Genomic DNA, 132,183 nt, shown 5'->3' on the forward strand with positions numbered 1-132,183 from the left:
TGATGCCAAAAAACCCCGGCTCCTGCATGGCACCCTGATCATGAAGGACAGCGTGAGTGTGCCTGTGCTGGGGGGGGGGCTGAGGGGTGCCCCCACCCCCCCTGACCTGCTCTTGCCCCACAGAACTTCCGGCTCGTGTCCTCAGAGCAGGCCCTCAAGGAGCTGGGCCTGGCTGAGCACCAGCTGCGCTTCACCTGCCGCGTGCACCTGCACGACCCTCGGAAGGAGCAGGAGACAGCCCTGCGGGTCTACAGCCACCTGAAGAGGTGGGCACCCCGTTCCTTCTGGCTCGGGTTGGGAAGAAGTGGGGCACGAGGTGGGTCTCACTGTGCCTCCCGGCAGCGTCCTCAAGGACCACTGCGTGCAGCACCTTCCCGATGGGTCCGTGACTGTGGAGTCCATCCTCATCCAGGCTGCTGCCCACTCAGAGGACCCAGGCACCAAGGTGCTGCTGGTGTCCTGGACCTACCAGGTGAGGGCTGTGCCCCAAGGAGCCCCACTTCCAGCCCCAGGTGTGCTCAGGGAGGACGTGCTGACGGTCTCCTCTTGCATCTGGCTCTAGGATGAAGAGCTGGGCAGTTACCTCACATCGCTGCTCAAGAAGGGCCTCCCCCAGGCCCCCAGCTGAGGTCAGCGGGTCAACAGAGGGACCTAGGCTTTCGTTCTAGGGCTGTGTCTGTGCCTCAGCTCTTCCCTCTTTGTCTCTGGACGTGGAGTCCCCGGCTGCTCACGGCTTCTGTCTGTGAGGACAAAACCACAGTGTCCTGTGCCTGCCCAACTGGCCGCTCTTGGCTGAGGAAAGAGACAGGCCTGGGGACTTGATTTCTATTCTTTATTTCTATTCCCGAGCCCCCAGCGGGTGGAGGGACACTCCTGAGGTGTTCATTTCCAGTAAAAACGGAACCAGCAGCTGTGTGGCTGTGCCCTTCTTGATGCACAAACCTTTTGCCTGCAGTTCACCCGTAGCAGCCCGGGGTGCCCAGGAAGGTGGGGATGCCGGGCAGGGACTGGCCAGGGGAGGCAGGAGGCCCATGTGGCATGCAGAGCTGGGCAGGGGCCGGCAGCAGGGCTGTGTGTCCTGGCCGCCTTGACCTCAGCCACGAAATCTGCAGGTTATCTGTGGCTTCCGTGTGGCAAGCCCTGCAGGGCACAGGAGGTTTTCTGCAGAGGCTGGGTCTGGCCTTAAGTCCATAGCTTCATCTGGGCCGCAGAACTCCTGCCTTTCAGGCCCCTCCCTCCTCCCTGAGGAAACTTGCTTTTCCTCTACTGGAAACTTGGTCCTACGGCCCAGGTCAGGGCTCCAGGGGAAGGAGGCACCTTACTCCAGGCCTCTTGCTTTTGGGCTGCCGGTCTCCAGGTGGGGATTCTTTGGCCAACCTGGGGTTTCCTCACTTTCCCGCTGAACGGAGGCTGGATTCTCACCTGCTAGCAGGACGGAGGAGGGCTGCAGCTGTGCTGTCACCGAGAGCCCCGCCCCCACCAAGCATCCAGCATCAGGAGGGGTTAGTCAGTGGGACGCATGCAGGCCCCTTACCAAGGCTCCCGTACAGCACGGACTTGAGGAATAAGCCATGGGCCGGGGCCACACGTGCCTGGTGCCTGCCCAGGGGGTCCCGGCTTTCCAGGATCACCTTCACCTGAGCAGGCATCAAAGTCCCCAGCCCCACAGCCACCAACACAGCCGTCATTCTCCGCACCTGCAACCCAAAGCCAAGACTGCCACAGGCGCCCGGCCCTCAGGCCGCCCTGCCCCCAGGAGGCCCAGGACAGAGCCCACCTGCTTGTACAGGAAGGACTGGCTCTCAAACTCCAGGTTCCAGAACTGCAACCTAGAAATACAGGCAGCCCGAGTCCACACTGTGGCCCCAGACAAGGAGGTGGCCAGGGGGAGGGATCTGGGGGAGATTGGCTCCCACTCTCTTCCACCCCAGGGGCTTCCACTGACCACCCTATCCTCAAGTGAAGCTGTTGGGAGGGACAGTGTGAGTGGGAGGGGCAGCAGAGCCTTCTGGGGGTCTTGGCAGTGAGGACAGGGCCCTCAGTTGGAGGCGCAGCTGAGGCGGGGGTCCTGGGGTGGGCTGGGGCATCTAAGGGAGGTGAGTGCGGCCCCTCATCTAGCAGAGACCCAAGCCCCGGTCTAGGTGCTCTTCAGCTGACTATACGCAAGTTCCTCCTCTCTTCAGTGTTGGTTCACACTGGGAAGGTTCTGGAAGTCAGTAGCTGACAACTGGCCAGAGCCCCAGGGACAGTGCTGGGGGCAGTGGAAACAGCCCCCTGCCAGGTAGGGCTGGAACCGCTGGCCTGGTGCTGCTGCTTCAGCAAAGCCTTTTCAGTAGTTGCCAAGATCCATCTACTAGACAACGAACGCTGGGCAGGGCAGGGCAGTGAGCCCTTGGACAAAGCATTTTCTGTTCTCTGTCCCCCCGCCCCGGACATGGCAGGAACCCACCCTGGGGGGAGGGCACAGCTGTTTGTTCATGGTTGTTGGGGCCATGCCACTCAGCTGACTCGTATCCCTCCATGAAGACTAGCAGGGGGTCCCCAGCCCCCACTGTGTCCTGCCTCTATACCACCCTTGCCAGGGAAAGTGCTAAACCCAGCTCCCTTAGTCTCTGACCAGTGTGCGGGGTGTTCTTCCTTACCTGTTCTCCTGGGGGAGGATGAAGAGGCTGCCTGGGTCAGGGGCCACGGAGGCTCGGCGCAGTGTGCGCACCGAGCTCGTGGCGGGGCTGCCAGCTGACTGGAAGGCACCGAAGTCGTGCGTCCCCAGGAGGTGCTGGGCAGCCTCCTGCATGGCGACCACATCCAAGCAGCTGCAGGGAGCCAGGGGACTGGTCGGGAGGGAGTAGCCAGCCAGGTGGGTCTGACACCCCCTCCCACCCCCTCCCATCCACACTCACTCTGCCTGCAGTCCCCAGCACCGGTTTCGCTCAAACACTGACAGGTGGTCAGGCCGATGGCAGCCAGTGACCAGACGGTACAGGTAGGTCCTGGATGTGGCTGCATGGCGGGCATGGAAGTCACTGGGTACTCGGAAAGCTTGCAGTACCCTGTGGGAGCAAGATTAGATACACCAGAAGGATCCTGCCACCCACCCAAGTGACCCCTTGGTATCTCTATCACACCCAGAGAGTCCTTCCTGACTTAAGGCTTCCACCCACCGTGGACCAGTCTGGAGACAGCAGATGGGCACTCACCGTATGGCCGGGTGCCTTAGGTGGGCATTGAGAGCCTCTGCCAGGACCTCTGGGGAGAAGGGGGGTTGGCCTGAGCGGCGCTGGACGTCCAGGTGAGCCGCGTTGCACAGGGCGTGGACCCCGGCATCCGTGCGGCTGGAGATCGTGAACTTGACCGGCACCACCGAATTCAGCCGCTTCGCAGCCTCCTGCGGGGACAGAGCAGCCTGGGGCGGGGTGGGCAGCGCGGGGGCTCCCATCTGCCTCTCCCTCAGGTCCCCCTCTTTCCACTCCGGGCGGCCGGCCGGCAGAGCTCACCTCCAGGTAGTTCTGGACCCCGACGGCGCGCTGGGAGCCCCTGACGGCCGCGACCCCGCTGTGGGCGGAGGCGGGCTCGGGTCAGCGGCCGGAGTTCGGGCCGTGCCCCGCCCTCTGCGGCCCTCCAAGTCTGTTCCCTCCCCGGGGCGTCCCACCGGGTGACCGGAGGTGCGGGTCCTAAATTTAGCTCCCCCCAACTGCCACGTCGGGCGCCGGGATACACTTCGGGGCCGCGGGAACGGATGGGAGGTCCGGAAGACGTACTTAAATTCCGTGCCCAAGTACTGGAAGTACACGAGGTAGCGCGCCGTCCCCGAGCCTGCTGCAGGGCCCATGGCGGGAGTCCGCGGAGCGCGGCCAGACTCAACGGGCCCAGGCTCCGCGGGGCCACACGTGCGCCCTGCGCTCGCGCGTGCGCGCGCGGAGGAGCAGTGTGGCCACGCCCCCGGCTGCGCCCGCGCCCGCGCCTGCGCCTTAGCGTTTGTCCGCCTCGGCAGTCCGGCCCTCACCCGCCCTCTGGCCTCTAGGGGTGGGAGCGGGGGCGGGGCCGAACTAAGGGAGTGGGTGCAAAGTTCAGAGTCGCGGAAGAGCCCGTGGGCCGGATTCTGACCGCGGCGCCCAGGAGGAGCTCCCGTGGGCGTGCACTCCTTCGTCCGTCCTCTCGCCTGCTCACCCACGCCCTACTGCCCCGGAGTGGGTCGGTCCCCACGTTCCGCGCGAGCGGTTTTTTGCAAATGCCCCGAGTTGCGCAACGGCCGCACCGCTGGCGCGAGCAGTCCCGCCCTCCTGGCGCCCCGCGGACAGTCCGGCTGTAGCTGGGTCCTACTCCCTTCCCAGCCCGCGGTGGCCTGGGAACTAAAGGGCGGGACGACGGGGCGTCCCGGCCGGAGCCAGGCGTGGCCGAGCCGCAGGGCGAGGCGTTTGGCGACGCTCCCCGGCCGTGACAGCGGGAGGCGCGCGCGGGCGGTGAACATTGGCGACGCTCCCCGGCCGTGACAGCCGGCGGCGCGCGCGGGCGGCGGACTTTGGCGACATTCCCCGGCGGTGACAGGCGGGGCGGGGCGGCGGCGCGGCGGCCTCAACCCGGGGCGGGCGGGCGCCGAGCGCGGCGCGGGCGGGCCGGCTGCGGGACGAGCGGGCCGGCCGGGGATGCTGCTCGGAGCGCCGCGGTCCTCGTGCCAGTGAGCGCCGCGCGCCGCCGCAGCCATGACGGTGGAGTTCGAGGAGTGCATCAAGGACTCGCCGCGCTTCAGGTGCGCCCCCGGAGGCGGCGCGGCCCTTTGTGGTCGGCGGGGGTCGCCACCCCCTCGGGGCGCCCGGGGCCGCCGTGGGTGGGCGCAGAGAGGGGGGTGTCGTTACGGCCTTTGTGGCGGGAGCGGGAGCCGGTGATGGGAGCTGGAGGACCCCGCCTCGGACAAAGCCCGCAGCCCGGGGCCCAAAGGCCTTGAACAAAAGATGCCCCTTGTGCTGGTCACCTCGCGCGGAGGTTGTTCGCGTGGGGGTGGGGTGTCCGCCGGCATAGACTCGTCTCCGTGGGAGCGTCCGCCCCAGCATTGTGTCTGCACCTTCGTGCCGGCTACCTGCACGGGGCTGAGAATCCCCTGGCCCTGCAGTCCGGCTCTGGCTGGGGCTGTCTGGGTGCGTGGATCGCCTGTCCTGGGGAGAAGTGCACGGGGGTCAGGCAAGTGGAGCCACGTTTTCAGCCTGGGGCCAGCTGCTTGGCAGGGGTGACCTAGGGGCCTGGAGGGGTGGGCGTTTGGGGTAGGGGTTCTGCACTGTGCCCAGCACCGGGTTGGTCTCTTTGGTCCTTCCCAGGAGTGCAGGCATGTTCACCCCTGGGCACCTGGAGCCCCTTCTGTGTGGCAGGTGCATGTGTGGGAGCTCCGCTCCTCTGGCCCCCCTGGAGGTGCAGACCCTGGGCGTGAGTGTGGGTGGGCTGCCCCCCAACCCGGGCTGATATGCTTGCTGCATGCACGTGTGCCTGTCCCTCCCTAACGCTCTCGTGGGTACCTACTGGTGCTATGCGTTTATCCTGCACACATGAGCTTTGGCACACAACACACGTTAGTCTGTTCCCGTGTATCCCGGCACTAGGCCTACGTGTGCTTGCACCTGTGTGTGTCTTGCCCGTGGGCACACATGTCTGTGTACCCTGTGTCACTGCGTCCAGGTACGTTTGCTTGCACATGAGCACATGTGTGTTTGCTCATACGTGTGTGTGCCTGCTGAGTCTTGGGTGTGCCGGCAGACCTGCGTGTGCGTGCACTGGTGAGCCTCAGCATTGGTGCCCTTAGCCCTGCGTCCCTTGCCTTGCACAACCATCACACAGAGGAGAAAATGCTTGGGGACGCTAGGGATGAGGGGCCAGAGGTTGGCCCAGGGAGGGGCCCCAGCGCAGAGCGTTTGGGGGTGATTCTCTGCATCGTCCCATCTGCTGTTGCTGACTGATTGGGGGGGTGTGTGAGCAACTCCGGCACCCACAATCCTGGGCTTGCACCACTGCCCACTGTCCTCCAGGACCCAGGCTAGGGGGGGAAGGTGTAGCCAGGGCCTCAGCTGTGGCCTTGGTCCTGACTGACGCACCCTGGTCTCACCTTGACTCGTTGCTCAGATGCCCTGTGCTCCTTCTTCCCGAGTGGTCGGATTGGGGGCATCGGCACCCCACTCACCTCCAGGCCTTCTCTCCTATACTAGCCTGGTCTGTCTGTGGCCCATGGGGGCGCAGTGCCTGCCTGTGTTTTGCCTCGCTCCCTCTGGCGGGAGGGGCTACCCCAGGAAAGTGCCCATCTGGGCCCAGGATGGGGGCTGAGGAGATTCATCTGAATGACTCTTGGGCCACAGAAGCCACACTGTGTGGGTTTCAGGGTTGGGCCGAGATTCAACAGGGGTTTGAGGTTCTCCTGGGGTCCCACTGTCTCCTCACCCTCACCCTGTCACTGCAGGGTAACCTGGGACTTCCTGGGGGCAGGCCTGGAGAGAGCCACAGTGGGGCTGGGGGGCAGGCTGTGCTCAGTGATGTGGGGCCAGGTGGCCCCAGCTCTGGGAAGAGGGACCATGCCCGCATGCCTGTGGCCTGGGGAGAGCCCCACAGCCCTGGGGTGCATGGGGGAGAGTCCAGACCCTTCCAGACAGGCCGGGAGGTGCCCCCTCCCCTGGGTGGGGCTTCAGGCGCTGAGTCATGGCTTTGGTGGGGAAGCCTGCCTCACCCTCCTCCTTGTCATCCAAGCTGCTGAAGAAATCCCAGAGGGAGGGCGGAAGAGGAGGCCTTGGGTCCTTGGAGGCTGGGGCTCCCCTGATGGGGTGCGGGTTCTTGGCTCTCTGCAGAACACCCTCCTTGCCCCCGTGAACACATTCATCAGCATCCGGTGTGGCCCCACCCTCGTCGGGGGGGCCCCCTCCTTGCCGGAGTGCAGCAGCTCTCTGCAGCTGCTGGGTTGCGGGGGCGCTGGGGTTGCCCGGGGTCCAGCAGCGTCTGCTCCCAGGGGGTGGTCTGTCCCTTCTCTGGAGCTCAGAGTTCCCTTAGCCCTGTTGGGAGGAACATGTGTCCTGTCGGGGAGAGTGGTGGGAATGTCCAGTCCCTGGCTGGAGCGCCTGCTTCCCTCCCAACAGCTCCAAATTGTGGGCCCGCGGAACGGTACGCCTCCTGTGAGGGACAGTCCCTGACCAGAACCCTGACCCAGTTCCCAGGCCTGGGAACCCCTGGAACGCAGCGCCCCCCACTGCGGGCCATGGGGGCAGTGAGGGCCCCTATACCTGGATGGCCTTGCCTCTGCCCCGCCCCCACCCGAGACCTGTCCCTGGAGGCCTGCCTCTCACTCCTGGGCCCCCACTGTCACCCCTGGCCCTCGTGCCCTGTTGTCCTTCATCCCCAGGAGGCCAGATGGGCCCAGTTCACCAGCTGATCGGGTTGGGGGGGCGGTGGGGTGGGTGGTGCTGGGATCCTGGCCCTCTTTCCCTATTTCCTGTTCCCAGAACAGGGGAGGGGGTCACGTGCCTGAGCCGTCTGCCTTGCCTTCCGGGGATTCTCGCGACTGTGGCTTCTCTGGTGATGTCATTCGTTAACTCTTCCCTCCCTGCAGCAGCCCCATTGTCAGGCTGCTGTGGTGGGAGGGGGCTCCCCTGAAGCTTGTCCCACCGCTCCCTTTGGGCAAACTGTGCTGTTTGGTGTTCTGAGGTTGGAGGAGCCAGGAGGCACCCGTTCTGCTGCTGCCCGAACTGGCGAGAGCTGCTGGCCACTGCGTATGGGCCCTGAGACTGGTCCGCCCCAGGGTCCGAGGGCCCATGGTGGGGCTGAGGTGCCCTTGGAGAAGGGCAGTGGCCGGGCTAGGAGAGTGGCCAGCCAGTGGCATCCCCTCCCTCTATCCCCGGGGGCGTGTCTGACTTCTCCCTGGGGCCACAGCAGCCAGACCCCAGATGGGGACATTACAGCTGGCCAGGCCCCTTCCTGCCTGGGGTGGTGGTGGGCACTGGGTGGCTTTGGAGTCAGCTGGGCCAGGGTCCAGCCTCACCCTCTTCCCAGGGGCGCGTCTGCCTTTCCCAGCTTCCATTTCCTGCACGTCTGGGGAGCATGGGACAGCGGCCGGCTGACATTAGCAGGTAGCCGGAAGCTAAGCAGTCCCTTCCTACCGCACGCACATTGTCCCAAGGAGGCGAGGGGCACAGGGCACAGAAAGCCCCGCCTGACCTGAGCCTTGGCCCCTGCGTTGGCGGCTGGGCCTGCAGCCACCCTCGTTCCCGTTGCAGGGCTACCATTGACGAGGTGGAGACGGACGTGGTGGAGATGGAGGGCAAACTGGACAAGGTGAAGGTCCCGGGGTGCTTCTCTGCCCCCGCGCCGGGTCCTGACTCGTTCCTGCACAGACACGCGTGTGTGCGAGAGTGTGTGTGTGTGTGTATGTGTGTGCACGGGGCATGCCCCTCTGTGTGCGGTGTACAGGGCCTGGGGCTGTCCCTGTTTCTCCCACTGTGGCCTACCACTGTACCTATCCCAGGACACCCATGCTGCTTGCCTATGTGAGTCTCCCATGAAGTGCGGGTAGGCCTTGGTGTGCCCCTCCCACCATCTGTGGGGCGAGGGGTGCTGAGGATGCTTCCCAGGGACAGGGTTGGGGGAGGAGAAGAGGGAGAAAGGAGGGGCAGCATCCCTGAGCTCCCTCACTGGCTGATCCTGCCAGCCCCCAGCTCCCGCCCTGGGTTCCCCTGCTCTGGCCTTCTGCTCTGGAGCCCCTCACTGTCCTCCCAGCTACAGTGGGTCAAAGAGAGGGCTGACTCCTCAGGCACAGCTGTGTCCCAGGCACTGACGGGCCCTGAGCAGAATTCTGGCCGCCCCTGGGCGGTTCCCACCTCTGTGGCCTGGCTTCTTAGAGGAGGTGAGGGTTGCCCCGGGAGGCAGCGCGAACCTGGCCCCTTCCATCCCCCATAGCTGGTCAAACTGTGCAGTGGCATGATCGAGGCCGGCAAGGCCTACGTCACCACCAACAGGCTCTTCCTGAGTGGCGTTCGAGACCTGTCCCAGCAGTGCCAGGGCGACGCCGTCATCTCGGTGAGGGGGCAGCTGAGCTCTGACCTCTGGATGGGTGGGCACAAGCTGGCAGCTGCTTGACTGGGAGCCCTGGGCATCTGCGCTGGGCCACGGGGGCGCGTAGCTCCGAGGGGGTAGCATAGCTCCCTCTGGGGGCGAGGGTGCCAGCCACCCTTGGGAACACCGCCGTTTCATCTGAGCTGGGGTATCCCCTCCCCCATCACCCCCAGGAATGCCTGCAGAGGTTTGGAGACAGCCTCCAGGAGATGGTCAACTACCACATGGTAAGCCCTGGCCGCAGGGAGGGGGGCCTGCCAAGGGCAGGTCCTTCTGGCTTCCAACGCAGGCAGCCCCCCCACCAGCTCCCCGCAGGCCCCGCCCAGCCTGGAACTGCTCTTGGCTGGCTCACGGGGAGCTGAGCTGGCCACTGCTGGGAAGCCGCGTTCCTGTTCCTCTGGTCTCCGGGGGTGGGGGGGTGTCCCTGAGGGGCTCTGCTGTGTCCCAGGTTAGGGCCAGACAAAGGGGAGGTACTTGGATTCTGGGGGTGGGAGCAGGGAGCGACAGAGCCCGGGTCTGAGGCCAGTGGGGTCTTCGGGTGGGGGATACTCAGAGGCTCATCCAGGACCCCCCAGTTGTTCCAGCCAGGCCGTAGATGTGCCTCCCTGGCTGACCCCAGGGCCCCTAGATGACTGCCAACCTCACTGTGACCCAGGCTGGGGCTGGGTGACCTCGAGCCCCTCAGGGCCCCTAGCAGGGACACACAGAGTAGGGCCCGAGGCCCATGTGGGTGGTCAGACCCTGGCTTGGGAATCAGAGCCCCAGACTAAACAAGGAGCCCCACCCCCGCAGGGGAAGTTTAGAAATAAAGCAGGTCAGGATAGCTCATTCTCCCCAGTCCGTCTGTCTGTCTGTTCGTAGTTAGGGCCCAGCCCTCCTCCCGTGATGGGGGCATCTAATTCTGGGCCAAATCTGCGCTTAGGGATGCCCTTCCAGCTCCTGACAACCACCCTCCCCTGTTCCCTAGGTCAAGTCCCTTGAGAGCTCTGGGCTCTGACCTGATCCTTTCTCCTGTAGGCCTGGCTATGCTTGAGGTGGCCTCTAGGGCCGGGAGGCGGTGGGTGTCACCCAGCGGCCTGTGCGTGCTTGCGTGTCTAAGTCGGCATGAGGTGGTGCCGTAGGAGGGGGACCCGTCTGGGAGAGCTTTGGTCTCTAGCCTGGCTGCTAGCCAGTAGGGGAGATGGGCAGGTGGTCACAGCTGTGGCCTCCGGGCACCAACCCAGGCCTGGGGCCACACCCACTCCCCTGGACCCTGGGAGGCTGGCTCCATGGGGGCAACCAGCTGGGGCCCAGGCAGGGCTGGGCGGGGCTTTCCCTGGTCTTCACTTGGAGGGACAGGGGCTTGGCCCCTGGAGCTGTGGAAGAGTAGACCCTGATACCGCCTCCCTCCCTCCCTCGGCCCCCAGATCCTGTTCGACCAGGCCCAGAGGTCTGTGCGGCAGCAGCTCCACAATTTTGTCAAAGAGTGAGTGGCCCTCAGACCCCCGAGGGAGGCCTGGCTTCTATGGGCCCTGGGAGGGGTTGGTGGTGACGCCTGTGATGGAGTGGCGAGCAGACACAGCTATGCTTGATTTGGGGGGTTCTTGGGGCCTGCCTAGGAGAGGCCTTGGCCCAGGGCCTCAAGACTCTAGGTGGAGGACTTAGCAGGAACAGAGGCTTGGAGGTGGGACCAGGCTGCGGGCAAGGAAACTGCCTGGAGCACACAGGGTAGCCCTGGGGGCCTCGGGCAAAGGGTGAGGGTCAGGGTGGGCTATAGACGGAATTAGGGTGGCGGTGGAAGGGGTGTGGGCTGGGTGGACGTCTGAGCTCGTGTGCAGTTGGGGTGTTTGTGGTACCCTGAATGATGCTGAGTTGAATCTGAGTGTGAGTGTGAGGTCCAGGGTGGGGCAGGGGGTCTCCCTAGACCGGACTGATCCTGGGAGTGAGGTGGTGAAGGGCAGGGGGAAGGGGGACTGGGAGAAGAGGAGGAGGGGGAAGAGGGGGAAAGGAAGGGGGAGAAGCAGGAAATGGAGGAGGAAAAAAAGTAGGGGGGCAGGGAGAAAGAAGAGGGGGAGGAAGAGGAAGGGAAAGAGGTGGAAGAGGGAGGAGGAGGAAGAGGGATAGGGAGGGGGGAATGAGGAAGAAGAGAAGGGGAAGGGAAGAGGGAGGAGGGGGAAGGGAAGAGGGAGGAGGAGGAAGGAGGGGGAGGGGGGGGGGAGGGGGGAGGGGAGGAGGGGGAGGAAAAGAAAGGGGGGGGAGCCGGGGGGGGGGGGCGGGGCTGCTGGGACATAGCCATAGGGAAGGGAGGGCAGCTCATTAAGGTGGAGATACAACACGGCCCCTCCCAAGACCCCGACCTGATACCTGCTGGTCCCCAGGGACGTGCGGAAGTTCAAGGAGACCAAGAAGCAGTTTGACAAAGTTCGAGAGGACATGGAACTGTCCCTTGTGAGGAATGCCCAGGCCCCACGGCACCGTCCCCATGAGGTAGAGGAGGCCACAGGTGCCTTGACCCTCACCCGGAAGTGCTTCCGTCACCTGGCCCTGGATTACGTGCTCCAGGTCAGCCTTTGGCAAGGAGTAGTCAGGCCTGGAGGGGGTGGGAAGCTGCTCCTGTGTTTCTGCAGACAGAGCTGGCGTTCAGAGCGGCCCCTCTGGCTCCAGAAAACCTCGGGTGCCAGCTCTCAGGAAGGAACATGGTCATGAGGGGTGCCCAGGCAGAGGCACAGCAGTGGGGGTGGGTGTAGACCACAGGCGTAGGCGGAGGCCTTGAAGATCTTGCTGACGGGGGCTTGGGCAACCTAGGAACAGGTGTAAGAACTTCTGTCTTCGCTCATGGAAGGAACCGAAGTCCTGACTAGGGGAAGGACGCTATGGCCTTGGGAGGGTGAGGCTGGCCCAAGGGTGGGGAGCTGGAGATGAGCTGCAGGTCTCAGGGGACCACATGCAGCCTGGGAGGACTCTGTGGTAAGGGACAGGTCACGAGCTACCTCAGCTCCAACACCCTTTACCTGTCCACCGTCCCCTTGCAGATCAACGTCCTCCAGGCCAAGAAGAAGTTTGAAATCTTGGATTCTGTAAGTGATTGGTGAGGGGGCAGGGTGGGGGGGCTTGGCCATAAGGACAGGCCTGTGAGGTGTATGGGATGTGAGTACACCAGGCGGGCCCTCTGGTCGTGGCTACTGAGGGCTGCCCCCCCGCCCCGGCCATCCCCCACCCCCAGATGCTGTCCTTCATGCACGCCCAGTACAGCTTCTTCCAGCAAGGCTATAGCCTGCTGCACCAGCTGGACCCCTACATGAAGAAGCTGGCGGCCGAGGTGAGCCTGCAGGCTGGGGTGGGGCCCAAGCCCGGGGTCTTGGAGGCAGAGTGCTCACCCCACTCCCGGGGTCCCCTCCCCCACAGCTAGACCAGCTGGTGATCGACTCAGCCGTGGAAAAGCGGGACATGGAGCGGAAGCACGCTGCCATCCAGCAGCGGGTGAGGCCCTGCAGCCCCTGACCTCCCTGCACAAACGCGGGGTGGGGGGGTGGGCAAGAGACCACTACCCCCTTATTCCCTCTCTAGGCCGCCCATTCTGTGGGGGCTGACACTGCTTCTCTTTGAAATGTGCACCCAGAGGGAGAGGTCTCCATCCTTAGGAGCCTCAACATAGCCTAGCGGGAGGGACAGCCCTGGGACAGTCCCTTAGAGGTCCACCCTGGGGGACAGAGGGAGACTAGGAGGGGCCTGGAGGCCTCAATTGCTGACTCCTACCCAGACAGCCCCAGGGTAGAGGTGGGCTGCAGCTGGGTGTGGCTATTTCCAGATCCCTGGGAGCCTGGCGGCGGGTGGGCGGCGGGCAGTCACTCACGGGCTCTCTCTCCCTCTTCACACCCCCTCCTGCTCCTGGCCCTCTCAGACGCTGCTACAGGTGAGTGGGCTCCTGCCCAGGGTGGGGAGTGAGGGAAGAGGAGGCCCAGGCAGGGCGGGCCTCTGCCCTCCCCCACCCCTGGGAGCTTCAGCACCAAGGACACCTCCCGGCCTCGGTGTCCCCGGCACCTGCGAGCTCTGTGCTGTCCGCGGTGGCTGGCACCAGCAGGACTTGGGCTGAGCTGGACAGCATCCCCCTCGGGGAACGGGAAGGGCAGCAGCTGTCCCTTTCTGCCCCTGTTCAGCCAGGGGAGCAGGTGGCTGAGGCTCCTCTCCTACCGCCGGACACACAGGACAACACTCAGTGTCTCCTCACGCCCTGTGAATGGAGCTCTGTGGGGCTGGCTGGAACAGGCCAGCTGGCAGCATGAATGGGGGACGAAGGGTGGGGGCAGGCAGCTTCCTTCCTGATCCCAGAGCCTGCTGTCCCTACAGGGCTGGGGGTGTGGGTTGGGGGATGGAGCTCTGGGGGCCCCCAGCTGTAATGTGAGGTGTCTGCCCGCCCCCCCGTGGGGTTTCAGGGCAATGGTCTCTGCTGGGTTCAGGAAGAGGCTGTGGAGAGCAGCACCTCACCTCAGCGCTGGCTCAGGGGAGCCTGGCAGGGCGACAGTGTCCTCACAAGCAGGGGTGGATACTCACCGGAGGCTGGGCCCCGACCGCCCCCAGGACTTCTCCTATGATGAACCCAAAGTGGAGTTTGATGTGGATGCGCCCAGTGGTGTGGTGATGGAGGGCTACCTCTTCAAGAGGGCCAGCAATGCCTTCAAGACATGGAACCGGTGAGGGAGGGGCCTTCTCAGGGGGTCTGTGGGGCCGACCCGGGGCTGGCCCTGCCTGACCCACTCCTGGCCCATCCACCCACCCAGGCGCTGGTTCTCCATCCAGAACAGCCAGCTGGTCTACCAGAAGAAGGTCAAGGTGCGCTGCAGGGCTGCTGGGGCTGGGTCAGTGGTGGCTGGCCCCTCCCCGCCGGGACCCCGGGGTGGGCTCAGGACACAGAACCTCAACAGTCAGGACACAGAGACCGCTTGGGTCTCAGCCGGTGTCTGTAGAGCGGAGCGGTAAGTGCGTGGCTGGGGCGGGGCACAAGGGCCATGGTGCGGCTGCCTGCAGGACGCGCTGACCGTGGTGGTGGATGACCTGCGTCTGTGCTCCGTGAAGCCATGTGAGGACATCGAGCGGCGGTTCTGCTTCGAGGTCGTGTCACCCACCAAGTAAGGAGGCGGAGGCACGCCCGGGGCAGGAGGGGAGGGAGCCCGTGCCGCCGGGTCTGACGGTCCCCACCCCCAGGAGCTGTATGCTGCAGGCCGACTCGGAGAAGCTGCGGCAGGCCTGGGTCCAGGCCGTGCAAGCCAGCATTGCGTCCGCCTACCGGGAGAGCCCCGACAGCTGCTACAGTGAGGTGGGGGCCCCTGAGCGCCCTCCCCGTGTATGAGCGCGGCTGCGTGTGGCAGGGAGCCGGCCCCCACATGTGGGATGGGAGTGGGGCTCCGTGTATGGACGGGTGTGTGCGTTGTGTGAGTGTAAGTGTGCACACGCCCACGGCACATAGGCTGAGGCTTCCGCTGTCCTCCCCCGAGCTGGCACCTCTGGCTGGGGATGGGGAGGGAGGCCGGAGCTTCTGAGGGCTGAGCAGCCCCTCACACACCCCCAGAGGCTGGACCGCACGGCGTCTCCCTCCACGAGCAGCATCGACTCCGCTACGGACTCTCGGGAGCGCAGCGTCAAGGGTGAGAGCCTGTTGCAGCGTGTGCAGAACGTCGCTGGCAATGGCCAGTGTGGGGACTGTGGACAGCCTGACCCCCGCTGGGCCAGCATCAACCTGGGTGTGCTGCTCTGCATCGAGTGCTCCGGCATCCACAGGTGGGCCTGCTGGGGGGGTGGGGCATAGGTGCTGGGGTAGAGCCACACCCTGCCTCACCCCTGCCTCCTCCCTGTCCAGGAGCCTGGGTGTCCACTGCTCCAAGGTGCGGTCCCTGACTCTGGACTCGTGGGAGCCGGAGCTGCTGAAGGTGTGTATGAGGCCATCCAGGCTGCCACGCTCCCAGAGCCAGGTCTGCAAGCTGGTGGGGGGTGGGGGCTGGCCTGTGAGCCGGGCTGATGCCTGCACACCGTGTCTCCTGCTAGCTGATGTGTGAGCTTGGAAACAGCACTGTGAACCAGATCTATGAGGCTCAGTGCGAGGGGCCGGGCAGCAGGAAACCCACAGCCAGCAGCTCCAGGTGAGGTGGGGGGCAGTCGAGACAGGGCCAAAGGAGCCCCCCCGCACATGAGTGCGGCCTCATGTGCACCCCTGGTCCAGGCAGGACAAGGAGGCCTGGATCAAGGACAAGTACGTAGAAAAGAAGTTCCTGCGGAAGGTGCCCTCAGCACCAGCCCGGGAGGCCCCTCGGCCCTGGCGGGCGCAGAAGTGCCACCGCCACCACAGCTCACCCCGAGCCCCCGCTGCACGCCGCAAGGTCCGCCTGGAGCCTGTGCTGCCCTCCGTGGCTGCCCTGTCCTCAGGTACCCGCAGGCTGAAGCCTCAGCTCGCACAGCCGTGCAGGGGTGGGAGGCAGGCTCCAGCGGGGCCATGAGCCACCAAACCTCAGGCCCCAGGAGCATCAAGGTGGAGTAGGGCGGGGGGGGGAGGCAGAGGCTCCCAGCAGGACTTGGGCACCCTCCTTTGCCTTGTGCCTCAGTTTACTCATCTCCCTGCCTCAGGTGCTGTGGAGCGCAAGTTTCGGAGGGATTCTCTCTTCTGCCCAGATGAGCTGGACTCCCTCTTCTCCTACTTTGATGCAGGGGCTGCTGCCGCTGGTCCACGTAGTAAGTGCTGTGAGGGCCCTTGTCCCCTGCGGCCCAGTCCCCTTGGCTCTGTTGGGGCAGCAGAGCAGGGACTGGGTGTGGCTCCCCATAAGGTGGGTGAATGTGGACAGCCACAGCCACTCGCTTGGAGACTGGGGGACAGGTGTCCCTTGCGGGAAGGACTGGGTGGGTGCTGGGGAGAACTTGGGGGTCAAGCAGGGCTAAGGCTGAGATAGTATCTGGAGGGTCTGGGGTTACTCAGCCAGAGCTGGAGGCTGAGGCCGTGATCTGCAACAGTGTATATGCGAGTTGCGTGTGTGGTTTGCACACTGGAGTGAGGGCGTGTGTGTGTGCGTGTGGGTGTAAAGGGGGTCTGTGGCTGAATGTGCATATTTGCGGTGGATGTGTCCGTGTGCACTGAGGGCCCCATGTGCGCACGTGTGTGTGTGTGTGTGTGTGTGCGTGTGCACGTGCATGCCGGGAGCCGACAGCTATGGTGGAGACCGAATGTGGGACACAATTGTGCATCTCTCCCAGCTCCTCTTGGAGCTGGGGTCCAAATGCTACAAGCATGGCTCCCGACCGAGGGGTTCCTGCTAATGATTTATGGGTACCCAGTGGTCCAGGGTACCCCTAGAGCCTTTCCGGGCAATGTGGGCAGAAGGCATGGACCCAGGCCAAGAACTGACAGGGCTGGGGGCGGTGACTGGGATGGCCTCCGGCAGCAGAGGGCGATGCCTCACCATTCCTGCTTCTGGGGCCGCCCTGGGGAAACCATCAGAGATTTCACTGGATGTCGTCGGGGAGGGGTGGGCCGGAGGTGTCCCCGGGGCCTCCCGGTGAAGGCCTTGTGGCTGCTCAGTGGGCTGGCCGCATGCACTTGCCACAGACTCAGCGGAAGCCCCCACTGCTCAGGAGTGTTTCACCTCATCAGTCCTGCTGGGGCTGGCCTCCCACAGCGGGGGCTTCCCCTGGGGCTGTGCTCTGGTGTGAGAGCCTCTGGCTCCTTTGAGCTGTTTTCTCCCCCTACCCCCATCCTAGGCAGGGCTCCCCTCTGCTCCTGGGGCCTGATCGTGTCCCTGGGGCCATCCCTGGAGGATGGATGTGAGCTCTAGCCCTCCCACAGGGCTCTGGGTGGAGTCAGGGACTCTAAGGCCCCCCATCTGTCCCTGGACCCTGCAGGTCTGAGCAGCGACAGTGGCCTAGGAGGCAGCTCTGATGGCAGCTCGGACGTGTTGGCCTTCGGCGCGGGCTCCGTGGTGGACAGCGTCACGGAGGAGGGTGGGTGCGCACCTCCCTGCCACCGCTGCTGCCCAGCCCCACCCTCCCACAACCCCGATCCAGGCTCTGTCATGTGGCAGCTCATGACCTAACCCCTCCCCGTAGAGGGTGCAGAGTCCGAGGAGTCCAGCGGTGATGCGGATGGAGAGGCTGAGGCCTGGGGCCTGGCAGACGTGCGTGAGCTGCACCCTGGGCTTCTGGCACACCGTGCCGCGCGCACTGGAGACCTCCCGGCACTGGCCACGGCGCTGGCGCACGGGGCGGAGGTCAACTGGGCCGACGCGGAGGACGAGGGCAAGACGCCATTGGTGCAGGCGGTGTTAGGGGTGAGCGGGCGTGGGGATGGCGGGGGGCTGCATGGGACACAGGTGCATCTTCAGAGCTCTCTTTCGTATGGCGCCAACACGGGGACCCCTGGTACCCTCCTGGAAGCCAGCAAGGGGCCATTTCCCAGGTGAGTCTGAACTGTCCTCGGTCCCCAGGGCTCCTTGATTGTCTGTGAATTCCTTCTGCAAAACGGAGCAGATGTGAACCAAAGAGACAGCCGGGGCCGGGCGCCCCTGCACCACGCTACACTCCTGGGACGCACGGGGTGAGTCTCCGTTGCCCCTCCTGCCCGCGGTGGGGGCCGGGCCAGGGGGTCGCCTTGGCCTGCCCTGGGCCAGCCCCAACTTGTCCCCTCCCGCCTCCAGTCAGGTCTGCCTGTTCTTGAAGCGGGGAGCTGACCAGCATGCCTTGGACCACGAGCAGCAGGACCCGCTGAGCATCGCGATCCAGGAGGCCAACGCTGACATCGTCACGCTGTGAGCGCGGGCGGGGCCTGGGGCGGGGCCGGAGGGGAACCCCGTAGGGGGGGCGGGGGCGCGGCTCATCCTGTGCCTCCCCCAGGCTCCGTCTGGCGCGCATGGCTGAGGAGATGCGAGAGGCCGAGGCGCCCCCGGGCCAGCCCGGCCCCCTGGCGGGGAGCAGCCCCACGGAGCTCCAGTACCGCAGGTGCATCCAGGAGTTCATCAGCCTCCACCTGGAGGAGAGCTAGGGGGGCGGCCGGCTCTGGACCGCCCCGTCCCCGCCCGCTCCGCCTGCGGTGGCCACCGGCTCATTTCCTGAGAGCCCCAGTGCCTGGGCAGCCCTGGAGCCCGGGCTGCCTGCTCTGCCCTCCTCGGAGCTGTCCCGGCCCCTCGGGCTGGGAGAGACTCCCAACACTGAGTCTTAAGAAGCCCACATTTCCCCTTGGGAGGTGCTGTGTCACCTGGTGCCCATCACCACACCTGGGGACCCTGCGTCTTCAGGTGACCCCTTTCTTGGGCACCTGGGTTGCTTATGTCACAAACCACTCTGAAGGCCCGGTGTCACCTTCTGCCCCTCAGACGCCCCTCCCTCCCGGGGGCCTGTGTCAGTTTGTGCCCCTCCATCCATCCTAGGACCTGTGTCACTTCATGTTCCTCTCTGCCTTCAGGGCCTGTGTCACCTCGTGCCCCCACCTTTACTGCCGTAGAACACTGACCTGCTAGTTGGGTCCCTCCTACACCCCCAGAGCCCCTCCGCTAGGCCCTACGGTTGGTGGCTGGCCACCAGCGCCTTGTGAGGGCTGAAGGGGCAGCCCATCCAGGGAATCAACCCGTGTACCTCACTTAGTGACCGGCGTCCAGGCTGGGCTTCTCGGGTGCTGGGGGGAGGGCTGTGGCCTGGGGCCTCAGCCCTGGCTGGACGCAGGCGTCCCAAGGCCATGTGGCTGGCCACGCAGGCCCCAGTGCTGGGTGGCCAGAGACCTGTCCCTTGGCCCCGAGCCGGTGCATAAAGGACTTTGGCACTTTCCACCCCCGCATCCGACATTCTTTATCACAGACTGAGCGGGTTTTCTACAACGACCTCTTTCTTGCTTTTCTTGCGTCTTTTCTCCGTGGACTCTTGAGGATGACTTTGACGCACCTGGCCCTGCCGGCTGCAGGGGGAGGCTCCTGCCGCTCTGCCCCGTCCCTCTCCGGCCTCAGCCCTCTAGCTGGGCCCTGGGGTGGCCCCAGGGGTCCCTCAGCTCACTCCCCAGGGCCCACCAACTTGTTCGCTCTGCAGTCCCCCTTCCCGGAGCCCTGGGGCAGTGGCTGGGGCCTCTCCCCAACTTGCGGCCTTGGTGTGGCCAAGGCCAGCTGTCTGGTCACTATGCAAAAGCTGTCCAGGGAGGCTCCGTGGGCGGCAAGGTGGGTGCTGACCCAGCCCCCCAACTCTCTTGCCTGTCGGCTGTGAGCCCTAAAGAGCAGAATTAGCTCCTTCTTTCTCCCTGCTTGTGCTCTACCCCCACCTTCCCCCAGGACCTGCCTCAGGGCCTCGGGCTGGCAGGACCCGCCCCCGCTCCAGATCACAGTTGATAATAAACTGCTGTCATTGGCTCGCCTGCCTTACTCCGCTCTCTCAGCTGGGGAGGGGTCTCTGGGCCCTTTGCCTCCCCTGAGGGGTGGCCCTGAGTGCCCCAAAAGGATGCGGTAAGCCAGAACCCAGGCCCCGCCTGCTGGGGGCCCTGCGGGCAGCCCTGGGGCTTCTTAGATGGAAACTGACTCCCTACACCCCCAGCCCCATTCCCTGCCTTTCTCTGGCCTGGACTGCGCCCCCTGGAGAGAGCAGCAGCGAGGGACGCTAACCAAGGAGTGTGGTCCGGGGCTGGTCCTCTCTCCCGGCCAAGCCCTGACCCCACAAGCTGGCCACGGGCACCGTGTCCTCCTCTCCCCCAGCCCCCACAGTGTGTCTGTGTCTCCCAGAGGTGGAGCAGCAGCTTGGGGCTTTCAGGTCCCTCAGGAAGGGTCGCCGGGAAGGAGCGCACAAGGCGGCGGCCAGGTGGAATGGCTAATTTACTGCAAAGCAGCCCTTCCCCCACCTGCCCCGAGCTGAGGACGGCTCCTGCCCCATGCCTGTGCACAGCCGCACACAGGCGTAGAAAGATGTGTTGACACACTTAGAAACGCGTATACATTCACATGACAGCAACCACACGCGGCCACACTCCCCTGTGGAGGCCCCTCCCCTGCACGCACACTCCCAGCTGCTCACGGACTAGACATGGGAATCCAGAGAGGTAGGGACCTCCCCTCCCCGCCGCCCTGGGCGTCCCTGAGGCCGCTGCTGGGCAGGTGGCTGGCTGATGAGAGTACCCGGTGGGCTGGGCACCCTCCTGCCCGCCTGCCTGGAGGCCCCAGTGCAGCTTCCCCGGCCCTGGGTTTGGCTCGGCCGGCTGGCAGTGGCTCTGGGGGGCAGGTCTGGTTCCCCACGGGCGGCCTGGAGACCTTGCTGCGGCCACATCCCTCAGGATCAGAATAAGCTCCCGCTGGTTCGGGCGTGGGGCAGGGGGGCTTGTGTGGCCTAAGTCTTCAGCAAAGAGCCCGGCCAGAGCTCCTGGAAGTATTGCGGGGCACGAGGCCAGCAGGGCCCCCCAGAGGGTTGATGTCATTCCTGCGGTCAGTGGGTAACTGGTCAGCTCCTGGGATCGTGGGGGGTGCCCCTGTGGCTGCCCCCAGCTAGGACCCCCGAGCTGTGTGGAGTCAGCGGCAGCCCCGGAGCAGCATGAGAGCCATGGCGTCGAGCAGCAGCTCCGGCAGCTCCAGCAGCTCCAGCAGCTCCAGCAGCTCCAGCACAGAGAGGACCGAGGAGCCGAGCCACAGGCTCCAGAGGCTGCCCACGGCCGACAGCAGCTGGGGCACCTGCGGGCATCAGGGGGCGGTGAGCAGGTGCCCGCGGCTGGGCCCTGGGGGATCTGGCCCACCACCGCTCCAGCCCCTCCAAGGCCGTGGGCCCCTGGCTGGCTCACTGAGTAAGCTGGTGTCTCATCCACCGTACGGTAGTTGAGCTCCTCGTAGAAGATGTTCACCTTGGCCACGCTGCTCCTGCGGCAAGGCAGAGGTGTGAGGGGCTGGGCCCGGGTGCCCGCCTGGCAGGGGTACTGAGGACAAGGTTGGCAGAGGGAGGGGCCGGGACGTGTCCTCTGGAGGGGGAGCGCGCCCACCTGAGGCTAGGGGTCTGGCCCAGGCTCCTGTGGCCTTGCTTGCCCAGCACAGCCGGGATCCAGTCCTGTACCCAGAAGGCTCACTGGGGCCACTGTTCCTCACAGCCCTCAGGGCGCTGTGGGGCAGGTGTTCAGAGCGGGGACCACAGGGGCACCAGCTGGTCTAGGGTGAGCCCTCTGGGACCTGGGAGACCTAGGGTGAGCCCTCTGGGACCTGGGAGACCTAGGGTGAGCCCTCTGGGACCTGGGAGACCCACCTGCTTGTCCGCCCCTTACCCACCCCTTTAGGGCACTCACAGCTGACTTGGAGGAGGGCCACCTGGAGGTCCCGGCAAAGAGCTTGTAGGAAGACTCCCTGGGAGAGACAGACCCCCCCGTTACACTCCTGCTGGGGTGCTGTGGCAGTAGCCCCTGACCCTGAGCCCCCACACCAGCCACCCACCTGCAGGGCCTGGGGCAGCGTGAGCTACAGGGAAGCCGGTGGGTCCCCAGGTCCCTGGAGAGCCGGTAGAAGCAGTGACCTGTGGCGGTGCGGGGGGCGGAGAGTTGAACCCACTAGGATCGACCCCCCGGGGTGGTGGAGAGGTTTGCAGGTGGGCAAGGCCTGACCGCACTCCCCACCAGTGGCCGGGTGGGGGGTTCTCACCCCAGGCCGGTGCCTCGCGGAGCTGCAGTACTGGGCTGGGCCCCGACGGCAGGGGTAGAAGAAGCCGCAGGAGCAGGTCTCCACCCTCAGCTGCTAAAAGCAGGACTCCAGGCAGGCCGGGGGGCAGCAGGGGACGCGAGCTGAAGGTCCTGGGGGTGGTCGTCCCTCCCCCAGGGCCCACAAAGGGCCTGCTTCACCTCCCTCCCTGCACCTGCCCTCCCTGCCCCCTCCTTCACTCCCCGCCCCCTTGGCCACCCCTTCCCCTGGGCGCCTCCCTTGCTGCCCCCCAACTCCCCATCTCTGCCCTCTACCTCCCCTGGGCCTTCCCTTAAGCCTCCCCTGGCCTCCCTCTCCCAGGGCCAACCCAGTCTCCAGGTCTCCGTCCCCTGACCGCCTTCTCTCCCGGCCTCCCTGTCCCTCCTGAGAAGCTCCTGTTCTCCCCCCACCATGGCCCCAGACTCGCCTGCAGGGTGTATGAGGCGTTGTAGAGCAGGGGCACGTCCACACCCTCTGCCCCCTCGCTGCAGTGGCTGTAGGGGTTCCCCAGCCGGCGTACCTCGTCCTAGGGTAGGGGGCACGCTTCAGTGCAGCTGTCCTTGCCCTTGGTCCCCCAGGGTTGGAGAGGGAGGTGGGGAGTGGGAGGGTTGGGGCCCCTCCTCTGTCCCGGCTCCCGTGGGCCCACCCACCTCTCGGATGCCGATGGTGGTTTTGGTCCCTGGCCGGATGCTGAAGCCCTGGTGCTCCAGGAAGGGCATGTGGTCATGCCCATGAATCATAACCCTAGCACCAGCCTCCGTGGACAGCAGAGGGAGGTGGTGCCGCTGCTCAGCCCTGAGGACCAGGCTGATCCCTGGGAGAAGAAGGGAGTGAGGCCAGGCTGGCCTGGATGTCCCCTGCCCCACTCAGCTGTGGGCTGGCACTCACCGTGGGTGACGCCTGGGTGCTGTGCAGCTGAGACGCCATCGAAGGTGTAGCAGCTGCCATACGTGGGGTGGTGGAACCTCCGGAAGTGCCTGGAACCGGGAACCCCACTTATACCAACACACCCTTCGGCTCAGGACCCCATTGCGTGGAGCCCGAGGGACTATGGCCTGTCCTACCTCTGTGGGCAGCTGTTTGCCGCCAGCCGGACCCCAGGGGTGGTACCCATGCCTGCACTCAGCTGCCCCGTCCCCCACTCACCGGGCCTGGCAGTCCTGGCCATCGAATCGGCAGGAGAGGACAAAGTGGCCTCTGTCGCTGCAGTGGCCGTCCTCGTGGGCGGTGGGCATCAGGGCCAAGACATTCACATAATGGAAGCAGTACCACTCATGGGTGGCTGTCACAGCCGACGTGTAGGCACGGTACAAGCAGTCCCCACCTGTGCTGTTGCACTGCGGGCGGTGGGGGGCCGGTCAGCACGGCCCTCTCACCTGCCTACCCCCCACTCAGAGATCTGCAGAGTGACAGTGTGCTGGGACCGTGCAGGGCTAGGGACACTCACCAGTCAGAAACCCACTTTATTCTGGCCACCGGGTTGGCTCAGCCTCTGCAGGCGGACCCCGCGGTCCAGGTAGAAGGCGGGCTGTGGGAACTGGTCAGCTGCAGAGAGGACGTCCCTGTTCTTGCTGAAGTTGAACTTGTAGAGAGACTGGATGTTCTCCTGGGCGAACTCATCGAGTACCTGCAGGTGGTGGCGGGCTGAGCGTGGCCTGGGCAGTGGGGGGAGGGTGCGAGTTGAGTCAGAGCCCCCACATCAATCCCAAGGTATTGCTGGGGAGAGTAGAATAGGGTCTGCCCCCATGGTGCTGATCCCAGAGACCAGCCTGGATACCCTAGAAGCACCCCCACCCGGTGCAGACTCTGCCAGCCCCCTGGCTGGGCCCCAGCTTCTATCTGCTCCTCTACTTCCTCACCTGAAATGTCGCCCTGCTCCCCACCCCCAAGCCCAGCTCCAGGCTGTCCTGCTGGAAGGCTCCCTCCCACCTCCCCTCACCCTTCCCGGACTGCCCAGGCCCTGTGTCTGGGTGGCTCTGATCACTCCAAGGTCCAGCTGGCTCTTCTTTGTCCCTGAACACACCGCCCTCCCCACCCCCACCCCGCTGCTGCTGTCTGGAGCAAGGTCTCAGGGTTCCCGACTGAGCAACTGGGCACAAGGGTGGAGTGAGGTGGGGCCCTCAGTGGCCTGGGCCTGTGACCCGGTTGGCCTTCCGCTGTGACCACAGCCGGGGAGATGCCGCAGGCCGCAGAGGTGGGAGTGGGCCCCCCTCACCTGTGTGGGTTCATGTCGCACAAAGTGACCGCTGGGAAGAGCTTGGGCTCCGAGTGCACCGACACTGTGGCAACCACCGGGTAGCGCCAGTATTCGGCAAAGAGGAGCCCGAACTGCCAGTAGAGCACGCCCAGGGCGCCTGCCACCAGCAGCCCCCACGAGGCCGTCCTGACGCGGCTCTGGCTGGAGCAGACCAGGCGGATGGTGCCATGGATGGTGGCGTTGGTGCAAAAGAAGGTGAGCAGCTCCCGGAAGGAGGTGTGCAGCTCCACCAGCCCCTCCCTCCGCCTGTCCTCCTGCAGGGCTGGCGGCGGCCGCTGGGCCTCGTGGACTGTCGGGGAACCACCGGCGGTGGCTGTGCGGGCCATGGCTCCTCCCTGGGTCCGAGAAGAGGCCTTAGTGTGGCCCCAGTCTGTTGCCCGGTCCAACTCCAACTCGGGCCTCCTCACCTTGGGCTGGTAGGACTTCCATCTTCTGTCCCTTGGTCACCAATGGCACCACCCAGCCCCCTGGTGCTCCGAAGAGGCCCTATCGGGGGGGCCTGGGACTGTCCCTGCAGCCCCCACCCCAACCCCCACCCCGGGGCAGGGCACCGGGCAGCCTCCGCAGACCTGTCTTACTGCAGCCAGAGTGGGGTCTGCTGGTGGGGACAGGGACAGCAGAGGACATGGGTCCAAGCCCTCACTGGTCCTGTTTGCATGCAGTCTTGAGGCTGGGGGGGGTCTACTGTCCACTCACATGCGGCAGGGGCCTCTAGAGAGGGGCAGGCCAGGTGACCTGCTGGGGTGGGGACTGTATTGTGTCCTTGGGCCTTGAGCCAATGTTGAAGGTCTGGGGCCCCTACAAAGACAAGACTCTGTGCCTCAGTGGCCTCTACCCACCCTTAGTGGCCAGCATGGCCATGCTTGATTGGGACTAATGGAACCAAGCTGCTCTGGCCACGTCTGGGCCAAAGGCTGGGCCTGAGGACCGTTCAGTGCTCTGGACCCCAGCAAGGGAGCATCTGCTGAGCTTGTGCCCAAGGAAACCCAATTTGTGGAACGTGGGCTTCAGGAAGAGTGGGCAGGGGCCAGTGGGCTAGCCAGTGGTGGGGACCTGAGGGCCCTGGAGAAGTAGGGCCACAGACCCAGGACCCCCAGACCCCCCCAGACATCCAGCACACAGGGACATGGGACCCTGACGAGGCCAGGCCTACTCTTCCCAAAAACCTGTGGAGTCACCGGGCAGGCCTCTGGGGGACTTCCCACACTTTCCGCCTCTTGGTCTGAATCACTAGGCCTCCCTGCACCCAGGGCAGAGCCTCCTGAGCTCTGGCCCCCACCTGAGTCACCTGGGCAGGGGATTGAGCAGGGAAGCCCCTGCTGCGTCTCGGCCAGCAGGTGCCCCGCCTGCTGGGCCTGAGTGGGCTGCTCCCCCGCGCTCTGGGAAACTGCATGTCGGAGCAGGCCAGCCCGTGGCGTGGGGCCACAGGCACACGGGGAGGGTGGGTGGCCTTCCTTCCCCGCCTCAGGTCTGTGGGCCTCCCCCACGTCCAGCCAGGAGTGGGCGCCAGCATGGGGTCCTCACGCTGGCTCTCACGTTGCACAGAGCTCTGCCCATGTGTGTTTGTCCCCGAGGATCACACTGGGTCTTCAGGGTGGGCCAGGATCCTCAGCTGCGTGTTGTAGGTTAGGCAGAAGGGGCTCCAGAAGGTTCTTTCTGACTCCAGCAGCCATGTTTACCCTCCTCTAGACGTGTAGCCCAAAGCAGCCCCCTCCTGGCTCAGCTGGGGCTGGCAGGGTAGGAAGAGGGGACACCCTGGAGATGGGGACCTCGAGGACCCCTGAGAGCCTCCAGGGCTTCCTGAGACGGGGCAGGGTCCAGACACCTGGGATGGCCCCAGATGCACTGAGGGATCGGAAGTGCCCCAAGTCTGATGTGGCAGCAGCAGGGGTGCACACATACGTGCACACGTGTGTACATAGACACATACACCCGTCACATGTACCAAGCCCTCGGTTGGTGGGGACCGCATGACCCTCTTCTCTTGCCCTCGGTGCCTGCATGTGCTCAGGGTGACATGTGAGACACAGCCCCCTCCACTTCAGGTTCCAGAGACCCCGAGGGATGACCTTCCTTCCTTGCCCCCAACCATGGGAAAGGAAGCCCACGTCAGGCACCCTGCTGGTACCTGGAAGCCGGAGTCTCCTTCTGCAGGTGCCTCCATTCTCCGTGGCGGGTGGCCCCAGTGACGGCAGCTCTAGGAGGTGACAAGACAGAGTGGGATGTGGCCCGACACTGGCCTGGCAGCCTCCTTTTTATAACAGGCTGGCTAGGCGTGGGATGAGGCTGGGAGGGGCCCATCTGCCAGGGCCAGACACACCCACTCTGGACCTGGAAGGGGAAGCCATGAGGGCAGGGATGGGGGTCCTTCCCCCGGTGAGCTTTTCTTGCGCAGAGCCCTGGATGTGAGGCCTGGGGATGAGGGGCTCCTGGTTTCTAGAGGGAGAGGAGAGGTCTGTGTTGGCTGAGACCCACTTGCACGGCTCCCCTGCCTCTCGCGGAGCAGACCCTCCCCTCCCCCAGCTCCCAAAGCTCAGATCTCTCAGGGGTCAGACACCTGCTCTTCTGCTCGCAGCAACCAACCCCTCCCCCTCTGCCGCCCCTCGCTTCTCTGTTTCCTGACAGGCCAGCAAGGGATGCCTGCCCTCCACTGCCTCCCCGGCTCACGTTGCCAGCACCGACCACAGGTGTCTGTGACCGAGGGATGCCAGGCAGGGGCCTGCGCTCCCAGAACCCCCGTGTCTAGGGCCGGTCGCCCAGCCACTGGGGCAGGCTCGAACTGTGGGAACAACCCAGTCCCTGGGTGTGGAGGTGACACCTGGTGCCCTGCAGCATACGGTTCCCCTGCCCAGCAGACGCGAAAGCCGCCACTGACCACACCACACACTAAGACAACATACCACCCACAAAGATGACACACCACACGTTTTGGCTGCAGAGACACTAAGACCGCACACCACACGCTAAGAACGCACAGCACACTCGGGCCAGATCACACTGTCATGGGGGTTGAAGTCCTGGGCCTCAGTGTGACTGGGTAAGGCTGGATGCTGTGCTGAGGGCAGGATGCCCAGTGCCCCCCAGTCCAGGGTGCCCCGCCACCTCTGGCCCCAGTGGGGGGTCCAGCATGTCCCCCAGGATGACCCAGAAACCTCACATCCCAATAACCAGACCCTCAGCCTGGTCCCAGGTTTGAGGGTGTGGCTCAGGCCCTTCTGCCTGCCCCCGCTCCCCCACAGAGGCAAGCTCTAGGTTCTTGACACCCCACTCCAAATCAGTGTGGAGGGCCTGGACTGGGATGAGGGAGGGGGCCTCGCTTCCGACAGGCCCTGCTGGTGAGGCCTTGGCTCTGAGGAGGGGTGAGGCCATCAGCCCTGTGGCTTTGGAAGGAGGTCGATGGCCCCTGCTGACGTCTGGGAGAAGGATGTCATGCCTGCCTGGGGAAGAGCGGGGTGGGGGGGTGAATCACGGCTCTGACACTTACCATGTGAACTTGCCCACATTAATCAACCTCTCGGAGCCCGTATCCTCAAGTGCAACATGGGCCTTAGTTTCCTCTTCCTGCTCAAGGCTCAGGGGTAGGACCAGCCAACACCACTGGTGGGGATACCCCTCCCCAAGCCCCCATCAGGCTCTACAGACTCAGCACAGGCCCGGGGTGTCACAGGCCCTCTTCTACAGAGCAGTTTTCCTTTGTGGACTAGGCGATGTTACTGAGGGGATGGGGGGCACACTGTCCTCGGGGAGGCCTCTAGGCAGAGAGGAGGGTCCGAGGGGCTCTGGGTAATCAGAGCAGGAGTGACCTGTGGCTCAGGAGGCTGAAGAAGGGTGCTTCCAGGAAGGAGGGTCTGGAGACCCCGGTCTTGGGGGGCTCAAGTCTAGCCAGAGTCTCTGCCAGCCAAGGGCATCTTACAGGGAACAGGAGCCCCTACTTTCCTGTGGGAGAGGGAGCCCTGGCCAGGGACAGAGGAAAGCCTGTGATGATGACCTGTACCAGAGGGGTTCAAGGCAGAAGGCACAAACCCTCCTTCCCTTGTCCTGGGGAAACAGCTTGAGAACGGCCCACGCATAAGGTGCCCGGGGCAAGGATCTGTGACCAGTGTGGGAGGAGGAGGTCACCCCAGAGCCCACCTCTGGGAGGGCAGAGATCACTCTGGCTGTCTCACCAGGCCAAGAGACTGTATCCTCCCCTCCTGGTGCTTCCTTCCTCCTGCCTCCCCAGGCCTCCCCGGCCCCAGAAGGAGCAGGAGTGCAGGCTGGGACAGGACTGGGTGACCCCAGCTCCTGCCACAGGGGAGGCCCATGTGGTCACCCTCCAGAACTGTACTGAAGGAATGTGAGGACACCTCAGAGAAGGGACAGGCAGGTGGTCCCAGATCCTTCACCCCTCTCCCCAGAAGGACGGTAGGACGGCTGTCCCCCACATCCTGAGTATCACCCCCTTTGGACTTTGAGGGATAGGCTTCGCTGAGGCTGGGCCTAGGGGTGCCCAGCATCCCCTTCCAGGCCGGGGCTGCCCCAGAGACTGTCGGTGCCTGCTGTCTCCTGAGGCTCCCCAGGCTCAGCTTACTCACCTGCGGGTACCCCCCTCCCTCGGGGGCAGCTTAGAGATGGTCCTGGGGCTTCTGGTGTGACCGAGGTGAAGTCTGAGCCCATGGGTTCTGCATGTGTGGCGGATTCCTGGTGGATGTGGGCTGGTGGGGGTCTGTGGGCTGGCCCACCCGCTTCCGGGAGGGGGAGAGGCCTCTTGGTGCAAATGGGGAACCTCCCCACCCCTTCAAACACTGACCACAGGGTTAAGCAGTGGCTCCAGCGAGCCCAGAGGGGCTCCCTGAGGTGCCTCCAGCCAGGTGGGAGGGGTGGGGCTCAGGGTCTGGCCAGGTGTCTCCTCCTGGAAGGGGCGGGGTGTGTGAACACTTCCTGCCTGGTCACCTCCAGGCTGGCTCTTCGGGACCCCCTCTTGAGCCCTGGCCTGGGGAGGGAGTAGCAGCCCACAGGTAGGGGATGTTTTCTTCACTCTAACCCTCTTGGTTTCCTGGTAGCTCTTCCCACACAGAGCCATGGGCCCCCCCACCCAAGATGCTCAGGAGTGAGCACAGCCATCCTCTTCCTGTAGCGGGGCCATTGGCGCAAGAGGCAGGGGCTGGAAGACTGGCAGAAAGGGCTGCTCCTTGTGCCCCAAAAGGTGACTTCGGAGTTTGAGACGGTCTCAGTTGTCATTTGCTGCCAGCCGAGCTGCCCACGCCCGTCTCAACTGCGGGGGCCATCAGCTCTATGGCCAGAGGGCTGGGCAGCTTGGGCCTTGGGAACCTGGAAGACAGCATATGTGGTTGGAGTGAGGTCTTGGCAGGACCTGCTGGCCACATCTGTCTTCGGGACCTTCTCCCTTAGGTGTGACTCAGGGTGCTTGGTGATCAGGACGGTGGGGGCTGATGCTGAGGGGTTCCGAGCTGAGTTTTCCCAACAAAGTGCTCCCACATAAGTCAGCACCCCCATTTTACACAGACAAACTGAGGCAAGAGAGGGCCTCTACCTGCCTGGGGCCCCAACCGCACTCTCACAGCCTGTGCTCTGCAGGTGTGTGTGGGTGTGTGCCAGACACACCTGTGCTCGAACCCCAGCTGCCCCGGAGAGGCCTCCCTTACATAACTTCCGATGTGCTAAAGACAGCCAGTCCGCCCCTTGTGGGGATGGCGGACCCTGGAGGAGGCAGAGGAGTGAAGTCAGCAAGCTGAGTGTGTCAGCAGGAGGCTGAGCTCTGGAACCTGCCAGCCTCCCCGAAGGCAGGCAGGCCGGGGACGGGCGATACGGTTGGAGGCAGAAGCCGGATTCCCACGGGCTGAGTTGTCTGGCCGCGGACGGATGGAGGGACCAGGAGCACTCCTTCGGGGCTCCACCCAAGGCCTGGGGCCAGATCTGCCACAGCTGCTCAGACCCTGCCTGAGATTTCCTGGGTGGGCCAGACTCGAGGGTCAGCATGGTGCCTGTCCTCCGCCAGTTGCCACAGCTGGACCTGTTGGTGCCCAGTGTCCACTGTCATGGGCATGTGGTCAGTTACCACGTTGACTCGTGGCCCAAGCCATGAGGCAGTCAGGGGCACGGTGCAGGGCTGGAGCCCCAGCTCTGTCCCACAGAGCCATACAGTCCAACACAGCAATGACCTCTCCAGATCTGTCCGGGCTGATGACCACCACCTGCCTCCTAGTTGATATGCAGCATTTCCCCTGACACAACCTATGGGGGGACACCTGAGGCCCCCACTTGGGCCTGTCTTGGGTTTTCTCTCTAGGGAGGGCGGTAAGGCAGCTTACGCCGGCTTGCTCAGCCACCCCGCCCACCCCACATTCAGACCTCCTGTGTGTCATCCTCATGTCCCCCAGAACTTCCCTCATGGCAGACTTGAGGAGGTGGAGAGGCCCAGCTCCAGGCCTCTGCAGTCGGGGTCCTTTCCACTGACACTGGCCCTTGGAACAGCGTCCCCACCTGCCCCTTTCAGGCATACTCCCATGTCGGGGTGGCCAGCTTCTCCCCACCTCCCCCCCGGCCAGGGAGGGGACCGTGGGAGCAGAAGGCAAGCCTCAGTGCAGTGTCCACTGTTGCATAATGACCCTATTCATGGGCTGGGTGGAAAATTCAGTTGGGGAAACAGTGGAAGTATTTTTATGAGGCCGGCTCTCGCCATGGGCAGGGGTTGGACAGGCTTGCCCACGGCAGACCCCACCTGACACAAGTTCTCGCGGGGCTCCCCATCCCCGCGCCCCACTGGTGGCCAGGCAAGGAAGGCCAATCAGGACCTGACCCTCAGGTGCCAGAGCGGGTTCAGTCACTGATGGGGCCGGGGGACCCTAGTGCCTCCGGCGCTCTCCTGTTTACACGACGGCACGAGGACCGCGCCCCCCCCCCCAGGCCGGACTGGCCCCGTCCTTTGGAAGGTAGCCGACGGGAGAGGCGGGGTCCCAGTGAACTCAAAGCGGAGAGCACGCCGGCACCTCGGGGGTCACCCTTTGCCTGGGCTTGTCTGTCTTCCCCAGAACCGCGCACCCCGCTCTGGGGCGGCCCCGTCGGCCGGGCTTCTCGGGGAAGAAGAAACTGTGCAGGGTGAGGGGGTCCAGGATCCCTGCGGCCGCTGACAACCCCTGGGGCCGCCCGCCGGACAGCATTATGGCGGAAGGACGCTTCACACAGCCCCGACCGCCTGACTAGACCACCAAAGAGGCCGCGCGTCCGAGCCCCACCGCGCCCGCCGCGGCACTGCCTGCCCGTGCGCACGCGCCGACCCTCCGCCCTCGGGCTCTGCCCCACGAGGCCGCTCGCCAGTGCGCACGCGCGGACGTTCTCGGCCGCGCGGGGCGGGAGGTGGCAGCGAGACGCAGGCGACGTCCGCCCGGCCGGCTAGAGCGGCCGCCCCAGAGCGCGGCGCACCGGAATCGGAAGCGGGGATGAGCCTCCCCCGCCCCGCGAACGGCCATCTTGCAGGCTGAGGCGGCGGCGGCGCTGCGGCGGTTCGGTGGCTTCCGTCCCGGCGCGGTGAGGCTCTCCGGCGCGGGCCACGCTCTTCCTTCCCTGCTCCGGCCTCGACCACGGCGAGCCTGAGCGCGGCGGCGGCCCACGCGCGGCGACGGGGAGAGGTGAGAGCGCGGCGCGGGCCCGAGCCGGGGCTTCGGCCGCGCGTCCGCCCCGCCGGCGCCGGCCCGCGCGGAGGGCACGGGGCCGTCGCAAGGCTTGTCCCCGCCCGGTCTGCCGCTCGAGGGGCCCCGGCCGGGAGCCTCCGTGCGCGGAACCGGAGGTCGGTTACGGCGGGGCGCCCGGGGCTCCGGGCCGGCTGCTCCTCCGGCCAGCTTGGGGGTGTGGGTGGCCCCGCGGCTGGGCCGCTGCGGAAAGGCCTCCTGTTCGTGGCGCTCGCGGGCACCTCCAGGACTGGCCGGCACGGGTCTTGGTGTGTAAATGTCCCCGGACATCGGAGTTGGGGTGGCTGCCCTCGAGCCCGCCGCCGCTTCCCCTGCACGGCCCCCAGGCGGTTTCGTGAGCCCCGGCAGGAACGAGTGTGCTGGGGTCGTGGCTGTCGGGGCAGTGGCCGAGGAGGGAGCAGGAGGCGCTGAGAGCTGGGCGGCTGCGCCTGGGCCCCGGGCCGGTTCTTCACGTGTGCCCGCCCACTCGGCGCGCCTGCCGGTTACCTGCGGCCGCCCCGGGGTCGGCCGCTTTCAGCCGACAGCACCTGGCCGGCCTGTGTTTGACTCAGACCCGCTGCCCGGCCTCTCTCCGGGCCCAGGCGTGGAGCAGCGAGAGCGTGAGGCCCAGCCTCGTGGGCGTAGCGCTGGCAGGTGCGTAAGAGCCCGGCCCCGCGGCGGGAGGCCGGTGCTCCGTGCGCCCCAGGTGAGGCAGCGTCGGTGGAAAAGGGCGGAATCGGAGAACCGGCTGTGCCCAGCAGGCACGCGCATCTCAGGGCCTAGAACTTGCACTTCGGCCTCTGCCCCGTTCTGAAGGGTGACCTCGGGGGCAGCTCCCCGCCCAGTCAGGCGCAGGAGTGGTAACGGGGCTGCCTCCATCAGCCCCAGGCTTCCCTGCAGCCTGTGGAGCCCACCCGGTGGAGAGAGCAGAAACTTCCGGGAAAGCCCTGGGCTTGGGTGTGTCACGTGCCCAGCGGGTCATGCAGGCCAAGGTCTCTTGCCACGCGGTCACCTGGGTTCGGCTTCCACGGAGCGAAGAGATGAGCGGAGAAAAAAGGCACGGGCGGTGGATGCTGGGCGGGGGCTGCCAGGGCGCGTCCCCCGTGGCACTGGTTCAGGCTGCTGTTTTCCAGCCTCTGGGGGTGAACGTTTTTTATTCACGCCATTTTTTTTAAATGTCTTTCAGCATAATGCACTTTTACGTGCCCCGTCTGTGGGGTTTGCACGAACCTGAGACATGCTTCACGGGGTGTGTCCGTGCCGGAGGCTGCAGGGGCTGTGCGACCGCTGACTGAGGCACAGGAGGGGCCCGTCGGGAGCCCTTCCTTCCCGTGAGCCGAGTAGTTGAGTCGTAAAGGTGAAGACCCGCGCTTGGGAGCAAGAATGAGAGAGACGTTTGTGACTGACCAGGCTGGACCCGTCTGTTTTGCGTGGCTGCCCAGTGGCCTTCACCAAGCATCCGGCCTGGCCACGTGATTAAGTCCAAACAGTGGCGTTTGAGTAACCCAGAGAATTGTTTCACACGTGGCAGAGTGCCGACCTCACGTGCACGCTTGCAGGAGCCCGGACGAGTGCCGAGCGGCGGCTTGGGGCCGTCCGTTAGGAGGTGCTGGTGCCAAGTGAGCCCCCTGGCCTGCGTGGCTGGGCCGGGAGCTGGGGGGCCGTGCTGTGCGGGAAAGCGTCCCTTCCCAGGCTGTTCTGTCGCTCGTCCTGCTGTGGGTTCACCAGCATCTCTGCTGGGGCCTGGCGGGAACCGGTGTGCTGCCGAGCTGGGCTGCGGGAGGCTGGGTGGAGCCGCTTGGGGAGATCGGGGAGGCTTTTGAGGGACTTCGCTTTTGAACTAGGCCAGGGAGGGCCTGAGTGAACTTTGTGCCGGCGGCGAGGGCGAGGAAGGGATTCGGGACCGGGGAGCTAGGAGGGAGAGCTGCGGCTTCTTTGTCGAGGGCTTGGCAAGCAGGGGGGCGTTCAGGTTTACTTGCTTGGCTCTGGGGGAATCTGGAAGTGCTGTGGTCAGAGCTGTGGCTGGAGAAAACGCTGATCTGACTTCAGGATACAGGCCGGCTGAAACGGGTGACACTGGGAGGTGGAGGCCAGTTGGGAGGCTGTTGTGGGGGTTAATGGGAACGGTCATGAGAGCCTACATTAGGGCGGGTGCAGTGGGGACAGGAGGAGGAGGGGAACAGAGATCCTGAGGTTGTGCGGTGGGCAGCGGTGTGTGGAGGATTGCTCCGCCATCCTTGGGGTACAGAGCGAGCGCGCTGAGCCCTGGCTGTCGTGGAGGGGCTGAGTGCTCCGAGGGGAATTCGGCCTGCAAGGGGGCAGGAGTCTGTGGACCTCTGACCTGTCGGAGCTGTCGCTCGGGAAATGAGCACACAGAGACCCTGAGGCGAAGACGAGGAGGGCAGGCGCTGTCGTGGGAGGTGGGGTGGAGTGACTTCAGGCCTGCACAGGCCAGAGGTCAGGGTGACGATCCTAACCACTGATGTCCAGTGCTGTGGCAGGATGGCCCGAGATCGCTGACCGGCCGTGTCAGTGTCACGGGGCGAGCAGGGCAGGTGCGGCTCCGGTTTGCCACCACAGTCGCCTGGAAGCCGGAGCCGCTGCGCCTTTCCATTCCTGCGCGCCCCTGCGTGTCCTCTGTCTCTATCGCGTCTTAGACCAGCGGCCTTCTCGCTTTATTCTTAGCAGCAGAACTTTTTTGCTGTCTTATGGGGAGCTTCAGCGTTCATAGCAGTTCAGGTTGGAGCTGCTCGGATGTCTGTGAGGGTGGGGGGCTCTGTCTTCTCTCGCCGTCCCTCCCTTCTGTCTCTGAGCATAGCTGAAGTGTCCCAGGGCCCCCTAAGCCAGGTCGTGCCTCTTCTCTTGAACGATGGCTGTGACTTCGCTCCTGGTCCTCAGCCGTCAGTGCTGTCCTGCCCCTGCTGTCCCATCTCAGCTGCCCCATTTGACCTTCACTGAACAGTTCAAGTAACTTTTTTTTTTTTTTTTTTTTTTTTTTTAAGATTTTATTTGTTTGAGAAGAGTGCAAGAGCGGTGGCGGGGGCTTGCAGAGAGGGAGAAGCCGACTCCCTGCTGAGCAGGGAGCTTGGTGCAGGACTCCGTCCTAGCACCCTGGGATAGTGTGTGACCTGAGCTGAAGGCAGACGCTTAACCGACTGAGCCACCCAGGCGCCCCATGTCCAAGTGATCACACAGAAAATTTGATCTTCCTTCAGGCTTGGACCTAAAAACTTCGTGATGTGCTGCCCAGCCGCCTGGCCTTGCCTCCCTGCCCAGCCTTGTCAGTCTCATTTACTGCCCCTTGGCTCCTTACAGAGTGGCCCAGGGCTCTTCCCTGGACCCATGAGGCTGCCTGTGTCCCTGTAGCTCCTTCTCTCTGGAGGGCGCTCCTTCTCCCTCTTCCGGGCATGTGTGTCAGACTTTCAAGGGTCCCTATCTCTCTCCCGTCTCAGAGGTGCTTGCTCTGCTCCCCTGTTCCCCCCATGCACTTTTGACCAGTGGTAGATGTGTTGGAAAATGCCTGACAGCAGGCTCTCCGTGGGGGCTGGTTTGGGGTGCATCCTGATTCCCACAGTATAAACGTTGGGTGGCACAGAGTTGGCGAGAACTGCTCAGTCACTCGGGAGCCCTGGCCCAGGTGGCTTCAGCACACTCTACTGAGGACCCTTTAAATCCGATATTTTTCTTCCCATTTTGGTTCTTTGACGACAGGAGTGAGGCTTTGGGTTTCTCTTTTTTCCCCTTAATCTTTGCATCTGATGTTACATAAATGAAGGTTGTGGCAGGGCAGACGGAAAAGGAGACTCTGCCAGTCCTGCAGGCGTCTGAGTGGGTGGGCAAGTCAGGACAGCCCACAGGCCTGGCTTCTGGGCGGCCGGGATTAACGTGGCTTGCTGCTGGGCTGCGGAGACGGAAGCCGAGTGGGGGACTGCTGAGCCGTCTGGGTGAGGAAGGCAGTGGTGTGCCCTTTCCTTTGTGAGCAGAAGTGTTTGTTTTCCACAGATGAGCAGCAACAGCAATAAAAGAGCTCCAACAACAGCGACCCAGCGGCTGAAACAGGACTATCTTCGAATTAAGAAGGACCCGGTGCCTTATATCTGTGCTGAGCCCCTCCCTTCCAATATTCTTGAATGGTAAGGCTCTGGATGGCCACTCACCTCACACTGACTGTCACCTGGGTTCTCTGCTGGCTTGGCTGGGTGGCTTTCGTGCTCCCGTCGTGGCATCAGGAAAGGTGCACCTTTTTTAGATGTGAGTAGACAGAGGCCTGCGGATGTGTCCTGGTTGTCTTCGTAATAGGTGGCAGCTGGGCCCGCGATGGGGTCTTCCTTCACCCCCGCACACTGGGGCTGGAGAGAAAGTTCTGGAGAGCACCGTTTGGCGGGGGGTGGGGGTGGGGGCGGGGGTGCTGGTTTGTGGGATCCACAGCGGAGGCGTTGGAGTGTATCGGTCTCACAGTTGTTGGTGGAGAAGCTGCATTTCTAGACTCTTCTTCTCTGCTCTTTGCTTGTTGGTGATGTGAAGTAGCCTGTCCTGCCTTGGAGAGTTTGTGACAAAGGGTCAGGGGTCCTGATACCTCAGCACCTGGCACTGGCCTGGGAAGCCGTTGGGCTGATGAGACAGGCTCCGTACCTCATGGACACTTGTTTCGTAGTGACTCTTTGGCTGTGTTCAAGTGTGGCCTTGGGAACCTACCTGCTTCTACAGACGAGCTGCCCTTACCAGGTGCGTTGCTGATTTTGTGGGAAGTAAAGTGTAGGGCCCAAGCAGTAAGCATTTTCTGTTTGAAGGGTATTTCTTTTTTAAACTCTTACTTGTTTATTTGAGAGAGAGAGTGCACGCACGTGCCAGTGGGAAGAGAGGGGGAGGGAAGGAGTCCTGAGCAGGCTCCTCATTGAGCCCGGAGCCTGATGGTGGCACTAGGTCCCACAACCCTGAGATCATGACTTGAGCTGAGACCAAGAGTCCGATGGTCAGCTGAGCTGCGAGGCACCCCTGCTTGAAAGGTACTGAAAGTGTTTTGATCTCAGAAAGTGTCTCTGAGGGGCACTTGAATGGCTCAGTTGGTTAAGCCGGCTAGTCTCAGCTCAGGTCTGGATCTCAGGGTTAAAAGTTCGTTGCAGCGTGGAGCCCATTTAAAAAAAAAGAAAAGTATTTTTTAAGTTTCTTGAATCCAGAGGAAACAACTGAACAGAGTTAAAAAGAAATCCTTTTCCGACTGGGCGGGTAGTTTCAGGGTTCTGGATCCTCCTTCCTCAGCTTAGAAGGGCGCTGACAGGTGAGGGGAAGGCTCTCAGGGTGAGGGGGCTCGTGTGGGTGGGGCTTCAGGCTCACAGCAGAGCTCTCCCTGCCCCCAGGCCACAAAAAAAAAGCGGCGTGGCGCCGCTTACGGAGCCGGAGCCGTTGCAGGGAGGTCCTCTTTGTTTGGGGAGCCTCTGCCTGCCTGTGAGTTCAGGTCCCCGGGCTCAGTCACTCACAAGGAGGAGCTGCTGCTAAGGTTTCTTACAGAGAAAAAGTGAGCAAAGTCGGCACACAGACAAGGCACTGGAGGCAGAGTCTGTAGGAGGCCAAGGACAAGCTTGCCGTCCCCGTGGGCTCTCACGGACCTGCAGTGGCAACACATTTGAGGTTCTGTCCACCAGGGAAGCCTGTAGAGATCCAGGGCTTGGGATTTCCAGGGGGAGTAGGTCATGTAGGCACCTCTGCCTGGCACCTCCCAGTGTTCCAGACTCCCAGCCGGAAGGTGGGCTTCCTTTTGGCATGGATCCTATTTTTAGCACAGATAATTTAGTTGGGGTGGTGAGACCTTCTCCTCACTCCAGAATCCAGTTCCCAGAGCTGGCCGAGGATAGCCACGTCAGGCCCACTGGATGGGCTCTTATGCCCAGCCCTGGGCGTCCCCTGCTCTGCTGCTCCGGGTGCTGGTTCCCCACAATTGCTCGTTGCCCCTACCCTGTGTTCTTGAACTGGGCGCCAGGCTTGGGAGCAGTGACAGAGTAAGGCCGTGTTCTTGGGGGGCTCACGTGCTTAGCTGTCAGGGTTGTTCCTGGTCGGCCAACACCGATGACTGTTCCGGGAGTAGAATGTATCAGCGAGCAGATAGCAGGTGTTGTACGGTCCACGACCTTAACGTGGTGTTTGTGGGAAGAGGGGGTCTGTGAAGGGATGGTAATTGACGTGTTAACAGTCGTGTGTGGTCGTGCATTTCTGGTTGGTTCTACTTTCTCCTTTGTGCTTTTCTGTTTTGTTTGAAAACCCTTAAGTCCAAACACCTCTTGACATACAGCTGGAGCTCTGTGTTTGTGTGGGAGAGTGGAGTCTGTGGGTGCCGGTGCTTTTGGTCTGAGGCACGTGGGCCCAGCCTGGGCTTGGGCTCTGTGCGGGGACTTCAGTGACGGTTGTGGGCTGTGCCTGTTCCTCCAGCTACAGGACAGCTGCTCTGAGGTCATGTGTGTTCTCCCAGAGCAGGAACAGCAACACTGGGAGACACGCAGCCAACTCATGTCACCAGCTGTCCCCTGCTTGGCCTACTTCATAATATTTGGGCACACAGGTTTCCCCTGGAAATGTGTTTCCGTGCATTTCCCTGGAAATGCAAGTTTCTAGGTACACCTCAGGAATGAATGTGAAATCCACGTTGGAAACCTTTTCATTTGGCTGTAACTGTTAGAGAGGGTTTCTTTCTTGCATATTGTACACACAAAAATATTTTGTGGAAAACTCACAAGATATGGTTTTCAAGGTTCTGTTACAAAGTGACTAAAGTGTCTACAGTCCAAGTTCATCTGCTGATTGTTTGTGAGTATCAGGTTTCACGGGACCCTACAAAGCCCAGCCTTGGAGTGACTCCAGGTTTGGAGAAGTTGCCATCCCAGAGCCCACTGATTTTCTTCTCTCCCTCAGGCACTATGTGGTCCGAGGCCCAGAGATGACTCCGTATGAAGGTAAGTCTGATCTGATTGAGAGGAACAAGAGGCCGTTTCATCTTTTTTTTTTTTTTTTTTTTTACTTAGGATTTTATTTATTTATTTGACAGAGAGAGACAGTGAGAGAGAGAACACAAGCGGGGGAGTGGGAGAGGGAGAAACAGGCTTCCTGCTGAGCAGAGACCCCAATGTGGGGCTCGATCCCAGGACCCAGGGATCATGACCTGAGCTGAAGGCAGATGCTTAATGACTGAGCCCCCCAGACGCCCCACTGTTTACCATCTGAGTAGACGTCACCTGTCAAACACTTGGTATCTGTGAATCGCGCCCTATTTTGGATGTGCACGAGTGAGATTGGACTTTCTTGGAATCCATCCCAGTGTTTCTCCAGGTCCAAGAAGTGTTTGGTTTTTTGCCGTTGTGTTCAGTCTTCGGAAGCTGTAAGTGTCGGGGCTTACCCAGCCTCTCACATCAGTGGGATCAGAGCTGGAAGGCAGACCTGGTGAGCAGGACAGCATGGCCAGCTTCTCCTGGGGTTTGTTCAGACCAACGTGAATATTGTCCGAGGAGGGAAAGGTGTAATTATGGAGCTCTCACTCTGCTGAGCCCTCTGAGCCAAGTTTTGGGCCCCTTTGTGGATGGGACACTGAGGCTTAGGATCTGCTCTGGGCCAGCTGGGCACCTCTGCTCTCCCACTTGCTGCTGAGGCTGATCCGCTGATGCCACCCAGGGTCGTCTGGTGTCATTTACAAAGTAGACCTGGGATTAGTCAGCACGTCGGGGGCCGCAGGGAGCCTGGCACCAGCCTTGGTTTAGGCCAGGGGAGAGATGGGCCATGGCAGGGCAAGCCCAGGGCAGAGCTGGGTGGGCAGCACCTTCAGCTCTCTAGCCACTGGGTCCTTGCTTCGGGCGACATCTACATCCACAGGGGGCTTTGGCATAAGATTTCAGTAGAAAAGAGTCTGGCCACTGAGGAGAACATTCGGTGCGTGTGTCACCAGCCTTATGTAGACTCTCCTTCGGTGTGGGAGTTCCTGACACGGGCAGGTGTGTCCTGGGGAGGCACGTGCAGAAGCTCTCTGCAGGGGATGTTCATAGTGTCATGTTGGGGCCCAAGTGACCAGCAGTAGCGTGTGGCCTTGGTGTGCTCGCAGGGGGGCTTCTAGAAATGCAGCAAAAGATGGGCTTCAGGCCGTCTGGACAGATCATGTTAGAATGGTTGTTAAACATGTGTTCCTGAAGATTTATTGATTTATTTGACAGATCACAAGCAGGCAGAGAGGCAGGCGGGGGGGGGGGGGGGAAGCAGGCTCCCCGCTGAGCAGAGAGCCCGATGCGGGGCTCGATCCCAGGACCCTGAGATCATGACCTGAGCCGAAGGCAGAGGCTTTAACCCACTGAGCCACCCAGGCGCCCCTAAACGTGTGTTTCTAACACACACTAGGAGTAAATGTGTTTTCTCTCTGCCAAGGGGCATTGTCCCTGATTTTTAAGTTTATTTTTTTGTAGTTTTATTATTTTGCGAATAAATAGTAAGCGTTTATTAATTTTGTGTCCAGGCCTGTTGCTGCTGGAAGTGAGCCTGGATGGGGGTGGAAGCAGCGGGGGGGGAGAGGGCAGGCCCCCCCAAGTGAAGGCATGCACAGCTGGGACTCCAGGAGATTCGCTGATCCCCAGGCCTGGCTAGCATGGGGTCTCCTGTCTCTGTGCAGGAAGAGGCGCCCTCTCTGCAGATCCAGCACTGTCACCCGTGCTTCCTTGTGGCTAGTCCTCCCCTGTGTGTTTACCTGCTGGTTCTGGCCCTCAGGCTGCCAGCAAGATGCCCTTCAGATACAGAGCTTTTCCTGCTGCTTCTCCTCCCCTTTCCTTCTTCCTCCTCCTTCCCCTCCTCTGCCTCCTCTCCCTTCACTGCCCTCCTCAGCGTCTGTCCCCGTCCCTGCCGCCCATCCCCTCAGCTCAGGGCTACACTCTGCAGCCTAAGGCCTTCCTTGTGCTCGCCGCTCTCTTGGTTAATAAGGGACCCCTGTGAACTGCCAGTCCAGGGGACAGATCTCAGGCCTCAGTGCCTGGGGTTCTGTGGACTCCAGTGGTGTTGACTCTGGCTTCCTCCTCACTTGCTTCTCCTCTGACTTCTGGATGTCCTGACCCTTCCTTCCCAGCCTCTCGTGGCTCCTCTCCCTGTCCATGTCTGCTCGGCTCGGCACTGGCTGGCCTCTGGGCTCCGCGACTGTGCTTGCCCTGGCGAACCCCAGGCCCACCGACTCTCGCAGCTCAGAAGCTGCCTCCCGCTAGTGCGGGTGCCGCGGAGGGTTCTCCCTGAAGCCATCTGTAGATCTTACACAATCCCCGTCAGAGTTGTAACGAAAGTGTTTTGTTCGATCTGCGAGTTTTGTTCTAAAATGTATACAGAAGGGCAGAGGGTCGGAGTAGCTAGGGCAGGGGCGAGCAGGAGTCGTCGCTCTGCTTCAGCTTCAGACTCCGCAGCCTCAGTGAGCAGACTGGAGGGAAACGTGGGGGTGCGGGTCCGCGGGACAGAGCAGAGAACCCGGGAACGGGCCGGCATCTTTGTGGCCAGTGAGTTTTTTCTTTTTTTTCCACTTAGTTGCCAAAGCAGTTCGGTGGAGGAAGGGCGGCGGCGTGCTGGGCGCTCTCCCCGGCTGCCTCCCAGGGCCACAGTGCTCTCGGTAGTTTCTGTCCCCAGCGCTCGGCCGAGGCTGTGCTCCTCACGCCGTTCCCTGTGGACACTGGGAGTGAAGGATGTGGGAGCTGCTGGCCTGGCACTGCTTCCCTGCACTTCCTGAGGGCTTGACCTCTGGGCGAGGCTCTGTCCTGCGGGCCCTGCTTTGCCTCTTCCCTCTCACACTGAGCCCTCCGGGCCCCCTCAGCACAGACCCTCCCAGAGTTCATCTCCTTTGCGCGGAGCACACCTGCACGCCTAGATGCGGAGGCCTGAGGGCTCCGGTGGCCCCTCACGCGCCGCCCGCCGTTGTATTGCGACTTGCCGTTTGCTTCTCCAGTTTGCTCCCTGTGTGGTTGCCTCTCTGCCCGGCTCCTGCCCGGAGCTCTCCCCTCGGTGGAAGGTCTTCACCTGGCTTTCCTCCAGTACCCGACGGAGGTACCGGTGCTGGGCTGGCGCAGGAATTGCGAATGCCATTTCCCCAGCAGCCGTGCGCTCGTGCTGTGAGGCAGTGCCTGTCTTCCCAGTGCCTTCCGCTGAGCTGCCCGTGGCCGCTGTTTCCTGGGAGCTGAGCCTCAGACGTGCCCGACTCTTCTGCTTCCTCTTAGGAAAAGCCCCTGTGTGTATCACTTGGCTGTTGTCCAGTTTGGCTTTTCTTAGTAATTTTGAGTGAGTGTGCTCTGAGTGTCTTTATGGTGGTAGGTTCTCAGTGGTGGACTTGTCTGCGTGCTGGATTGGCCTTACAAGGGACACTTGCTGATGCCATCCTTCCACCACTGGCAGAGGCTGGAGCGGAAGACAGCACTCACGCGAGGGGGCCAGGGCCCTGGTGGGGAGGGCCTACCCAAGAGTGGCCTTGGAGCAGAGATGTGTGGCTCTTTAGGACTAGTATGCTCCAGTCCCTGAGGTGGGACCACACCCGGGGTGCTGAGGGCAGTGGGGATCCCAGGTGGAGGTCAGGCAGCTTGTGAAGCCTCAGTGTGCGCACGTCGCCAGGTGTGCTGTCAGCGTGCGTCACTTAGCCTGCTGCGCTGGGCCCAGGGCTCTGCATTTCCGGCAGGCTCCCAGGTGTGGCCCTGAGAGGAGGGTGTGAGGCCTCCAGTAGGCATGGGGCAGTGGGCCTGGGAGCTGAGGGCAGGGTGAAGGCCATGAGGCTAGCAGCCCCCCAGTGTTGGTCTGGATCAGTTTGAAGGTGCGGCCGACAGGATTTGCTGTTGGAGTTGGTGTGGAATGGTGGCTGGGCTGGGGGACGGGGCACGGGTGTGGCTGTGGGTCCTCCCAGAGTTTAATCTGTTGGAAGAGGTTGGAACTGCTCTTTGGGGAAAATAGCCAGAAAATAGCCAGAATTCTCTCTCAGACTCCTCTGAACAGTGTTGCCTGGATGTTCAGGTCATGGGTCCGGAGTGAGGGGAGGAGCCCCAGAGGCCCGTGTGGAGGTGCTGGTGGGAGACTGATGATCGCATCCTCGTGTCACATGAGACTGTGAGGCCCCAGAGGTGTGAGTGGTCAGGGAGGGCACCAAAGGAGCCAGTGGGTAGTGCTTAGGGGGTGGAGTGAGAATGGGGAGCCAGGCCAGGGCGGGACTTGAGGCAGGATCAGGAGTGGTGGTGAGGTGGGAGGGGAGGTCTGGGGTCTCGAGGTTTGGGGGATCATGGTGGGAGCAGGGCCCTCGTCAGGGTGGACTTGGGCGTAGCTGTCTGGGGGTTTTCCAGAAAGGAGAGTGAGCGATTGGCAGGAGTTGGAGGGGGGTGGCGGCCAGAGTTTTGTGTTTTTACGGTGGGAGAAATGATGGCAGTTCTGTTTATTGCTGGGTATAGTTCAGTGGAGAAGGAGAAATGAGTAGTGTAGGAGGGAGGGGATCTGAACAGGGGTGACCTTGGCTGTCATGCTGGGAAGGGCGGCAGGAGGGGGCCAGTGAGGAGCCCAGTACAACTTCTCTTCTGGTGCCCTGCTCTAGGTGAGAGGTGGGCATGGGAAGGTTGAGCAGGGTTTGTGTGGTGGTCGTATGGGGCAAAGCTGCTCCTAAGTTTTGGTCATGAGGCCCCAGTGAGACCTCCAGCAAGACTCCTGTGTTCCAGGGGCGGTCAGCTGGTGGGCACAGAGATGGGGGAGAGCGGGTGGGGTGGGGTGGGAGGCTGAGGGCAGTGATGCCAGCCTGAGGGCTGGAATGGGGCTGGGTGTGAGCAGTTTGTCCCCACAGGAGTTGCACTGTGAACCATGACAGGCTCTTTCTGTTTTGATATAGGTGGCTATTATCATGGAAAACTAGTTTTTCCCAGAGAATTTCCTTTTAAACCTCCTAGTATTTATATGATCACGCCCAATGGAAGATTTAAGTGCAATACGAGGTAAGGCATTTCTGTTTCTCCAGTATCGAGTGAGGTCAGGATTGGGGTGAGCTCTGTTGAGTGGGTCCCTGTTTTGCAGGCTGTGTCTTTCCATCACGGATTTCCACCCAGACACGTGGAACCCGGCCTGGTCCGTCTCCACCATCCTGACGGGGCTCCTTAGCTTCATGGTGGAGAAGGGCCCCACCCTGGGCAGCATAGAGACATCGGACTTCACGGTGAGGGGTGGAGAGCGCGGCCACGTGTTGGGGACTCCCCAGACACTGTGCGGAGACTCCCTGCTCTGGGGCTCCTTGTTCTCCTCAGCAGTGGGAAGAACAGGCCAAGCTTCCTCAGGGGCTTGGGGGCAGGGGGCAGAACGGGCAGCTGTGCAGCCCCGTCCATGGATAGCGAGGTATCTAGTCCTTGTTACCTGGTTTTTATTTTTCCGGTTTTAAAATTTACTTATTTGTTTATTTTTCAAAGATTTTACTTATTTATTGGACAGACACAGATCACAAGTAGGCAGAGAGGCAGGCAGAGAGAGAAAGGAGGAAGCAGGCTCCCCGCTGAGCAGAGAGCCCGATGCGGGGCTCGATCCCAGGACCCGGAGATCATGACCCGAGCCGAAGGCAGAGGCTTCACCCACTGAGCCACCCAGGCGCCCCTGTTTTTCTCTCGTTTAAGTAGGAATTAAAGTTATTAGTTGATGATAATGGAAAGATACATGCGTTTTCATAAGACTGAGTTAGTTTGTTCTGAAGACCGAGTTGATTGGGTGCTTTCAACCACGTGAAGACCGGAGCTTTTGAGGATGACATAGAATTTGAAAAAATGGAAATTAATTTAGAATTTGAAAGAATTGAAATTAGTCTTCGGGCTGATATTTCCGTTCTCTTTCTTCTTAGAAAAGACAACTGGCTGCACAAAGTTTAGCATTTAATTTGAAAGACAAAGTCTTTTGTGAATTATTCCCTGAAGTCGTGGAGGTAAGGGACAGGCCGGCTCCGTTTTGCTCCCCCTTGTCAGGAGCACTTTCATGTCCGAGTCTTCCCCAGAGAAGACTCTGCTGCTCTGGGTCCCTGGGCCGCACATAGACCGTATGGAGAGCACCCATTCCCACGTGCGCCTGTAGGAGCTAATGGGCGGGTACAGCCCTGCCCCTCTCCTCAGGGTGCCCAGGGAGCTAGGGGCTTGGATGTGGTGGGGTTGGAGCTGGGGGGGCCAGGGAGAGGGAAGGACGTCAGGACGTGGAGCTCCTCAGGTGGGCTGCTGAGCCGCAGGGAGGGCCCTTGGCCAGGAGGGGCAGGGTGAGCCACATTAAGGTCGAGGTCCCAGTGATCCTGTGTCGCTTGGACTGACTCAGTCTAGGCCCTGCGAGGTGCAGGCTTGGTGATTTTGACAAGTCCCTGGACCCCTCTTCTGTAAACAGGTTAGCAGCAGCCCTCACCTCCGGGGGTGGGTGTCAGGGTTGAGCACAGGGGGCCGGCGACCGCAGGCCCCACAGGTCTTCCACCCACGGGTGGATCTTAGAATGATCCCTAGTTCTAAAGGAATTTGTTTGTTCAGACCAACCCTTGTTTTTTTCTGTTTTTATCTTAGGAAATTAAACAGAAACAGAAAGCCCAAGATGAACTCAGTAGCCGACCCCAGGCTCTCCCCTTACCAGATGTGGTTCCAGATGGGGAAACACACCATGGTCAGAACGGGCTTCAGCTCCTCAATGGGCACGCGCCAGGGGCTGGGCCACACCTCGCGGGGCTCCAGCAGGCCAACCGGCACCATGGACTCCTGGGCGGTGCCCTGGCGAACTTGTTTGTTATAGTTGGGTTTGCGGCTTTTGCCTACACGGTCAAGTACGTGCTGAGAAGCATAGCGCAGGAGTGAGCCGCGTGCCACGGCTGGCAGAAGTGGTCAAAAACGAGGGACACTGGGCCCGAGCTTGCCACGGGCTGGCTGGACGTGTCGCCGAGCGCAGGGTGGACCTGCCTGACTCCTGGGGTAGCTTTTTAAAAACCTTGAAAAGGAAAACAAAAACCAAAGTGTGTAATTTGGATTTAGAGGAGATGCAAGATTCTCAGCTCCCTGTCCTCACTCTGGGGTCTGTTGGGGACCATGGAGCTTGGGTGCCGAGGAGGAGGGGCCTCACGCTTTGGTTTTATAGCTTATCTCCTGTATCGTCTTTTGGACCTGTTTTAGTAAACCTGTTTTTCATTTTATTAGATTTGGTCACTTAAAAATACAAAACTCGATTATCAAATACTCTGCGTGCATTCTTGGTCCAGTGGAGCCCTGGCTCACCAGGCAGGAGCAGTTCCCACAGCTGCGCCTGGCTGGCAGGGGCAGCGGGCCTGGCCGTGGGGCCCAGGGGCTGGCCAGGGGCAGCCACAGATGGGGGCCAGGAGATGTGGGGCTTTGGGCCTCAGCATTTGAAATGTGTTTGTGTTCATTGGAAAGGAGCAGTCCTTCCTCGCAGAGTGGGTTGTGGAGGTGAAGTTGAAATTCAGCGTCTGTTGCTTTCTGACCACAAGGTGGCACCCCTTCCTTGGAGAGCCACCACGTCCCGCGTGGTCCCTAAGGCGGCCGTCCCTTTACCCTCCTCCCGCCCTCGCCTCCACACCCATGCCAGGCCGGGCCTCCCTCGGCCACCTCCAGGCTCCCAGTGCCCGCAGGACATTTCCTCTGACCCCCAGCAGCCCCCCGGGGTCCATACCTGACAGGCAGGTTCTGTGCACGTCGGGGCTCCCCTCACACTTGGTCCAGATGTGTGCTTTACCCTAAAGGTAGGCTCCCGTGTTCTTCCCGCAGCTGACCCGTGTCCGGTGTGGGCTCTGCCCTGGAAGGCCACACATGGACTGGGCATCCCGGGAAGGACGGGGCCGGCGGGGTGGACACGGCTCCTGGGCTGCTGACCTCTCCGGCAGGCGCCCGTGTGAGGATTCTCACTCCGCGTCCGTTGAGATCGCCGTGTCTGCGGCTCCCGGGCCTCAAGTGTGGCCGTGCACTCGTGCAGCTTCCACATTCTTTGCTTTTTGATCTGTTTATTTAAAATTGCTCTATAGTTTACCACTCGTGTGTATTTAACCCACTCTTGTGAAAAAATCTTTCATTATATCTTGTTCCTAAATGTTGTGCTGTTCGAGTCTCTGTTGGTGGAAACGCAAGCCCATCTCCGCCCAGCGCCGGGCTCACCTGCGGGCAGCCCGCGGCGCGGCCCGTGGGGCTGGAGCTACCGTGTCTGCGGCGCAGCGGCGCCCCGTGAGCAGCCGTGGGGCCCCGCGTGTGTCGGCTGGCGTGCGCTCTGTCCGCGGCCGCATCTGACCCAAGCACTTGGTGTTTCCTGAGGTGTTGAGGCAAGTTCCGCAGCAAATGCTTTACTTAACGTGGGTTATTTCCTTGCCGGGTGTGAAGTGTCAGCTCTTAAAAACCCTTTGTCAGCGGGGCCAACCCATCCGTGCCGAGCCTTCATCCAGTGTCCGCGGCAGCAAGCTTTCTGCAGGGACCCGAGGTGCAAGATGACCTTGGGGTGCCTGGCTGGCCCAGTCAGAAGAGCAGGTGACCCTTGATCTCGTAGTCGTGAGTTTGAGCCCCACATCGGGTGTAGAGATTGGTTAAAATAAATAAATAAACACTTCAACAACAGCAACAAAAAAGACGGACTTGTCCTGTGGGTCCACACATCTGACCCCGTGTCCATGTTGTTCTCCCTCAGAGGCGTCACCGGCCCCTTGCTCTCGTGTGGAGCCCTTGGTGGAGGGCAGTTGGGTGTCCCCAGTGGTTGGCCCATCTGAACCGCTGGGGGCAAGCCGTGTTTGGAGTCTCTTAATCCAGGGACGAAGCCCTGACCAAAGTCAGGCTGCACGGACAGAGGAGAAGGGGTCCTGGGTGGTTTTGCGAAGACCATTCCCAGCATCTCTGCCCCCAAGAAACTTCCCCAGGCCTGAGTTTGAGCCTGGAAGCTTGTGAATGCAGCCGAATGGTCTGGGTCTGAGGCTGGGGTGGCCGTCGGTATGTCGAGGGCATCACGGGGGCAGGCTGCTGTGGGGACGAGGCCCAGCGTCTGGGTTGTGACTTTGTGGGTAGAGAGGTGTGGCTGTGGGCCTGGGCCTCCCCTCCAGGGGCAGTGGGTGTCTGGGGCAGTAGGGTGTGGAGGACTCGAGAGTGGGGTCCCTTTGATGGTTTTCCAGGCAGCTCCCGTGCTGAACTGGGGGAGCTGGGCCCCTGAGAGGACCCATAGGATGCAGGGGAGAGGGAGAGGAAGCACTGGAAAGCAGGGAGCTGCTTCCCTGACACTGGACCTGAGCCCAAGGGGGCCACGTCCCCCTGCAGAGCACAGCCCGGAAGAAGCTTACCAACCAGTGGGCCAGGGAAGTGGTCCTTCCTGTTTATCGTCGAGGTGCCTCGGGATGGGAGCAGAACCTCATGGTTCAGGCACGGTTGGACCTGTTTGAGGCCCATTGCTGTGTGGCTGCCCCGTCCAGCTTCAGAGGCCGTCCGCTGTAGGTCGATCTGCCTGTAGGACTGTGCTGGAGGCTGGCCAGTTGGCAGTGCCCACGGCAGCAGCCAGTCAGGGATGGTCCACTGCCCCCGGCACTCTGCGGACACTTCAGAGCCTCTGAGGATTGGGCTATCAGGATGCAGTTGCTAGAAAAAGAGGTGCCTAGCCTGTCGGGGGCTGTCTAGCAGCTCAGTGGGCGTCTCCTGGGCCACTTTCCTTACCTGGTGTTGGATGCAGGTCACATTGAGGGTCCCAGCCGGGCAGGGCACAAGGGAGTCTTCTGCAGCATGGCCCTCTTCAAGACCCAGGCATTGGGAGCTGAGTCTCTGACAGTGATCCCGCAGTTTTCCATCACTGCCCGCTGTTGTCCCTGAAGCTGACCAGCTCTGCCTGGACCAGGAGGGGGGCGGATGACCCTGGGCAGACACTCCTCACATCTTCCCCACCAGGCTTGGCTCTGGGGATGGCTCTGCCTGTAGCTGCCAACTGTGGACGTGGTCTGGGTCTAGGGTCTGCCTTTGTCATTCCTGGCGGATGTCTGGAAATTGAGGAGTTCCTGGTGGAGGACTCGTGCTGTCCACCAGGACCTTGCTCTCGGCTCGGGGCTAGCCATGGTAGGCTTGGTCCACCAAGGGGCAGCTGTCAGCCCACCTGGCCCCCGTCATGTAGTGATTGACTCTGCAAGGCTTGGGTGGCTTCAGCTGGCCCCGGTCACCCTGTTGCCTGTAGTGTGCTGGTGGTTAAGGAAGGGCACTAACTCTCCCTAGGGACCCACCCACCGGTTTTCAGGTCCCGCTGGGGGAAGTCTTGTTCTCTCTCTCCTCGGACTTCTGTCCCTTTCCCCTGCTGGCTGAAGACCGCAGGAAGCCGAGAGGCCTGGTTGGGTGAGGGCACCCCTTCGGGCAGTAAGGTTTGGCCTTGTGCCCCAAGAAGAGGAGGGGGTGGAAGGACTCGGGGAAAGCCTCAGCCAGGCCGCCCACCATGACTTTCTCTGAGGTCACTCAGTCCCCCCTCTCACTAGACATGCTTACCCCAGTGGAGGGCCAGTGCCCAGGGTCACCAAGCCCGGATGTGGCTGGGAGCCTGGTCGAACAGCTGTCTTTGCCACGTCCTGCCTTTCGCAGGAGCAGGGTCTGAACCAGGCTTCTGGGCATCACCAGGACTCTTGGGTAGGGGGACCTCTGTCAGAGGGCCTGGAGGGGGCCTGGGGTAGGGCTGGAAGGATCCGGAGGGCCTGAATGAAGTGGGTCTTACGCAGGAAGAGCAGATGGGGCTGTCTGTCCTGATGGAGTTTGTCCCTGCCCCTGGGCCTCCTGGATATGAGGTGCTAGGAGCTTTTCTGGGAGCAGGGTGGGGTGAGTTCCTGTCAACAGTTTGCAGGGCCAGTCGGCCCTCCTGGAGAAGGGCGGGGGCTGTTTCCCAGGGCAGGGAGCAGCCCCTTGCCGCAGCCTAACGCCCCCGTCTCCGCCCCCGGGCTGGCAGGGGAGCCCCTGTTGGCTGGCAGAGCCCGCAGAGTGTGAGCCCTCCCCCTTGGAGCTTTGGGGCGGAGGGGAGGGTTTATCTGGCAGCGTGCGCGGGCAGCCAGGGCACTGCATATGAGGGAGGCGGGCGCCGGTCCCAGCCCCGGGGATCGGGAGGGAGTGCGTCCCTGGAGTGGTCTGCCCCAGCTGGGTGCCTGTGTTGCCGTCCTCACCCTGCCTGCACGTGCAGGGAAGTGGCGAGGTGCCCCCGGGGGCTGTGTCTCCGCAGGGGGGGCCCTGAGTGCCGCTGCACCGCTGCCCCCATGAGCACACCTGGGGGTACCCGCTCACCGGGCTGAGCCGCCACTGGGGTCTGGAGCTGCCGGGCGCCATGCACTGGGCTTGGGCGGCCGCTGCTGTGGCCCTCGGGCTGCAGCTCTTGCTCCTGGGGGCCGTTGGGGCGCGGCGGGAGCCCAAGAGGCCTCAGCAGCCCAGCCAGCGCACTGAGCCCCCCACCGCCACCACGTCCCACAGCGAGGGGCTGCTGGGCTCCCCCAAGGTACGCACGGGCTGGTTGCACGTGGGGCGGGTTGTGTATACTTGTAGGCTTAGGGCGGCCGCTGGCTCTTGGCGGGCCACTGGCTCTTGGCGGGCCACCTTCTCTCTGGCTCTGCCCTGCCTGGTGCTCTGGGCCTCCCTGGCCTGTCTGGGTGGAGTGGGGCTTTGGGCAGGACTCGCAGCAGCTGCTCTTGGGGCAGCCACTGGGGCCCTGGGCCCAGGGGAAGGGTGGGGGAGGGGAGGGGCTGTGTTGGACCCTTTGAAGCCCCAGGTCCCACATGCCTCTAGCAGCCTGCTGCGGAGCAGGTTGTGGGGGGAGCCCCCTTGTTGGGAATCCAAGTAACCCACAACTTGGGTGGCTGGAGAGGCGAAGGCTAGCTTGGACCCTGTGCTTCCTGGAGGTCCTTGCCCTGACCCCCCCCACTGTGTGCCCAGCACCCCTGATGGCCTCTGACATAGCCAGTGTTCTGGTCCTTGGAGTCCCTCTGGCCTCAGTCTGCCCCTGGGGTCCCCTCTGAGACCACCCCCCTCAGCCTTGGCCCTCCACCATCTTGGGCCAGGTCTCTCCGGGGGGGGCGGTTGGAGCTGACCCCAGCAGCATGGGTCTGCCCCTGTGGGGGCCGCGGGCCTGAAAAGAGAGAGGCAGTTGCTGGGGCAGGCCTCCCACCGCCCAAGCCCTCATGCCTTTGATCCTGGCCTCCCGCCTCCAAGGGTGTCTCCGTTGCAGCCAGCGCGGCTGCTCTCAGCCCACGCGGCCCGTTGGAGCCTGAGGCCCCATTTTCCAGATGGGCAGGCTGAGGAGTGTGAGTCCTCGGGCCCTGCCAGCCAGAGAAGGGTGGGCTACTGGCAGCTTCTGGGGGTAGGCACGGGTCCGCCTGGGGACAAACAGGCAAATCTCTATTCCAGGAGTGTCTCCATTGTGGGGGGCTGCCATGTGACACATACCCCAGACCGTGGGACCCCTGCTTCTCCTGCTGGGGGTGGACTCACCTTCCACCTGCCCCTGCCTCCTGTAGCCCTTGGCCCGTAGACACCACTGACGGACTTGTCTCGAGGCCCCTGAGTCCCTCAGGTGTGGCTAGGGAGGATGGCAGCCAGGCCACCAGGCAGAGAGCAGATACACCAGGAACCAGGATATTCAAATACTCCTGGCTTCTCCCTCTTCTCTGGGTGGGCCCCAGATCAGGGGTGGGAGGCACCCTCCCTGCCCCTCCTGTCCTGTCTGGTCTCCTGAGAAGCCCTGCCCCTCCTGGGCTGGGAGGCAGCGCCTGGCCTTGGAACCTGGTTCTTGCCATGTCTGGGACCGAGGGCCGCCCGCCGGACTGGACCCCGCAGTCGGGGCCTCTCAGCCTGCGCTGCCGGAAAGAGCCCTCTGAGGGTGGCCAGGGCTCTGCTCTAGCCCTGTGGTGGTGGCGGTCCCCCAGCCAGTCCGGCGTCTGCTGTGTTCCTGCCCGTGGGATGAGCTTCCTGCCCCAGCCTGGCCTGCAGGCTGCCTCAGAGCCGGCCGACTCTCCCCAGCCCACACCCCTCAGTGGGATGTGCTTTTCGACTGGGGCTTCGGGGGCTGCTGCCTCTCGGGCTTGTCCCGGTGCAGAAACTGGGCTGGGGGGAGTGGGTGGAGGGGAGAGGGGGGCATGGTCTCAGGCAGCTCTGCCCCTCCCAGCCCTTGCTTGGTCAGGTGGGCTGGGCCGCTGTGGCCTGGGTCCGAGCCCAAGGAGCCCGGCCAGGGCTGTCCGCTCACCCACCTGACGCCCAGCGCAGAGCGGGGCCTGTGCCTGTGCTTTCCCCAGCTCTGCGGGGCTCTGAAGCTCTTAGGGAGCACCCCCCACCCCCGAGAACTTACTCCTGCTCTTTACTGCCCACCTGCGGGGACGTGTGGGGCAGGCCCGTGTCTACATGGGTGTGCCCGTCGGCTTGGGAACCCGGTGCAGTGGGAGCGGACATGGTCGCTCCAATACGGAACCAGAACCAAGGTGCCTGGACATCAGGTCCTGGCTTCCACAAAGGCCCCAAGCCCTTTCCCTGTGTGTCCTGGTCTGGGTCCCTAGCGGTGGCCTGCAGTGACCCATTACCATGTTTTTCATGTGTGCTGAGTCCTGCCCCAGGTGGCCTGGGCCCCGAGTCTCTCCACTCTCCCCTGGGGACAATAGGGGAGGCCTCGTGGGGGCCCGGTGGCCAGCACAGTAGCTCTGTCCTCTGGCCCTGCAGCCACCTGAGGGCCTGGGGTCTGAGTTCTCAGACGCCCACATGACCTGGCTGAACTTTGTCCGGCGTCCACATGATGGGGCCTCCAAGAAACGGTGCCGGGGCCGGGACAAGAAGTCGGTGAGCTCTGGGGTCTGAACCCAGGGGAGGGGTGGCTGTGGCTCCCACTGGGACCCTAACTTTCTCCTGCCACCCCTCAGCGAGGCCTCTCTGGCCCCCCTGGGCCGCCCGGGCCCCCCGGGCCCCCTGGGCCCCCCGGTGCCACAGTCACCCAGGAAGCCCTGCTGCGAGAGTTTCAGGAGATGCTGAAAGGTGAGACCCCGTCCCAGATCTTTCCGCCTGGGCCCTGGGGGTGACCACACCCTGACCCTAGACGCTGCTCTCACCCTTTCCCCACAGAGGCCACTGAGCGCCGGTTCTTGGGGCTGCTGGGCCCATCGCTGCCTGAGGGGACAGGGCGGCTGGTGGCCGAGGCCTTCCACTGCGCCCTGAAGGGCCCCCTGGTGGTGGACGAGAAGACGCTGGTGGAGCTGCATGGCTTCCAGGCTGTGAGTGCGCGTGGGGGCGGGCCTGGTCCTCTGGGGTATCTGCGAGGTGGGGGGGGGGGGGCTCCTCGTTTCCCAGTAGGGGCAGTGGGGGGGGGGGGGCCAGGTGCTGGGTCGGCTCCCCACTGCTGGGCGAGGCTCATAGCCAACCTAGGACGACAGTCACCCAGCACACACACATGCAGAGGGTGCCTGGGGAGCCAGGCACAGGGGGGTGGGGTGACCTGAGTCAGGATTGGCAGGTCCTGTGTGCCACAACTTTGGGTGGGGTCCAAGGGGGCCAGGAGCCAGGGATGCCTTCCCTGGTGGGGGCTCTTGAGGGTTCTTCCATCTCTTGGGCCCTGGAGCCGCGTGGGCCCAGAAACACGGGTCCCCCGCTGCCGATCCTGCCCACTGGGGCCTGCTTGTGGTGGTGGCTGTCGGTCACAGGCGCCTCCCCCAGGCTGGATGTGCAAGATGAGGGCCCGGGCGCTGCAGCTGGCTGTTCACCTGCTGTCCCTCCAGCCCACGGCCCAGGGCGCCTTCCTGCGGGGGTCTGGCTTGAGCCTGGCCTCAGGCCGGTTCACAGCCCCATTGACCGCCATCTTCCAGTTCTCCGCCAGCCTGCACGTGGGTGAGTGGGGGCCAGCCCCCAGTCCTGGGCCCCCTTGAAGCCATGCCTCCATCCCCACCTCCCGCTGGGGCTCTCGCTGAGGGCCCACTCGGCTCCAGCTTGGCCGCTCCTGGGCCTGCACCTGGCTGTCTAGCCCCTGCCCCTCGCTGCTCTGTGCTCCCCGGGGGGCTGCTGCAGGCGTGCCTGTCTCCACAGACCGCAGGGAGCCGCAGGGCAGGGCGCGGGCTCGTGACACCGTGCGGGTGCTTGTCTGCATCGAGTCCCTGTGTCATCGACACACGTGAGTGGGCCTTCCTTGGGGGCACTGTTGATGCTGCGGGGGCCGCAGGGGTGGTGGCCAGGCCTGGACAGTCCTGCCTGCGGAGGGGGAGGGGCTGCTGCAGGCGCAGAGCTGTCCCGTGTACCCGGGTGGGGTCCTGGCCCCGCAGCTGGCGGCGCCCTCACCCCACGCTGTGGTGCTGCGTCCAGGTCCCTGGAGACCGTCTCGGGCCTGGAGAGCCGCGGCAGAGTCTTCACCGTGCATGTGGAGGGGCTGCTGCAGCTGCAGGTCAGGCGGGAGCCCGGCCGGGTGGGGAGGGGAGGGGACGGGCCCCAGGCCTGGAGCCTTTGCCTGGCCCCGCTCAGCCCTGCGCGCAGATGACGCCGGCCACGTAACCCCCGGGGTGGGTGCTGCCTGGTGGGGCCGCGCTTCATTCCTCTGTGCTGCCATGGCTGGTGACGCCCACTGTGGGGGTCCACAGGCTGGACAGTACGCCTCCGTCTTCGTGGACAACGGCTCTGGGACAACCCTCACCATCCAGAGTGGCTCCAGCTTCTCCGGCCTGCTCCTGGGCACGTGAGGGCCAGACAGGGGGCCCACGGGGCCCACCCACCCCCACTGTCCACTGTTAAACCTGTGGTCCCAGCAATAAAGAGCTCTCAGCCCTCGCTGTCGCGTGGTTACTGTGTCATCATGCGGGGGGGGGGGTGCAGCCCTGGAAGGACATGTGGGCTGGAGTCCAGTCTTGGAAGCAGTAGCCTATGGACATCTGCGGGGCCGCGGGGGCCCAGATCCATTCAGCCTGGGGCACCACAAGTCCCAGAAGCTGGTGAGTCCGATGGCGGCCCGATGCCATTTGCTGTCACTGTCTGGGACGCAGAGGGCAAGGTGGGGAGCCCTTGGGAGGGCCTTGCCCTGCGGGGTCAGGTGTGGGGAGCACACAAGTGGAGGCCCGCGCAGGGCTGCACCGTGAACCTGTGGGGGGGGCGGGCCTGCGCGCCGCGGTGCTAGTGCGCATGCGTCTGCGGGGCGGGGCCAAGGGCACCCTCCACGCCCAGCGGCTGCCCCCGCGGCCGGAAGCAAACCACGGGGCGGGGCGCTAAGGCCCTGCCTGCGGGTCCTGTGGATTTGGGCTCTGTACCCGCACCCTGATTCGGCTCCGGGAAACCCAGACCAAAGAATGTGAATTGGTCTCGGGATGTCCGGGCCTCTGCGGAGCTGCTGAGATACCATCTCTGTCTGGCACTTGGGCCCTCGGCGGCAGCCCCACCTGGAGGGCCGAGGCCAGGCCCCTGGCGTCTCCCCAGATGCCTGGGGGCTGGGGGCAGGGCCTGAAGCCCCCCTTCCAAGGCGGAGCAGGGAAGGGCCTCCCCGGCCCTGTGAGTGGGCGGGGGAGGGGGAGGGCAAGTGCTCCGGGGTCTTCGGCTGGCTCAGGGGGCGGGGATGGGAGGCAGGGCGGGAGGAGATCGGAGCCCGAGGGCCGTTCTCCAGCCCCTCCCCTTGGGGACCCTCCCTGCAGCCGGCTGAGTAATGAGGCAGGAGAGGCTGGTGCCGGGCTGGCGGCAGCCCCTGCAACCACGGGCTTGGCCGATGACCCGTCCTCACCTCTCTCCCTGGTCGCCCCAGGGTGGCGTCAGGGGCCGGGTGGCCGAGCTGGGGGTGTCTGCTTTGTAGTGGCTGCAGGCGCCAGCCCGGTCTGAGTGGGGGTGCTCTGGCAGCTTGCGGGGTGTGGGGGGGACGGGGCCTTCTCCGGGGAGGTTGGGGGAGGAGGGGCACACTGGGGAGACGGAAACTCAGGAGGGGGCACTGTCTCCCACTTCCCATTACTGAGGTCCTGCGCCAGGCTCCGCCATGGGCACTGTCCATGTCTGACCCCCATTTACAGAGGGGAAAGGGGGGCGGGAATGCCGAGAGACAATGGCCAGCACTGGGCCAAACTCTCGGCTGTGCCTGGGGCCTCTCAGCGTCCAGGGGGGCTCCCCACTTCCCTACAGGTCTTTCCATGGCAGCCAGTCCCTTCCATGCCAGGTCCTCCTGGACCTGGTTGGGTCCAGGAGGGGACAGGTCTCATGGTATCCAGACGTGCTTTGGGGACTGTGATGACAGAGATGGAGACCCAGACCCAGAGATGGGGCCCAGGGTCCACAGACAGTGACAGATAGGTGAGGACAGATGAGAGGCGAGGACAAGAAGGATGAACCAGGCCAGCCCCGTGGAGCCTGTGGTGGGCAGGTGGCCAGGGCCCGGGCCCGCCGCTCAACAGCAGCTGCCTCCAGGTCTGTCTGGTCTTCCTCCCTGTTTCTGTTACCCCTAATCAGAGGTCATTAGCCACTTAGCTGTAATTCCCCTGGAATGTGCTGTCCCCGCTTGGGCCTCCATGGCTGAGGGACTGGGAGCAAAGGCATGTGGGCGGGGTTGGGCCATGGTGGTTGCCCTATGGCATCGAGTGTTGTGAGCTGAGGGGGCCCAGGGGTCAGGCCCCCACGGACACAGGGTGGACTCCCAGGGTGAGCAAGGGGCGGGTGCAGAGTGAGGCTCCCAAAGGCTGAGCCCGCCTTCCAGAGCCCAGGTACCCAGCCCGCAGAGAGAAGGGAGGGCGGTCTTCTGTGAAAGGGAGATGAAGATTGTTACGGAGCAGACCCTGGGACGCCCTTCAGTGGAAAGAAGCTTGCTGCCCTGTTGCCCTCAACCCCGACCGTGGTGTTCAAAGAGCTCCCTGGGGTCTGGGCAGCGGTCTGGAGCCCCCTAAGGGGCCCTGGGCCCTCGCAGTGATGCCCAGCCTGAGCAGGGGCTCCAGGGAATGGGAGAGCCTGGGAGATGGGGATCTTTTCCGGGCCTGATCTCTGGCTTTGTAGCTGGGTTTTGGGGTGGCCTGAGCGTCTAGCTGGGGCCAGAGTCAGAGTGGCTGCACAGCTCTGTATGGCTTCGGGTTGACCCTTGACCCTGAGCCCTGCCCCGAAGCAGCAGGAAGTAATGGGCTGACCTTCACTGACCTCCTTTAGGACTCACTTCCCAGAACCTCCATCTGACCGTGGAACTTGCCAGACAGGGCTCGGCGCCCTGCTGTGCTAGGTAGGGTCTCCGGGGAGGGGGCAGCCGTCCTCTGGTATTCCCCAGCCCTGCACAGTCAGAGTCCCGGTCTTCGGGCAATGGCCTGCCACTGACGGGCCCCACGGTAGCCTTGGGACGCCGAGTGGGGGTGTCTCGGTGTTGGGCCGCAGGCTGGCCTTCCAGCACCCTGGGCACGTCCGGTTTGAGAGCAGACAGGAATGTGGGTATCTGGCTTGGGACAGCTGGAAAGTGCTCTTGGGGGCCAGGAGCCCCTGCCAGCTGCACGGCCAGGCCCCGCCCGAGGTCTGTGACAGGGTTGGAGGGGTCCAGGCTGTGAGCAAGAAGGCTGCCGGTTCCCTCTTCCTTCTCTGTGGGGCCCTGAGGAATGGGATGGGGTAGGGGTGAGGCTGGCAGGAGCCCCCCCCCCCCGGAGCCTGGGCCCGGGTCCCTGCAAGAAGTATGGGCGTCAGCATACAGCCCGGCCAGGCCAGCTCTGGGTCTGAGTTCGCCCCTTCAGGTCGGGCCTGCGGCTGGTGAGGGGGCCGTTCCAAGGGCAACTAGCTCTCCCCAGCCGGGTCAACTCCCGGCACACCTGGGAGTTTCTCACTTCCAGACCAGACGTGCTGACTCCTGTGACCTGGGCCAGGAACCGAGATTTGACCTGGGGGTGCGGGGGTCTGGGTGGCAGTTTCTCAACTCATGTCTTTGGGTGTGCCTGTCCCTGGGCTGACCTGGTGGTGGCTGGGATGGGGTCTCTGACTTGGAGGGGTGGGGCTGCAGAGTGCTGCTGAGGGTGTCTGGGAGAGCTATGTGTGGGGTCGGTCTCCGTGTCTCCTCTCTCTCTGCCTGGGACCAGGACAGTCTGTGCTAAGCTGGGGCACGTGGGAGCACACACAGGGCAGGTGTCCAGGACCTCGTGGCTGGAGCCCCGGGCCCACCAGTCGCTGAGCTTGTGAATGGCTGGGCTTGGCGTCCTTGGTGTCAGGGAGGCCAGCTGGCTGGACCGTGCTGGGGGTCACAAAATGGCTGGACCCTGAGGCGGAGAAGTGCTGCTGCGAGTCCTCAAGCTGGGCTCACTGTGGTGGCTGGGGACACTGGGCGATGGTGGCCAGGGACAGGGATTCCTCACGCCCATGGAGGAGCTTGCAGCACACTGTCCTGGGGCAGAGGCTCCCTGGGGGCAGCAGGAAGCCTTATCTCCCCCAAGGTCTCTATCCTGCACACAGGAGGATCTAAGGCCGGGCTGGCCTCCAGAGATGAGCTGGGGAGCAGTGGGGGGTGGGGTGGCCTCCCTGGGGTCTTGCTCACCGGCTGGGCTTGGCCAGTGCGTCCTGTGGGCTCTGAGCGCTCCATGACCTGAGGGTCCTGCCCTAGGGTCAGCCAGCTGCTGAGGCCCTAGCCCCAGGCACTCGAGCTGACCCAAGAGTGGAGGCCTTCAGCCTGCAGCTGGGTCCAGGAGGGCTGGGAAGCACGACCAGGGGTCAAGCACACAGCCCTGAACCACACCTGTGCCTGCGGCTGCCATCAACACATCTGCCTGTGAGTCTGACGGTGTGCACAGGCGGGCCTGGGGGCGGGGGTGGGGGTAGTGCTGGGGCACAAAGGGCCTTTGTTCAGGAGGTTTGGGGTGCAGCCCCGGCTCCGGGGCAGTGACTCATGGGTTCCTCTGGTGTGATAGCGTCAGTTCTGCAACAGCCTGCATGTCCCACACACCCTGGGCAGCCTCGAGGGTAGGAGGGACCCCCACCCGCACCTGCTGCCCCCCAGGCTGCTCTGTTGGAACCTGGCTCTGAGAGGGGGCGGCAGCGAGAGCAGGAGCAAACAGGAAGGGTGTCAGAGGGCCAAGCAAAACTCCACTTCTGAAGTAAAGCCTGTCCAGAAGCAGCCACTCTGCCTCCCGGCCCTGCTGTGGGTGGGAACGCCTCCCAGCCACGGCCCCAGCAGCCAGAGGGCCGGTGGGGGGGGGGTCCCTTGCAGCAGGGTGCTCCAGAGCTAGGCCCCAGGGCATGAGGAGGCTGCCAGATCTCTCCTCCTGTGGCTGGAGGGCCTGACACGGGTGACTAGCTGTCACGGGCTGGAGCCGGCTCTGGCCATCTATCCGTCACTCCCTTTGCAGGATCAAGCGGGCGCCCCCCCCCCCCGTGTCAGGGTGCAGGGGCCCCTTGGGGGCTGGGCCTCCGAGCTCCAAGGATGCCGCTGGAAGGAGGGGGTAGGCCTTGGATTGCCTTCTCCTCTAGTCGCCAGGCGGGGTCAGGCCGTGGGTTGGTGGGAGGCTGGGTCTGGGTGAGGGTCTTTGTGGGGTTCCTGGGCAGTGGCCCTGCCTGTGTTTACTCTGGAGGACGGAGCAGGAGCAGCCTGTGGTCCAGGCTCCCTCCGGTGGACAGAGCAGTACACTGTGCAGGCTGCTCTGTGGCCCCGGCTTCCCCCTGGCCTTGGGCGTCACCCAGCAACGGGAGCGCTGCTTGGCGAACCTGCTGCTCACAGCCGAAGAGGTCTAGGGCTGTGAGCACAGGAAGTGCAGGGACCTGGGGCCAGGGGTACAGGGACACCTGTGCATGGAGGCCACTCTGGGCCCCACCCCCGCGTGGGCGGGGGCCACAGATGTGCGTGGGAGGGCCCCTGTCCTGCTGAGTGGCCACCAAGGGGCTGCCCCTTGCCTCCCCCACCGCTCCCACCTGCTCAGGCCTCCCCAGATTTTAGCTCTGGCTGCCCACTCAGCTGCCAGGGTCCCCTTCCTAGGCTGGGGGGTGGGTGTGTTCTGGGGTGGCTTTCATCTCCAAGCCCAGGTGGAGACTGCTCTGTAGAGACCCTGACCCTCGTCACTTCCTGGGCTCCCCCTATGCCCCACTCCCGAGGTGGCCTGGATGAAGGCTTCAAGTGTGTGTGAAGGGGGACGCAGGAGTTACTCTGTCCCCGTGGTCAGCTTCCGCAGAAGCCAGCCTCCCGAGAGCAGCTTGGCTGATGCCCCGCAAAGCTTGGTACTCTCTCCAGGACCCCACCAGTTGGACAGGGTGGATGGACCCCTGGGCCCCTGTTGGTGCTCAGACTGGGGGCGGGGCACACCTCTGCCCAGTCTTTGGATTTGCGCCCTTGAGGCTGGGATCAGAATGCCATTCCGGATCCCTGGGACCTCCCCGAACAGGTGATCCTGGCCCTCCCCCAGCCCCACAGAGCTGCTAATCTGTCCTGTTCTGGGCCCCTCGGGGTCTAGGGGAGGGTCAGGAGCTGGGAGTGGCTGCCCGCACTGACGGCCATTAGCCTCTGTGATCCCCGGCAACCCCAGGCCTTGGGTGGGGGCGGGGGCTTGAGCTTTCTTGTCACTGCAGCTGGAACAAAGGCCTGAGGTGTCGCCCCCCCTCCCCTCCCCTGCCACCACTCAGGCCGCCCCACCCACTGCACAACCTCCAGTGGGACCCCACAGTAGGGGAGGCTCAGAGTCCTTGGGGAGGAAGGGGTGGCCGCTCCAGAGATACCGCAGAGGACGTTGCCCAGGGCATGTGGCCTCAGGACCCATGGGTGGGAGCTTGCTCTGGGGTCTCTGAAGCCCCCATGGGCAGGCAGGGTCACCTGGCTGCAGTCCGGGAGGGTCGACGCTCCGCTTCCAGCGCGTGAGGGTCTGAAAGGGGGAATGGGCAGGATGGGGAGACAGGGGTCAGGAAGGACTGGGAATGGGGCAGGGTCAGAGGAGAGTTTTGGGGGTGAGTGGGACCAGGTGTGGGGGGCGAGGGGAGGAACTCCGGGTAGCCCAGGCTGGCAGTGAGCCCATCCTGGCCCTGAAGAAGCGGGGGAGCCCCTAGAGGCCAGGTGACAGGGGAAGGGGCTATTTCAGCAACCAAGGCTGTGCGGGAGCTGGGAGGTGACCCAAGAGTGGAGGGCCATAGGGTCCCAGGAATGAAGAGACCCCCAGGGCCTGGACTGCGACCCCTCAAGAGCCTACTGTCCGTTCTGAGGCCAGGTCCTGGTGTTAGGACTAACACAGGCCTTCAGCCGGCTCCCCGGACTCAGGGCAGGAGAGGCAGCAGCCCTACCCTTAGTAGGAGGAAGGACAACCCAAGCCTCTCTCCCGACCAGAGCACAAGCACCCAGGAGCCAACTAGGGTGATTCAGTCTCCACTGGGCTACCTGCTGCCCCGGTGCCCCTGAACGTGGTGGCTCTCCACGCTTCCTCTGGCTGTCCCGGGCAGGGCCTGTCTGTGGCTGGCGGCCATGCGCTCCCTCAGCCCCAGACAATGAAAGGCAGTGGTCTCACAAGGGGAACCAGGTCCCGGGGTCAGGTGGGGGCTGAGGGGCGCACCGGCCATCCCTGTCGGACCCTGCAGATTCTGGCCAGGAGCAGCCAGCCCCTTCCTGCCACTGCAGGACCCTGTCCTCCAGGCCAGGTGCTGGGCAGAGGGAGGCCCGCCCCTGTGAGGCAGGGTCTGTGCTGGGCCCCAGGAGGCCCACCTGGCCAGAGGCGAGGGACCTGTGTGATGTGCACACAGCTGGGAGGGATGAAGGCCGGCGGACACCAGGAGCTGTACTGGTCTAGGGCTCAACCATGAGCCTGTGAGCCCGTTGGCATGTGGTCTCCTCCAGCAGGTGTGTGTCCCGGGGCAGTCACCACACCGCCTCCCCTCCTTGTCAGTTCCTACCATGTCCCTGATCCTTCTCCACTCTTGCCGACTCTGTCCCCCAGGCTTTTAGGGGGTCTGCGGGGGCAGGGAAGGGGGTGGAGGTCTTGGCTCAGATCCAAGGGGGACAGGGCAGATGGTGGGGTAGCGCACCAGCTCCCATTCACCACAGGGCTCATGACTGGCCTCTGGGAGCCATGCTCCTCCCCAGCATGACTGTGTGAGCCCTTCCTGGTGCCCGACCACCCTAGGGCGCCCTGCCTTCTCCGGTCTCTCTCTCAGGTCCCACGTTTCTCTTTTGTATTGGAATTAGTGATGCAATATATATTTTTATATTAAATTTTAAATTTTGAGATGAGTGCAAATTTAATGCAGCTGTGACAGAGGTGCCATGCCCCTCGCCAAGGCTCCCCGGTGGTCGAGTCTTGCAAAACCACCGGATAGTATCACAAGCAGGACAGGGACATCCAAGCCAGAAGCCGGGCAGCTCCACCCGAAGAACCCAGCCCCGGCTCCCTTCCACCTCCCCACCTTGACCCCACCTTGACCGGCAGCACTGATCTGTCCTCCGCATCTAGAACCGCGACCATTCGAGAATGTCATGGAGATGGAGGTACCCAGTATGCAACCTTTAGGGATGGACTTTTCTTGCTTGGCATAATTCTCGGGAGATTCCTCCTGTTACTGGCAGGATTTCTGAAATTTCTCCCATTTTCTAGCCCTGGGACCTTGGCTAAGGAGCTCAGGCTCTATGCCCCCATCTCTTCCTCTTTTCTCAGGAACGTGAAAGGGCTGTTGCCAGGGCTCTCCACACTGGCCTTAGGATAGGCCAGGCAGGACAAGGGCCCCCCAGGAGGAGGGGTGTCCCCTGGAGGTGGTGCTGGATGCCTCATGCCCATCTGGTCCTGATGCGCTGCAAGGGTGGGCTCTGACGGCCGCTTGGACATACCCGTCTGGCTGGGAGACAGGTCAGTGGTCCTGTATCCTAAATTCCCATAAAAACCAGTCCAGTGGTCTGACTCCCCATCTCCCAAGAGCCAGAGAGCCTGAGCTCACCCCCGGTCTATAGAGCACACACGTGCAGATGGTGGGGAGCCCTCAGTGGGTGGGAGGTACAGTGCAGGGAGGGTACCCCAACCTGGAGAACGCCCGCCAGACTGGAGGGGGGCAGGCTCTACCCACATGCCCTGGGGCCACGATAAGGCGATGCCTGAGGGTCCCTCTAGGGAGGGGCTCCTGGCCTTTAGCCCCAGCGTGTGGTCTGAATGCTGACATCACAACCACAGCAACGACGCGCCATCAGCCCAGTATCTGGTTGGTTCTGTCTTGAAATTTAATGATTTAGATCGAACAATATGAAGTTTCCATTTCGGTCCCACCTGGCTGTACACTGGCACTTCCCTGTGACTCACCTGAGTGCTAAGGCTCAGGGACCCCTCCTCCAAAGAGACATGCCTAGATTTGTAGATTTTGTTACTAGGTCTTGGACATCGGTGCCCTGCTCTCCCTTGGGTCCACTCTGGAGAAACCTGGAAGCCACAGCAGGACTGTGGATGCTGGGCGGGGGTGTGGAGGTCCAGCCTCCGGCTCGGAGCCTGGCTCTGCCCTGGCATGTGGCCCCAGCAAGCTGTCTGGGCTGTCCAGCACAGTCTCCTCATTTGAGAAACGGAGACACGCACATGCCGACTCGTCCCACAGCCCCGAGGTCAGACAAGACGTCCAGGTGAAAATGGCCGGCAGGGTCCCGTTCTGCTCACCCCAGGGTCCTCAAACCTGGACCCTCTCATGAATCCTTGTCTTGGAAACCTATTCACAGAGGACAGTCGAGCCTGCTTTGAGGCAGCTAATCAGAAAGCCCACATTCACCTGACAATCACAGGCCCGGGTTCTACTTTCTAAAGACAGGAAAATTGCAACCACAATACCAGCCCTTCTGGCCCGAGATCCAAATTCTGGATATTCTACTTTTAAACAGAAATAACCCAAACCTGCAATGACTGATTGTATCCCCAAAACTGTAAATTAGACTTGAACCCCCCATGTGACAGTATTTGGAGCTGGGGTCAGCTGGGGTCCAGACGGTGGGCCTTCCGGTGGGGTTAGTGTCCCTGTAAAAAGGGACACTGGCGAGCCTGCTCTGGCTCTCTCTTGCCCTGAGGACGCAGCGAGAAGGTGGCCTCCTGTGCCGAAGATAGCAGGTCCTCACCAGCACCGGGCCCCGCGGGCACTCTGAGCTGCCGGCCTCCAGAACCGTGAGGAAGACATGCCCATGCTGCTTAAGCTCGCTTGTCTGCAGGGTTCTCACCGCGGCCCAAGGGCACCAAGGCACCTGCTCCTAAAACCCACGGCCTGAGAACACAAAGGAAAGGCGATGAAAGGGCAAGTCGGAGATTTGCTCCCTGCGTCCTGCATTGTGCCTAAGCAGACTACAGACTCCAGCAGCACCAGCAGGTGACCCAGCGCAGGTGCCGGAGTAGGAACGAGCAGCATCACACACCACTGCGCTGACAGAAGGGCTCACGGCTGTCCTGGAGCCTCTTTGACTTTTGTGATGACCACAGCACTCACTTTTCACATTTAATGGGAAAAAAGAAACCCTGATTTTCTGAAGATGTGTGAGTGGATGTGAGGCCATCAGCCAGGAGGCTGCACGTGCTTTCTGTCTCCAAAAGGACGTGCCGGCCGGCAGAGTCCGTTTTCTTAAGACAGAATGTGGGAAACCTCACGACGCTTCCGAGGCTCGGGCCCAGAGTCTAAAACAACAGATGCCTGTGTGAGAAACGCCTGCCCCTGCATGGCCGCGAGGAAGCCTTTAAAGGAAAGTCTTTTCAGAAGGAAACAACGGGACTGACTTTTTGTGTAAACTGGGAAGAGAAACGGAGAGTTTTAGAATTCTTCCACATTTAAACACACAGGCAGTAGCGAGTCTACAACTCCAGCTGTAAAAACAGATCAATCCACAAAGCCCAAGTTATGATAGAAAAGTCTTCCCTTAAATAACTTAAAAAGTACAAGACCCACACACTCGTACTTAAAATCTACACAAATTTACAGTATTTATACGTCACAGACTAACGCTGAATGACATTTACCGCGAATTTACTCTAAAGCAACGAAGACCAAGATACCATTGAAGCAGAAGAGCCGGACACACGGTTCAGTCAATGCCACGTGACCGAAGACATCAACACGGAACAGAGACGGTAACCTGACCCCACAATCTGCAGCGATTTTGATAAATGCCACTGGGCGCAACACACAGCTCAGCTGGAACATGCAAGGGCTGGAGGGTCAGTTCCCGGCAGCCAAAGCTCTCCGGGCGGGGACTTCCCAGGTGGATGGTCAGCACAGGGTGTGGGACGACACAGGATCCCCACCTCAGAACAAGTCCAGATTCTTTCTTTGGGGCCAGTGTCTGCAAGTGCCTGTGGGCTCCAGCCTCTGGCTGCTCTCCTCGCCCTTGGTAGAGGACAGCCCGGGGGGCTGCGCAAGCCACTCAAAGCCGGCCTTCCTCCCAGTCTAGGCCCATGCGGGCTGAGATCCAGGGACAGGACCTTTCTGCCTGGACCTTATGTGTTGCCCTGGCAAGACCCAGAACAAGAGTGAGGCTCCATGGTGGCCCCTGGGGTGCACAGGCCTGGGTGCCCACCGGAGCTGGGACCTAGAAGCTGTCCACTGCTGCTCGCCAAATACACCTGGCCCCCTAGGGGGCTGGGCTTATTCTGGGTGACTAGCCAGAACCGGTCAGCTGTGCCCATCTAAGGCCAGCGGGAGGGCCCCCAGTGCCTCTCGCTGCAGCGGCCACCTCCTGAGGCGTGTCCCGGCCTCCCTCCAGCGCCGTGTGACGTGTGGTCGGCTGCGGCTCAGGGGATGCCCTCCTTCCTCTGGCAGCACCGCGACGGAGGCGCCGACCAGTCGTAGACGTAGGACAGGCGCAGCTGCACCTCGCGCTTGCACAGGCGGCCCTGCCGCGCCAGCGTCTGCTGCTTCTCCAGCATGTCGTCCAGGCTCTGCTTGTGCGTCACCAGGTACTGGTTGCTGCAGCCGCGGGACTTGTACTCGGTGTCGAAGCGCGGGTCGTGCTCGCGCTGGACGTCCACCGGCGCCAGCCAGGCGCCCAGCGACACGTCCTCGCTGTGCCACGCGCGCAGGTACTCCCGGCTGAGGCGCAGGTAGTGCACCAGGTCGGCCGAGAGCACGTAGCCGCCGCCCAGCGCGTAGGGCAGGTAGTAGTCACACAGCTGCCAGGCGGCCTCGCGCCAGCGGCCCCCCGGCTTGACGCGGCCGCGGCCCGAAAAGAAGCCCCAGTAGAGGCGGCGGCGACGCGCGGGGTCGCGCGCCCGCAGCTCGGCCAGCAGCGCGTCCAGCCGCGCGAACGAGTCGTCGTCCGCCTTGAGCACGAACTCGAAGGCCACGTGCTCGTCCAGCCAGGCCAGCATGGCCAGCACCTTGGCCGTGAGGTTCTCGTACGCGTCGCGCAGCGCGGGCAGCAGCAGCAGGTCGCCGTGCCGCGCCTGCTCGCGCTCCAGGGCGCGCCGCTCCTCGGCGCCCAGGCCGCCCGTGCCCACCGCGAAGCGCGCCCACACGTCGCCCGGGCTGCCGCGCCGCGCCGCCGCCAGCCACGTGCCGCGGACCACGCTGCGCCGCTCGGCCGCCCGCGGCGCGCTGGCCACCAGCACGGCCGAAGGCGGCGGCGCGCGCGGGCTCGGCGGGCGGGGGGCTGCGGCCGGGAGGCGGGCGGGGGCCGTCGGCGGCGCAGCGGGCCAGGTAGAGCAGCCCGGCGCCGCAGAGCGCCAGGCCGCCTAGGCCCAGCGCCGTCCGGTGCCGCCACGCGCGCCGCAGCAGCTTCATGGCGCGCGCGCGCGGGAAGCGCCCCCGAGGCCCCCGAAGCCGGCGCGCAGGCCGCGTCTGACGACGGCGGAGGCGGAGGGCGGTGTGCTGCCCGTCACGGGTCCGCTCGTCACGTGGGCGCGCGTGCTCTTCGTATTGGTTGTCGGGGGGGGGGGGGGTGTCCGTGCGGCTATTTCCGCCCAGAGGAAAGATGGCGGCGCCAGCGTCGTCGCGGGGGCGTCGCGCCCGCCCAGAGCCGTTCCCGGTCCGCCTTTTCCCGGAAGAAAGATGGCCACGGCCTAGGAGCGTCCCGTCGGAGGCGTCACGGGCGCTCGGGCCCCGCTCGGCCGATCCTGGGCGAGCGGAGGGAGGCCGGTGAGTGAGGGCCCCGGGTCGGGGGCGCCGGGAGGCCTGCAGAGGCTCCCTCGGGCCGCTGGACCCTGGGCTCATGTCTTCTCTGCCCTCACCGACGGCTGCCCCCGGGAAACTGAGGCTGAGGGAGGCCGGTCGGCGGGGCAGTCGGGTGGATCCCGGTATTTACCAGCAAGGGGCCCTCGCTCGCCTTGTCCGCAAGAGGTGATCTAATTGGTAGGACTTGGGGAAAATTTGAAACCGTGCGTGGAAAGCCCCTGGCTTTCGGTTCGGCCCGTGGCCGTTACCGACGCTCTCTGCGCGACTCCTAAGAGCGGCGACAGCGCTTTCAGGCGACGCGTTTGCCTTTCGATCGGCCAGGGTTAGGGTCGCCAGCACGGACCCCACCGGGATGGCCGAGGAATGCCGCCTGCACCAAGCCGGGCCCCTGGGTGGAGCTGCTCCCTCCGCTGACGTCGCTTCTGGAGGACGGGGACTCCCCGGCCAGCCAGCCAGGCCCTGGCCTTTGCCATCCCCGTCCGGGGGGCGAGGGGGAAGGGCAGGCCGAGGGTGAGGAGCTGAGCAGCTGAGGCGCTGCGTTTGTTCGCGCTCAGAGTCTCACTTGACGTCCTGGTATCTGCGCGGGTGTTTGGGGGCTACTTTTGTGCAGAACGTCCTGTCCTAGTCCTGAAGATAAGTAAGGACTTGACTTTGTCTTTTCAGGGAGCAAAGTACAGTGTGTTTGGACATGATACGTGTTTTCACGGCCACGACCGGCAAGGGCGGTGTTAGTGTCAGGGGAGGTCATCTTGGTTTGCGCAGCACTTGCCCAGCCAGGAGAGCTGGGGCGCAGGGGCAGAGTTACGCTCCCGCGGGAAAGGAAGCCTTGCCGGTCGCAGGCTTGTACAGGTCTTGGCCTGCGGCAGGCTGCGTATCCTCCTGGGCCCACCTTAGGTGCAGTCCCACCGGCATCTCCTTCGCGCCTGTGCCCAGCATCTCCATCAGTTTAGTGGCTGCGGAGAGCCTGTGTGCTGAGTCTGCGGGACCCTCGCCGGCCACCACTTACTGGTTTCTTCCTGGCCCGTTAGATCGAGTTGTTTGGGTCTTGAGACACATCCCCTGAGTCGTTCCCATGGGTCCTGTGTTTTCGTTGTGCCTTGTTGCGGAGCACCGACGTTTTCAGGAACACACGTGTTGCGGTGTGGCACAAACCCCTGTACAGGTTCACTGGGTTGTGTGTACAGTGTGACAGCTGCTGGGACGGTGGGGTGGGGTAGCGTGTGGCGTTCCAGTACGTGAGATTCAGGGCAGTCCAAGCCCAGAGGACGTCCTGGGGTAGCCAGCAGGCTCCACACAGCTGGAAAGAGGGATGTGCGCTGCCCTCTGAGGATTGCTTTGTCTGAGGAATGAGACAGATGAGTTTGGAGAGCAAAGTCTTGTTGAAAAACCCAGATAGTGGTCAGGTTTGGAGACCAGTGCGTAAAGGTGTCAGCTGGCAGGTGAGTAATGCTGTGCAGGTTCAAGAGGAAGCACCAGATAAGCAGGGGGTGGCGTCCAGCCCGCTGGAGCCCCTGGTCCAGTGCTGTGTGCCCTCAGGCCGGGTGTGGTGGCAGTGCTGCTGCCTAGCACTGCCCTCTGCTCTGCCCGCTGTGTGGCCCTGTGCTTCCTTCCATGCCCCAGCTTGGTAGCAGGCGGCACTCTGGCCTGTGGCGAGTGTGTCCACGGCCACCACCTTTGGACCCTGGGAGCTGGTGGGCTTCCCTTTGCTGCTCCTCTCTGTGAAGACGGCCAGAGGAGGGGAGGGCCTCAGCTGCACCTGAGAGGACCGCCGGTGTTTGCCAGGCAGACAGACTATGAGAGGAACAGGTCATGGAAAGGGCGAGAAGGAGCTAGAGTTCCTTTTGGGAAGTGTGGAGCGTGAAGGTCCATGAGAAGCCAAGCAGGGACCTGGGTGGGCATCTGGGCCCTGTTCTGGCGCCAGCCAGAAGGGAATTCTAGGCCATTCCAGAAGGGAATCTGGAGGAAACTGGAAGGTGTGAGGGAAAACAGGTGGGCCTGTGTGGAAGGAGCCAGATGTGGGGGAAGGCAGGGATGGCCGAGTGCTGGGCACGAGTGCATGTGGCCTTGGGATCCGTACTGTGGTAGAGTGGACAGAAGGGTGGCATGGTTTCCTTGTTGCTGGGCCCAGGCGTACCAAGGATGACAGACTTCCTGGTACTCCTGTGTGAACGTGTGCAAGGGGGTGTGTGTATGTGCATATTTATGGGTATGTGGGTCTACACATGTAGGTGTGTGTGTCTGCGCACGTGTGGATGTGTGCATGTATATCCATGCGCACATGTGCATACGAGTGTGCGTGTGTGTGCTTGCTGAGTGTGTGTGTGTGCACGTGTGCACCTGCAGAGGTCATTGAGAAGGAAAGGTAGGAAAGGGCTGGTGCCCTGCTGGGTGGGTTTGGGCATTTGCTGGCGCCAGGCCCAGTCGTCACAAAGCCTTGGGGTGGGAGAGGCGGCTTCCTGTGTCAGGGTGGAAACAGGCAGGGAGGCCAGGTGACTTAGCCAAGGTCACAGAGCTTATAAATGCTGAGTTGGGTTTGGAGAGTGAGTTACCATGACTCTGGAGCTCGTCCCGATGCCAGGGGGGATGGAGAGAGACTGTTCTGGGAATGCCCACTGTGGGCTTTGGAAGGGGGTAGGGTTAGTGGTGCTGGGCAGCCCCTGAGGTGGGCATCTTTGGAAAAGGAAATGGTGTGTCCACTATGTATCTTGTAAACCAAGAACTTCCATCTCATGTTGTGAAGTAGACGGCTCTCTAGAGAGTACTGGCTGGCACGCCGTCGGACGGTGGCCGTGTCTTCTTCACAGACCTGCGATTGCTTGCTGGAGCCTTCTGCAGTGCCTGGGGTGGTGGGGAGGCTTGTGACCCTAGGCCTCACTTCCTCACCTGCCCCGCCCCTCTCTCCCCAGCATCTGGGCGCACTTGCAGCTCATCCCGCAGCCCGGACCCAGGGCGGCCATGGCGTGTAGGCAGGTCCCCCTCAGCGGCCTGGCTCCTCACTGCCTCTGGCTCTTGGGGGTCATCCTTCTGATGGATGTGTCTGCCCGGCCTGCCAACCACTCATCTGCTCGGGAGAGAGCTGGCAGCAAGGATGAGCGTGAGCTCCTGCCCCCGGACCACCTGAACGGGGTGAAGCTGGAGATGGACGGGCACCTCAACAAGGACTTCCATCAGGAGGTCTTCCTGGGGAAGGACACAGACGGGTTTGAGGAGGACGCGGAGCCGCGGAGGAGCAGGAGAAAGCTGATGGTCCTCTTCTCCAAGTAGGTGCCCAGGCCTGGGGGGCCGCTAGAGTCTAGCTGGCGTGTGCCAGGACCAAAGCTCACGCAGGCCGGGTGCTGGGCCTGGGCAGGGTCCACAGGTCTCAGGGGCCCATGCCTTGGGAGCCTGTCCGCCCAGCACAGGCCTGGTGGGGTCCAGGCTCCCAGGGTACTGGTCGCACGGCAGCCCAGTCATGTGCCGGGACCCAGGATTCATGGTTCTCGGTTCCAGGAAGGAGACTGACAGGAGCTCCTGAGCTCCTGGCGGACGGTGTGTAGAAGCCAGAATTTGGGCACTGGTGTCCCCGCCAGTGGGCCTCCCGGTGGGCGGGGCTGGATGACGGGCGTGCACCTGATGGTGTGTACGTAGGTGTGTTAGGTCAGGCACATACGTGCTAGTCTGCGCGCGTGTGTGTGAGCCACTGCATCCGTGGGCACCGCTAATTCACGTGTGCACACGCTTGCATCTAGATTTGCTTCTCCACCGAGCCGTCTGCGCCCGTGTGCGGAACGTGACTGTGCTCTGGCGTCCCGGCTCTGGTCCCGTTCCAAGTGTCTGGGCGTGCCGGTGTGGGCTGACGGGGCCGCCTGTTGTGAGCAAGGGCGAGGGCCGAGTGTGTCCTCCCCCTCGGCCCCCAGACTGGGGAAGCGGTGCTGGGCTGCCCTGCACAGCAAATGGCCTTCCCAGCCATCCCCGCTGTCTGCTGACAGCTCCGGCGTCACCTTTGGACAGAGTGTGTCCCTGTTCGTGACGGTGGAGCCCCGCTGGCCACCCTTTGGTCCGTCCGTCTGTCTGCCCTGTCCCGGGTTCTAGAGGCCTCGTCTGACATCGCGCCCCTGCCTGCAGGGTGGACGTGAACACGGACCGGAGGATCAGTGCCAAGGAGATGCAGCGCTGGATCATGGAGAAGACGGCGGAGCACTTCCAGGAGGCCGTTGAGGAGAGCAAGGTGCACTTCCACGCTGTGGACCCCGATGGCGACGGTACTGCCCGCCTCACCCTCGCCCGGGGGCGGGAGGCTGCTGCAGGACGGGGCGGTGTGCGCAGAGGGTAGAGGAAGTGAGGTCCTGGGCGGTGGGGCTGGGCAGGGGCCTGGGCTGGGGGCGGTCCTGGGGTCCTGGGTGGGGCCACTCCTGCCTTTGCTGTACTTGCCCATGGGGCTGGTTTATTGGCAGGGTGTGAACACAGTGGCCTCGCTGTTCCTAAAACCATGCGTGGTGGAACAGCCTAGCAGCTCGGCCTTCCCTTCTAGGCCACGTGTCGTGGGACGAGTACAAAGTGAAGTTTCTGGTGAGCAAAGGCCACAGCGAGCAGGAAGTTGCGGAGAAGATGAGGAACGGGGAGGAGCTGAAAGTCGACGAGGAGAGTGAGCGCCGGGCGTGGCGTGCGGCGGGGGGGCTGTGGTCGGCCTCCCCGTGGGCCGGAGCTGCGGGGGAGGCTGGTCTGTGGGCGAGGACAGGGTCCTGGGGAGCTGCATCTGCGCGAGGGGCGTGGAGGTGGGCAGGGCCGGCCAGCAGCCGGGCAGAGCTCTGCCCTCCCCAGGCCTCCCGCAGGGACACCAGGGAAACTCTGGGCACGTGTGCGGGTGCCAGCGCGCTGCGGGGGCGGCTCGCTTCTGGAGTGCGGCCGGATGCCGCCTGGGCCCCTACCCAGGTGGGTGGCAGGTTTGGTGTGCTGCCTGTCGTGTCCTGTCCTTCCTCTGAGTGCTGGGTCACCATCCCCACCTTGTCCCGTCGGGTCTTCTCCGGGAGCTTGTGGGCGCGTGGGAGTTTCTCTGGCATCTTTCCCCCCCCCCGGATGCAGTAGGGAGCAGGTCCCGCGTCAGCGAGGCCAGCGTCCCGGTGCTGGGAGGAGAGGTCCTCCTGTGCTTCAGGTCAGCAGCTGCTGTGGCCCCGGGGCTGCAGGTGTCCCTGCTGCTGGGCCTTCAGGTGGACGGTGGGCACTCCTGTCTGTGTCGGCCTGGTGTTTCATGGCCCGGACCCCTCTGTCCCCCGTAGGTTATAGTCATACTTTCTGTCTGTGGTTTCCTGCTTGTCCTTAATCCTGGTGCCCTGCCTGCCTTTCTGGCACGCAGGGCAGTGACTGGCCGCTCTAACCTTCTGGCCTGCAGTCTTCAGATGACTCCGATTTCCTGCGCAGGCGATTGTGACGTCTGTGGGCATGGACTGTTTCTTCCTTCCCAACTGTCCGCCTCTGATTTCCTTTTCTTATCTTGCGTTGGCTGGGACTCCAGTACGGTGCTGGGAAGCAGTGGGGAGGGGACATCTTTTTCTTGTTCTGATCTTAGAGGAAGAGTGCCCGCTTTCTTACCATTAAGCCGATATGAGCTGTAGGTTTTTGTAGGTGTTCTTTGTCCCACGCAGGACATTCTCCTCTATTCCCGGTTTGCTCAGAGTTTGAATCATGAATGCCTGTCAGGTTTTATGTCACGCTTTTTCTGTGCCTGTTGATGGGATCGTGTGATTTTTCTTCTGCCTGTTGGGATGCTCATGTTAACTGATTTTCAGATGTTGAACCACCTGTGCACCTGGGATGGGTCCCACCTGGTCACGGTCTGGGATTCTTCTTACGTGTTTTTGGGTCTCATTCGGGGATCTTCTGTGGGGCATGTTTGCACGAGACGCCCTGGTCTGTAGGATCCTTTTCTTTTTTTTTTTTTAAAGATTTTATTTATTTATTTGACAGAGAGAGATCAAAAGTAGACAGAGAGGCAGGCAGAGAGAGAGAGGGAAGCAGGCTCCCCGCTGAGCAGAGAGCCCGATACGGGACTCGATCCCAGGACCCCGAGATCATGACCCGAGCCGAAGGCAGCGGCGTAACCCACTGAGCCACCCAGGCACCCTGTAGGATCCTTTTCTTGCAGCGTCTTACAGTGTGTGTGGCGGTAGCCTTCCACCTGTCCCCCTGGGGGCCGCCTGTCACAGGCATCTCGTCCCTGTCTTACACCTTTGTTGCTCGTGCTCAGTCTGTTTGTGGCGCATGTGTGGCCAGCGGCACCAGACCCCTGTCCTGAGCAGCACGGATGCCCTTGGGCGCTGCCTGGCCTTCCCCCGTTCTCCGGGACACCATCCAGGATTTCACTTCTGTCCTTTTGAAAGCCTGTGCCTTGAATGTGAGTATTTTTTTTTCTGAAATGGTTGTTTGCCTTTCTCATATCTTTCTCCGTTTTTCATTTCCGTGGTCTGTCCTGTCGTTCCAGCTGTCCCCTGAAGGTGGTACTTGGAAGCGTCGGGGGTTCTGGGGGGCCTCCGTCCTCCTGTCGGTGCAGGGCATCTGGCGGCAGCCTCTGGGGTGGCTGCTGGGCGTGGGCTGCCGGTGCTCTGTCCCTGGCTGCCCTCGGGAGCTAGTCTGTCTTCGGCACCTTTCCTTCGGGTGTGCCTGGGGTCAGGACCTGTGCCTGGGGTCAGGACCTGTGCCTGGGGTCAGGACCCGCCCTTTGGGGCATGAACTCTCTTACCTCAGCCTGTTGACTTCTTCATGTCACTCATGTTCAAGGCTCCTCCTTCCTTCTTCTCTTTGGATGGGGTGCGCAGGTCTGGGCATCGGAAGTGAAGAGCAGTGTTGAGGTCTGGGGGGGCCCGGGAGCGCAGGCGGGCGCTGAGAGGCTGTGTGCGTCCCTGGGGCTCATGGGGCTGCCACCCCCAGGCACCGCAGATGGGCTCGCAGGGCTTGGTGGCAGCCCCCCTCCAGCTGCTGGAGCTGCCCGCGTCCCTGCCTGTGTGTCCTCCTCTTCATGGACATCCGCTGCTGGTCTCAGCACCCACTTAAGTCCCCAGTGAGCTCAGGTCGAGGTCCTCGAGCCCCTGGAGCCACGTGGACCTTCCTCTGTCAGGCGCCACGGACAGACACAGAGTCCGGGCCTGTCCCCATGCATGGCGGGCAGGAGCGCCGCTCGCTGCCACTGTCCGCTAGGTGGGTTTGCCATTAAAAGTAGGTCACCACGGGATCTCCTGTGCATCAGAAGGCACTGAGACTCGAGGGGGCGGGTACTGTGCGGGAGGCAGCTGTGTCCCTGTTGCGCTGTGCCAAGGCCTGGGCGCCCCTGTTCCTGGAGGCTACGGTGAGGGCGTGGACAGATCTCCGTGCCTCGGCTCTTCCTGCTCGGCGGGCCTCCGCCGCTCCGCCCTGTTGAAGCCCTGGACGGTCACGGAGCCTGTGAAGCTGTGGGGGCAAGCTCTGGGCCCCACTCCCCATGCCAGGTCTTCCCACGGAGGGAGAGTGGGGGCTGCGCCAGAGTCTGTGGGGACGCTTGAGTCATATCTGGAAGCCGGGTTTTCCTCCAGGGCCCTGCCCTCTGTGTGCGGCGCGCGTGCAAGAGGTGGAAAGGAACGGGGTGTGCTTGGTTCCTGTAGGGGCAGGGCGAGTCCACCCACCCGGCGCTTTCCACCCCTCCCGGAGCAAACGGCAGCAGTGAGCCGAGGCTGGGGCTGCACAGGGCCGGGGGCTGGGTGTCTGCGCCTGTGTGTGTCCGGGTGGGGGAGGAGTCCGTGTCTTAGGGGGTCTGGGTTTGTATACGCAGGGGGTCGGCCCCTGTACTTGGGAGGGTCTGGGTCTGGCGGTCTCTGCACTGTCTGCCTCCCTGAGGAGGCCTGAGGGCTGAGCTCTCTGTCGAGCGCCAAGGCCCTTGGCCTCACTCACCAGTGTCCTAAGCCAACCTTCCCAGGCAGCACATCTCAGAACTTCTCAGGTGCTTGCGGTTGTCCTGGGTCCTCATGGGGATGCCTCTCTCAGCACAGGAAGTGCTGGAGAACCTCAAGGACCGCTGGTATCAGGCGGACAGCCCCCCCTCAGACCTGCTTCTGACCGAGGACGAGTTCCTGTCATTCCTGCACCCTGAGCACAGCCGTGGCATGCTCAAGTTCATGGTCAAGGAGATTGTCCGGGACCTGGGTGAGGCCTGGCCTGTGACCCTGCCCCGGGGGGGGGGGGGGGAGTGGGGGGCTCCCTGCTGGTGGCTGGGCTGGAGGGCGGAGCCCACTGTGCCCCTGCAGCAGTGCTCCTGGCAGGGGTCAGCCTGGGGGTCTTGGAGGCTGTGGGGCCACACAGTGGTGGGGGGCAGTCAGGCCTTGTCCTGGGCCATCTGGCCTCGGCCAGGCTCTCGAGCAGGTCAGGTGAGACGCACCTAAAACAGCTTTAGGCTAAAATTTAACACACTGAAAATTTGGCAGGTAACCTCTTTTGGTTGACTTTCTTCTGGGTGGGCCCGGTGGCCCCACATCCAGGTGAAGCCTGAGTGTTCACCCCCTGTGCTGCAGACCAGGACGGCGACAAGCGGCTCTCCCTGCCTGAGTTCATCTCTCTGCCCGTCGGCACAGTGGAGAACCAGCAGGGCCAGGACATCGATGACAGTTGGGTCAGAGACCGAAAAAAAGAGTTTGAGGAACTGATCGACGCCAACCATGATGGGATCGTGACCATGGCTGAGCTGGAGGTGAGTGCAGGTGCCTGGGGAGGCACCGCCCTCCCCCCACCCTGAGTTCGGGGCCCAGATCCCCAGGCTTCCAGGTGTGCCTTAGGCAAGGGGCTGCGGTGGAAAGGACGCCAGTGTTGGCCCGGCTGCTCCTTGTAACACTTTGTGGCACCTGGAGGTGGGCTCCCCACGCGCAGGGGAGGGGGAGTCCCCGGGCAGCGTGGTCACCTGTGGTGCTTGGGCCAGTGAGGTGCTGGCCTGCCCCCAGCCAGGGATGCCTCGGCCTCTTCTGGCTCCAAGCAGCCGCTCCCCAGTGGGCAGCTGGTGAGATGCTGGGGCGCTGGGGGTGCAGGCCGCTCTGGAATCCATCTTCCCCCGAAGTGTTTCTGCCGGTGCCGTGTGGGTGCTGTGTGGGCTTGTTTTCCCCGTTGCTGCATGACTCACTGCCTTTGCGCCAGAATTTTCTGATCCCTTTTGATAGCCGGCGCACACACCTGCTTCGAGCATTGAGCGGCGGCTCGTTGAGTCCGTGTCCATGCCTGTATCTGGGCATCGCGTGACCCACGGGCAGGCTCCCGCAGCCACTCAAGGCTGTTTGCCCTCCGGCCGGTCCCCTCCGGGAAGGAAGCATCAGGAGTGCCCTGCGGAGGACGGGAGGCGGCGAGTCTCAGGCGCCACATAGGCAAAGGCTGTCTGGCCCTGAGCCACTTCCAGCCTGGTGTCTGCCTTCCAGAACATTCCAGAACGTGCCACATTCCCTCCTTGCTGCTTCTGTACTCTTAGCCCATGGGCTGTTTTAAATAAGGCATTGCTTTCTGAGGCTGGTGGCAGGGTCAGAGCCATGCAGATACTTCCCTGAGGCCAGAGGCGCTGACCTCGCTGACAGGGCATCCGTGGGGGGCAGGGGCGTCTGCCTGGCGGTGTGGGGGGTGTCTCACGGCCTCGTCACCAAGTGTGGACTTCCGGCGCCATGGTGGAGCTGAGACTCCAGGTCGATGGCCCTAGTGCTGCTGGGGAGCGGGCGCGCTGGGGAGGGCCGTGATGGCCAGGGGTTCGCGCTGACCCCGTGCCCGGAACCACCACAGGACTACATGGACCCCATGAACGAGTACAACGCCCTTAACGAGGCCAAGCAGATGATCGCCATCGCGGATGAGAACCAGAACCAGCATCTGGAGCCCGAGGAGGTCCTCAAATACAGCGAGTTTTTCACGGGCAGCAAGCTGATGGACTACGCCCGCAACGTGCACGAGGAGTTCTGAGCCCACGCAGCCCCCCGCCACCCCCCGGGCTGGCCGCCGCCGCCGGTCCGGCCCTGCCCCAGGTGCGTTTGAGCGGCCAGCCTGGGCCGGTGCAGCTGTGGGCCGGTGCCCCCCGCGCGGGCGTCTCATTTCCCGGCACTGGGCGCGTCGGGGCCCTGCGGGCTCACCACGCTGCGGGGAGCAGCGCGGCCCCTGCCCCTTCCTTGCTGGCGTTGCGTTGGCCTGTGCTCTGCGGGGGGCCCGAGCCGGCGGCCGGGGGTTCCTGCCACGTCGTTCCGTCTCCGAAAACACAAACACTTGTGACGAGAATCTCACTAATGTACGTTAAGATAGAGTTGCCTTTTCCTCCTAGCTTCATTTCCTTGTTGAAAAAACTCATAAAATGATTTTGGAACGTTTGTGGCCAGGTGGCTTCCACTCAGCGCTTTTGAGGTGGGGGATCTGTGCGAACAGAGGGTTTGGTCAGGCTCCTGCCAGGCCCCTGGGTGGGGCTGCACGGGAGGGACGCGCTTAGCGGCAGGGAGGCCCTCGGGGGCGCGGGAGCCAAGGGTCTGGAGCGTGGCGCTGAGGGGAGACCCCTGGGAGGTGCTGGCTGGAGAGGGAAGATCTGAGGACCAGCCCTTACGGCAGGGGCTGGGGGGAGAGTCCCCTCCGCACTCCAGCCGGGCTGGCTGTGGGGGAACAGAGCAGAGGCGGCCAGGGGACCTGGAGTCTCACCGAGCCTGTGGTCAGGGGCTGGGAGGGCCTGAGAGCCTGGGGACAGGACGGGGCTCTTGGGGGAGGTCCCACCAGACCTGTATTTGTCCCAGGCCCTTTCTGGAGGTCAGCCGTGCCCAGTGCTTGTCCAGCACGTGGGGACAGAGGACACTGAGCTGTGAGGGGTTTAACAGACCGAGGGTCCCTGACCTCACGTGCCTCTGAGCTGCCGCCTCCAGTCCCTGCCTCTGCCCCCTCCGTGCTGGGCATCCCCTCAGGAGCCCTGAGCTGTGGGCTGTGGCGCCTCAGTGGGTCCGCTCAGGCCTTGGAGGGCCCTGCTCAGGTGGGGGCTCCAGCCCGGTGGGCAGAGGAGCCACCCTGAGCTGCCCTCATGACCCGCCCTTGCCACAGGGATCTGCTTCCGAGCAGCGTGGGGTGGGGCCGCTGTAGCGGAAGGAGGGCGCGGCAACACCTGCACCGGGTTCCCCGCAGACGGGAAAGACTTCAGAAGGGCTGGGAGTGTGTGGTGGGAGGGGGTCCCCACCGTGGCCGGGCCGCCGTGGGTGAGTTGGCAGGGGCGTGGGCGACGTGGTTGTCTGTGCTTGGCGGGTCAGCGTGAACAGGGGCCTGGTTCGTGGGCCGGGTGGGCAGGGCCCCGGGCAGCGGGGACCCGTACTGCCAGAGGGCAGGCAGCGCCCACGTGGCCCCCAGAGAAGGAGAGGGGCACACTGGTGGGGGCGCTGCCCACCGGACGCCCAAGTGAGCTCAACCTCAGGAGCTACAGTGCGTCAATTAGAAGAAAAAAAGACTTTGTCCCCATCTATGGAAGACGGGGGTGCGCACACGCACGCACACCAGGCTGCCTGACGCCCCGATCCCCTCCCCTGGTGGCCCCCTGGCTGCTGGCAGAGCCTTCCTCTCCCTCCGCCCCCGCTGTTGTGGGCGGTGGCCTTGTCCGTGGCAGCCTTGCCCTGCTCGGCTGGGGAGGAATTTCCCACAGGTGGGCCGGGGCGCTCAGCTTCCTCACCTGTCGGGGAGTCAGGGAGGGGAATTTCCAACTTCTCCCCTGCTCTCCTCCCCGAGAGGGGCCCTCTGTCCGAAGCTTTGTGAATTAATTGGTGTATGGTTGATTTCATCTCAAGGTTATGGTTTGAAGGGTACAAAAAAACGACCCAGGGTAGCCTCCCCTGCCTCCAGGACACCGAGTGATGTCTGAGCCATGCGCGAGTGTTCTTTCCGCTCTCCACACCACGGCCCTGCACACGGCCCTCCCCACCCGCCCTGGAACCACCTGGGGCTGTGTCCGAGGGTGCCACGTGCTCCGGGGGCTGTCCGGTGGGTCATCCTGGTCTCCACTGTCACATTGGTGCTGTGGGGACACCCTAGGCCCAGCGTGGGTGTGGGATGGGCTGGGTTGGCCTGGCCACCAGGGAGGACACAGAGCCAGACTGGGCAGAGGGCACCCCCCACAGGAGCAGCCGCACACATGCCACACGCACACGTGCGCACAGGTTCACACGTGCTCCTGGCATACTTCGTACCCAGGGTGCAGAGCAGGTGCTGTCCTAACAGAACACTGGGGACGACTGTCTCCCTGTCCTGGGCCGGACTTCTGAGAGCAAGTGTGGGCAGGGCTGCACTCGTCCGTTGTCCTCACGCAGTCTCCTTCTCCCAGAAGGAAGCCAGCCCTTTGGGAGCAGGACTCCCCCGACCCCCGCCACCCTATCTAAACTTGACCAGCAGCGCAGAGGCCCCACCTCCAAACAGCCACACGGGAGGTCAGGGTTTCAGCGCGTGAATCTGGGGACACCTGCTGCGCTCAGACACGCTGAGCGGCACAGCCCTGCCTCGCACTCGTGTGCTTGGCACGCCCGCCTATACCCCTGCCATGCTCCACACACTCGCACGCTCGCCCCTCTGAGCTCTTGACCACTGCCTCCGTCTGAGCTGGTTTTGGACACCTGGACCAGGGACTGTGCTCTGGAGTTCGGGGCTGCTCTCCCCTTGAGCCGGTGCCCTGTGGAGGGTCCAGATGGTGTGAGGCCTGTCTCCTGACACAGGGTGCTGCCTCAGTTTACCCATGTGCTCTGTGCACCCCTTTGCTGAGGGCGTGAGGATTGCCATGAGTGTAGCCTTTTGTCGGGGGGGCGGTGGCGGGAGCAGACACCTGCTCCTGAGGGGTCCAACCTGCCCTCCACAGGGAGAGCGGGCGCCCAGAGGGAGCGAGCTTGTGGAGGGGGCGGCTGGCCAGAGCAGGAGGCTACCCATGTGCCCAGCCGAAGGGGCGCCGTGTCCCTGGTGAGGTGGGGCGAGGGGGCGTCCGGTGTGGACGGTGGATGCGGACTAGATGTGCTGGCCCCGCCGAGGGTCCAGCGGCTGCAGGTCCTCACTGTGGCCCCAGGTCTGTGAGCCGGGTCGGCGCCCCGCTGCCCGCTGGCTGAGGCTGAGGTTGGTGGGCGTGTTTGAGGCGAGGAGGGCCCAGGGCAGGAGAGAAGCCCTCAGCCTGGAGGGTTGCTGCTCAGACTAGCTGCCTTCTTGCCACCAGCCCAGGTCAGGGGTCCCCAGCCCTTCCTGGGCCTCCTTCCTCCAGGTCCCCTCCTCCTCTCTCCCTCCCCACCCCTCCCCCGCAGCCCTTATAGCCACATCCTGCAAGGAAAAACCCCAGACTCCTGCACCGCCGGCGATGAATCCTCATCTCCTCCTCGTGCAGGCTCGGCGGCCTCGCAGGCCCCCCTCAGCCCTCCTGCTCTTCGGGCTTGTGCTGGGAGCTGCCGCCCGGCTCACCTGCGTGGGGGACGCCTACCCCAGAGACGGCAGGTGCTGTCAGGACTGCCCGCCCGGTGAGTGGCCTGGCCACCGAGCTGGGGAGGGGGCCTGTGGGGCCCCGGGACAGGAGGGTGGGGTCCTAGGGATGGGACACACACCGGGATGGGGGCTGGGGAGAGGGGAACAAGCAGATGGGGTCCCGGGACACAGGGGTCACGGGCTAGCGGACTCAGGCTGACAGAGTGGGTGACCAGCAACCAGGCCCCGGGCCATGGGCCTCCGGGACGAGGCTGGGGATGCGGAGCCATGCTGAGTCTGGCCTGCCTCCCGCTGCAGGCTATGGGATGGAGAGGCGCTGCAGCGGAGGCCAGGACACCGAGTGCCACCCTTGTCTGTCCGGCTTCTACAATGAGGCTACGAACTATGAGCCCTGCAAACCCTGTACCCAGTGCAATCAGAGTGAGCGTCACCCTGACCGGATCCCAGACCCCCGAGCGAGTCCCTTGCGTCCCGCCCGGGCGCTCCCAGGAGGTCCCCATAGCCGCAGAGACAAACCCCAAACCACAGTGGGGCCTGCTGTACCACGGGGGGGCCCCTAGGAGCCCCTCCCTCCTCCCGGGGAAGTGGGGGGCTGAGGCCACGAGGAATCAGGCAGGAGCACGTGCCTGCCGGCCGGCCTTTACACCAACGAGTGGGATCCGAGCGCCACCGAGGGTCCTGCTGTGGGCCTGACGGAGGGTGGGAAGGGAGGCCGGAGCCACCCTGGGCGTGCCTCCCAAGGGCCACGTGGCCGGAAGGAATGTGGCATCCAGGGACTGGAGAGAGCCCGGAGCCCCGCGCGGCTGCGAGGGGGCTGCTGGTCCGGGAGCCCTCGGCCTCCGTCCTCCAGCCTGTGCAGCAGCCCGCGGCTCTGCCAACCCTGCCCGCCTCCCCTGCCCCCCGCAGGAAGTGGGAGCGAACCCAAGCAGAGATGCACACCTACGCAGGACACCGTCTGCGGCTGTAAGCCAGGCACCGAGCCCCAGGACGGCTTCAAGCGTGGTGTCGGTGAGCCCGGGGGTGGCGGCGGGCAGCGTGTGCTCGAGAGGGCAGGGTCTGCGCGCCTGCAGGGTCCTTGGGGCTGGCAAGGAAGCGTGTCTGCCACATCACCTGCTGTCATTTCCCACTGTACCCCCCACCCCCACAGGTCAGAATGAGTTCCTTTCCCCCAACAAACAGGCCAGGCCAAGAAAGGCGGGGGGCCCGGGTCAGGGCCAATGGGTGGAATGTGGGCCGGGAGGCGGTTCTGGAGGCTGTGGTGGGGGAGCGGTGAGGAGACCGTCCTGCTGTCTTTGTTGCAGACTGTGCCCCGTGCCCACCGGGACACTTCTCCCCAGGGGACGACCAGGCCTGCAAGCCCTGGACCAAGTGAGTGGCCTGGGAGGCTCCTGGCCCCTGTCCCCTCATGACCCCTGGCCCCACCATGCTGCCCGCTGCCTCAGTCCTGGTCCAGCCTGGCTTCTGGGTTGGGGTGAGGAGTGTATGACTCTGTCCCAGGCCCTGGGAGACCATGAGAGCCCGCCTCATCCACAGCTGGGGCCTCCACGGTAGGGGTGGGAGGAGAGCAGTGTGGGCAGCAGAGCGAGGGGAAGTGGGGAATGAGGGTGTGGGGCAGGGGTCCCTGGGGGTTGTGGGGCTTGGGCAGGGTCCTTGGCCCGTCCCCTGGCTAGGATTGGGACGCTGCCAGACAGGACCTGGGGGGATCTGATGCCCATTGCTCCCCACACGTCCCTGGTCCTGCCTCAGTTCTGGGTCCTTCTGGGAGGAGTTGGCTGGGGGTCGGAGGCTCCGGCCTGAACAGTACCCCCTGCCTTTGTCAGCTGTACCCTGAAAGGAAAGCGTACGGTGCGGCCAGCCAGTCAAAGCTCAGATGCTGTCTGTGAGGACAGGAGCCCCCCCGGCCACGCTGCCATGGGAGACCCAGGGCCCCCCAGCCCGGCCCCCCACCACCCAGCCCACCACAGCCTGGGCCAGGGCCTCCCAGGAGCCCTTCACGCCCCCTACAGAGCCCCCCAGGGGTAAGGGGAGGGCCTGGCCTCCCCCCAGCAGGGCAAGGAGAAGGGGGGTAGGGAGAGAGGGCGGGGGTGGGGGTGCCCTCTGCCCTCCTGGAGGCCCTCTGGGGCTGGACCCCTTGTTCCAGTGGACCCCACCCCAGCAGGCCTTGCCTCCCCACAGGCCCCCAGCTGGCCGCTGTCCTGGGCCTGGGCCTGGGCCTCCTTGCTCCCGTGGCAGCTGCGCTGGCGCTACTTCTGCACCACAGAGCCTGGCGGCTGCCCCCCAGTGAGTACCCCGTGTGACCCCGGCCCCGATGGCCTCCCACGCATGGGGGGGGCATGACCCTCCTCCACCTCCTGCCTCTGCTCCTTCCCCTCCCCAGGTGGAAATAGCTTCCGGACCCCTATCCAGGAGGAGCACTCCGACGCCAACTCCGCCCTGGCCAAGATCTGAGCCAAGACTGGAGCAGCTAGTGCTCCCACCCCCGGCTGGGGCCCCTGAGGGCCTGCTAGACATGGAGGGGCTTTGGGGTGCCCCCACGCGCAGGCCACCGTGTCCCATAATCCCCCCACCCCGCGCCGTTTTAGGTGCTCCTGGCCTGCGCCCAGGGCTCTGCTACGTATGCTGTGCATACTCTCCGCCCAGGGTGGTCCCCCCAATAAATGACATTGGCGAACCTGGGTCTCCGACTGGCTGCCAGCGGGCTGAGTGCCACACAGCCACGGTGGGAGTGCAGGGGCCAGACCCACTCTGGCAGGGGAGGCCTCCCCAGCCTCGGCAGGGGTATGGGACCCCCTCAGAGACCCCGGCACCCCTGTCCTCACCCCTTCTCTGAGCACGTCCCGGCTCCAGAGGGGGGGGGGCGTGCAGGCCACATACATGTCCTGGGGGACCAAATGACCCCGCGGCTTGTCGGCGGCATCCAGGAGCCGCTTCTCCGAGCCCCGCACCTGGGTGAACAGGCCCTAGGCTCCCCCAGTGAGCCCACAGCTCCAGCATTAATGGGAGCAGGTAGGAGACCGGAGGCCCTGGCCCCAAAGGGATTGTTTGAGGACAACCCTTCAGGTCTCTGTGTGTCCTTGCAGAGCAGAGAGCTCAAGAGCCATTCTTTCTCGAGACCTCTCGAATCCCATGCCTGCCAGACCTGCGTGTGTGTCGTGGGTAGCGAGTGGGGAAGCTCTGGGAAAGTGGAGATTTCCAATCAAGCTGAGCCGCAGTTGGCCCTGGGGGTGAATGCTGAAAAACCCCGAAGCCCGTGGACAGTAGAGTCCCACGGACAATGACCTGTCCGTGACCATGGTGCCCCTCCTGCTGGGTTGCCAGGCCGGACGGTGAGCGTCCTTCGCAGCTGCTGGCTGACCTGAAGCCAAAGGCACTGCGGCCAGCGCAAGACTCTGGCCCTGATGTCGGCCGAGCCCTGGCCAACAGCCCTCCTTGTTTCCTGGGCCATCTTTCTCCCCAGGGTCACCCCAGAGGCCCGTCCAATGTGTCTTCAAACCTCTGAGCCCTCTGCCCTGGGGCCTGGACGCTGCCAGGGGAGGACAGGGAGCCGTCCCATGTTCAGCCCCACTGAGTTCCCCGTGTTCTGGGTGGGACTCAGCAGTGGACAAAACAACGTGAGCCGCGCCCTCAACGCAGGCGGCAAACCTGCACCCTTGATCTGGGGACAGTGGTCACCAGGATAGTGTGGAGGCTGCGGAGAAGTGCTAGGGGACCTGGTAGAGGGGGCAGGGTCGGGGCAGGGGAGGGGGCAGATCCTGCACCCGAGGCCGCCTCCCCACACCTCCCAGCTCTTCCCTCAGCCAGGACACCCTCCCCTCACCTGGCCGCTGCACACCTGCCGTGGGCTGAGAGATGGCCAGACTCATCGTCTCTTTGCTTCTACACCAGCCCTAAGCACACTCTCCAGCCCCTCACCCCCTGTCTGCTGAAAACCCTCATACTGTCTCCGCCCCAGGCCCTGTGTGACCCCAGGCCTGGGCCTCGAGCTATGGCCCTGCCCAGTGTCTGCTGTCCCCCTCCACGCCCCCGCCCCGTCCCCACCTGGCCCTGCTGTCGGATCCCCTTCTCCACGTACCACCCGCCTCTGGTTACTGCCTGGCCTCCGTGAGGGGCCGTCTGCTAACAGGAACAGGGTGACTCGTGTGAGCGGGAAGAACTGATAATGCAGAAATGTGGTGAGCGGCCTAGGGCCCTGGAAAACACAGCAGATAAAGATCGCCGCTCCCCTGGCTGCCCAGCTCTAGAGGCTCTCCTCGTCCGCGTAGCCTGTGGCTGGGTTGGGGGGGTGCTTCCGGAGGGGCTGGGACAAGAAAGCAGACGCAGGCACTGACACTGGGCTGACGTCACTCCTGCCTTTCGAGGGCCCTTGCTCAGAAGCCGCTATCTCTGTGGGCATTGAACGTGGGCTGTTTGCTTTCTGTGCAGCTGTGGGCGGCAGCCACGGAGGAATATTCCTCTCCCGCCCGCCCACGGGCCCTTCCCGTGGACTTTTTCTGCACGGAGCTCCTCCCGCCCAGCTCACCTTCACTCCTCCCCACTGTTTCCAGAAGCTTCTAACTCTGTCCCTGCTTCCAGAAGGACCAGCTGACACACAGCACAGCCTGACAAGCATCATTTGTAGGGTATCGATCATGTTTTCCTGGGCCACAGTATATCACGAACTTATCAGAATTGGGGTGACCCTGTACTGCCCCAGACCTGACCCCTCAGGTCTTTGAAGTGAGCAGCGGATGAAGGTCTAGAACTGCGGGTTCTGTGCGTGGATTCCCGCTCTGTCTCCGCGCTCAGACCCATCTCCTGGAGTGGGAGACCTCTGGGTTCCTTGGAGCCTCGGGCAGCTGGAGCTACAGCCCACCGGAGAGCCCCCTCCCTTCCCTGCACCACCAGGTTTGCCTCTCTGCGGAGGGGCCGTGCATCCTGGGACTTGGAGAGCTGAGTCACCCATGGCTAATTCCTGTCAATTCCCTCAGGAAAGGAACAGCTGCCCATCAGGCCAGGTGGCAGCTGTAGGCCTCAAAGACCAGCACCTCCAGCCCAGAGCCGTAAGCATTCTCCCACTCCTGAGACCCAGGCCCCAGGGAGGCGTACCGGAGGCGGCAGGGCCCCAGAAGCCCTTTGTGCTGCACGGGGAAGCTGAGGCTGCGGGAGATGGACAGTCTCACGGTGAGCTGGAGGCACAGAAAATTGGGTCAGGGGCTGGCCCTCCACTGCCCCAGGATGACCAGATTCGTCCAGAGAGGTCTGGGTGGGAACCAGCCCAGCAGTCTGTGCTGGGACCTGAGCAGACCACCTGGAGGTTTAGTCAATGCCTGGACCTCTCCTTACTAGCGACCTATCCCGAGATCCGAGGAGGTCCTTGGGTTGGGAGGTGAGGGGTGGCTCCTGAGAGCTCTAAGCTGGAGTGTGTGTGTGTGTGTGTGTGACCTGGAGCCTGGTCAGACCTTGTTGGCTAAGTGAGGGGGCGTGTCCTGATCCCCAGAAAGTAAGGGGGGCATTGTCCCCATCCCTGGAAAATGGGGGGCCCCTTGGTGGGGGGGTAGGACCATGATGCTCTGGGGTCTATAGGGTTCGCAGAGGACGAGGAGTTAGAGATCTTTAAAGCCCTTGGGGCTCTCCTGAGGAAGTTGGGGCAGGGGTAAGGGACACAGCCAGACACCGAGGGGGCACAGCGAGGGAAGCGTCCCCAGCCAGACTGTCCTCCCGGGGGTCCCTGCACCAGCACACCCGTGGGCACTACCCACCGCAGGGTGCCGTCTGCACTTAGCACGCGCAGTGCCCACCCTTCCTGTAGGCGTCCCTCCCTTCACACCTGATGGGCTGCAAGTTTAGAACAGAAAACATTTCTGACCCGCTCCCTTCCAGTCCAGCCCTATGTCGCGGGGGGGGGGGGGGGGTGGGAGTGAGTGTTCGGTGTCCCCCTCCCCCCCCAAACATTTGGGGGCATATTCAGTTTCCGGGTAGGAATTCCTGGACCAGAGGGCAGGGACACTTAGGAACCCCCAGGTTACCCCCCTGCGCCGGCTGCACTCGAGTCTCCTGGAGGCCCCCCACCCCCTGTGGTTGTGCTCTGCAGCGCGAGGAGCCCAGCCCGGCTCCGCTGACGTAAAAAACTATTTTTCTACTGAGAGCAGCTCTGGGTTCACATCCAAGCCTGAGGGGCAGCCGCCCAGATTTCCCGCGTGCCCCTGCCCCCACCGTCCCCCTCCCCGGGGGCCCTTTGTTCCAGCGGCCGCGCGGCTCCGACGGGCTCCAGGGGCCGGGTCTACACGGCTGTGCCTTCTGCGGTTTGGACAAAGCTCCAGCCACACGTCACCGCTGCGGTCACACGGAGCCGGCGCTGCCGACCCCCGGTGCTCCGCCCGCCCGTTGAATCGGGGGGGGTTGCCGGGGGTCACGGGGGTCGGATGGGAACCTTTTCTCCCCCCTCCCGGCATCTGGGCCTGCGGGGCGGGGTCTGGGCGTGCCCGGATGGGGGCGTGGCGGGACCCATCCCCTAAAGTCTACCCGCACCGTCCCGCCCTGGGTGCCATGGAGGCGAGGGGCGCGCGCGCGGCCCTGTGCGGCGTCACGCTACTCTGCGCCCTGGGCCTGGGCCAGCGCCCCGCCGGGGCTCTGAGATGCGGCCCTGAGCGCCTTCTGCGTGGAACCGGGACGGACGCGCGCTGCTGTCGCCGGTGCGCCCCGGGTAAGGCGCGCGGGGAGCCTGTCTCGGAGCGCAGCAGCGCCGCGCCCTCTCCCTGTGCTCAGACCCGGCCTCCACGGCGTGGCGGGCAGATCTTCTGGGTCCGGAGCCCACGGACCCTGGGCAGTGGGTGAGGGGCGTGTAGCAGAGGGGAGCTCAGCTCGGGCCAGGGGCCATGTGGGGAGTCAGGGGTTAGGGGGTGAGAGCCTTCCCCAAGGAGAGTCTTGGGTCCCAAGGCGGAGGAAAGCTGTCCCAGCTCTCACTGAGCGGCTAGGGAGCCCTTGACCTTCACTCAGGCCAGCACAAGTTCTGCCCCACCCCTGCCTCCGACCTGCCTCTATGGGTGAGGGGCAAGGGGCATGTGCCCGCCTGGGGACAAATACTGCAGGGAAAACAGCCCAGAGTGTCACCCTGCTGGAGCCTGGGGGTTGAGAAGGGGGTCTCTGAGGGTCCCAGTCTCAGTGCGGCAGGCGGGGACAGGCAGGAGGAAAGGGGGAGAGGGAGAAGGTCCCCCAGGCGGCCCCCTTGTCCAGCAGGGACATGTTCTGGTCACATGCCAAGTCACAACCACCCTGGGTGGGAGCAGCTTCAAGGCAGTGGGGGACACAGCCAGGCCACATGGGTGCCTGTGGGGGAGGGAGACAGTGGGACCCCACCGGGGTGTTGGCTCCCAGGCAGGAGCCCTCTGACCTCTGGGGCTGCCTAAGGGTGGAGGTGTGGATGGCCCATTCCCTCTGGGGGGCCCTGGTGGGGTGGTGGGGGAAGTCCTGAGGAGGGAGGGGCTTGGCTTAGCTGTTGAGAGGGCTGGCTTTTCTCTGGCTCAGCAGAGCCCTGCCCTAAGGTGGACTGCACGTGTGTGGAGCCGGGGTTCCACTGCGGGGACCCCCAGTGCACCAGCTGCAAGCATCACACCTGCCCGCCGGGCCAGGAGGCGCGGCCCCATGGTGAGTCCGCGGCAGCTGTGGCCTGAGCGGGTTGGGGGTATGACCAAGGCCCAGCCAGAGCTCAGGGCAGTGGGTGTGTGGCGAGCGCCACGAGGGTGTGGAAGGAAGTGCCTGTGTGTGGCGGGTACGTGTGTGGCCTCTGGGCAGGCAGGCTCCGGCAGCTCCATGGCTAAGCCAGGTGGGTGCGGCCGTTGGCTACCTGTCGCCCGGACCCAGACAGGGGTCCTGGCACCCCCGCGGCTGCGGCGAGTCCTTCCTGCTCTTCGCAGGCTTCCGGTGCAGCTCCAGGGCATTCCTCAGGGCTGGTTGGCGGAGTCCTGGGGGTGTCCAGGGGCTGTCTAGCCCAGGCCTCCCTGTACCCTGTATGTCTGTGTGGGGACATGCCTGCCCCTTCTTGCCCTGTCTGGGGGGCAACCTTTTCCTGGAAGAAGCAGCTCAAATTCTCCTGGGGCCTGTTTACCTGCTGGGAGGGGCATGGTGTAGCCTGAGGACCCTCGTGAGGTCGGGTGGGGCACAAGCCTCACCTTCTCTCTCCAGGACCCTCACTGGTCTCTTGCCCTCCCGGCTACTGGACCAAGTGTAAGGCCTGGCCCGATTCTGGCCTGGTTTCTCCTTCCGTCCCTTCTGGGCTCCCTTACCGTCCAGCCTCCAGTGGACAAGCCCCTGCACTCCCCTCCTCTCCCAGATCCCCCAGGGACCTCCACCAGCTCGGGGTCACAGCCTTGGGGTCCCCCAAATCTGCCTCACCCACAGATGGTTGCCCTGGAATGGGGCACACTTGAGCCCTGATTTTGGCCGGGCCTCAGTCTCGCAGGCCTCAGAGACCTGTTGGACCCAGGCCCCAGAGGGGCCCCAGAGGGACCCTGTCTCACTACCCCAGCAAACCCCAGCTGTCTGTCTGTCTCCAGGGAATTTCGATTTCGGCTTTGAGTGTGTTGACTGCGCCACAGGGACCTTCTCTGGAGGCCAGGAGGGTCGCTGCAGACCCTGGTCAGAGTGAGTGCTAGAGGGACCTTCAGGTGGCTGGCCAGTTCCTGAGGGAGGGGCCTCTCCTGTCCTTCCTGGTGACCCACCTCCCACTCGGAGGACAGCAGCCACGTGGACGTCCCGCTTGGGTGGGTGAGGGCTGACCGAGGGCTCTTCTGTGTGTCCCAGCTGTTCCCAGTTTGGGTACCCCCCCATGTTTCCCGGGAACAAGACACACAACGCCGTATGTAGCCCGGGGCTGCCGCCCGCTGAGACGCATGACGCGCTGACCGTCATCCTCCTCTCCGTGACCGCCTGCGTCCTGGTCCTGAGCGCGGCCCAGCTGGGCCTGCACATCTGGCAGCTGAGACGGCCGCGCGCGTGGCCCCCAGGTCTGCTGTGCCCCTGGGGTGGGAGAGGTGGGTGCCTGGCCTGCCCGCTGACCGCAGCCGCCCCGCAGAGACCCAGCTGCTCCTGGAGGCGCCGCCGCCCGCTGAGGACGCCTGCAGCTGCCAGCTCCCTGAGGAGGAACGGGGAGAGCCGCTGTCCGAGGACAAGGGCCTGAGGCACCTGTGGGTGTGAGGCCTGGCTGCCCTCGGCTCCAGCAGACCCAGAGCCAGACCCTCCCAGGACGCGTCCCAGGGCTGGCCCATGGGAACAGGGCTCTGCACTCCACCGTGGGGCCCCAGCTCTGGGCCCGGCCCTGCTCCCCTCGATGGTGGAAGTGGGTGGGGGATGGTGACAGTGACCAGTCCCCCAGACCGTGCAGAAGAGGCAGCAGCTGTGGCCAGACCCCATGGGGCATACAGCCGCAGCCGTGGCTGCTTCCCTCCCTTGCTGGCCCTGTTGGGGTTGTGGTGTCTGTGGGCCCCTGGCTTCCAGGACAGGAGGCGGGCCCAGTGCAGGACTTGGCTGCAGGCAGTGCTCAATAAACACTGGTCCAGCGACTTGAGTGGCCATGTTCTGGGGTGGGAGCGCAGGGAGGCGAGGCCCCTACCAGTACCCCCGCGCCCACCCACCGCCGGCTCCTTCCAGCCAAGGCGGGGCTGAGGGTTGGGCAGAAGTCAGGGCCGTCCTAGTCCTGGCCCAAGCGCTTAGCAGGGCCCTGGAAGGCTTCCTGGAGGAAGGGCAACATGATGGACACGTGTCCTGTGTGCCTTTTTGCTGCCCTGTCCAAACCCCCTTCCCTGGCAGTCCGCTTGGCGCTCTGGGACAGTTGGATTCTGTAATCTGTGCTGGTCACACAGTCTGCTGGCTCCCGGGAGGTGCCTGTCCTTGTGTCATTCTGGCCCCAAGTCCAGGGCGAGGCTGGTTTCTACAGGCAACTCTTCCTGGTCAGGAGGGCAGCCTCTGAGGTCCCTGCCTTTGGCCCCCACCCTCTAGGCCAGACCTGCTGCTCGCCCCCACACCTCCCAAATCGCTGTCGCTTGGGGCATGGTTCTAGGCTCCCGCCCATCACAGGTGAGCAGTGTCCTTCCAGCCTCTGGGCGGAGCTGGCACCTGCAGTTTGATAAGGGCTTCTTGGCACTGCTGTCCAGGGTGTGGAAGGCCGGTGGAGGCTGGTCTGGACAGCAGGCCTGTCAGGTCCCGGAGCTGCAGCTCCCCCACGCCCCCCTTCCCGCCTGCCTGCCTCCCAGGAGGGCCCCTTGACTCACTGGCCCTCACCCCCACTCAGTCCCGTTGGGCTGCAAGGAGGCAGTGGAGAGAGCTGCGTGTGTCATGCTCAGGGGCGTGACCCCCACCCCCTCCCCACCTCGGCGCAGTGTGGCCTCTCCACCCCTGGAACGAGGGGTGCTGACGGTGCCTTCCTGAATTTACTCACATGGGAAACATCCTCTCCGTGCCTGCTGGATCCCAGGCTCCCGGCACGCCCACAGAGCCCATGTTCCAGGTGAGGGTCCAGGTGAATTAGCTAATAAATGAGAAAAACACAGGTCGACTGGCTGGGTCTCAGGGGACCGTGGGAGACACCATGTTGTGTTCCTGGGGGCCCCCAGCAGACTGCTCTGGGACCTGCTGGTCATGCCCCTGGCCCCTCTTCTGTCTCCAGGCTAGGTCTCCGGCCTGCCAACCCCTTGTCCCCCCTGCTTCAGGGGGCCAGCTCTCCTCTGGGCTTCTCTTGTCACCTGGGTCACTTGACGGTCCCCCCCCCCACGGGTGGGGCACATGGATGCTCAGGGCTTCCTGGACCTTCCACAGGGGCTGCCTCAGGCTGCCCCAGGGCAAAGGGCTCCCCAGCCCTGGCTCGGCGGTCCTGGTGGTGGGGGCTGGGTGGGGGTGGGGGCTGGTTGGGGGAGAGTCGGGTCGTCTGCAGTCATAGATCTTCCTAAGAAAACACTCCGGCCTGCACACACCCAGGTCCTGTGGGACCTCTCTGTCGGCTGACTCAGCGTGGAAACTCCCCATGGGGGGGGGTCCCGTGTGGGGTGACAGCACCCCACCGTCAGCACGGGGGCGGCACCGGGCAGGGTGGGAGATTCCAAGGCCCAGGTGGAGAATGGGGCCGAGGCTGGATTCAGTCAGTGGCAAAAGAGGTGGGGGAGGGAGACCTGGCTGGGCAGGGTGGGCAGGAGGGCTCAGGGGAACCCTTGCAGAGGCTGGATAGGTCCCCTACTCTTTACCCCCCCACTGCCCCTCCCACAGACGCCCCCTCTCCTTCAACCCAGCTCCATCTGCCCACCCTGCTCCTGCCCTCCTTGGAGCCCCCAGAACCCCATGATTTGCAAGCTTGTGTTGGCCCCGAGGGCCCCCCAGCTCCATGGACATGGAACAGGGAGGGAGTGCATGTAGAGACTTGGTCTCTGTGATTTATAGAACAACTGTTGGGTGAAGAGGGTCTGTGCACGGGGTGCCTGGGTGGCTCAGTGGGTTAAAGCCTCTGCCTTCGGCTCAGGTCATGATCCCAGGGTCCTGGGATCGAGCCCCACATTGGGTTCTCTGCTCAGCGGGGAGCCTGCTTCCCCCTCTCTCTCTGTCTGCTTCTCTGCCTACTTGTGATCTCTGTCAAATAAATAAAATCTTAAAAAAAAAAGGAGAGAGTCTGTGCGGGGCCCTGGGGGCTCAGGGGCTGGAGAGTCAGGTGGAGACCCCAGGGCCAGGGCGGGCAGAGCCTGCCACTGAGGGTTTTAGGTAGGTGAGGCCTGAGCAAGTCTATCCAGGCTCTGGGGGATGGAACTGTGGGTGAGCGATGGGGAGGGGCAGTGCCTGGGACAGTGGGGGAAGGGTAGGGGACTAGCGCTGAGGTAAGGGGCTGCTGAAAGGCTCCTGTACCCCTCCTACTCAGCCCAGCTTCCTGGAGTGGGGGCAGGTAGGTGCCCGGGCAGACCACCTGTCCTCCTGGGTCACTGAGCCCCAAGAGGGACCCCACCATAAGACTCTGCCCAGGCCTGCTCCAGGCCCCGCTCTGCTTCTCCTGAAACCCCCCACCGCCCAGGACCCACTCTCCAGCTGTTCCGGAAAACCACAGCTCCTCCCCCGGCGGTAGCAGTCCACAGTGTGTTCAACCTCAGATAAGGGCCTGAAGGCCGCCCTTGGTTCCCAGAAGAGCTTCCGGCCACAGCAGCTCCCACGCAGTCCCCAACCCTCACCTTGGTGGGAAAGGCTCCTGCCTCTCCCTTTACTGAGATCTGGACTCAGGCCATGTGGGACCCCCTCAGCAGGACAGAGGGTGGGGACAATGCGAGTTACAACTGCGACAGTCCTGGGGCAGCGTCCGGGAGCCGTCCAGAGGCGGTTGGTCCCCGGCTAACCACCAGGCGCTGGGATGTGCACCCATTGGTAAAACATGTCAATGATGCCAGGCCTGGGCATGCAAGGGCTCTGACCAGGACGCGGGGCCATCACTCTTAGGCCCCCACCTCGTGGTTTCCAGAACATTCCAGAGTGAGCCACTCTTCCTCCAGTGGGGCTGAGCTCGGAGGTCTGAGAGGGACTGGCTCCTGGAGGCGCTAGGCCTGTGTTCCAGTAGGAGGCTGCACTGGGGCGGGCAGACAGCAGTCACGGCCTCCGCCCCCACCTGGCTCAGGGTTCCAGGAAGCTTTGGGAGCTGAGGTGCTTTCCAGAGATGCGGATTCAGGCCCGGGGTGCTCCAGACCCCTTTCTCAGACACACACTCTCTGCAGGAGACAGGCTTCGGGGGTGGGGGGGGGGGGATGTCCTCAGAGACCTTGGGACTCCGTGGGATCTTTGGCGGAAACAGCCCCACAGCTGCTGGGAGGTGGTCAGCTGACCCCGTGGTGTGTCTGCTAGGGGCTGAAGGAAGCCCCAGTGGGCACCAGGGGTAGGGCCCGCGCTGGGTGGTCCTCTGGGTGGAGGATGCAGGGATGGTGGGGGTCCCTGGGGGGTCCCTGGGTGAGAGCAGAAGGCACTGCTTGAACTCCCCACCCACCAGCAGGGCCCCAGGCACACCCCTGGAAGGGGAGGGAGGGAGAGAGAGGAAGGGGTGGGGGGAGAGAGAGAGACTCAGCTTTCAGGGGCCTGTATTTGCCTTGAAAATCGAACTCCCTGCTGCGGAGGCAGGCTGCTCCGAGTCCCTGCGGGCCCTGACCCGTCTTCTGTGCCTGCTGCCTTTCATCTGATGCTGGGATCTACTGCGCACCTCCAAATGCTCCTCCACAGCACCCCAAACTCCATCTCTGGCCTTCCTTCCCCGGCAGTCCTTCTGGCTTTGGCTGGCGAGGGCCCTTCGGGGCCACGAGCGAGGTGGAGCTGGGAGGTCCAGACAGGGGGCAGGGGTGTGCCCATCCCCTCTGGGGCTTTGGACGAACAGCAGTGATTCTTGGGAAACTTCGTTTATTGACATTTGGGCTCTCAAGGGGGTGCCAGGGACCCCAGAGCAGCAGACAGGCCTTTGGGGGAGCCCTAGGAGGGCAGGGCAGGCCATCCCACCACTGGACACTCCTCCCCACACTGCACCCACCCAGCAGGGAGAGCGAGCCTGTCACTGGGGCCTCAGGCCGCTCTGTGAGCGCCAGCCACGTTGATGATGCTCTGGGGATTGGCACCATTGGGCCACATCAGGAGCCATGACTGTGTGTGGGGCAGTGGCCCATGGGGCTTGCAGGGCTGATGGCATGTCAGGAAGGGGTGAGTGAGGCATGTGAGCTGGGACATGGGGCACAGAGGCCCCAGGGGGTGTGTCAGGAAATGAGGAGTGGCCTGGATGCCAGCAGGGAATGTAGCCTGGACCCCAAAGGTTGCGGTGTGCATTTCACAAGGGCCTGGGTGCCCTTGGCTTGCCCAGGAGGCCCCTGCACCCCCACCCCATGGAGGCTGGTCCTCTTCCCTCCCTGGCTTTCAGAGCACAGAGCCAACAGACCCAGCTGCACAGCGGCCCATGGCTGAACTCAGCCAGTCCCAAGGATTGACCACAAGACATGCTGGGAGGGAGCTTAGGGTTCCTGGACCCCAGGCCCATGGTGATGTGTGCTTCTTGACTTTGGTCTGGGGACCCCATATCCTAGGGTGCAACAAAGTGCATTGGGGTGGCAGGGGTCCGGCGGGTGGTCTGGGAGTGATGGGAGAGGCCAGTCCCTGCTCCAGGACTGCCTTCAGGACTTTCCTCTGCCGGGGCGGGGGAAGGGGGGGGGGGCGGGAGCGGGCTCTGATACATGGTGGTGCACAGTGCCCCCTAGTGGTGCCCCCCCAGCAGTGGCTGAACCGCAGACCCCTGTGGACCCCAGGTCCCACCAGCTCTCCAGTGCAGAACAGAGAGCCGGTTCCAGCAGCCCCTGACCCAGTGGGTCAGGAGGAGGGCATCTGTGACTCGGTGGTAACCATTTGCTGGGGTGAGGGACGGGAGCATAAGAGGGAGCAGAGGAGGAGGTGTACAAGCTGGTGGGGGTATGGGGTGGTGGCTGGGGGTTGGGCTGCCTGGACCCCAGCATCTGGACTGGGAAGGTGTGGGTGGCTGGGGGGACAAGGGAGAGGGGATTATTGGTGGCTCTGGACATCTAGTGGTAGCAGGGGGCCTGGACACACCCGAGGCCCTAAATCTCCCTCAACTACAGGGCTGGGCCTATGAGGAATGGGAACACTGAAGCCATGCATGGCTTGGCCTGGGTGGGGCCAGTGCTGGCCCGGCACGTCCCTCGGGGCTGCCCTGCGGTGGCCATGTGCCCCTCACCGGCGGCCTAGATGCTCAGCCTCTGTCGCAGGGTCTGTGGGATCTTAGGGGCCATGGGAGGCAGAGGGGGGTGCAGAGCCCGGGCCTGGGCTCTGAAGGCCCAGAAAGGGGCTGGGCCCGGGCAGGGTGAGGGCAGCCCCTCTGCTGAGTGTGAGGGAGCCCTCCTTTCCATGGGGACCCCAGAGTCAGGCAGCAGGGGCCGCGTGGGTTGTGGGGGTGCGGGAGCTGTTCCTGTTAGTCCCAGAGGGACTCAGGGTGATAGGAGCCCAGGGCCTAGCGGGCTTCCCCCTGACGGAGGCCGCCGCAGGAGGGCAGAGGGGAAGGCTGTGGGGAGCTCCTCCCCTCCCAGTAGGACAGACTCCCCAGCCCGCTCCCCTATTCCCCCCAGCCCAGCCCCCAAGGACAGATCCCAGCAGTGGACTAGGGGCCTGTGGGGCAGAGGCAAGGGCGTTGCGAAGGAGCGACAGGGGGGCACCCGGGGGCTGGGGCCGCCGGATCCGCAGCCGAGGCGTTTGTAACAAAGTAGCCTTTATAGGTCCCGCGGGGGCGCCGGCGGCTGCCCGCTAGGAGCCGCGGAGGCCCGCGTTCTTGCGCTCCGTCGCCAGCCCCGGGGAGGGCTCTCGCGCCGGGTCCCCAACGCCCGCGCGCGGCCGTTCGGCCCCGGGCTCCCCGCTCTGGGCGCCGTCGGGGCCAGGGCCGGGCTGTCGGGGCCGCCTCTGCGCCGAGGGCGGCCGCCTGTGCGCGCCTCCGGGGCTCCGGGGCAGCGCGGGCCTGCGCGCGCCCGGCCTGTCGACGGCGCGGGGCTGAGGTGGCGCCGAGCAGTCGGCCTCGCCCGCTGGCCGTGGGGGCGGCGGGCGGAGGGCGCTGCGGGGGCCCCCCAGGCGCGGCCACAGGTCCGCCTCGCCGTTGTGCAGGAGCGCGAAGCGGCGCTGGGAGAGCAGAGGCAGCATCTTCTGGTTGCGCAAGCTCTTCTGAAAGGTCTCGATTGCCAGGTCTGGGGGCGGCGGGGGAGGGGGTGAGCGGGGGCCTTGGCTGCGGGGACGTGGGAGCGGCGGGGGCTCAGCGCCCCTCCCCCAGCGTCACGCCCCCTCCCCCAGTGGGGTGGAGGTTCTGAGGCCAGGCGGAGTTGGGGGTGAGAGAGCCGAGGGGCGGGACCCAGCTGGGGACGAGGTGTGGCCGGCACCAAGGTGGTGGGGAGGGCGGGCAGGGACGCCCTTCTTCGGCGGGGCCTGAGCAGAGGGTGCGGTGTCCACGTAGGCCCTCTGGATGTTGGAGAACCAGGTTTGCGGGCATGTGAATTTGGGGAGAGGGTGGACTGGCGCACCCACAGCTGGGCAAGCAGGGAGGGGCCTGTTTGAGGGTCTGGGGGTTGCAAAGGGCCTCACCCAGCGTCTCCATGACCACGCCTGGTATCACCTCCTTCAGGACTTCACAGTTGGTGTGCAGGGCGGGGTTGGAGTTCATCTCCAGCAGCCACACCTGGGCCCAACGCTGGTTAGCATCGTCCCCACACATCACTTGGCCCAGGGAAGGCTGAAGCCTTGGTCCCCATTAAGGCGAGTGATCCTGGGGAGCCCCTTTTCTGTGGCCTCACTCCTCCTATTTGCCCAAGGAGCCAAGGCTCTGAGGGTCTGGCTCTGCGGGGGGCACTGCTCCAGCTGCAGGAGCTCGGCAGGGGTGGCGGAGTCTGACTGCGACCCTGGCGCATGGGCTTGCCTGCGGGCTCAGGATAGGCACTGGTGGCCCCTGCGTACCAAACCCCACTGGTCCCAGGAAACTGAAGAAGTACCTTGAAGTTCTCATCGATCAAGAAGTCACAGCCGATGAGGTCAAAGTAGCCCAGTTTGCGGTGCAGCTTGGACTTGACAGCCTGGAAGCAGTGCGCCATGATCTGCTGCATCCGCTTCTGGGGGCAGGGAGGGGTGACATCCAGTCACCCCCTGGTTGCATCTCCCAGGCCTGAGCAGCTACAACCACAGCCCTCACCTGCACTCCCACCTGTGTCCTGCCCAGCTCTCTCCTGTGCCCTCACCTGTGCTCCCACCTGCCCCGCTACGCACACTCTCACACTGAGTCACAGGCTCACAGCAAGAAACTCATTCATTCTTGTTTTATTCTCTCAGCAAACATGTGGAGCTGCTCCTTCACGGCAGGGACTGGGGTACCAGAGTGAAGAGAACTTTGAGCAGCTCACTCACAGCAGGAGAGAGAGAAAACAAACGTGACATGTAAATACACAAATACACATGTATATTTTGTGCAGCAGATCAAGAAGTGCTGATAAAGAAAACAAAGCCGGGTTGGGGGCTTCTAGGGTGGTGGTTGCAAAAAAGGGTGTGGGTGTTGGGCCTCAGTGAGGAAATAGTGAGCGGACTTTGGACTGAATGGAAGGTCTGTGGGATAGGGGTGGGGAGTTTGGGGGAAGGGCAGCAGCTGTAAGTGCGAGTGTGTCGAGTGTGTGTCGAGGTGTTGGGGGAAGAGAGCAAGGCTGCCACCATGGCTGCAGCGAGCGGGAGGGCAGCAGGAAGTGAGTGCCTCCTGGCTGCTCTGCTGAGAGAAATGGAGGGCGATGAGGGAGTTGCTGGGCAGGTGGAGGTACTAGGCTGGGTTCTGAATGTATTTTGATGTAGAGCTGACCTGACTGGTTTATGAATGGGTTATGAGTTGTGAAAGAGCCATCCTTAAGTCTTTGGTCTAAAACTCTGCAGGGATGAAGCCCCCATCACTGAGAAGAGGAGGAGAACAATGGAGTCTGAGATGTTTAAGAGCTTGCAGATGGGTGTTGATAAGCTCTGGGATATAAGGCATCTGGTCAGGGCCAGATGTTTAACTGTGAAGCCAGGAGACTTTCATTACCAATGGTGCAGATAAAGAGCAGAGCCCTGGGACTCCAGAGAGCAGTAGTTGGGATGTGGGGTCCCAGAACAGGGTGCCAAGAGGGAGTGGGCAAGGCCCTGGAAGCCAGAGGGAGAAAACACCAGGGAATGAACAGCTAGTCCAAACTGGCTGACAGATCAGAGAAAACGAAGACTGGGAACTGACCCCTGGGTTTGGCAACAGGGAGGTCACTGGTGACCACAGCGAGCGTCTCAGTGGCAAAAGAAGCCCACTGGAGTGGGTCATGGATTCAGCACAATGGCAGAGAGAGGACATCTGAAAAGAAGTCACTCCATAAAAGCCACCAAACAAAGCAACCTGGCAAAAATAATCAGAACCAACTTTCTCAGAACCCCGGAAACTAACCCAAGGCTTGCAGCAACCTGAGGAGTGTTTGTGAAAGAAAAATCTTGAATCTTGGTAAGCAGACCAAGGTTTGTAGCATTTTAACTTGCCTTGGTTTTATCCCTTCTTCCCACCTTGGTGCCAGACTTGAAAAAAGTCTGCATTCTCAGCACTGGGGATAGCGGAATGGGTTTGGCTTGCAAAAAGATCGTAAAACATAGTAGCTACTTGGGATCTCTCTGCTGGCCTCCCCAGAAGACCTCACTTGAAAGGAACTAAAGGAAAATATGAGCATGATACCCTTCCAAATAGAGAAGATCAGTGAAGGGATGGGTGTTATAAAAGGAAACCACACAGAGATTCTGGATTTGAAACGTATAGTAAATAAAAAATGAAATTCAAGGAGCTTAACAGTTGTTCGAAGATAGGTCAATCGAGATTATCCAGTCAGAGGAACATTAAAAAGGGAATGAAGAAAAAAGAAACAAAGCTACAGAGGCTGGTGAGACACCATCAAGCAGACCAGCATATGTAATGGGAGTCCCAGGAGGAGAAGGGAGTAAGAGGCAGGAAGAATAGTTGAAGAAATAATGATACAAAACTTCCCAAATTTGATTAAAAAAAAAAAAGTCGACACACCCAAGAAGGTCACCAATTAGGATAAACTCAAAGAGATCCAGCGTATCATAAGCGAACTTTCAAAAGACAAAGAGAGAATGTTGAAATCAAGACAGAAGCGATGAGTCATAAGGGGTCCTTGATAGGATTCACAGCCAAATTCTCATCAGAAACCATGGGTTCCAGAAGACAGTGGAATGACATATTCAAATGCTGAAAGGAAAACCTGTCAACCAAGAATTCTCTATCTGACGGGCACACAATGTATGCAGCTGTAATCTGTGAAAAGGACAGCATAAAGGGAGGGAAAGAACTATCTAGGAACAAGGGTTTTTGTGTTTTTTTTTTTAATACTATGGAAATCAACTTGGTATTAGTCCAAACTAAATTGTTATAGATGAAGAGGTTAATGGTAATCCTCAGGGCAACAGCAAAGAAAATAATTCAAAAACATATAATAAAAGAAATGACACTAGATATGATACACTAGGAAATACGTGTTTAATACAAAAGGAGGCAGTAATGGAGGAATTGAGAAGTAAAATAGATACGACATGTAGAAAACAAATAGAAAAGTACATGTAAGTCCTACCTACCAGTAACTGTATCAAATGTAAATGGATTAAACTTTATAATTACATAACAGAGATGGGCAGAATGCATTAAAAAACACAACCCTTGATATCCTGTCTATAAGAGACTCACTTTTTTTATTCAAAGACACAGGCTGAAAGTGAAAGGATGGAAAGAGGGTATGTCATGCAAACAGTATCAAAAGAGCCGGAATGACTATACTGATATAGATTTTAAGACAAAATAAGAAAATAAATTTTAAGACAAAAATTTTTTCTAGAGAAGGAAAAGGACTCTGTATAATAATAGATCCAGAAGATGTAATAATTTAAACACCCGTGCACCTAACAACAGATCCTCAACATACATGAAAGGAAAACAGAACTGAAGGGCAAAACAGACAATTTAACAGCAGCAGTTGGAGACTTCAATACCACACTTTCAACGTTGGGTAGAATAATTAGACCAAAGAACAACAAGGAAACAGAAGACTCAAACGACACTATAACGCAAGCAGACTCCAGACATCCGCAACAGCAGAGTGTGCGCTGTGTGTGCTCTTCTCAAGTGAACATGGAACATTCTCCAGGGCGGACAAAATGTTAGGACAGAAAGCAAGTTTCCATAATTATGAAAAGGTTCAAAACATACAAAGTATGTTCTCTGACCACAGTGAAATGAAATAAAAAATCTGCGAGAAGGAAAATTGGAAAATTCACAAGTTTGTGGAAATTAAACAGCACACCCCTTAGCAACAAATGAAATGAAGGTAGAACATAGAGTCTTATGCATTGTGGTAAAATCAGTGCTTGGGGGAAATTTATGGCGGTAAACACCTATAAAAAAAACAGGAAGAAAGACCTCAGATCGATAACCTAGACTTAAACCTTAATAAACTAGAAAAAGAGGAGAAAATCCAAAGGAAGAAAAATTATGGGTATAAATGGACGGGAGAATAGAGAACAACAAAGAAAATAAATGAAACCAAAAGCTGGTTCATTGAAAAGATTGACAAAATGGACAAACTCATAGCTAGATTGACTGAGAAAATGGAGAAAAGACTCAAGAAATAAAGGAAGACCTCACGTAGAGATGAAAATAATTATAAAAAGGACTAGGATTCATAGAACTCTATGAGCAGTTTTATTCCCAATCAAATTAGACAACTTGAAAGAAACGCACAAACTAACAGCTCGACCCAATAAGAAACAGAAAATCTGAATCACCTACGACAAGCACAAGTCGAGTCGGTCCCTAAAAACCTTCCCACAAAGAAAAGGCCAGGATCAGGTGGCTTCACTGGAGAAGTCTTCCAAATATTTAGAGAATTAACACAAACTCTTCACAAACTTTCCAAAAAAGAAGAGAAACACATCCCAAGCACGCAAGAGAGTGCTACAGACCAGTATGGCTGGTGTGTGTAGACACAGACACAGTCGTTGAAGTGCCAGCAAATCACATCCAGCAGCGTGCTCGCGCGTTAGCAGATCACATCTGAGTGTGATTTACGCCAAAATGCAGGAGCGATTCTGTGCATGAAAACCGGTCGGTGTAACACACCACACTCGCAGAGTGAAGGAAATAGCAGCTGTCAGAACAGCGTACCCTGGCTCGCACATCAATGGAGTGGAATTGATAGAAATTCTAGAGAAGGGGCGCCTGGGTGGCTCAGGGGGTTAAAGACTCTGCCTTGGGCTTTAGAGGTCCTGGGATCGAGCCCCGCATTGGGCTCTCTGCTCAGCAGGGAGCCTGCTTCCTTCTCTCTCTGCCGGCCTCTCTGCCTACTTGTGATCTCTGTCTGTCAGATAAATAAATAAAATCTTAAAAAAAAAAAAGAAATTCTAGAGAAACCCAGACCTATCTGACCAGTCGATTGTCAACAGTATGCCAAGAACAGTGTCCTTGACCACGGCGCTAAGAAAGCTGGACATCCACACACAGAAGAACGAGGGTGGACCCCTCCCATCGTACACAAAAATTAACTCAAAAGGGAGCAGTGGCCTCACTGTAAGAGCCAAGGTGATAAAACTGAGAAGAAAACACAGGTACAAATCTCTGTGACTTTGGATTTGGAAATGGATCCGTAGATATGACATTGAAGGCATGAGTAACAAAGAAAAAATAGATGAATTGGATTCCCTCAAAATCAATACCTTTGGTGCAAGAAAGAGGACATTATCAAAAAAGTGAAAAGACAATTCACAGAACGGGGGAAAATACGCGCAAGTCACGTTATTTGATAAGGGTCTAGTATCCAGAACACGCAAAAACTCTTAGACCCACAGATGGCCAATAAGCGCGTGAGAGGGTGCCCAACGTTATTCATCATTAAGGAAATGTAAATCAAAACCACAATGAGATACCACTTCACACCCACTGGATGACTTAAAAAGAAAGGAAGAAAGAAAAGGAACAGTGTTTGTGAGAATATGGAGAAATTGGACCCTTCTGCATTGCTGGTGGGAGTGTGGCACGTTGCAGCCTCCGTGGAGCACAGTGGGCCGTTCCTCAACAAGTTCAACATACGTTACCGCACGACGCACACGGCATTCCGACTGCATACCTGAGAGAACTGAAAATGTGTTCGTGCAGAAGCTTGCGCATGAATATTCACAGCAGCATTACTCATAACAGACAAAAAGCGGGAATAACCCACATCCATTGGTAACAAATGTTTATCCAAAGAAACTGTGTAACCCTACAGTGAGATCTTCCTGAGTCACAGACAGGAATGAGGGATGCCACATGCAGGAAAGGCCATGATGATTCCATTATTACGAAATGTTCAGAATAGGGTAATCTGTGGGGACAGGCATGGTCACCAAGAGCCAGGGGACGTGATGAGGAGTGACTGTTGATGGGTGTGGCTGTTTCTGTTTGAAGAACCAGGTGGTGATCATTGCACAACTTTATGAATAAACTAAAACCCCCTGAACTGTACACCTTAAAGTAGAGAACTCCGTGTGAGGTGAACCATTAAAGAGTGAGAGAGGGAGGGAGAGACAGGGAGAGGGGGAGGGAGGGAGAGGGAAGGGGAGGGTAGGGAGAGAGGGAGAGAGGGAGAGAGAAGAGAGAGGGAAGGGAGGGAGAGGTAAGGGAAGGGAGGGAGGGAGGGAGAGGAAGGGAGAGGGCATGAGGGAGAGATTGGGAGGACGGTGGGAGAGGGAAGGGGAGGCAGAGAGGGAGGGGGTAACTAGCCCCCCTCCCAGTGGCCAGCTGCCACACTCACTGCTTAGATGCACACGCACGTGACACACACTTTAGTGCGGACACACTCCCCAGGAAGGTGTGAGCACCTTGCGCCCAGCGCCCCCCACTGTGAGGGGTCTTAACCCTTAGCCCCTGCCCCACAGGCTGGTGTCGGGAGGGGCGCACGGACCGTGAAGGTGGTGAAGACCCAGTCTCTGGGGAGCCCCTTGGTCTTCCTGAATCTGTCGTTGATGTGGCGGTTAAGCTGGTCCATGCTCCACACCGTGTCCTCCTTGAGCAGCACATACAGGGGGCTCTTCTTCTGCATGAACTGGGGGCAGTGCGGTACCTGCAGACCACCACTCCCGAACTCCCCGAGGCTCTGCCCCCGCTGAGGGCCCCCGCAGAGAGCCCCTCCCCACCGCCGCTACCCCAGCTACCCTGCAAACCCTGCTGAGACCCTCTCAACCGTCAAGTGTCCCCCCGATCCTCGTGGAAGGCCCCCACGCAGACCCTGTCACGGAGACATCTGCGCACAGGGTCTCTCCACGGAGGTCCTCACGGAGACCCCTCCCCACGGATTTCCCACGCACCTGCCAGCCGTGGTCCTGCCCCTATCAGGCTCCGCCTCCACCTGTCGCCCTTGACCTTCCACCCTTCCCCTTTGTGGCCATGGGCCCACCTCTACCTCCCCAGGTCCAGCCCCGCCCTAATCGTGCCCAGGGCCGCGCTCCATCCATGAACCCATCTCCCCAGAGCCGGGCTGGCGTCCAGTGGCCTCTCCCCATCAGAGCGAGTGGGCCGCCTCCAGGCCTGAGCGTCAGTCCACAGCTGAACTCCCTTCTGTGTGCCGAGCAGCGATCTTGTACCAAGGCTGCAGAGGGGGCCCTCATCTGTGGGGTCCCCTTACCTGGTTGGTCAGGTGGCCGCTGAGGTCGCTGGAATGAGGGTCATACAGGCTGAGGGTGAGGCGGGCGTAGCCGTGGCAGAAGAAGACCATGTAGGGCATGGCACAGGCGATGAGCAGGTAGGAGCGCACGTCGAACTTCTTCCCATCGAGCAGCAGTGGGTTCTGGATGTACCTGGGGACACATGGGGGCTGAGGGCATGGCCAGCCTAGTCTGTGTCCCCTGGTCCCCTCCTGGGCCCAGACCAGTTCCTCAGCACCACTTGTCCCAGGTGTCTGTGGGCTCTCTCTTCTGAGGGGACATTTCTGAGCCTGGCCCCAACCCTCAGCCCATGCACGTGTCTGGGGTGCCCCGCCCCTCCCAAGGCAGTCCCCCCACCCCCCAGGGCAGTTTTCACTAGGATTCCTGAGCGTGGGAGTAGATTGGGCCCCTGTGGGCAGGGAAGACTTCCTGGAGGAGGGAGGGCCGACACTGGGCCTTCAAGGGCGGCTGGCCGGGAGGAGACATCCCAGGTGGAAGGAACGGTAGGTCTAAAGACCGCGAGGCCCGGAGGGGGGCGCAGACCGCAGCTGTGGCAGAGTCACACTGACATGTGGGGGCTCCGAAGGGACCTTGGGAGGCCAGATTGCTGCTCCTCCACCTCCTGCTGTGAGGCTGAGGGTTTGGATCCCGTCCAGAGGCAGAGGGAGCCAGGGAGGGGTGGTCAGCTCTGCTCCAGGCCTGAAGGCTGGGGCTGGCTGCGCTGGGGATGGGAGACTGGCTGGCCTTCCTGCAGGACAGGACGGAGGGGCAGTGCCCAGGCTGGGGAACGAACCGACCAAGGCTTCCCTGTCTCTACCTCCATGTGCAGGAGCCTCTGTGTGTGGGGTTGGGGTGGAGGGCATCTCCTCTGCAGCCCGGACGAGCTGTGACCACCCCACCTCTGCCAGCTACACAGGGGCCCAGCTGAGGGCACCACAGCTTTCCATGACCGAGGACTCCTCTATGGGCCCTGGGAGCCCCACCAGCTCTCCCAGGCGCCAGCGGGGCCCACGGCCAGCCCCAATGTGAACTATGCCCAACACCTCTGCACGACCCGCGCCTGAGGTGCCCTGAACGGCATCTTGCGGTAGATGGGGTCGTCCTCAATGCTCTGGGTCTTGACTTGCAGGGCAGCGACTTCCTCCTGGCTCCGGAGCAGGAAGATGCCTTTACCCTGGTTGCAGGCACTGGGCTTGCAGATCCAGATGTGCTTTCCTGTAGGAAGAGCCCCGACTCTGGGCTAGCCCCGCCCGCCCCGCCCCGACCACGCCCAGTCAGGCCTGGCCACGCCCAGGAGTGGCCACGCCCACGCCCCAACCGCCCGCCCGGCCATGGTCCCGCCCCTTGCCAGGCTCCGCCTCCACAAGGCCCAGCCTTGACCCTCCACCCATCGCCCACCTGGCTCCACCCCTTCACCCCTCCATGGCCACGCCCCCTCGCCTTGTAAGGCCCGGCCCCGCCCCAAGCGTGCCGGGTTCTTGGTCCATCCCTGAACCCATCTCCCAGAGCAGGCCTGGCGTCCAGTGGCCTCTCACCGTCAAAGAGAGTGAAGAAAGCCTCTCTCTCGTCCCTGATGTCCAGACGGTATGTCTCTGGGAAAAATTCTTCCATTTTCAGGACCCTGGGGGAGCAGGGAGGTGGGGAGGACACAGGGAGGGCTGTCCCCTCCCCCCAGGCTAGGCCAGCGAGCCTTTCTAGGGGACTGACCTGGGGGCAGCTGGAGGACAGTGTCCACTGGAAAGCTGGTTGCCTCTGTCCCCCAGCACCAGCTGTTCCTTCTGCACCTTCTGTCCCCTTGCCAGGAGCACTCTTTTCTGGGTCCTCACACACCTGGCTTCTTTGCAGGCTGCGTCACCCATGCCCTGCCCCTCTCCCACCGCACCACTGTGCGCCAACGGTTCTGAGCTGTGTCCCCAGGCATGCACTGAGTGGTCTGTACGGGTCCCTGGACACCCCGGCCTAGTCCACCCGTCTTCCCCTGGCTGGGGGCTGCCCTCTAATCCCTCTTTGTCAACCACCAGGCCTTCGATGTAGGGTGGAATGGCTCCTTCCAGCAGGGCTGCAGGAGGCCCCTGGGCTGGGCCACGTGAGCTCAAGGGCAGATGCTGTGACCTCTCTAGATCTGTACCCCAGAGGGAGGGCCTGGCCTGAGCGGCTGCCCGGTAGTGTGCGGAGAACGGATGGTGGGTGTTTGGAGAAGAGAAGAGGTGGGGTGTGGGTCGGTGTGTGATTGGATAAATGGATTTTGGGTGGAAGTAGGTGCATGGGCAGGTGGCCCCGTGCAGAGACGGACACTGGAAGGGATTAGAATTGCTGACACGGGTAGGGTCGGGGTGGAAGGCTGGACATGTGGATGTGAAGGGGATGTCCCGGGTGAGCGGGTGGGCTGCCGGCCTGGTTGGGGGTGCGGCGGGTGGGAAGACAGATGGCGCACAGCTGGGGGGGGACAGGCAGGTGAGGGGAGGGCAGCAGGGTGAGTAGGCTGAGTGGCTCAGGCACTGGGGCACGGTGGGTGGGAGGGGAGCAGATGGACAGCGGTGTGGGAGAGTCTGGGGAACAGGGTGTGGGTGGGTGGGTGGCTGTGGCGTGTGTGTAGATCACTGGCTGGTCCATGAGGGTAGGTGGATGGAGTGGGTGACGTGTGTGGGGGTGCATGGATGTAGGTGAACAGACAGAATGGTGAGTGGACGGGTTCCAGGGAGGGCGGTCGGGACTAGCGACGGACACGCTGGGTGGGCGGGAGTGGGACCCGGAAGAGGGCAGCAGGTGGGATGGGGCATGTGGGTGGCGTTCTGCTCCCCTGAAGCACACACAGCCGTGTGCTGGGTTGACGGTGGGCGCCCGGGGCGGGGGAGGGGTGGGCTTACTTGGCCTGGGCACACAGCGGGGTCTTGTGGGCCGTCTTCACAGCCCTCGCGTGCTCCCGCAGGGCGCTGAGCAGCCCGATCTTGGTGGTGAGGAGCTTGTTGTTGGGAATCTGGTACAGTAGCTGCTCACATGGGAGGGGCAGAGTCCTGGCTGGCACGTGGGGCTGGGGGCCAGAGCTCCCCGGGCCGCCGCAGCCGCCCAGAGCGGAGGCCTGGCGCATTATGCCACCCCTGGCTCTGGACCAGGAGGCTCTTGCAGGCTGCAGGCCCGAGGCGGGGGGCCCTCCCCTGCTACCTTCTCGGAAGCTGTAGTAGTTGTCTCTGCACTTGACCTCACACCACTTCAGCTTGTAGTCCTCACGCCGGCTGTCCTGGATACGCTGCCAGCCCTTGCCCTTGCAGTAGGAGCTGATTCTGCGGGGGCACAGAGGCAGGGGTGACCCTGGGGGCCTTGGGGACCCAGGAGTGGGTGGGCACATGGGTGCGGGGGGACGTGGAGGCGGCAGGCAGCAGGGCCAAGCTTGAGCCCCTCACTCACATGGAGGCCCCATTGTTCCCTCCGATATAGAAGTAGGGCCCCTGCCCGCTGCTGTGCGGCTGCTTCTCCCCCTCCAGCAGGTGCTTTTCCAGGAGAGCCGCCCGAGGCCTGACGCCGTCAGTGTCGTCTGAGAGGTCTGTGGGCCGATGGGGGGTCAGAGGCTCTGGCCTGGCCGGGGCCTTTCCTGTCCCTTGGCCCTGCCCCAAGCGCACCTGCGTCTTGTTCCAGCTGGCTTAGCACGTGCAGAAGCTGCTCCTCTTGTTTGCTCCCCATTGGTCTCTCATGGGCCCAACCTGTGAACAGGGTGGGGTCTGAGGGGTCCGGGGGAGGTGTCCATCCTGAATCTGGCCATCCTGCCCATTTCTAGCAGGCCCTGGGCTGTTCCCTCAGCCACCTGGGCCCATCGCAGCCCAGGCTGGGTCCTGACCGGTGGGCCTGAACCTATCTTGGGCAAGAGGGGAGTCATCACCATTTAGGGCCAGACCTGGAGCGGGCAGGGTCCCTGCTTACCCAGAGGGCAGGGGCTCTGTGCAGAGGAGGGCTAGGGTGTGAAGCTGGAGCTGGGGGGAGACATGTGCAGGGATGTCCCCAGGAGAGATGGGGTCACAATGTCTATCGTGAGGTCATGGGTGACCTGTATCAGGCAGGGGAGACAGCACCAGGGCTGTCCTGCACAGGGGCTGGGTTCTGGGACAGGCAGGGGCAGTGCCCAGACTGTGGAGAGCAGCTGTGTCCCCTCTCTGTGCCTGTTCAGACCCCGGCTCTGCTGTCCTCTGCACTGTTCCACTGGCCCGAACCCCACACTCTGGGCACGGCCTTCTCCTGGCCTCTCTCCTAGGGACTGGCTATGTGTGGTTGGCCCATGGGAATGCCTTCCTCCGGGTGGGATGCCCTCCCCAGGGAGGCACTGGCCTGGGCTGGGAGTGGAGCCGGTCCCAGGGCTGCATTCACCTGGCATCCGGGTGTGGTTCCCCCGGAGCCCGGCAGTCCTGGACCACTTGCCTCTCTTGCCACTGATGTGGGTCCGGTTAGGTGGTCCCCGACGGTGGAGGACGTGGGTGGGGCTGCGGGCTGTGGATGCAGGAGCGCCAGGGCAGGGGCACCTCTGGGAAGACACCACCCCCAGCCCTCTGTGGGCCCTCTGGGCAGCCCATGGTCCTAGCCCCAGGGAGGGGCGCCTCCTGGGATCCTGGGCTTGGGCTTCTGCTTGTGGCTGGCTCCTGTCTCTGTGGTGACCGTGGGGCCTGGAGCCCCGTGGACGCAGGGCCATCTGTGCATCCTGTTTATCCCTGGCGAGGTTTTCCCTGCAGGGACCGTCTGTCTGGCATGGCCATGCTTGGCCTTGGTGGTGCCGGCTGTAAGGAGGGTCGCTGTCAGGTCTCTGGGGGACTGGAGGGGCCCCTGGCCCCAAGTGGGTGCCTCCTCGGAGTTGAGGGTGGCACTGTGACATGGGGCTCGGCAGGAAGGTCTCTGGCAACGTCCCCTCTGCTGCTCCGGGCCCTGCCCCAAGGATCGTGTCTCCTTTGGAGCATCCTTTCCCGTGTGGTCAACTTGGGAACACTTCAGGGAATTTTAGCCATTCTTGGATGGGTCGCTCCCAATCTGGGAGCCGCTTGGGAGGTGAGGACTTTCTAGAGGGCTGGGAGAAGATAAGTGGCCAGCACACTGTGGAGTCGGCAGGACAGAGAAAGACAAACCAGGTGTTGGCAGATCACTTTCCAGAGAGGACAGTTACTTTGCAGACAAACCAGCTGGTCACCCAAGAAACACTTTAGTCCCCCCTTAGGCCAGAGGAGGAATAAACTGGGTAGCGGTCAGCATGAGTATGGGAGCTGGGCCGGTGGCCGGGGCAGGGCTGAGGGTGGGCAGAGTGTGGACCACCCAGGGGCCCTCACCCACACCCTGGCCCACCCAGAATGGGAGGGTTCCTGTCCGGGCGCAGCTGGGGGATAGCAGCCTGCAGGAGACAGGGAGAAGGCCTACCTGTGCACGCGTGGGCTGGAAGACCTCGGTCCCCTCCCACTAGGTTCCCAGAACCCAGCAGCAAGTCCCAGGAGTCCTGCTGGGGTATGGACCGCCCCCAAGGTCCAGACCCTCAGAACCATTCCTCCGGACTCTTGAGTGGCCCCAAGGTCACCGACCCCCCCACCAGGTGTGCGTGAGATACCCCCCTACAGATGCACACAGACTCAGACGCCGTCACACGCATGTGCACAAGAAGTGGAAGAGGGGGAGAGAGGAAGCCAGGCCCTAGAAGGTGCTGGCTTGAGAGTAGGAGACTGGTCGCTCCTGAGAGCAGGTGGGCTGCGGTCAGAGCAAGGGGACACGGAGTACGACGGGGCTACAGGGCCAGCGGGAGTTCAGAGAGATGGTGCAGGAAGGACGCAAAGATGGGAGCAGGAAGGACCTGGACTTCAGCGGCAGCTGCTGGGGACCCTGGCGCGGGGCTGGCCCGAGCCCTGAGAGCAGAGGGGCCGGTCAGGGTGCAGCCCAGCTAGTCCCTCTGTGACTCAGTTTCTTTGCCTGTAACTCGAGCAGGAGCAGCATAAAGAGAATTAAATAAGAGAATTAAATAAGGCGTGAGTTCCTGCTTCTTGTCATTCAAGTAACAAAGATTAAGGGGGAAAAAAGAGGGCGCTGGGTGTGCCTGCGGGTGGTCACTGGCTGGCTGGCAGGAGGGGCGTGTGGCGGGGTCAGGCCCCAGGGCCCTGGCCACCTTCTGATCTGGTGCCCGCGCGTTTTGCAGCTCCTCTGAGGGACGGAATTCTAACACAGAAACACAGCTTTCTGCTCACAGATGTTCACGGCACGCGCTCATCGCGGGGGTCACGGGATGGGCGCCCCTGACCATGAGGGACTGCCCCCAGACCTTCCAGAAGGGCTGTGGAAACGGGGACAGCATGGCCAGGGCAGGGGACAGCTCGAGTTTACAGTAAATTTTGAAATAAACATTTTACCTGGTCAGGTAAAAAGACCGGCAGGAAATGGCACCCCAGGCTGGTGAGAGGAAGACCCAGGTGAACCTGAAGAAAATGTCCAAGAGAAAGAGGAGATGTTGGTGTCCCGCCGTGCATCTTTCCCAGAACACACGCTTGTCGTCTTGGGGTGCTGAGGAGATGCTGACATTGCTCGATGGGCTGGGGCCCCCGGCGGGGCTGGGGCTGTCTGGGAGGATACCCTCTGTGGGATGGGTCCAGGAGACAGACCTTGTCCCGGGCAAAGGGGCTTGTCCAGAGGAGCCGCCACCCCTAGGAGGCATGTCCCTCTTGGCCGGGCCTGGGGGTCTATGACCCTCATGCTGTGGCACTGGGGATGTGGGCCCTCCACAGAGGGGGCTCATCTCAGCCACGATGCCCCTTTCCTGACCCTCCTTCGTCTCCCTTCTGCTCCTGGCAGGGTTCTGACAGAACGCACAAGGTCCCTGGTGTCCAGGTTGGGGGGTAGGCACAGGATGGCGGCCACAGCCCTCACATCCAGCGAGGACTCACGCTGGTGGCCTGCCTGTCCCTCTTACCTGCCCAGCAAGGTGGTGTGAGCCCTCTGCCAGGGAAACAACAGTGGTGGCCTGGCAACCGTCTCTGGGCAACAGCAGCCCAGCGGCACGGCTGGGAGATCAGGAGGGGCAGGAGGCCAGGATCCTTGGGGAGCTGGGAGGAGGGGCTGGGGCTGGTGCTGGAGCAGGGGGACCCATGCACGGTTCCCATCTGGGCCTTGCATCCTCTGAGTATCCCTGAGTCTTCTGAAGACCCCCAACCCATGCCAGGACCCCCAGGACCTGACCCTATCTCAGATTTCACGTCTCCTAAGCGTTACCTGCTCTAGTTCAACTCCCTGTACCACAGCCTCTCCCGTGGCGTCGCCTTCCAGTCCCGCGGCCTTGCTGCCATCCAGAGTTTTGTGTGGGTCTCTCATTGGGGTGCCTTAATTTGCTTCTTGTTGGGCTGGACGGTGGCCCCCAAATGAACCCATGTCTGAAGCCCCAGAAGCTGCAGGTGCGACCTTACTTGGAAAAAGGGGATTTGCAGATGTGATTAAGGATCTTGAGATGAGATCCTCCTGGATTATCTGGGGGGGGGCCCTAAATCCAGTGACCAGCGTCCTCCCAAGAGGGAGCAGAGAGAGGAGACCCGGGAGAAGCCCCATGAAGACAGGGCCAAGTGGTGTGGTCACCAGCCCAGGGACGCCTAGAGCCACTGGGGGCTGGAAGTTCCCTCCCCTAGAGACTCAGGAGGGAGTGCCTCCCCAGCCCCCACCTTGACTTCTGCCTTCTGGCCTCCTGGACTGTGAGAGAGTACATTTCTGTCGTTTCAAGCCCCCGCCTGTGATCACCGTTACGGGGGCCCTGGGGGACTGACGTAGCCCGTAAGTCACTCCTTCCTTCTGAGTGCCCTGTGGCTGACTTCACTATGGGGAGGCCTTCCTGACCCCACACAGGGGCTGACCTACTCCCAGGCTCCTCGCCTGCCTGTGCCGGTGTTGGGAGCTTCAGGGGTCAGTCTTGCTGGACTGTGGTCTCTGACTCTCTGCCCTGAGGTGGCCATGGGTCAGCCTGGAGGGCAGAGAGCTCCTCTAGCCAAGCCTTGGACTGAGCAACTGGGGCTGGTGACCGCCCGCCTGCCCCCGCACCTCCCCGGCCTGGGCCTGCTGGGGCAGCAGCCAGTGTGGGGGTGGGGCCCCTGATCTTCTCCTTGGCCTGAGCACAGGGCCCCCAATCCTGTCTTCCCTCAGGAACGCGTGCTCCCCTCCCTATATCCCTTCTGGGGGCCCAGAATCCTGGCAGGCGCCCAGGCTCCACTCTGGGTCCCTGTGCGTTCTGGGGAGGCGGCCCCGGCCTGGGCTGACACAAGAGCTCAAACTCCAAAACCCTGCATCGTAACCCGTCCGACTGGATGGTGTGGTGCCGCCCCAGCCTTTCCCACGGTGGAAACGGCCTGCGGCTGGGCGCGTCCCTGCGCATTGGCAGCCTGGGTGAGCAGGGGAGTCATTAACCTCCCGGGGGGCAGGTGGGCTGTGGAGGGCCTCCGAGCGGGGGTGTGCTGGGGCTGGGGCAGTGGGGGAAAGGCCCAGTACCCCCCCTGCGGCTTGGGGCCTTTGCTGAGACCGGGCTGTGCTGCCTAGACACGGGGCCAGGATGTCCTGCTGTCCTGACGGCACGTAGCCCCTGGCCTCTGCCGCCTCTGCTTGGCTCTGGCGGGTGTCCCATGGTCCCCACTTGGTTGTCTCCTCCCAGAGGCCTTCCTGGGCCACCCTTACCCCCTCCTCCCCCACCAACCCCCACATTCTCGACTGCTCTGGCCTTCTCCACACGGCAGCTCTCCTGGTTCACGTGCTCTGCTCCCCTTATCACTACCTGCACTCCTGCCAGGGACGGTCCTCTCCCCGGTGTCTGGCATGGGGTGAGTTTGCAGGAGGGGCTCAGGAGAGACTTGGTAATGGAAGGAGGGAAGGTGGGGAGGAGCCCGCCAGAACTCCAGAGGTCCCCTTCTCCCTGACAGAGGCCACAGAGCACCTGGGCGGAGGCAGAACCTAGGACCCACTTGGAATTCACAGGGAAGGAAGTGGGTTCTAGGGAGTAGTCAGGAGGCTGAAGGTGGGATCAGCATCCAGAAGTCTGGTTTGGGGACAGCTTGAGATAGAGGACATCTGCATGAGGTAGAGGAGAGGGGAGCAAGGAGGGAGCTGCAGAGTGGGGGCCTGAGGGCAGCCCAAGATTAAGGGCTCTCTGACTCTTAGTCCCCGTGGCGATGGTCTGGCACCTGGAGGGCCCTCCCTGACTGAGTGCCTAAGCCCTGGAGATGGGCCTGTGGGGAAGTGGGGGCCTGAGGCCCATAGAGAGGAAGCAAAGGCGGCCTGCACCCCCCCCACCCCCTCCCCTGAGCTTTTTGCTCTAGGCTGAGGGCGGGGTCTCACCTATGATGGGGCCTGGTGCTGCCTGGGTCGGGGAGAGAGTGGCCCAGGGAGGTTTCTGGGTGCTCTGCTGGCCATGCCCTGAGTTGGAGGTTTGGGGGTACGGGCGTGTAGGGGTAAAGGATGAGGTCGCTTCCCTGGAGAGGGTTCTAGGTGGGGCTGGGGGGTTTCCGCAGTCCCTGGGCTTTCTTTTGGCTCCGTGGCAGGGCCAACAGCATGGTGTCCGCCTCAGATGCTTGCTGACCCTCCGTGCCTGCCAGCCCTCCCAGCCATGCCCCTGCGAGGAACAGAAGCCAGCCCCCGAGGCACCTCTCACCCTTTATTGTGCAGATCATCCATTAGGGCTGAGATAGGTCATGGGGGCTGGGGAGGTCCTGGCGTGGACACAACTAACGGGCCCAGGACCCATGGGCCTCGCCCTCCCCCCGGTGTCCCTCCAGGGACTCCTCGTCTGGCGGTGGTCAGGCCATGGATGGACGGCATTACCAGACAGTATTAGACAACAGAACCCAGATCTAACCGTGTCTGGTAAGACGCCCATCGGCAGGCGACGGTGCAGACGGCCCCAAGTGGGGGGCACTCCTAGGGCAGGGGGCACTGCCCGTCCTGCAGCTCGCTGAGACAGCGGGAAGATCCCTGCAAGGCCTTCGACCCTCCTGAGTCTGCAGGGTGGCCCCTGTCACCTGGTGTTGGCCCCGGGCAGCTCTGAGGAGGGCTCTGCTGCAGACCCTAACCCGGCACACAGCCTCCAGGCGCCTGTGCTGTGGTTGTAGCTGGAGAGTGGGCCGTCCAGTTTCTCTGCACTTGACCCTGACTGTGTTCACCCGGGCACCCTTGCCGGTCTCCTGAACGGCTCTTGGCTGGTTAATGAGTAACAGGGAGGCCAGGGACAGACGCCCCCCCCACCCCCGCCCAAGAGGCCAGCTGGGACCCAGGGCAGGGTGGGGTTCCAGGGGGCCCAGAAGGGCCACCCCTGTGCAGGTCAGCTGGGCAGGTCTGGGACCGGCATCCTGGCTTCAGATCAAAAAGATAAAACAAAGGGCCATCCTGGCCTCACCGATTTTGGACAATGTTCCCATTCTTAACTGCGACACTGTGGTGGCTGGAGCGGGGAGAGGGAGACTCTGTCCTCACTGGGACACAGCACAGAATGTCTACTGCACTCGCCTGTGGGTTTGGGCCGGGGCACCCAGACACACCCTGTCCTTCCTGCGTCCCTGGTTGACCAGTGGAGTGAGTTCTCCTTTGTAGAGTAAGAGTCCTGGTGTGAGAAAAGGGGCCACTGCCCATGGCTGGCCCCACCGGACTGGGGTGTCTAAGGGCAAGGCCAGTTCCCAAAGGACCGGCCAGGGTGCCCTAGGACAGCCACGGTGGACGTCTGAGGTTGGGTGGTGGACAGGAGGGGCTGAAAAGGGACAGTGGGGCTGCCTGCTGCCTGCTCCACACCAGCCAGGAAATGCATCTCCCCACGCGGGTGCTGAGCAGGGCCCGACATCCGTTGCTGCCCTCAGAGTCTGGCCACAGCAGACACTTTGGAGCCAAGCAGGTGGGGCTGGAGTGTGCACTGGGTGGTGTGGGCCAGGCCCCCAGGATGGTGTCGATGGCCAGGACAGGACTGGTGGCCCTCTTCTGCCTAGTGTCCTAATCCTGATGGTCTCTCCTGGGGATCAGAGCACCCTGAGAACTTCACTCGGGAGGGAGCCAGGGGCCCCCAGCCTGGGCTTGGTGGGACAGCAGAGGGGCGCCCCCCTGCTGGTGGGGGCCGCCCTGATGGGTTGGGCTGTAGAGCCGAGACAGGCTGTCTGCCAGTCCCTAAGCGCGCCCTGGGCCCTGGCCCGTCTTTGGAGTCCAGGAGTTCAGGACCGTGTGTCCTCGGGCACTTCCTGGCAGGCAGGCGGTGGGTCACCTTTGAACATCGTTACCAGACAGTGTTAGAGTCAAGCCAAGAAATCCAGCACTGTCCGGTAAGATGCCCACAGAGGCCCAGGTGCAGCTCAGCCCGAGGACAGGGACAGATACCTGGTGCCCACCCCGGGCAGGCAGGGTCCGGTGGAAGTGAGTTAGGATCCCTGGGAGGGGAGGCCTGAGTGCTCCTCCCTGCTCTCCCCAGAGCAAGGAGACCTGGGGTTGAAGACCCAGGACCGAGGCTGGAGATGCTGCCAGTCTGCAAGGTGGTCCGCCCGTCCCGGGGCCACCTGGAGGCCTAGGCTGGGCCTGACCACCCCCGGCTGGGCCTTTGCCCTCCGGAGCCCTTGTTGTCACCTGCTCAGCCCACAGCTGCCAAGTGTGGTGGCAGCACCCGCTTGGGTGCTGTGGGCAGGGCCCAGATACCTGAGTGTCCTAATCCAGGATCAGTCTGGGGAGGGGGGTGCTCAGTGCGGCTGCAAGATGGCTTCCATTCTGGGGGGCTGAGAAGGGGTACATCTGGGCCTGGGGGAGGGGTCACATTTCTGCCCTAGAGCCCCCCCTGGCAGGATGGGCTGCTGCTGCGGGTATCTGCACGGGGCCTGTGTGGGGAAGGGAGGGGCCGGGGGCCGGGTGGGGGGAGGGCGGCCCCATCGCTGCACCTGGGGCCCCGCCGTCATCATTACCAGGCAGTATTAGAGACCTGACACCATCCAATGCTGCCCAGTAAGATGGCGATGGCCGCCCCCAATGGGGTCTGGGGGCCGCCCAGCTGGGGACTCCATGGCGGTGATCAGCAACCTGATGGAGAACCCTGTCCTCTCAGGGCACAGGGGTGGGGAGGGGTCCGCGAGGGACAGAGCCTCAACTCTAGGGGCCCAGCCTGGAGAAGGCTGGACTGTGGCACCAGGATGACCCCCAAAGGCCAGGACCACAAGGAGGCCTCCTGCCCAGCCAGAGCTGGCCAGCTCTGTGGGGCCATCAGCTCGGGGCCTGGGGTGGATGCCCAAGGAGGGCCAGGATGCCCTGCCCACAGGAGGCAAGGACAGAGTGGGATCCTCCCTCTGGGTGGTCCCAGGGAGAGGCCTGGACATGTGGCCCTGCCCCCTCGGGGCCCGGCTGCTTGTGCATGTGAGTGTGTCCAAGACCAGAAGGGCTGCCTAGGCCGGACAATGGGCCTCTGTCTCCTGGACGCCGCCCCAACGGCTGTCTCCAGCCCAGCCCCCTCCTGCCCTTGTCAAGGGCGTGGAAGGGTGTTGGGACAAGGATGGAGTGGGACGTGGCTCTCCAGGCAGGACAGCACTAGGAGACCTCCTCAGCCCAGCCCCCCAACCCTCCCACCCCACCAAGCCCAGGCCCTCTACCTCGCTCACCAGCCAGGTCTCAGATAGGTCTGTCTGCCCGCCCCTTGGCTCTGTGGCCCTTGGGTGCTGGCCGCTGTTGGCCGTGAGGTCCGAGGGTGAGCCGGTGCTGGGCCTGGAGGGGGTGTGAGAGGGCAGCCCTGTCCCGCCTGTACCCCGTAGTCACTCCTGCCCCAGAGCAAAGAACACAGGAGGCCAACCAGCTCCTCCACCCCTGCCTGACTCCCCCACGCCTGTGGGGGCCAAGCAGGTCCTTGGACGTCAGAGTGGGGTCAAGGAAGTCGGCGGCTCTGTGCCCACACCTGGGGCCTGCATGGAGCCGAGTGACCCCGGCCCCTGTCCTTGGAAGATGGAGGGGTCCCACCCTCCCTCTCATCTCTTCTCTGCCACACATGACCCCTGGACCTGGGGAATGGGCCAGGGCAGCTCCTCAAGCCTTCCGGCACCTTCTACCCACAGAGGCTGTAGGGAGAGGGTGTGGGCCCCGTGCCGATTCCCCCCAGGCCACCTGGCTGACCGCAACAACGGCTGTGTCCATTTGTTTGGCCAAGTCTGCGTTCACCTGGTTCTGTAGCTTTGTCCTCGGGAATGGCCGGCATTTCTCAGAGGACCTGACCCTAACTTAGGCCCAGCGTAGGGGGGCAGGGGAGGTGCCTGTCCATCATCTGGGAAGGAGGCTTCACAGGAGCCTGGACCCCCCAGGTGACTGTGTCCAGGCTCAAAGGGCAGATCCCACAGTCATCACCACCTCCTGACCCTCCTGGCTCTGTAGCTCACCCTTTAAGGTCTGTCCCACAAGCCCTGTAGAATCAGAGTGCCTTAGGAACGCAGTCCCACCTCTCTCGGAGCTCAGTGAAGCTGTCTCACCTTTCTTTCTTAGCTGAGTTGAAGTTCAGCTCTGCTTATAGCTGCGGGGCCCTGGGGGAGGCAGCCGGGGCCTGGTGCCTGGTGTCTCTCCCTTGTAGCCAGCTTGCCGTGCATAGACTGGCCTCCCACTGTGTGGCCTCTGGAGCCCGAGCCTGGTGTCCCTAGTGTCCTTGGCCACTGAGGGCCAGCTCTACTTCAGAAGCTCTGAAGGCCCTGGAGGCCCGGCAGGCCTGAGCTGGCTGATGGGGAGCCGGGAGCCACCCCAGCTATGTGTAGCCCTCCTTGCCAGCCCTTCCCTTCTCCCCGAGGAGGTGAAGAGGTGCGGGGTCAGACACACGGACAGACGCGTGGACAGAGCCAGGGCCGACAGTGGGCAGCACAGTGCTCTCCCTCCTAAGTTCCAGGACAGAATCCCACCCTCTTCCTGAACTCAGAACAAGGCCTCGGCCCTGAGTGCCGCTCAGCGTGGGGTCAGGAGTCCGACACCAGGCGCCCAGGGCAGGGAGGAGGAATGGCAGGGTTTGGGGATTGATACGAAGAGTGAAAATATGGTGCTTTTCTCGGCCTGTTGTCGGCGGGGTGGGAGGCCAGCCTCATGGTGACGGCCAGATTGGGGTCTGGTTAATCATCACCTTCCCAAGCAGGCTCCTCTTGGGAAGAATGGAGGAACGGGTTGAGAGGCCCAGAACAGCACCTCCAGGCTCCTCTTGGCAGAGCAAACGCCCCAGCTGCCCTTGTGGGTCCCACCTGCGCAGGCACGGGCGGGGTGGGGAACGCGATCCCAGCGGGAACTTGCCGGCTAACCTGCCTGGCGGGCCTTAATCAATGTTGAGGCCGCAGAGAACAAAGCGTTGAAACCCAAGCCTTGCAGCACCGCGGGACCCACCAGCCCGGCCCAGAGGCTGCGGGCGGGGCGGCGGCGGAGGCCTGGCCTGTCCGCTCGCAGGGCACCTCCTGGGCCCCCGCGGAGGCCAGGCCGCCATTTCCCCCACGAGGCGGGCACAGCCTCTCGGCCCTTCCTCGGGGCATGCCCGCCCCTGAGAACCAGCCGGACTCCTCGGGAGGTGGGGGATCTCGGCTCTTGGGTTCACCAGGGACATCGTCACGCGCTGGTTTTGCAGAGAGGGTATTTGCAAGATGACCAAAATGTCGGAACGTGGGCCGTGGCCGTGTCCCTGCTGTGCAGCCGTGCGCACTTTCGTAAGCGGGGCGCCCCGCGCTCATTTTGGCCAATTTGATGTGCCGCCAGTCACTGACCTGCAAGCATTTCATCCGGGCGACTAGAAAAAAGCCAAACCAAACCAAACCAACCTATTTTTTCAGATGTTCTGCCTAAAAAGGCCTGCGATGCTCCCACTGGATTCGTTAAAACATAGGATCCCTGTGCCCTGGAGGTCGCGGTCACCCGAGCAGTGACTGTTTTTTGCCGCAGAGCGAGTTTGCTTCAATTCACACCAACGTCGTCCCCGCCCAGACGTAGGGCTGCCTGAAGCGCGGGGATTTGGGGAGAAAGCCGCCCGTGGGCGGCCGCGCGGCAAGTTCACGGCCGGCGGCGCACGGCCCGCCTGTGCGGGCCACACTGGCCAGGATGCAGAGTCCGCGTGCCGTGATCACCCCTTCTGAGCGCCTGCGACCTGACCCCGAGCCGCGGGGCCGGCGAGGGCCGGCCTACACCTCCCGCAAGGAGGTTCCGGCTTTGTTGGCGTCTTGGACACAGGCGGGTGAGGGAGAGCCTGAATCCAGGCCAGCCGGGCTCCGGGCCACGCTCCCACCGTCCCCGCTGCCGCCTCTCGCGGGACCAAGCCCTTGCCTTCCAGAGCAAACTCCGGAAACCCAGCACCCGGGCCGCGGGCGCTTCCCCACACCAGCTCTGAGGGAGCAGGGTACCCCAGGAGCCGCCATGTCAGGGGCCAATGGGGAGATTTCCAGAAGTGGCTGCTGCCAGGCAGGGGTATGCGGGGACCCTCCCAGCTACTGACCCCGAGCTGGCCCCCCAGGGTGGCCTGGAAGACGCCCGCGGCCTGGCAGCTCCTGCCTGCCGACCCTCAGCGGCCCCGGCCGGCCCCGGCACCCAGCACCCTTGGCCTGCGGGACCCCGTCCTCTGGGGGCGAGGACCCCCAGCCCGCGTCGGAGCCCCCATGCCGCTGTTGCTCTGTCCTCTCTGGGCAGCTCCTCCAGGGACTCTCCCCGCACAGCGGCCTGCTCAGCCCCTCCACCTCCCGCGCGTACCTGCCCAGACAGGTTCCTCGCCTGCAGGAGGAGGGTGGGAGGCCACTCCGACCCCAGCCCGGAGGCCGAACCGTGCAGCTCTGACCCCGCACCCAGGACCCCCCAGGCCTCAGAACAGACGTCAGAGAAGCTTTGGCACCAGTCGCCCCAAATACCTGTCAGCCCGCGGTGAGCAGCCCGGTGCCCGGGTTTCGCTTCCGCCCCACCTGCCCCCAACCAAGATCCGAACTTGGAGCCGCGTGGAGGCCAGCGAGGGCTGCTGCCTCCTGGAAGACACCACTTCCTGCCCCCTCAGCTGAGTCTCCTCACAAAGGAAGGCCTGAAGCTCACACGCGAGCCAGTGGGCAGCGGGCCTGGTCCTTCAGGGAAGTGTGGAGATCGCCGGGGAACAATGGAGGCCCAGCGGGTCCTTGTGCAGCAGTGAGGGGCAGGGCAGGGAAGAGACGGTGGCCCCGGGCTCGCCTTACATGTAGGGCCTCACCCCGCCCCATGCAGGTGCCTGCTCACGGCCGACCAATCTCTGCTCCTGGCCTCCAACAGGTGTGTCCCCCGGGCTCCCATAGGCCAGGAGGGAGGCAGCGACGTGACGCAGGGCGGCGGCAGGCCCCGCACACATTCCTGCCCCCACCTCGCCCAGCTCGCCCGCCGCGCCCGCCGGCTGCTGGCGGGGCCCAGCCCGAACAAAAACCGGGGAGGAAAGCTTCTGCAGAGGCTGCTGTGGACCGCGCAAGCCCCAGCTGGAACAGTCAGGCCGGCACCACCTTGCCAATGAGGAGGGGGCCAGGTCACACCCTGCGCCCTCCGCTCTGCCCCAGGCCAGGCCCCAGCAGTGCCCCCTGCCCCCCGGGGCTGAGATTCCCATTGGCAGAGGGCCGAGCCTGGACCTGCTCTCAGCTCCAGCCCCCCAGCCCGCAGCTGTGGCAGCCGTGGAGTGTCTCCTCTGCCCCAATCTGTCAGACTCCCTCCCTTGTGGGCCCCCAGTCACACCCCTAGGGCAGGAGGCCTCCAACAGGGCAGGAGTGTCACAGGGACCCACACGCGGTGGGGACGGGAAGGGGGGCACAGGCTGCCTGGAAGAAGGGCCCTCCGGCAGGGTAGGGGGCTGGTCTGGAGGCCGAGGCCATGGCAACCCCTGGAATACCCCCATTTTGGAACTGCTGGGCTAAGGGACAGAAGACGGCACACTGGGGTTTGGAAGGGTCTGGGAGCCATGGCCGCAGGGTGGGGAGGAACAGAGCCCCAGGCAAGACTGGGGAAGTGACTCGGGGACACTCCTGGTGGAAGGTCCCCTAATGAAACACAGCTACGCTGGTAATTAGTGCCACCAGCAGAGATCCCAAAGGGCCCAACTGTTTTCCACTGTAAACTCTCAGTGACAAGGGCCTGTCCCCCTGGGCTGCTGGCTCTGGCTGGCTCCACCCCAGGACCCCAGCTGTGTGGAGCTGCATCTTTCCATCCAGAGCCTGGTCTTCAGGCCCAAGCTTGTCCTCTAGGGGTAGACATGGCCAGAAGAGGCAGTGGCTGCCATGGAGGGCCCCCTGAGGGCTGCACCACTCCAGAGGGCACTGTCCCTCTGATGCCACTCTGTTGCCTCCTGTCCCCACTGCACAGGGGGTCCCAGAGGAGGGCACAGTACCCCCTACCCTCTGCCCAGGAGTCCCTGTGGGCCTGATCACTGGGGTCCTGGTGGAGGACCCTGAAACCCTTTGGGTGGGGCTCTGAGTCCACTCCCCAGCCCAGCTCAGCCTGGCCTCCTGCCCCAAAGGGCTGTGCTGGGGCTGGGGCTCCTCCCTCCCCTCCAGAAGGGGCAGCCGGGAGTTGGTCTGGTTCCCCTGGCCCCCAGCAGAGCATCTGGAAACCAGTCCTTGGGGTGTCAGTGACCTCTGACCCTCCAAACTTCCAGCCTCCAGCCCCTGGGGCACGCTGACGAGGGTGACCCACCAGGCACGCCCCTCCTCAGGGCTGTCAGGACACCCACCCACTCCTGATGCTCGCTCAAGGTGTCCGTGTTGGTGTGGGGGTGGGGTCGGGACGCACTTGGTCAGTGGTACCCGTGTTTTGGGGAGACTGAGGCCTTGCTCACTCACAAAGCCAGAGGTGTTGGCCTTCGGATGGGGGCAGGAGGAAGGGCTGCTCGCTGCTGACCTGCGTCTCAGGCTCACTCCCTGTCCTCTGCTCACGGGCATGGTGTTGCCAGACTCCAGGAGCATGAGGGGTGTCTGGAGGGGGCCCTGGCCAGTGTTCCCTGAGCCCCAAGCGCCGGGATGTAGGGACAACTAGGTGGGTCCCCACTGAGTTTTGGTGTCTGGGACTGCCAGGGAAGGAGCCTGGGCCAAGGTCGGGGACAGGGACAGCCACCTGCTGGGAAGAGGGCGCCCAGAGTGAGGCAGAAGTGAGCCTCCACCGAGTGGCAGGCCCAGGTGGTGGCTGCCTTTTGCCTCTCCAGCTCCTGCGGCGGAGTCTGGCCAGGTCTGACTGCTCCCACCCTCCCGTCGGCTGGGCCAGGGTCTCCCTGCCCCCTTCCCACCCGTTCTAATGCTCACACACACTCAGAAACACCAGGATCCCAGCGAGATCTGACTCAAACCACCACACAGGTTTCTGCAGGAGGCTGGACAAAGAGCCAGACGGTGCTGTGACAGGCCCTCGACCTCGTGTGCGCTCCTCTCCCACTCCGGGCAAGGGCGATGCGGACTCACTGCCCTGCTGACAGGCGACCCCCGCCGGCCGAAGCGGGGCTGCTGAGGGATGCTCCGTCCAGAGCCCAAAGGCCAGGGAGCAGCTGAGCTTTGCCGAGTGGAGGCTCCTCCCTCCCCTGAGCTGCAGAGGGGCCGAGGTGCAGGCGCCGGGCCTCCGTAGGTTCTGCTGCCGGACCAGGGGGCCCCTGACTGACACAGTCTGTCGACTGTCTCCAAGGGCTCATCACTGCGAAGAGGGAGGTGGTTCTGGTTGGGCTGAGCACCTGCTCGTGGACCCTGCCCTGCCCACTCACTCCCCTCCTTGTGCCGTTCTGCTTGAGTCCCGAAGAGAGTAAAAATGACCCAAAGTCAGACGCTGGGACCCAAACTGTCTGCCCTCTTGTGCTGGCAAAGGGGGGCCCACAAGCCGCGTTCCCACTCTCTGTGTCCCTTGGCTTCAGACAAATGGTCAGTTGGGACGTCCCCTTTGCTCTTATGGTTGTCACTCATTCTTGGTGCCGCAGGATCCCAGCTCCTGCCCTGTGCAGGGGCGCCTGGAGGGGTCTCTCGGGGGGGGGGGGCAGCACACCTCCGTCTCTCAAGGGTATATGTGAGCAGGCGGGGCTGGGTCCGGAGCTTCTGGCCTCCTACAGGGGGAGAACCATGGGGGCCATGCCAGCTGGTGTGAACCAGGTGTCCGAGCCCTGAATGATCAGCCTGGGGCCACCCCACACAGCACATCAGGCCCATGTCGTCCTGGCCCCGGGGGAGGCAGCTGCACTGGGTGCTAGGATCATTGGAGACCCCATTGGCCGCCAGACAAAAGTTCCAGCCCGGCCCACCTGCTGGGTGTAGATGTTGCCATGGCAGCGTGAATGGGGTGGGATAGGAGGGCCAGGCTTCCCAGGGACAGGGTCCTGGGAGGGTGATGGAGGCCACCCCCATGCTTGGGGACACAGGCTGGTGGCAGAGCTGACCTGAGGGGGCCCCGTCTCCAGCCTTCCAGACCTGGCTGCTGCCCGCGCCTGCCTGGGTGGGGCAGACAGGACAAAGGGCCACTGGGCTGTGGCTCCTGGCGACTTCCTGCCTGGCAGCCAGCCACAGAGGGCCTCAGGCTCTCCGCACCCTTATGGCCCAGCTTTGGCCTGGAAACTAGGCTGACGGGGAGGTCCTGCCTCAGTGCTGGGGGACTGCCATCCCACAAGGACTGTGCTGGGGCAGGGGGAGGGCCCTGGAGTCTCCAGAGCCTTGGACTCAGGGGACAGGGGGGCTCTCCGAGCATTTAGCAAGCTCTGGGCTCCAAGATGCCTGCGTGGGGCCCTCCATTTCTGGTTGGGAACAGGCCGTTGTCCTCTGCACAGGCTGGGTGTCTTCCCGCAGCTCCGGGCCCCTCGGTCTGACTCACCTCCTGGCCACAGGAGAGCAAACACCTGGGGCAGGTGTAGGTGGACGAGGGACGCCGCCTGCCCGCTCCCGCACGTTCCGCTTGGGCAGCTGTCCCTGCGGTCAGTGCCCCTATGGGAGGAGAGGGGGCCAAGGCTGTCACCCACCTCTCTCTCAGGGGTGCCGCCCTCTCAAGCCCTGCCCTAGAACATGTGGAGAAACTGGGAAGGAGTCCAAGTCTCAGACCCAGCGCAGCCGGACCCTAGTGCTGGAGCTCACACTCGGAGGTTCTGCTGTAGGGCACCAGCTCTGCCTCCTCCTGGCCCCCCAGGGGTGTCTTTCCCAGCAACCTGGCCACCCCCTTCCCACTCGGAGCTGTCTGGTGCAGCAGAGAGCCCTTCCCCACCCCCACCCCCCAGCAGAAGGCTCTTCGGGGGCCACTGTGCTCTGGCGAGGATGGGGCTGTGACAGCTGTGCCCCTAGACCTGCCCAGCAGCCCAGGTCCCTGCTCCGGAGCCAAGGGCTCTCTCCTGTCATGCTGACAGGGAAGCAGAGCCTGGTCTAAGCAGGTGGGCCCTGCCCTACTTAGATGCTACACGGAGGGGGGCCCTTCCTCACCTGCCTTTTGATCTACTTCCACCCCCTTAGCCGATGCAAGGGCCCAGAGACCCGCTTGCTACTCCGAGCTCAGAGGACAAGGGCTGCAGCCAGAAAGCTCCCCTCTCACCCTGCCCAGCCACGCCGGAGGCCTGGTCATCACAGGAGGCCTCACACGAGCCCACAGATGGGGGAACGGTTGCCTCCGTGCCGCTCCAAATCTCCTGAATGTGTCCCGGCCCTTCACCCCCGCCCCCGTCCTGCTCTGGGCCACTGTCTCAGGCCCCAGTGTGCAGGCAGGGCCTGGCTCTCCCCAGCTCTGAAGCCTAGTCCAGCAATCTGACTCAGCCTTGACCTTGACCCCTTCTGCCTGAGACCCTGAAGCACCTGGTGTTGTCCCTGTGTCCATCTTCCTGAAGGCCACACTTGGTCAGGGCTTCTGGATAACATCACAAGTCTGAGAGCCTGTGTCCACTGTTCCTGCACACAGCCTTCTGCCGGGTCGCCATTTTCCTCACCCCGATTGTCCCTTTACTTCTTGAGTGCTCATCACGAACCCATCCCAGTCCTCTACAGCCACTGTCACGGAGGTCCCTGCAGGCCTCTGGGGTGTCAAGTCCATGGGTCGGTCCTCAGACCCCTTTGACTCAGCCTGTCAGCCGCTGGTCACTGTGTGTTCTCAGAGCCTCTGCTCCATGAGGCCACTAGAGTGCAAGGCACTCTGGGTCAGGGTGCTAGCGCCATGGGAGGGGAGTGGGTGCAGGTGGAGGCCAGGAACCTGAGGACAGAGTTCTTGGCATCCCAACATCTGGATGTTGGGGAGGACTCAGAACATTCTTCCCCATTGCCCAGTGGTTTCAGCTCAGACACCCTGCTGTTTCTGATTGGGCGGGTGGAACTGAAGTGGGAGTTCTCCAAGTGGAGAGCCCATGCTGGCTGTTGGAAGTCATCTGAGAACCTGGGCAGGAGATACACCTGGTGTCTCCTGCTGATGGTGGGAATGGAGGCCACGGTCAGGGTCCACTGTGCTGGGAGGAGTCCCAGGATTCCTGGAAAGCAACTGACAGACCCACGGTGGAGACAGAGGAGCAAGAAGGAGTGTGAGGGCCCCGAAACCAAGGGAGAGAGAGCCCTGTGAAGGAGAATGTGGCCGGTACTGGGCTGCCTCTTGGCGATAGTGGAAGGCAGAGGCTCTCAGGCCAAACCATTCACTGAAGACAAATTAAAACACTAAGCTATCTTATTAAAGCTTTGGTGAGCCATGGGATTGGTAAGGGCGTCTCAGGATGCAATCAAAGGAAAACTGTCACCTTGAGAGGCAAATGTGCACAAAGACCACTGTTCTGTGGGGTCAGATGTGAGTTTTGTTCTGACGGTCTTGAGGAGCTGAGGGAAAGAAATGAAAGCTCAGGGTCTCCACTAAGTGAGGGTGTGGGTTTAACAGGACACCCTCCCCACAGAGAGCTGGGAGCTTTCCACTCCCAGGGTTTCCACTGAAGAAGAAGTGTAAGTATAGCCCAATTCAAGTGCTGGGATCTTTCTCAAGTCAAGGTGGTCCTAGAGCAGGCAGGGCCCCTGGCAGAAGAAAAGAGAATTGAGATGGCGCCTTCACCGAGGTATCAAACGATTCCTACAAATAATTGCTCGAGTACGATGACTGACATGTGGTCAAAGACAACCTGGTGTGCGAGAAGAGAAGACGCCGCGAGTGAGAGCCGGCTGAAACGACAGAAAGACTTGCAAGGACCTCGGATTTTGGAATTATCGGCACAGACCGAAAAAAAAATTACTGTATTGAAAAAGAAAATTTAGTATCTGCAGGCAGCTGGAACTTATAAAAATCATATAGCCAATTAAAAATGAACATTTAGAAATGAAAAGTTATAATAAGCACAATTTAAACTTCAATGGATAGGCGTAACATCAGGTTAAAGTTAGCTAAAAAGAAGGGACGTCTAGCTGGCTCAGTCAGTGGCTCTTGTCTTTGGGGTTCTGAGTTCAAGCCCCACTTGTGGCATAGAGATTACTTACAAATCCTTGAAAAAACTTTTTTTTTAAAAGGATTTATTTATTTCTTTGAGAGAGAGAGTGAGAGCAGGGGGAGGGGCAGAGGGAAAGGGAGAGAGTCCTCCAGCAGACTCCCCACTGAGTGTGGGGCCTGAAGCGAGGCTCCGTCCCACCATCCTGACATCATGACATGAGCCAAAATCAGGAGTCAGCCCCTTTACCGACGGATTCACCCAGGTGCTCCCAAAATAAATAAGATCTTTTTAAAAAAGTAGCTGAGGGGCGCCTGGGTGCCCCAGTTGGTTAAGCATCTGCCTTCAGCCAGCTCAGGTCATGGTCCCAAGGTGCTGGGATTGAGTCCTGCATTGGCTCCTTGCTCAGCAGGGATCCTGCTTCTCCCTCTGCTGCCCTTCCCCCTGCTTGTGTGCATGCGCTCTCTCTCTTTCTCTCTCTCTGACAAGTAAATAAAATATTTTAAAAATTTAACAAAGTAGCTGAAAAAAATTGGGGATTGGAAGATAGATAAGAAGAAATCCAGAGGCTGGAAATGGGGAAAAAAACCCCACAAAATACAGAAGGGAGGGCAAGATTTACAGGTGTACATAAAACATGCGGAATTAGAAGTGGAGAGAATGGAAGACGTTAACAGTTGAAAGGATACTGTCTGCAAATTTTCTAGAACTGCTGAAGGACATCAAAACACAGATTCAAGGAGCCCACCAAACCTCCAGTGGGATAAAGAAACATAAACCCGCACCTTGCCATTGACATGAACCCTCCAGAAAACCAGGACAGATGTTAAAAGCAGCCAGAGAAAAACAAGTCAGTCCAGCAGTGGGAGTGCCTGCTGACGTCTGGACCGTGATGATGGGGACAGAGGACAGTGGAACGAGAGCTCAAGGGAGCCTCCAACCAGAATGTCTTTTCTCAGAACAAAGACGGAAGATAGCAGGACAACCAAAGCCAAGAGAGAACTGGGAAGATTGGCCGCCAGCAGGCTTCTCTGAAGGAGCCACGAAGCACACACATCAGCAGAAGGAGAAGGATCCTAGGTAGAAGGTGGGAGGTGTAAAAGGTCACTCTGAATTAATTTTGACTTCACACAACAATGATAATAACAACGAGCTCAGAACTCAAAGGTCACTGAAGTTAAATGCAAGACAGTTAAAAAACGTCCCACTGGTGGGAAAACCTTAGTTGGGTAGATCAGGGTCATAGTGATGACAGGCACCCCTGACCTGACCCCATGAGGGCACCGCACCTCTGTGGGGCTCCCCAAAACCTACAACCTGGTCTCCCACGAGAAAACATCGGAGCAGCCCAAACTGAGGCAGGTTCCACAAAACGCCTGGCCAGTACTCCTCAGAACTACCAAGGTCAACGAAAACAAGGGAGAGACCGTCACAGCCCAAAGGAACCCAAGGAGATGAGACAACGAAATGTCACGTGAGAACCTGAATCGGATCCTGGGACAGAAAGGATATTTCAGAAAAACAGGAGATCTGAATGAGGGGTGGAGTTTAGATACTAGTGACCAATCGACCCTGGCTCCTTGTGGCGGCTACTTCACGCTAAGGTAGGACACGAACCACGGGGGACACGGGGGTGAAGTCTACAGGACTTGGTACCGTCTCTGCAACGTCTCTGGAGAGCTGAACATTTTGGAAGTAGAAAGCTTATTTAAATATACTTTGAGGGGGTGCCTGGGTGGCTCAGTGGGTTAAGCGTCAGGGTCCTGGGATCGAGCCCCGCATCGGGCTCTCTGTTCAGTGGGGACCCTGCTTCCCCCCCCCTTCTGCCTGTCTCTCTGCCTACTTGTGATCTCTCTCTCTCTCTGTCAAATAAATAAATGAAATCTTTAAAAAAACATAAAGATAAATAAATATACTTTGAGGAGTCCTGCCAGTGACCTTGGCAGATGTCCCATTTGTGGCACTGTGGTTGCTATGGCTGAGGCATCAGGGTGGGGGGGGGCGGTGCTGGGGGAAGAGACACAGGGATGGGAATGGTTGCCGAAAATGAGCCCTGGGCCCTAAGCCGAGACAGCGCTCGGGATGGGGCTGGGGGCCTCTGGGTCTGAGGACACCTCTCGCCTTAGCTGGGGGCATGAGGGAGGGCTAGGGCCAAGGTCGCCCTGGCGTCAGCCTGGGGCTCTGGGGACCCTAACCATCTTGACTGGAACACTCCTGGGATTCTGGCCTGACCCACGGACTGTCACGGTCCCCTCTGCATGGTGCCTTTTGGGGCTACCACGTGGCATTGTTGATATCAGGGTGCTGCTCAGGAGGGAAGGGCTTCTGGGTCCTGCACCTGAAGACTGAGGGGGCCCAGGAGATGAGCCCACACCTTGGACAGCCAAGGCCAGCAGTGTGAGAGGCAAACCCCGGGATCAGGCCCTGGAGGTGATGGACCCGGGGTCCCAGGTGTCAGGCTTCCCGGGCATGGGCATCTCCAGAGGGTAACGATGGCGCACACTGGCAGGGACCCACCCTGGTGCTGCTGGCTGGGTCCGCACACGCATCTTGGGCTGAGAGGTTCTGGACTAGGGCACCTCCAGACCAGACACTTGGGACCAGACCAAGCACCCTTCCAAGGACGCGCTAGGGTCCTTGTTGCTGTGGGCGCTGAGTAACCACCCTAGTCACCATTTGGGGGAATCGGCAGGTGCACAGATGGCAGGACCTGCGAGAACCAGACTTTGGGGAGGGGCCCAGGCAGCAGTGGAAGTGGATATGCGGTCCCAGCAGGAGCCCGGCTCTCCCCACCCCCCACCCTCCTCGCCTCCTTTCTTCTAACCTCCAGAAGGGAGCTCTGGAGACTCAGGGCCTGACGGGGGCTGGTGTTCCTGGGGGCTCCCGAGGAGTCCGAGTGCCCTGCACCCCTAGAGGCCCTGAACAAAGCCTGGCCTGTGGTCTGAGTGGCCGGAGGGTGGCCCCTTTTGTCCTGGGGAAGGACTATGAGAACTGATCATAGGCCGGGGGCCTTAGTGTGGACCCCTGCAGGGGTGGCAAGGAAGGTCTGCACCCCATCTCCCTCATCACCGCTCAGCTCAGGACCCTTCCAAGCCTCCTTGCTGAAGAAGCCTGGGGAGAGGTGATGGCAGGGGAAGGCCAGCTCAGCCCGGCCCCAGCCCGACCTCTGCCAACGCGCCCCTGCCCTGCTGACCCTTGCCCTCCCTCTCTGCTTGGCCCTCATTTCTAAGAGGCCAAGGCCCCGTCAGGAATGGCATTCCAGGCTGAGGAGACCCCCCAGCCCCTGCCCCCAGTGCTGGCACCCAGACCTGTGAATCTCGGCCGTAACTGACAGGTGTCTTTGAGGAAGATGATAGGGGCCGGAGCTAGGAGGCCCTGGAGAGAACGGGGGACCCAGCATCCATGCAGAACAACTGCTGGGGACAGGCCGACAGGCAACTTTGGGCCCTGCCCTCCCCTGTGGGCGGCATGGGGGCCACCAGAGCTGTGGCAGCGGCAGCTGCCTGCTCTCAACCATGCATGCCCCTGGCACACTGCGAGGTGTGGCTGACCTGATAGGACCTCCGCCTTCACCGGGGGGAGGGTGTCTTGAGGTGCTGGGTGCCCCAGGACTCTCAGGTCATGGTCCGAAGGCCTTGGGCATGGAGGGCCCCAAGTGGGGCCAGCCTGAGGGGCCGGCAGACCCTGTGTGACCCCTTCCTTTCAGCCTTTCTCACTCTGGTGGCAAAGGTGAGGCCAGAGCCTGGGGGCGGCTGGGGGTGCTCCGTGGGACTCTGCAGGACCCTGAATCCTGGCTCCTCCTGAGTCCATGGGCCCATGATGTTGGCTGAGCAGGGACCTGGGGGTGGGGGTGCCTCTCCCTCTCAGCCATGGCTCCCGGCCTGCCCTGCTAGGCCTGAGCAGCTCCAGATTGGGGCTGGTGCTCCTGCCCTCGACCTGCTGGGAATCTGAGCTCCCCCTGCCCCTGGGGGCACTGGTGGTGCTGGGCAGGGGTTGGGGGGGGTCCTCCTATCCTCTCAGGTCCTGCAGGGCCCATGCCAGGCTAGGCCTGGCCTACGGCCTGGTGCTCTTACGTGGGGCCGGGCCCCGCGACTCAGTGGCCTGTCAGGGAGAAACCAACAGCTGAAGGCCCTAGGGGACCGTCCCCAACACATAGACCAGGACCTGGGCGTCTGTGATCATCGCACACATAGGGTGTGGCCGGGGTCCCGAGGTACACGCTTGCCCGGGGAGACAGATGTCTGGGCCTCATCCCCCGCTCTTGGCTGGAGCTGGAGGTTCAGGAAAGTCGTGTCACCCCTGAGAGCCCTCCATGGGCGTCAGCCGCCCCCCCCGGCACTCAAGAAAGAAGGTCTGGTCTAGGAGGCCCCCAGCCTCCAAACACAAAGGGAGCCTTAGACTTGGGAACCAGCTGGGCTAGGGAGCCCCAGGAACCCCCAGCACCCTATGGCTGTGCGGGAACCCTCTGGAACAGGGCCCACACTCAGAGCAGACCCACGGAGGCCTTCAGTTCTCTGCCACACAGCTGGGGCTCAAGCAGCAGCCAGAACCCTCCAGTGGATATGTGGCCCCCAGGGGGTCTCACACCAGACCCCCCGGGTCTCCGCCTCGTTCAGGGGGAGCACCCGATGCCCTTGTAGCCCCAAAACTCACCCCTTTGGGGTTCTGGATTCCTAGGCCCCTCTCAGCCTGACCCCATGTGGCAGCTGGGCCCCCCAAGCCCCCTCCTTTGGCGCTCCTCTCCCGTCATGGCCTCCTTGCCCATCAGCTGCATCTCTAGAGCCACGGGTCCTCATTCTTCAATGGTGTCAGTAACAGCCGCCCCCGACCCCAGTTCCCATCCCCTCTGCACTGCCGGCTTCCACAACGCCTCGGAACACGGGTCCTACCAGCTTTGCTCACTCCCTGAAGGCCCCTCCCCTGCACAGGCCTCCTGAAGCCTGGGGAGGGCCCAGCCCTTGTTTTGCCTTTAGTCTTTCCTTCCTGGTATTTTTTTCCTTTTTATTTTGAAATAATTTCGGACTTACAGAAAAATTTCAAGTACAGTACTGTCTCAGTGGTCTCGGGCTGCCCTGACAGATCGGGCAAAGCTGAGTAGCTCACACATTTGTTTCTCACAGTTCCCAGGCCTTGACTCCCCGATCAAGGTGCCAGGAGACCCGACATCTGGCCAGGCCCCTTCCTGGTTTGCCGACGGCACCTCATCTCAGAGTCCACACAGAGGGAAGGTCCCTCTGTCTCTCTCCTTATAAGGACGCCAATCCCACCGTGGGGCCCACCCTCATGGCCTCGTCTCAGCAGACCTCCTCCCACAGCCCCCTTCCTGCTACCAACACGCTGAGGGACGAGGGCTTCCGCACGTGGATTTGGGCGCATGACCCCCTTCATGGCACATACTGGGACTTTCTGTCTTCTAGGACATTTGAGGGTGAGTTGCTGGCTGGCCCTCACCCCTGATCTACAAAGCCCTCCCGCCGGCCCAGCCAAAGCACCGCACAACCACCGAGTCTGGGGAATCCTGCCCCACCCCCGCCCCACTGCCTCTGATGCCTTCCGGGCTGGTCTCATGCCCTGTTGACCTGTTGTCCCAGTGCTGTCCTCCCAAAGGATCTGACCCAGGACCACACGTTGCCCTGAGCTGTGGGGTCCCCTAGTCTCAGCAGGTCCGGAACATTCCTCGGCCTCTCCCTGACGGCTGAGACCCCTTTGAAGCTACCAGGCCCGTCCTTCCGCACAAAGCCCCCCACATAGGTGTTGGAGACCCCTGCCTGTCTCACGTTTAACTGTGGCTCTGGCTTTGCTCACTGGTGTCGTGAGCGGCAATTTTCTCATTCATGGTTCTTCTCCTGGAAGGAAAAGCAGTTCCCTGTCCTCCCCCGACATTCGTATTTCGTTCCCTGGTTACCCTCTGTCACCATGTTTGTGGCTGTTTCGGGGGGCTGGTTCCCCCCACCCCACACTTGTAGCATCAGAAGGCGGTCACCTTGCCCAGCCCTAACACCTGTTTCTCCAAGCTGCTGGGAGCTTCTCGGTGGAGAGTGAGCCCCGAGAGCTGCCCGCCTCCCCACGGCATCCTCCTCCCCACACCTCATGCTCGGTTTTCAGCCATTGCGCTTGACCTTCTGACACCAGGGTCACCCTCTCCACCCTGGAGCCGTTCTCTTGTTGGGCTTCCTCTCCCGTCCCCGGGCTCTTCTCCTGACCTTCGAACCTGGCCAGCCCCAGTCTGTCCATGTTCTCTGTTCCCCTCCCTCACACTCTCTCCGGACTCCAGACTGAACACTCTGCCTGCCAACAGTTCCCACTACCCACCCGCCACCCCAAGTGCAGGAGGCAGACCCATCTGTCCCCATGTCCACCAGGGGCCTTCCATCCTTCTGGTGCACTCTGTCTCTCCACCCTTCAGGAGAGCTGGCTGTACCTTTACAGTGCCCTCAGACCTGGAGGTCCTTCGGGCCTGTGTCACTGCCTGCTCTAACCACCACTGTCTTTCCTGGGTCCATGCTGTGACCTTGCCTGGCCCCTGCAAATGACCTCAAAGTCTGTAGGCTCAGCTCCACTGGCTGAGGTGGAGACACACTGTCCCCTGCTCTCCCCTCCC

At 62.6% G+C, this 132,183-nt stretch overlaps 11 protein-coding genes across 18 annotated transcripts in view; 7 read left to right on the plus strand and 4 right to left on the minus strand.

Annotated features, from left to right (window-relative positions):
- LOC111154616 (integrator complex subunit 11) overlaps positions 1-830 on the plus strand; it is a 12,826-nt gene extending 11,996 nt beyond the window's left edge. For 3 of the 5 annotated variants that reach the window (XM_022514322.1, XM_022514325.1, XM_022514326.1), the window contains exons 14-16: positions 1-52; positions 124-472; positions 563-629. The exon at positions 1-52 is cut by the window's left edge and continues 10 nt beyond it. In XM_022514322.1, the coding sequence (XP_022370030.1) occupies positions 1-52; positions 124-472; positions 563-567 (406 nt within the window). In that variant the 3' untranslated portion in view covers positions 568-629. Of the gene's footprint in view, positions 53-123; positions 473-562 lie in introns of all 5 variants that reach the window. The other 2 variants (XM_022514327.1, XM_022514324.1) reach the window with 1 other exon arrangement.
- Positions 831-1,071: 241 nt separating this feature from the next.
- Positions 1,072-3,889, minus strand: LOC111154617 (pseudouridylate synthase-like 1). The gene is made up of 8 exons (XM_022514328.1): positions 3,759-3,889; positions 3,495-3,552; positions 3,198-3,385; positions 2,901-3,050; positions 2,643-2,813; positions 1,778-1,829; positions 1,535-1,697; positions 1,072-1,425 (listed from the first exon to the last, which is right to left on the minus strand). The coding sequence occupies exons 1-8, from the start codon at positions 3,827-3,829 to the stop codon at positions 1,319-1,321; spliced, it is 960 nt and encodes a 319-aa protein (XP_022370036.1). The 5' UTR covers positions 3,830-3,889; the 3' UTR covers positions 1,072-1,318.
- Positions 3,890-4,630: 741 nt separating this feature from the next.
- On the plus strand, positions 4,631-19,415 carry LOC111154791 (ArfGAP with coiled-coil, ankyrin repeat and PH domains 3). The gene is made up of 24 exons (XM_022514704.1): positions 4,631-4,747; positions 8,238-8,295; positions 8,917-9,036; positions 9,246-9,299; positions 10,479-10,537; positions 11,430-11,613; positions 12,084-12,128; positions 12,275-12,370; positions 12,457-12,531; positions 12,953-12,964; positions 13,630-13,742; positions 13,830-13,881; positions 14,077-14,177; positions 14,254-14,365; positions 14,618-14,826; positions 14,906-14,975; positions 15,091-15,185; positions 15,266-15,468; positions 15,667-15,771; positions 16,933-17,031; positions 17,137-17,357; positions 17,514-17,623; positions 17,724-17,834; positions 17,920-19,415. Exons 1-24 carry the CDS (start codon positions 4,701-4,703, stop codon positions 18,065-18,067), a joined length of 2,499 nt encoding a protein of 832 aa, XP_022370412.1. The 5' UTR covers positions 4,631-4,700; the 3' UTR covers positions 18,068-19,415.
- A 972-nt stretch (positions 19,416-20,387) lies between these two features.
- LOC111154901 (sodium channel epithelial 1 delta subunit) lies at positions 20,388-26,122 on the minus strand. Its single transcript, XM_022514851.1, is given in 13 exon segments — positions 20,388-20,717; positions 20,825-20,900; positions 21,020-21,084; positions 21,317-21,374; positions 21,462-21,540; positions 21,641-21,805; positions 22,125-22,227; positions 22,352-22,515; positions 22,590-22,678; positions 22,848-23,038; positions 23,149-23,356; positions 23,917-24,293; positions 26,087-26,122. Coding segments are annotated over 13 exon segments (1,941 nt in total).
- A 5,328-nt stretch (positions 26,123-31,450) lies between these two features.
- LOC111154609 (ubiquitin conjugating enzyme E2 J2) lies at positions 31,451-45,813 on the plus strand. The gene is made up of 7 exons (XM_022514305.1): positions 31,451-31,586; positions 35,628-35,758; positions 38,529-38,569; positions 43,474-43,576; positions 43,656-43,794; positions 44,464-44,544; positions 45,158-45,813. The coding sequence occupies exons 2-7, from the start codon at positions 35,628-35,630 to the stop codon at positions 45,440-45,442; spliced, it is 780 nt and encodes a 259-aa protein (XP_022370013.1). The 5' UTR covers positions 31,451-31,586; the 3' UTR covers positions 45,443-45,813.
- Positions 45,814-45,887: 74 nt separating this feature from the next.
- LOC111154608 (C1q and TNF related 12) lies at positions 45,888-54,360 on the plus strand. Its single transcript, XM_022514304.1, has 8 exons — positions 45,888-50,072; positions 52,280-52,396; positions 52,477-52,588; positions 52,676-52,824; positions 53,326-53,434; positions 53,630-53,714; positions 53,903-53,981; positions 54,175-54,360. The coding sequence occupies exons 1-8, from the start codon at positions 49,905-49,907 to the stop codon at positions 54,271-54,273; spliced, it is 918 nt and encodes a 305-aa protein (XP_022370012.1). The 5' UTR covers positions 45,888-49,904; the 3' UTR covers positions 54,274-54,360.
- A 10,033-nt stretch (positions 54,361-64,393) lies between these two features.
- On the minus strand, positions 64,394-66,219 carry LOC111154922 (beta-1,3-galactosyltransferase 6). Its single transcript, XM_022514878.1, is given in 2 exon segments — positions 64,394-66,037; positions 66,039-66,219. Coding segments are annotated over 2 exon segments (987 nt in total). The 5' UTR covers positions 66,206-66,219; the 3' UTR covers positions 64,394-65,217.
- Positions 66,220-66,394: 175 nt separating this feature from the next.
- On the plus strand, positions 66,395-76,923 carry LOC111154655 (stromal cell derived factor 4). 2 transcript variants are annotated; one of them, XM_022514443.1, is made up of 7 exons: positions 66,395-66,559; positions 69,502-69,855; positions 70,700-70,836; positions 71,106-71,219; positions 74,585-74,743; positions 75,109-75,284; positions 76,349-76,923. In XM_022514443.1, exons 1-7 carry the CDS (start codon positions 66,396-66,398, stop codon positions 76,523-76,525), a joined length of 1,281 nt encoding a protein of 426 aa, XP_022370151.1. In that variant the 5' UTR covers position 66,395; the 3' UTR covers positions 76,526-76,923. The 2 variants fall into 2 exon arrangements, with proteins under 2 accessions (XP_022370151.1, XP_022370152.1); XM_022514444.1 differs by lacking the exon at positions 66,395-66,559 and adding an exon at positions 66,906-67,105.
- LOC111154656 (TNF receptor superfamily member 4) lies at positions 76,422-82,697 on the plus strand. The gene is given in 9 exon segments (XM_022514445.1): positions 76,422-76,587; positions 79,932-80,061; positions 80,324-80,446; positions 80,933-81,034; positions 81,328-81,394; positions 81,847-81,919; positions 81,921-82,044; positions 82,202-82,306; positions 82,404-82,697. Coding segments are annotated over 7 exon segments (657 nt in total). The 5' UTR covers positions 76,422-76,587; positions 79,932-80,061; positions 80,324-80,331; the 3' UTR covers positions 82,475-82,697.
- A 3,794-nt stretch (positions 82,698-86,491) lies between these two features.
- Positions 86,492-90,873, plus strand: LOC111154718 (TNF receptor superfamily member 18). 3 transcript variants are annotated; one of them, XM_022514579.1, is made up of 6 exons: positions 86,548-86,728; positions 87,206-87,212; positions 87,533-87,649; positions 88,558-88,645; positions 88,805-89,007; positions 89,076-90,873. In XM_022514579.1, exons 1-6 carry the CDS (start codon positions 86,552-86,554, stop codon positions 89,195-89,197), a joined length of 714 nt encoding a protein of 237 aa, XP_022370287.1. In that variant the 5' UTR covers positions 86,548-86,551; the 3' UTR covers positions 89,198-90,873. The 3 variants fall into 3 exon arrangements, with proteins under 3 accessions (XP_022370286.1, XP_022370287.1, XP_022370289.1); XM_022514581.1 differs by having other exon boundaries at positions 88,805-88,994; positions 89,084-90,873; XM_022514578.1 differs by lacking the exon at positions 87,206-87,212 and having other exon boundaries at positions 86,492-86,708; positions 87,530-87,649.
- Positions 90,874-95,302: 4,429 nt separating this feature from the next.
- Positions 95,303-117,987, minus strand: LOC111154861 (tubulin tyrosine ligase like 10). The gene is made up of 15 exons (XM_022514795.1): positions 117,602-117,987; positions 115,834-115,963; positions 108,587-108,632; positions 107,627-107,746; positions 106,888-106,968; positions 106,676-106,811; positions 106,433-106,551; positions 106,138-106,267; positions 104,806-104,891; positions 104,314-104,485; positions 103,252-103,423; positions 102,532-102,672; positions 96,529-96,645; positions 96,125-96,218; positions 95,303-95,733 (listed from the first exon to the last, which is right to left on the minus strand). The coding sequence occupies exons 1-15, from the start codon at positions 117,985-117,987 to the stop codon at positions 95,303-95,305; spliced, it is 2,361 nt and encodes a 786-aa protein (XP_022370503.1).
- Between the last annotated feature and the right edge of the window lie 14,196 nt (positions 117,988-132,183).

This window comes from Enhydra lutris, unplaced genomic scaffold (genome assembly GCF_002288905.1).
Source record: "Enhydra lutris kenyoni isolate GAN:26980312 unplaced genomic scaffold, ASM228890v2 scaffoldscaffold38, whole genome shotgun sequence".
Classification (NCBI taxonomy): domain Eukaryota; kingdom Metazoa; phylum Chordata; class Mammalia; order Carnivora; family Mustelidae; genus Enhydra; species Enhydra lutris.

Bases quoted from the DNA above. Each gene is read 5' to 3' on its own strand.
- LOC111154861 (XM_022514795.1), bottom strand. From the start codon at position 117,987: ATGAAATGCTTGCAGGTCAGTGACTGGCGGCACATCAAATTGGCCAAA. The intron at 102,673-103,251 runs GTAAGGGGACCC...CACTGCCCCCAG, and splicing joins GCGGCCACCTGACCAACCAG to TTCATGCAGAAGAAGAGCCC. The intron at 96,219-96,528 runs GTACTTCTTCAG...CGTTGGGCCCAG, and splicing joins TGATCGATGAGAACTTCAAG to GTGTGGCTGCTGGAGATGAA.
- LOC111154617 (XM_022514328.1), bottom strand. From the start codon at position 3,829: ATGGGCCCTGCAGCAGGCTCGGGGACGGCGCGCTACCTCGTGTACTTC. The intron at 2,814-2,900 runs GTGAGTGTGGAT...GGCTCCCTGCAG, and splicing joins TGCTGGGGACTGCAGGCAGA to CTGCTTGGATGTGGTCGCCA. The intron at 1,698-1,777 runs GTGGGCTCTGTC...TTTGGGTTGCAG, and splicing joins AGTCCTTCCTGTACAAGCAG to GTGCGGAGAATGACGGCTGT.
- LOC111154655 (XM_022514443.1), top strand. From the start codon at position 66,396: ATGGCGGCGCCAGCGTCGTCGCGGGGGCGTCGCGCCCGCCCAGAGCCG. The intron at 74,744-75,108 runs GTGAGGCCTGGC...CCTGTGCTGCAG, and splicing joins GGAGATTGTCCGGGACCTGG to ACCAGGACGGCGACAAGCGG. The intron at 75,285-76,348 runs GTGAGTGCAGGT...GAACCACCACAG, and splicing joins TGACCATGGCTGAGCTGGAG to GACTACATGGACCCCATGAA.
- LOC111154609 (XM_022514305.1), top strand. From the start codon at position 35,628: ATGAGCAGCAACAGCAATAAAAGAGCTCCAACAACAGCGACCCAGCGG. The intron at 43,795-44,463 runs GTGAGGGGTGGA...CTTTCTTCTTAG, and splicing joins TAGAGACATCGGACTTCACG to AAAAGACAACTGGCTGCACA. The intron at 44,545-45,157 runs GTAAGGGACAGG...TTTTTATCTTAG, and splicing joins TATTCCCTGAAGTCGTGGAG to GAAATTAAACAGAAACAGAA.
- LOC111154608 (XM_022514304.1), top strand. From the start codon at position 49,905: ATGCACTGGGCTTGGGCGGCCGCTGCTGTGGCCCTCGGGCTGCAGCTC. The intron at 52,397-52,476 runs GTGAGCTCTGGG...GCCACCCCTCAG, and splicing joins GGGGCCGGGACAAGAAGTCG to CGAGGCCTCTCTGGCCCCCC. The intron at 53,982-54,174 runs GTCAGGCGGGAG...GGGGGTCCACAG, and splicing joins AGGGGCTGCTGCAGCTGCAG to GCTGGACAGTACGCCTCCGT.
- LOC111154718 (XM_022514578.1), top strand. From the start codon at position 86,492: ATGGGGGCGTGGCGGGACCCATCCCCTAAAGTCTACCCGCACCGTCCC. The intron at 87,650-88,557 runs GTGAGTCCGCGG...GTCTGTCTCCAG, and splicing joins CCAGGAGGCGCGGCCCCATG to GGAATTTCGATTTCGGCTTT. The intron at 88,646-88,804 runs GTGAGTGCTAGA...TGTGTGTCCCAG, and splicing joins CGCTGCAGACCCTGGTCAGA to CTGTTCCCAGTTTGGGTACC.
- LOC111154791 (XM_022514704.1), top strand. From the start codon at position 4,701: ATGACGGTGGAGTTCGAGGAGTGCATCAAGGACTCGCCGCGCTTCAG. The intron at 13,882-14,076 runs GTGCGCTGCAGG...GGCTGCCTGCAG, and splicing joins TCTACCAGAAGAAGGTCAAG to GACGCGCTGACCGTGGTGGT. The intron at 15,186-15,265 runs GTGAGGTGGGGG...CCCCTGGTCCAG, and splicing joins CCCACAGCCAGCAGCTCCAG to GCAGGACAAGGAGGCCTGGA.